General features: G+C 37.3%; 1 protein-coding gene across 3 annotated transcripts; it reads left to right on the forward strand.

Annotated features, from left to right (window-relative positions):
* Positions 1-47700: 47700 nt before the first annotated feature.
* Positions 47701-117516, forward strand: RNF180 (ring finger protein 180). Of its 3 annotated transcripts, XM_063180246.1 has the most exons (7): positions 47701-47782; positions 52400-52538; positions 54660-54755; positions 58248-59189; positions 93172-93397; positions 98039-98164; positions 114386-117516. In XM_063180246.1, exons 2-7 carry the CDS (start codon positions 52437-52439, stop codon positions 114586-114588), a joined length of 1695 nt encoding a protein of 564 aa, XP_063036316.1. In that variant the 5' UTR covers positions 47701-47782; positions 52400-52436; the 3' UTR covers positions 114589-117516. The 3 variants fall into 3 exon arrangements, with proteins under 3 accessions (XP_063036316.1, XP_063036314.1, XP_063036315.1); XM_063180244.1 differs by lacking the exon at positions 47701-47782 and having other exon boundaries at positions 52225-52538; XM_063180245.1 differs by lacking the exon at positions 47701-47782 and having other exon boundaries at positions 52225-52538; positions 114389-117516.
* The last annotated feature ends 4762 nt before the right edge of the window (positions 117517-122278 follow it).

Genomic DNA, 122278 nt, shown 5'->3' on the forward strand with positions numbered 1-122278 from the left:
GATTACGTAAACTAAGTAAAAACGTAGTTTATTCATTAACTGACAAAGTTATTCTTAGGTTTTTCTAAAGACAATTCCATGAAAATCAGCACTGGAGTCACACATTTACTGTTCACTTTATATCAGTCCTCTTCTGCACTATATTCTGTTTTAGTAAGAAACCAATATTATGATTTCACCTTTGAATTCAATTGCATTTTGCTTATTCTCCATTTTGGTTTGTGCAAGACTGTAGTGAGTAATTATATTGTTAAGGTTTTTCAAACAAAAAATGTTCCTGCGTAAATGCAGATATTGTTTTTGTTTTTCTTAATGTCAGATTAACATTGCCACCATGGGGATAAATTTGCTTGTATTTATTTGTATTTATGGCAGGACAGTGACAGAGAGAAGCACTGCAGAAGATGTAATTTATGACTCTTTGTGCCTGCAATATCATTCAGGTTAATATGGCTCTAAACACACAACAGAGGACTGCAAGAAAAAATAATTACCAATTCTCTTACTCATGCAAGTTTTGTATGTTCATTTAGAGATTCATGTTTTAAAGTGTAGCTGCATCCTCCTCTGTGGTGATTTCTACTATGGAAATGTAGTGGGATGACTCTCATTACTGGAGCTGAAGTGAATGGCCATAAACTCTTTAGAAGAGACAGGTGAAGCGAGGGAAGTGGTGAGATAACACTGTGTGTTAGGGAGTGCTTTGTTTGTGTTGAATTTGGTGAGGATGAAGATGACAGCTGAGAGCCTCAGGGTGGAAGGCCGGGGAAGGTCAGCAGGGTGCAGGTGTGCAGGGGCTCTGTTACAGAGCAGCCAGCTGGGGAGAATGGGCACTTGGGGAGCTCTGCAAGCAGCTGCCAGAACAGTCCCCAGCCCTTGAACACGTGGGGGACATCAGCTTGCCACGTATCTGCTGGAAATACGGCACAGCAGAGAGGAAGCATCCAGGAGGTTCGTGGAGTGTGTGGAAGAGAACCTCCTTATACAACTGGAAAATGAGTTTACGCAAGGAGGTGCTCTGCTGGACCTGTTGTTTGTGAGCAGAGGACAGATGGGTGATGTGCTGCTCAGTGCTCAGAGCATCAGAAATGTTGGAGGTTTCAATATTGGCTGTAGGAAAGAGGAGCACCTTCCTCTTTGGATTTCTGGTGGGCAGACTTTGGTCTGTTTAGGAGATTGATTGACAGAGTCCCATGGGAGTCAGTCCTGGAAGGAAAAGGGGTTCAGGAAGGCTAATATATTTTAAAAAGGAATTGTGAAATATTCAGGAGCAGTCTGTCTCAAGGTGTAGGAAGACAAGTTACCAGGGAAAAAGAGCAGCCTGATTAAGTAGAGAGCTTAGGTGGGAATGTGAGGAAAAAAAGAGAATCTCTTGACTCTAGAAGGAAGATAAGGTGACTTGGGACAACTACAAGGATGTCATGAGGTCATCTAGGAAAAAGATTAGAAGGGACAAGGTCCAATTACAACTTGATTTGGCTGTTACACTTAAAAATAAAAATGGTTGCTATAAATGCATGGTTGACAAAAGGAGACTCAAGGAGTGTCACCGTCTTTTGCTGAATGTGTGGGTTTGTCTGGGAGCTGGGTTTGTTTGGTTTCAGGAAGAGGACACGAGTGCAGGAGGGGACCTCACTGCTCTCTAGAATTCCCTGAAAGGAAGGTATGTCCAGGTCTCTCCTACATTGCTGCAGTGAGAGGTCTAGACGAAATGACATTAAGCTGAGACAGGAGAGATTCAGATTAGATATTAGAAAACATTTTTTCACTATTAGGGTGGTCAGGCATTGGAGTAAGTTTCCCAGGGAGAGAGTGGAGTCACCATCCCTGGAGTTGTTTAAGAGGCATCTGGATCTGCTGCTGGGCAATATGCTTTAGTGATCTAGAGATAACAGTGGTGGTGCTGAGCAGACAGTTGGACAGATGGACAGTTGATAGATCTTAAAGGTCTCTTCCAGCCTTGATGATTCTATGCTTCTATGATTCTACCTGGCCATTCACTATGTGATAGGTAAGTAAATAAGGTTCAAAAAGTGATAAATGCCTATCCTTCCTTTCTATCACCAGAAATCCTTTCTTTATGTCTCCTGGGATCCAAACACCATTTGTGTCTCTCCCCAGCACTTGAATGCAAAATATCAAGTTGGTTGTATAGAAATTACTGCAGTGGGAAGAAGCTCCACTCCTCGAGACAAATGATGGTTGAGTGACCACAAATTGGAGTTCAACAGGAAGGCATAAGCCCCCACTGGGCAATTATGCACGATATACCTACTGGAGAAATTTTGAGAGATTTTGCAGTCCCCCACAGTTAATGATTAATCCTCAAAAACAAGATGTAATCTGTTTATATATATTTTGATACATTTTTTACCTTAATGCAATTAAGGTCATTAAAACATCAGGTTAAAAATTAAAGGATATTTTGCTCTTGGCCTTTATTTAGCGTTTGGTAAAGTTTGAATAGTTTAATTGTATATTGTATAAAGGATTATAAATGAGTTTTTACATTTTTAATAGCAAGCCTTCTATTTGTACACTAAGAAAAGCCTAGAAAAAAGTTCTATATCCCTATTTTATCTGTCTCATATTTCTCTGTTGTGATTCTTCAAACATTGTCCCATTAGAAAAAAGCCTGTAAAGTTCTTTTTCCAGAGAAGTTTCACTTTGATAAATGTGAAATATTCACCTGAGGAGGTAATTTAGTTACTGTTTCCAGTAACAAATTCATTATCAGCAACTAGTTCTATAAATAACTTTTCTCTTTCCTTGATCTACCTTAGTCAGTGAAGGTAGTTTGGAGCAAACTTTTATTTCTGTACAGTATTTGGTTTCACTTGCACCCACCCATCTTTTTGGTGGTTAGGTATAGAAATTTATTTTAAACCTTTTCAATAAGTAGTAGCACTGCTCATATTTTCCATTGAGAGGGCACATGGAAATTCATATCAGTATTAAAATTAAAAAGTTTAGAAAAATGTTCCTGGATTAAAAACAGTGGAATAAATCTAACTTTTAAGAGACGCGAACTTAGTTTCCTAACTACGTAAATCAGGATAGTTAAATCAAAATGTAATGGCCACAAATTATAGCAAACCTGAGAACGCAGTAAGATTGGATGGAGTCTGTGGCAGCTAAAATTCAATATCCTCAGTCACATGGACACAGACTACATTGTAGCACTCACTGCTGTTGAAGAAGGGCAGTGAGTGTAGGATGAAGGTCTTGGATGCTGTACATAATACAGTGTGCCATGTTTAAGTCAGCTGAATGGAAGAAAGAAGGTAGACTGAAAAAACTGTTGTTGAATTGTTTCTTGATTACTCTCTTCCACAATAATAGTTGTGTCTTTTTCAACTAATTAAGCATTTTCTACCTTTCTTAGTGAGATGCAATGAAGGAGACAGTATCAGATGCAACATACTGAGTGCAAATGTGTCATTCCTTTAAAGCACATTCCTTTAAAAATGCATAAATCCAAGACTAATAAAATCCAGTGCATATATCCAAGACCAACTGCAAACTGTTTCAAATCATGGTTTATTTCTCTGTGATGCCTGTAATCCTGAATGTATCACTATTCATCCACAGGATCACCTCTGTTAGGGCTGCATTCCTGACTTTGGGCATATACCAGCTTTTACTGTAATGTTTGTCACTTCATTCTGATGGTGTTTTAACCAACGTTCACACCATAATTGTTGTGACCTATATACAAATCTGTTTGCCTGCTGTTTTGGGGACCATTGCAATGAAGGCCACCTCAAAAATAAGTTCTGGTTATGGTATGTACATGCTACTTTTCTAACTTATTTTTTCATTTTTTTATTTGCCTTCTGTTCAAATTCACTGAAAGGAAATCTTTATTAGTTTAATTATTCTGTATTAGATTACTGTTTTCCTTCATACCTGAGGTGGACCTTGTGATTCCTCATAGGGTGATGCTCACAGAATGACCATAGCAGGAATATAGTCAGTCCTAACTTAAAGCAATTTGTGCTTCAGGGAAACTACCGCTGATTTTAGTGGAAGTTCTACAGCTACAAGGGCAACAGGTTTACCAAGTATATATGGAGAGCTTCTCAGTACAATTTTTCTACAGAACTACATTAAAATAAAGACTGAGGTAATCAATTAATAAATGGATTCTTGGAATAAGAGTCTTCATCAAACAACAAATCATTTTCTTCTGTTCTCAACTGGTGCTTATTTCAGCCGGAGGGAGTTGAGTATGCTGGTTTTGCAAAGCATTTTAATCACACATATAATACTCATAAAACATATAGTTCTGCATGCATGGGTATGTCCCTCTGATATATATATATATAGGTAAGCCAACTCCCCCAAAAATATTCAAAATTCAGACAGAGCAATAGGTTAAGCTCTGATCATTTTAAAAACAAGACAATTTTGCAACGAATATAATTTCATTGGCTTAAGTGAGGACAGGCATTTTAAAATATTTTATTTTAATGTTCATCATTTCTAGGTGACACTAACTTATTCCTCATTTCTTAAATGGATAAGAATAATAAAACAAGGACAGAGCCAGAATTTCTCCCTCTAATTTTCTCTTGATCAAAAGTATTTTAATTTCTGTAAATAAATAAAGATTTATTAGTCCACAGCAAGAGTTATTCACAAGCAGGATCACCTTCTGTAGACAAGGTTGCTCAGAGTCTTATCCAGCTTGACCTCCAGCACTTCTAAGAGATGGACATTCACAACTTCTACAAGCAACTTGTTCCAGTGCCTCACCACACTTTTGGTAATTAATTTCTTCCTAATATCTAATTTAAAGCTACCCTCTGTTAGCTTAAAGCCATTCCCCTTTATCCTATCACTCCTTGCATTTCTAAAGTGCCCCTTTCCATCTCTCTTTTCAGTACTGGAAGGTGCTACAAGGTCCCACCAGAGCCTTCTCTTCTCCAGGCTGAACAATCCCAGTTGTCTCAGACTGTCTTCACAGGAGAAACATTCCAGCCCTCTGTTCAACTCTGGATTTCTCTGGACTGGCTCCAACAGGTCCACATCTCACAGTCATTGCAATCAGCATTTCTGCACTAGGATGGAGTTTTCCCAAAAATTTAGAATAAACCAAACTAGACAGGTATTTTCTTCCTGGCAGATCGGTTGTGGTAATTTAACATCTTTCTCTGGATTTGTTGTGGTAATGGCCTGATTTTAAAGGTCCAGGATGCACACTTGTCTCTACACTTGTGATTTTAGATGGTAAACCATGATTTGTGTAAGAGACCAGAAGTTTTGGATATCTACAAGTTATATCTTCTTTTTTTCCACAACAAAATCCTTAATTGGACTAAACTGGATTAAATAGGACTAAATGTCCTGAGTGCGGCCATGTGGTCACAACCTTTTTATCTGTTCACTGGATGCTAAGTGTAGTAGGGTTTGTGTTTTTCAAAAAATATCAAGGTGCAGCCCATAGCTGTATAAAATGTACATAAAATATAAAATAAAAGAGATAGGATAAAAATAAAATAAAGGGAGTTTAAAGTACTATTTTATTTGTTAATGGTACAATAAATATTCTCTTCCCCCACTCCAACAGACTTTCTTGTGCATACCCTGGGGTGCACACACCACTCTAAAGACCACTGTCCTAAAGTTCTGTCATTGCTGTTTCTTTTTCTAAGCAAAGTCTTGTGTAGTTTACAAATCACTATCTATGAAAGTGTTTTTCTGCATTATGCTTTAAATGTTGGGAAGTATTCAGCATCTTAAAGTGTACAACTGTAATGAAGTAAAGCCTGCCAGCTCTGCCATCAAGGTTTCTATAGCTAAGAGTAAATGTCCTACTTATTGCCCAGGAAAACAAAGCAGAGCTGGTTTTTTTCTGCAAAGACATCATATGTCACCATGTCAAACAGTTGCCAGCATACAATTGCATATGAAAATGTAGATCTCACTGTAGACACCACATATGACACAAAATGTCTGTAAGTCAGAGAAAGAAACCAGAAAAGGACAAAAAATAATCTAATAGATAAGAGTATGAAACTTGTAAATAAAATCCTAGTTCCACTGAAATTCAAAGTTCTTACACACTCCCACTAGGTTAAAATTCTGCATCAAATACAGATTGTGAGCAGCAGTCTCTAAGTCAAAGACAGGCAAGATTTCAAACAGGAACACTGGAAGTTAGACCAATGCATATCCTTAGTAGGATAAAATATATTTTATTTGCTGGAAAGACACTGGTCTGGTGGAATGCATTAGGTAACAAGCTGTCAGAAAGGAGCTCCATCTTTTGAAATTGAACGAAAATGTGCTTAAATGTATTTCACCTGGCAAATAGAAACTGCCAGCTTAATTAATTTTTAAATACATCTCAGCTGCAGGAAGGCAATCCAAATTTTGAGAATTACATTTAGAATTCAGCTAATAGCTATGAAAAAGAGCATAGAAGAAGCAAAAGCTATGCCAATTCTCTTCAGAAAGGTATAATGTGGAGATTGAAGTGGAATGGTAGATGTTCTGCTTTTGGCAAGCCTTTTTTTGAAGAGTTTGAAGCCCATAATTAGAGTAGCAAAACACATCCTTTAACATATAGTGATTCCAGGGACCAGAGATTATTTGAATGATGAGTGATAACTCCTGATTCAGCAAAATACTTATAAAAGTGTTGAAACTGCAAGCATTTACATTTTTCAGTGCTAGTGAAGGAAATCACACAGCCTGCTTGATGTTACAGATCAGAACTCTTCACTGATTCAGTGGTGTTTCTGCCTTAGAGAAGCACATAAATCGGTCAAATCTCTAAATCAGATCAACACATTAAATGGTGATATGGATACAATAGGGAGTTACTTGAGCATGAGTCTTGAAACAAAGGTAGGTGAGAATGCCTTAAATATGTATATGCATATTTGCATATACAGTGGCTGGGATGAAGCAACACACTGTGGTACTCCAGACAGGCATCTTTAGTTTTTCCTTTCAGACACCTGTGATTAGCAATCAGTTATTAGGAAAAATTCAAGAAGCCTTGGAATATGTAATACTTAATCCTCAGAAGTTCCAGGATGAAACACTTCAGGTTTGAGCTTGACTTACAGAACTTTGTAATCTTCCTATAGAGTTTACTCTCTCTTAGTCATCATTTCAGTTCAGGTTAGTAATCCTAAAATTAAACCAGATCTCAGCTGCTGCCTGGGCTGCAATGAGGTACAAAGAATTGCCAGAGATGCTGCCAATACCCTCACGTGCCCCTGAAAACACTGAAATGAATTGAAATTGATTTGGGAACTTACACAAACTGCTTCTATCTTAACAGAAGTGATCAAGCACTGCAGTACCAGTGAAATACATTTAAATAGATCTAAATATCAAATGAGCTTGGTTTATGTCATATTCTCTAGGGACAACTTGTTTATTTGGGGCTGGGAAGGGGGATTTTTCTGTTGATGAAGTAAAAGGTGCATTTGGTATTAGTGTGTATGGGACTGGGAGAATATAGGTTAGTAAATATTTAAAGGGGAACCTAACGAATTGGGTACAGACTTTGGGTAGTCAATTTCACAAAGACAGTAGAAGCATCAAGAACCATTTTCACAATGTAGAAGAATCAATTCATCAGCACTCTAATGAAAGAAGTGTCCCGGCTGACTTGAGCTGCTAAAACTCACTGTTTAGATGGGAAACTGCCAAATGCTCCTCATATACACAGAGTGGAAATACAAAATAAATGAATGAGCAAATAAAAGCTGGTAGGATATTAATCTCTTATGCAAGTAAGTCTGTGAGCATAACAGAATTAAGCTGGGGATAACTTTGTCACTAAATTATTGGTAACTGAACTTTTAATGCCCTGGTCAAGGGTTTATGCTATGTGTATTTTACAGCTATAGTTGAAAGAAGTACAATAAAAATTATTAGCTGAAATTAATATAATCTACCATCAAAGAAAGTCATAATTTAAAGAACAATCCTTCCTTTAATAGGAAATGATCAAATGATTTTATGTAATACGGTATACCTGCATATAAGTTATATATTGGGGCCTGTGAGTCAAAATATTGGAGCTTGTGAGTCAAAAAGAGAAGACCATCTCTGCTCCAGAAATCCTTCTGTTCATACTCAGTAAGCTTCTCATTATGTAGGCATAGAGGTCAAACAGTGCAGAATCTGGCTATGTGCTAAGACCAAGGGACAGCCAGTACACGTGTTTGTGTACTCTCCAGGATCATCTCCCCTCAGGAAGCCAGGCTGATTTTGACAAATGGTGAGAAAATGGACAGAAATATGTCTCATCGATTTTTAGCTACACATATCCACTATTTATCATTCTGAGATGTGGGGTCACAGTTGATGTGAAGTAAACTGCGTATTTTTGTAATTGATTAATATTTATGGCTGGGAATTTCATGGACATCAGGGGAAGTAATTAGGCTAATACTGAGTACAACTAAAAGTGTTTCTCTAATGGAAAGAAAGCAGTAGCAGAACAAGTAGGCATTTTATTGTATTTAATTACTACTTCAGTTATTGGTTTCTATTTATGATTTAAGCAGTCTGGGAATCATCAGCCATTGACAGCACCTAGTTCCATAACCACATTCAGTATAAACTGAGGCAGGTAACTCACACTCTTCCAGTCAGTTAAATTGGAATACTCTTGGGCACCGAAATGAGATGTGTGAAAAGGCCCACAGCTGTGCTGAAAAAACTCTTAGCACCCAGAAGGTGGGAGTTGATACAATATTATGTCTTTTAGTGACACCACAGAGGCACAGGAATAGAATGGAAGTGCAAATGACCAGAGAACGAAGGCATCCCAGGAGAAGTACATCTGAGGAAAAGTAGATTCCAGTGCATGGGCATGTTTTAGCTACTGCTATAGCAGTTGGGAAGAAATGCTAATTCAGGTGCATTGCTACAGTATTGCTACACCTTGAGTGCTGTGTCCAGCTCTGGGCCCTCGCTTTGGGAAGGACCTTGAGACACCCGAGCAGGTCCAGAGGAGGCAACGAGGCTGGCGAGGGGCTTGGAACACAAACCCTGTGAGGAACGACTGAGGGAGCTGGGGGTGTTTAGCCTGGAGAAAAGGAGACTCAGGGGTCACCTTAACACTCTCTAAAACTCCCTGAAACGTGGTTGTAGTCAGGTGGGGGTTGGTCTCTTTCTCCAGGCAAAATCTGACAGAACCAGAGGACACAGTCTTAAGCTGCACCAAGGGAAATACAGGTTGGATATTAGGAAAAAGCTTTTCATGGAAAGGGTGATAAAGTACTGGAATGGTCTGCCCTGGGAGATGGTGGAGTCACCATCCCTGGATGTGTTTAAAAAAGATTGGATGTGGCACTCGGTGCCATGGTTTAGCTGAGGTGTCAGGGCATGGGCTGGACTTGTTGATTTTGAAGGTCTTTTCCAACCTAGTCATTCTGTGAATTCTGCGAATTTGTAACTTGATGCCCAATCTAAATACAAACCTGAATACCTACAATTGCACAATTCAAGTATTTTCTGTGATGAACTACCCAGACTCTGGGAGAAGAGGGATTGCTCCTTTATCTAAACAGATGCAAATTCATATAGCTCTAAATACTGTTTATCTACTTCACTTGCACACCCAGATTTTCTTCTGTTCATTTTGTTTCACATTGGCACTAAACTAGGCTGCAGCCTTGGCACAGGATTGCTGCAATGGGATATTACTGAAATTAGCAATGTTCATAAAATGAGAAAATGTGCAATGGCTGATTGTGCAGAATCCTCAGCTAGTGTAAGTGCAGGTTTAGCAGTAGCGGAAAAACCCCCAACTTTTCCCAGAAATTTATAACAATAAATCCTGAAGGAATTTCTGATCATTTAGCCTGGTCTTTTACATGGCACAGGCTGTTCTGTTTCTGCCAATTACCCCAACACTTATCCAAATAATTTTGATTTGTCGGCATTGATCATTAAAAAAACCCCAAAACTTTGATAGTTTGTTTGAACATTTCATACTTATTTTGTTACAGCCCACCATCAACATCCAGTTTTATTTAGTCTCATTTCAGCTTCAGGTTCTAATTTACAGCAATTACACTTGTAAATTATTTTTTTATATAGACAAAGAATGCTTAGCTGTAGACTATTCCACGGCAGACAAATTGAAGGATTATAGTAACTTTTAGAATAATCATCTCACCCAGTTTTGAAAAGGCTTTTAAAATTTTGTGGTACATTGTTTCACTATGCATTCCCATAAAGACTCATATTCACCAGCAGGTTTGGAGGTATTTCTACATCTGTTCCATAAGCATTCAACTGTGTCCCCTAGTTTATTGTTGGATCATTAAAGTACTCACCAATTTTAAAAATAAAAACATTCAAAACCACCTTTCTTTTCAAGGAAAATCTGTATTTAGTGTATTTTTAGCCTTAATAATACCTCTCCCAGTCTGTGAATATATAATCTCTTGTAAAATATATTCACTCTAGCTGGATATGATAAATGCATATTTCATACACAAACTTCTCTGAATATTAAAAAAAAAAAAAAAAAAAAAAGACCAAAACCCTGAGATTAAGGGTCCAGTAACTAATTTGCTTTGCAGAGGTTTTGGGGCCATCTGCAGAGTACTGGCCACTTCAGGCAATTTGAGAACTGGTAGCCTCAGCACAAAGACAAGGGTCTGGCTGCAGTCAATCAGTAGTAGTATGTTACTCTGCCCCTTCCCTTCTTCTTTCCATGGTAATTTTAGTAGTTGTCATATATGAGTTTGCACCACTCCCACAATAAACCTTGTTTTGGCCAGAAAAGCTTCTTGGTTTTATTGTGCATGATATGCTACACACGTCTGTGGCTACTCATTCCTACCTCACACCTCATTTTGTTTTGCACGGCTTGGTGGAATCTGCAGATTTAATCGCTGAAACACTGAAATTTCCCAGTCTAAAAAGAGTAAACAAGGAATAATCTTTTGGGGTATACTCAATTTCCACGCCACGGCCCAGGATGCAGCCCTGCTTGTGCATTCTGGCAATGCCAAAAGTGAGTGGTGACAATCTGCAATGTAGAAATAAGAACATGCATCCTGTCCTGATTTTGGCTGGAGTAGAGATCATTTTCTTCCTACTAACTGGCACAGTGCTGCATTCAGCATAAGAATAATGTTGATAACAATCTAGTGTTTTAGTAGTTGTTACTTTGGGCTTATCCTAAATCAAGGACTTTTCAGTTTCTCATTCTCTGTAAACAAGCAGGTTCACAAGCACTGGGAGGGACCATGGCCAGGAAACCTGGTCCAAACTGGTCAAAGGGGTGCTCCATAACATAGCACATCATGCCTAGGATGTAAATTGAGAGAAGGTGGTTAGGAGGATGGGGAATGGACTAGGAAGTGGTCAGCAGAGGGTAAGACCTCGTATTGTCTGTCACTTATTTCTCTTGAGTTTTATTACTCTCTCTCAGTCTCCCTCTCTCTCTCTTTTTCACAACAGTCATTACTATTATCATTATCATTATCACTAATATTATTGTAATAATAGTATTTTTCTTCTCTTCAATTATCAAACTGTTCTTTTCTCAACACATAAATTTTACTTTTCTTTTCCATTTTCCTCCCCACTGGAGGAGAGGCAGGCAGCAAGGGAGTGAGCAAGCAGCTGTGCGGTACTCAAGTGTGGGTTAAACCATGACACATGAAAGGAGGACTTTTTTACCAGTTAGGATGTACTTGTGAAAATAACTGCAACTAAGCCATTAGTCCACAGTTTCATGACACACTGAGTCTGACTTTAGAGCTCCCAGTACTAGATCAAAATCAGTACCATCACATGACACAAAGCAGTGAACCAGCACAAATTATTGGCAGCTTAGAGATATTTCTACATCTTTTGATGGGCTGCCTTTTTACCATAAAGCAAGTATTATTTAACCTCCCATGTCTGGCTTTTGGCTCAAAAGCTGTCATGAACTTCACAGTGTGCTTTAGCTAAAGCAATATAAACACAGCCATAAACTTCATGCTTGATTTGAATCAATTTCCTATAAATGAGTGATTCAATAATGTGGTTTCTTAGTATTGATGACTATGAAGCTATGGTCTCACTCTAGAGTGATACACTTTAAAACGTCAGTCATTAGAGATGTGCTACAAGTATCTCACTATTATTTTAACTCTGACATCTGATATAAATTTCCAGGAAAAGGTGGTAAAATTTCCAATTTTACAGAATTTAGGAGGGAAGGAAGGTGGTCAAGTCAAATACCACCTTTTCTTCTATATACACATACATATACTTCAATTATCCACTACTTCTTCTACTCAAGTGTAGATTGGGCACAATAAACTGGAATCTTTCTCTGACTTAGGGATTGTGTAAGCAGGACAATGTTCTGTTCCACTCTTTTGCCCTTTCTTAGCATGAATTCAAATAGCAGATTCTTTGTACCATATCACAAAGAATTCTGTAATCTTTCTGATAACTGTTGTTCACATTATTCACAAAGGAGCAGTCTAGCACAATGATGAAGGAAGGTTTTTGTCAACACAGCTTTCCTTGTCTCAAAGCACTCTCTTTACAGCCCCCACAGGAAAAATGGACTGAGGATTCTACTAATGTAATGTCTTACAATAGGTTCCCCCAATATCTTGCCCCTTCAGCTCAGAAAAGGTACACACACAAAAAAATTACTGATAGAAATGTTAAAGGGATCCCCCTATCCTTGTTTATTCTAATGAAAAGCTTTGGAGTCACACTTCATGGAACACCACTGCAGACTGTATTCCTCCATTTCACACCAAATGGTAGGTGGTCAGACATGCCTGAATCTCCACTACACATTTTTAACAAAAAAACTAGCGCAGCTGCACTGGGGGAGCACAAAAGGAGTCTGCAATACCAAACACTGTTGGGAAAAAGTTCACAGTTGATTTCAGAAGCCCTTTTCCACAGAGAAAATCCACAAAGGAAAAATAGATATCAGGAATATCTTGTTTTGTGTGTGATGAAATTATTCTCCATTTGTATTAATTGGAGAATTATTTAGACAGCCTGACAGTTTAGACAGCCTGATGGTGAGTTTATGTACCCTCTCCCTAGCAGTAACAATATGGCCTGTTGTGCAGAATAGGACATTAGCTGTTCTTTCAAATTTGCTCTTTCACTGTCATCTTGTAATAATAGACTCTATCCCTTCTGTTCACCTCCCATCACATTCCAATAGTATCTCCCCTCAGAATAATCAGTTTTGTGCTTTTCCCCCACATATTTTATATATGCAGGGCCAGGAGTTGCTCTCAATGATCCTGATGGATCCCTTCCCACTCAGTATATTCTGTGATTCTGTAATTCTGTGCTCATGTGATATGTGATTGTGCTTGATTGCTTGTTCCTAAATGGACACTACATCTTATTTCATCTATCCAGCCTGGTTTGTTTTGTTTGTTTTTTTAAGTTAAAACAGCTTTTAATCACATCAGTTGCACAATTAATAACAAGAATCTTACTCAGATATTCCTCAAGAAATACGTAGACATCTTTGTCTTGTTGTGGTATTTAGTGCAGTGAATACCAGGGTTACTCAATTCTGCGCAGATGACTGACTCCTAATTAAGACATTATTCCCTAGTGTCTATATACTCATGCCTTTAATTTAAAGAAAAACTAACCTTTAACAATATAATCTATATAAATAAAGCTGGTATTATTTCCTTTTTATTTTATGGGATTCACAAAAGGAATCACAGGAATGTCCTTTGCAGTTTCAACCCTATTATAATAAGAGCACTCTGAATGCCAGTCCTACTCTCTTCCCTCAAAAACATTTAAAACCTTTAGTATTCCAGAAATATCTGCAGACTTCCTCAATATGTTCTGTTTTCCACCCTGCAGGCCTTTAACTAAAATCTTGAACAGAAGCATGCTCTAGACAAACTTATGCAATACTGGAATGACTTCCCAGACTGAGAGCTACAGTTGAGAAGGGTACAGTGTTTCCCCACTGGATTACCATTTCACATGGACCATATATATGTGAGTGTAAACAGCTTCTACTTGCTATATAGTAATTCCTCTTCCCTAAAGAATTGTCCTTTTTTCAATAACATGGTTATTCCAATTGATTCTCTGATATAATGCATTATTAGCAAACACCTCCTACTAGCAAACAGTTGTTTCCTAGTTAGTTGTTTCCTAATTATCTATTTGTTTCTCCTAGAAGTTACTCCAGACACAAATTCAGAACAATACCAGATTTGTTCAGGATCATGTCTTGCAATAAAAAGACTTAGAGAAGAAATTATGTCATCCGTTATCTCAAGAAAACACAGATGATTCAAGCCAAAAGGTAATAGTTCTGTAGTTTGTGGGCTACTTATGTATTATGCTATATATTGGGGGAACACTCACATGATTGGTAGACAAGATGCTCTGGTGTGGTATTTCACAGAGGTAATATTCTCACTAATTTGGTAGGCCAAATTAAAACCTCCTGACCCGCTGTCAAGGAGCTAGGCTGGAAGGTTAGGTCAGGAAGGTGTTTGATCTTGCTATGACATCATCTGTGATATCTTAAAGGGATGCAAATGAGGCGAGTTGCTCAGGAATACTTCAAATTTCAGCTCAATGCAGCCGTTAGTTTAGGACTTTGCTCAGCAGCAGATTTGTTCAAAAATCCATCCTTCCACATCTTCTTCAAGACTAATTTGAGCATTAGCAGCACCCAGGTTTTACCACACCTCCAGTGTAGGCCAGGTGGTGAAAACTTAAAACATTTCCTGTCTCTAAGTACTTCTGGGTTCCCCTAGTGCTGAAAGAACAAGTTTTTATGACTTTGTGTTTTGTCTTTATTCCATGTAAGTCATACATGCCCTGTGTAACAGGGCAGAACAGACAGACTTGTGCTCAAATATTACAAAAGTATATAATCTTTAAAAACTCATACACATAAGTCTGTACTGCACAGAACTTATTTCTCTCCTTGTGGATAATTTCATCCTTTATTACCTATAAAATTCTCCACTTTGCAATAATACATAGCAAATGCTAAAATGCTGCAAATATCAGATGAAGTATTTTATGCTTCCTCTGCTTTGATGCATACCATATTATGCATGATAATAGCGACTTACTCTGTTAAGGACCTAATCTTTATATAAAATGTAGCAATAAAGAAGTTTCTATTTCACATTTCTTAAATGAGAATAGAAAAATGACACTCAGAGTTTGTAATTTCTGTCTGCCTAAAGGTGGTGAATCACTCTTGCTGTGTAACACTTAAAAGCTGTCAGTAATATCTTTCAGAGGCATCTAGTCTTCTAGAAATCTCTTTGCAGTATTTAATGATTATAGAAATAATATACAGCTGCAAGCCATGCATCACATGGGAGAAAGGGTCTATTCTTCAACATAGATTTATTCAGCCATTGTAGAATAGTCTCTGCAGTGGAGCTCATATTTAGTGATAGATCAGTTTCTACTGTACCTGCATGAAATCACTAAAATAATTAGTCAAGATTGAAATGTAAGTGAAATAAACCCGCTATATGAAACACCAAAGCTGTGTTAATCTCATTGTTTTGTTATATTTCTCTGGCTGAACAGGATACCAGAAAAAGTAAGGCAGGTACAGCTTCTCAGAACTATACAGACTTCATGCAGCCAGAGACATGGCAACTGCACAGCCACACAACATTAAAGTAAAACTCTTTCCATCAGCAATCCTCATGCTTGTTACAAATCAATCTCATTAACAGGGAAGGAGAAACCCCTTAAGTTGTGCCTCTTTCCTTCTCAGCATGTAGATCTGTAACATATCGTGACATTCTCTAAAACAGGCCAACCACCGTGTTTCCATAAGCAGGATCCCAAAGGTCACGCTGATGCCACAGGTGGATTGTCATCAGTTCCCTTGTGGGTGTTGCGCCCAGATGTCTGGCAGGACTCATCTATTCACAGGTCTCCACTTGTGTTATTAGCATTTTCCCAGAGCCTATTCTCACGTGCCCCTGGTAATCCAAATGGCAATACAATGGCATGAGGGAGGATGTTGTTATTGTCCCTTGTTATTAGTGTTCGCCAGGTGTAAATTCAGAAGGAATCTGCAAATTCTGGCATATCTTTATGAAAAGAGTAAGTATGAATCTTGCATGTCATACACACTCCCATTGAACAGTTATGCTTCCCTTCCAGTACCTAAAGAGGGTGTTTGGGGACTTCTGCTGGTTTAAATAATTCCTGGAGATGCCATCATGTGTGTCTTCTCCTTAGCAGCTGTTCTGATCCTGTCAGAAAAAAAAAAACCAAAAAAACATCTTGTTATCACAGGTGCTAATTCCACGGTTAATCAAACCAGTTACAACTAACCTATTTAATCTGTGGGAAATGTTTTCCCCTTCTCCCCTGGGTTGCTCTGTTCTCTCATTCTTTTGCCTGCGTCTTTGATGATGACATTTACCACTTGTATGGTCAGTTTAACACAATTATAACTCAAGAAATGTAACTGACATTGAAATCCCAAACATACTTGCCAGTTTTCTCTTCCACAGTGACCTACACAAGCATATTTGTGGCATAATCTTCTAGGAATAGAACTTTCAGTACTATCTGTGAGAAGCAAGTGAATGCCTGTGTGCTAATATTTTTCATGTGCTCTTCCCATGAGAACTTCATGGTCTGTTTTCCCTTTAGTCAAGATATTTCCTTCTCAATGTTTGCCACTGGGTGAGGTGGATTCTGTACCACCAGCAAATGTTAATAAGTATATTTTTATTCACCAGTACATAACAGTGCAAGGTTTTGAATGAAGATGGACAGAGATCAAAGTGAAATATATGCAGGAAATATTTTCCCAAAGCCCAGAGAAGCAGAAAACACGGCAAATGTCTCTAAAATATGCACAGTTAAAAAACAGAAAACAAACATTAAAATGACGTTATTATAATAAGCAGTTTCCTCTTTTTTTCTACACAGTTCACATCAGTGAAAACAATTGCTTTCTTCTCAAAAAAGGGCTTAGTTATAACCCTAGTGATGAAAATATTGAATATTTTTACACTTTTATCTGTATCCACAGTATAAAATTTTATTCTCTTTAGATCACAGATGAATGAACTTTTGCATTAATACAGAATTCTCTTACGCATTAACAGAAATGTGATTCTGCACATCTGTCCTTAATTTGATCAAAATTCATGGCTGATACATATTGATGTTTTCTTCACCTCTATTTTATCCAGAGTGATTTCTCCTATGCGGTTCACTGGCATAGAATCATAAAATTAAAGAGCAAAATTAGGTTGTCCTTTGAAAACAGGTCTTTTGACTTCCCTCTAACTGTTGGAACTTTTCCCTGATGATTCTGTACTAAGCATTTACTGCAGTGTTGCTACCTTTAAAGTCCAGTCACCTTTAGATAACTATCTTTTGAAAAAATCTCAATCAACTTCTTCTCCCAAAGATATCGGTTCATTTTCTTGGGCATAAAACCCATTAACAAGTACAATGTAGCACAGATCTTTATGAAGTGAGGTGTTTTTTTGTATCTTTAACTTGACTCTTTACACCAGCAAGAAAATGAAGAGTCAATGATGTTTAAAAAAAAAAAAAAGTTTTGTGCTTTGCCTTAAGGAAAAAATAAACAAAAATCCAACCTTGGTACCAAGCTTGGGTAAAGTTGCACAGTCTTCTAAACCCAACAGATTCTTATCTCATAATATAAAACAGTTTTCAATATCCTGTTACAATTCAGGATACCAGGAGTTGTTTAGAGTAAGAGCAACTCCCTGGGAAAGTGCTATGGAATGCAAAAGTGAAGAAGACAAGGAAGAAATTAGAAAATCAGATTGCAGAAATTTTTGCTCAAACAAGATATGATTTATACTCTAGAAATACATGCCTTCAAAATTATTTTATTCAAATATTGGTATATTTTTGAGTGACTAATAAAAGGTCAATCATTTTCCCTTTCAGTTCTGTTGATATTTCTCCTTATAAATGTTATTAAATAAAAAGTGATTAGTATCTGACATTAGGATAAGTTAACTTGATATAAATATTTTAAAAACAGAAATTAGTCCTTGACAGTTGAATACTAATAAATCCTAGCAGAAAGGTCACTGTCTTCCAGAACACTGGGAAATAAAAGAACTCTATTACTGTAATATTTTCTTATACTTCAGGCTTCACATGTACTAGAAAAGAGGTTTTCAGTTTTAGACCAGTGAACAGATAGTGGCGAATTAAGGACATCTTTGTCTTAATAGCTAGATAAAGATGATGAAACTCAGGGGCCAAGAATACTTGAGAACAAAAGCCCATGATAGGCTGGTGACAGCAGCACTAACACACCTTCCCTGGCCAAACTTCTAGAGATTTCACGTCTCTATTTTGTTCTACTTAAATATTTCCTTTTTCCTTTTTTATCCACAAAAGTCCCATTCACAATCTGTTGGTTAAGACACTGAACTGTTAAAAAGGTATCAAAAGTGGTATCTTCCAAGGGCAAATCTATCTTACAGAAAAATCAGTATGATGAAACTCTTTTACAGAAAGCTAGCTCTTACTGGAGGTGTGTGTATTGCATTTGCATGGCCAGGTTTTGGTAGCCAGGGGGGCAACAGGGATGGCTTCTGTGAGAAGCTGCAAGAAGCTCCCTCTATGCCTGACACAGCCAGGGCCAGCTGGGTCCAAGACATACCCTCTGCAGGCCAAGGCCAGGCCCATCACTGACCATGGTAGTGCCTCTGGCATAACGTATTTCGGAAGGAAGGAAAAAAAATTTGTGCAATTGCAGCCAGAAGAAAGGAGTGAGAATATGTGAGAGGAGCAGCCCTGCAGACACCAAGGTCACTGCAGAAGGAAAGGAAGGAGCTAATCCAGATGCTGGAGCAGAGATTCTCCTGCAGCACCTGGTGAAGAACATGGAGAGGCATCTGAGGCTCTGCAGTCCAGGGAGGTCCGCAGGCGTCGTGGTTTGGGAATGACACTCCCCAGCTGAGTCCCCCTCCAAAGCAAGACTCTCCCAAACCAGGTGCTGCTTGCTAACTCCCCCGCTTCTCTAGTGAGAGGGAAAAAAAGGCAGAAATAATGGGTAGAGATAAGAACAATTTACTAGAAACAGCAACTGGACAAGTAAACAAACAGGAACAGAAACAATACTGAAACGTGTACAAAAAGAGGGTGACTTACAAGCAAAAAACCCTCATCAACTGATCCAAAGCAGCACCACCGTGAAACAGTTAACCATGATGGGTGGACCCTCTGTGCCTGTGCGAGAAATCCCTTTCTTCTGAGCCTGGGGGTGATAGGAGGTGGTATAGAATAACAGCCTAGACATGCTCACACAGCTCCAGTTCTTCCTCCTCATGGCTAGTGTAAAATTTTATCTTTGTCCTGGCCAAAATCCAGGACAACAGGGAAGCAGACTCTGTAAGTGTAAAGAAAAGATGTGATTTATATGGTTTCTTGAGTGCAGCCTATTATATGAGCACAGGGATGTCTTAATACTAACTAAACTGCAGAATAAGAAGGACAACATTTTTCTTTGGAAAGTGTTTTGCCTCTGTGTACTTCTGCTAATTAGCCCTAACAAGACTGGATTTCGAAAGCCAAAGTACAAAACATATTTACTGGACTTCCATTTTCTGAGCCTCTGAAGATGAGCATTTTCACATTTTTTACATACTGGTCTTGTATTTTGTAGCTTGGTGATACTAACAAAAAGACCATTAATGTAGAGACACTTAAATTAGTTGAATACTTGTCTACATCTTTTTTGCATGAGTAACTCATAGACTCAATTCAGTCAAATGATAATTACCTCAATTTTTTCCTTAGGCCTTTGAACTGCTCCATGTAAACTTCAGTTTGCCCTACTGCAACATTTTGCATATGAGGAAAACCCATAAGGATCACAGTTTGTAAAGGCTGCCTGCAGTTCAGCACACAAGGGCAAAATGAAGGATTTCTGTAACTGGAAGAATCAATGTTGTTGCGATTTGAGCTAAGAATTGGAGGGGTAGGCACAAAGAGGAAATTCAAATATGTATGCAAGCATATAGTCCAGCCAGCCAGCCAAATCTATTGCTACATACTCTCCCACATGTGGATGCTCTCTAGGGTACGCCGAGCACAGCATTGCTGCAGAGTTGAGGATGATTATTTTCCCACTCTGCTCTGCGCTGGTACTGATGACTGACCATGAGCACCATCTGTAGCTTTGGGTGCCTCAGTAGAAGGAGGACATAAAGCTAATCAAGAGTGTCCACGGGAGGGCAAAGAAAGTGGTGAAGGGCCTTGAGGGCAGACTGAAGAGCAAGACAGCTTGGTGTGTTCAGCCTGGAGCAAAGCGATGGGGTGCTTCCTCACGAGGACCAGAGCAAGCAAGCCCTGAGTTCTCTCTGGTGAATACTGATACAACCAAAGGGAGCTGAATGAGGCAGTGTTGGGATGCTTCGGTTGGATATTAGTAAATTTTTAGCAAATTTTTTTTCCCCTGAAGGGTGGCTGGGCACTGGAACAGGCTCCTCAGGGAAGCGGTCACAGCACCAAGCCTGTCATAGTTCAAGGAGCACTTAAAAATGTTCTTAGGCACATCCTGACTGTGTGATTCTTGGGATGTTCTGTGCAGGGCTAGGAGTTGGACTCAATGATTCTTGGAGGTCCTTTCCAACTCAAGATATTCTATGACTCTAAGACTCTATGACATTATAATCTTCTAATATAATTTCATAATCATAAATCATAGTAAATATTAATAGTATCCTTGTATTTACTATAACTACAGACACTTGATATTAATATAGTATGAAATAGAAGAAACCATGTGGTATCAAATTCTTAGGCTCAGCTAGAATAAATAAATTATGTACAAAGTCCAAAGGGCTGTCTATTTTATTGTCTACAGGTCTTTACCAGGAGACCAGGTGAAAACTGAAGAAGCAGGAAAAGGAGCAAAACTCCAACTGATTGAAGAAAAGAAATCAGAACATGTTCAACCGTGTAGCAACTATCTCTTGCTTTTCCTATTAGAAAATGATTTACAATAGATACAGAGAAACTTCATAATTTGCTCTTCTACACAGAAAAACTATTGACAATTTCTTTTTCTCAAACCATATTTCATTTTGGATAGTTGCCATTTTTAGCTAGTTAGATCACCTTGAGATTGTTCTTCAAATTATTTGTTTCATTCTACATTGTTTTTCTATGTCCTTCACAGTTACTTTGTCAGGTATCAGCAGCACCTATGCAATGTTTGAAAAGTTTGAACTCTGGTCCTCACAGATACTTTCTTAAATGTAACAACAAAAGGAATACTTCAACGCCACTGTGACTGTAAGCAAAGTGGTGGGAAGAAGTTTCTTTTTCACCTATGATTTGCTTAGTAAATTTGACCTTCAAATGAGTTGTTAGGTAAAATAGAGAGTTCCAAGCCAAGGCTGCAATACAAAATCTGGTGTATTGTTGTTCCAAAAAGTGTCATAAGAATGTTTTTCTTGGATCTTTAGTGCTCTGCTTGTTTTGTGGCCATAATGCAGTGCTTCGATTTAATTACTTGAAGGGCCCATTTTAAAAATCAGAAATTAAAAAATAAAAATATCAGAGTTCATATACAAAGCCATAGCTCAAATTCAAGTGAGTCATCAATATAATACACTTCCTGCTCTATATAAGAGTGGACTCAACAATTAGTAGGATTCTGAATAGTTGTGCTTTCCCATTTAAAAAACAAGGAATGATGTTTACTTTTGTATTCATTAGACTTGTTAGATCATATATAAAGTCTGACTCCCACGGATTTCAGTAATAAATAAGCCATAATGATGAAACTCAAATATGTCAAGAGTTCAGTGAAAATCATTCAGTGAGACAAACTTGCCAGTCACTTTATTGCAATTCATAATACAGGTAGCCATATAAAGAGAATAACATTTGTGACTGTGTACTGATTGCATCCTGCATCTCCTCTCCTCACCCATCATCTTTTCCTTATGTTCATACTGAAAGTTCCTAATCTGGAGACTCTAATATTTCTTACTAATGCCTTGAACTACTGGTGATCAGTCAGTTTCCTGCTCATCTCTCCAGAGCTATACAGCATCCTTTACATGAGGAGAAGGATCAAAAGAGCTCTTCTTATGCTCCAAATCTTTTCTTTCTATGAGTCCAACTACTTTTGCTTTTAGCTTCTCTTCAGGGTACACTAGTCTGAGAATGATGAAAAGATAAAACTGAGGAGGGATTGCAAAAGCAGTTGCATAAGTGGCTATATACTTCTTCTGAGGTGTTTATTATTTGTGGAATATATGACTTGCAGTCATATTGCAATATTTTTACCTCCCTTTCTGTCAAATCCAAAAGAAGTAATTGTATTTCAAAAGACTTCCTAATACCTCTTCCCTATGCAATTTTAACATGACTTTAATTATAAGGTGAAATGATGGAAATGCACTCAACTTAAAAACAAATGCTACATGGATTAAAGGCAGATACAGATATTGTTAATGAACAGACACCACACTAATATGCAATCCCCATTCCAGTTTTGTCTATATTTTGTATTAATTATCTTTAGAGGGAAGGAAAAAAATTTGAAACTGATATCTGTAAACAGATAATCCTTGAAATTACTGAAGTCTCCAAAATAGTTTTCCAGACAAGACAAAGAAATGCTGTTGAGAAATAGTCCCAGATCTTCCCACATTTATGGCAGTCAAGTTCTAGCCACTCTTGATTCTCTACCTTCATTATTTGGCTCTTTGATTTTTTAGCTAGAAGCTGCAACACCACAAATGTAGTATATGACAAATAGAATACTGTGCTATTCAGGAGGAAGGATGAGGCTGCTCCAGGATGTAAGAAGGCATCAGGAAAAGGCATAAAGAATGGCTTAAGAACTAGCAATTACAAAATTAGACTGGTGTCTTAAAAAAAGGATTCCTTTACTATTGTTGGTGATGACATGAAATGTTTGACTACTTATCTTGGACTTTTGCAGAATCTATTTATCTTTGGCAGGTGTGATTAACTTGTAAATCTCTTGCCTTCTATGTACTTAAGAATTTCTTTGATACCTTTATATTTAAGCATGTAGGAAATCGCCCTTGAGAATATAAGTTAATTATTTCCATTCAGCTACATCATTGTATTAGCAATTGTTTCTAAATAAAACTAATTTATCTCCCCAGAGTCCCTTACATTAGAGTAGCTTGAAGTTTAATCATCTTCAGTAGCTGGCCTAAATTGGATGGGTACACACAGAACAGAGAGGAACCGGTTTTAAAGTGATATTCAGAAACTTAGTTTGTACACTGCCTGGTTTATCTCTTTGGGATTTCTCTCTTATAAGACCTAATGAACTTTCCTGCAATAAACTATATTGTCTGTTATTTTTAGTACACATTTTCAGTTTTCGGTTGGTGTTTTCTGCCTAGTTTGAATGAGAAAAGGCACTCATGGATGCAATTTAAGAGGCAGGATCACTACTTTCACACTAGTAAATTTTATGACTAAGAGCTGGTAACAGATTTCTTGTGCCTTAGCAAGCAAAGAGTTTTTAAAATTAAATATCACTTCTAGTTGATATTTGTGGGAAGGAGATAAGACTTATGTATCACCTGGTGTTAAGATGCTCAGCCAGACATCAAGGAGACAAGGTCATTCTGGCTGGCTACTCTGAAAGGGGTAATAAGTGAGCCTTACAAAGTGAGATTGTTACTAGCCCTTCCTAATGCCAATGAAAAAAATAATGTAGTCTCTCTTGAGACATTTAAGATACTGCAAGTTTAGTTAAATGTGCCTGAGTTACAGTTGCTGACACCAGCTAGGAGAGAACAGCTTATTTCCACACTCCTAAATAATTTTGGCCTATAAAGCTGCTTGGGGGCATGCAAACCGACTAGTGGAAATGATCCATAATATATCACAAACTGAGCTTGGAAATTATTTGGAACAGTGGAATCTCATGTGGAACAAAGGTGAACTAGTGACTTGTGCTGGCTTTGGCTAGGGTAGAGTTAGTTTTCTTCATAGTGATTGCATGGGGATGTGTTTTGGATTTGTGCTGAGCTGTTAAGAATATAGGATATTTTAATCACTGAACAGTTCTTTTTCATCACCAAGCCCCTTTCTGCTTTTTCCAGAAAGTTGCCACACAGCTGAGGATGCCTGGGACACTGGGAGGAGACACAGCCAGGACAGGTGACCCCAACTGACCAAAGGGATATTCCAGACCATGTGACATCAGGCTCAGTGTACAAAGTGGGGAGGAAAAAGGAGGAAGTGGGGAGAGGTTTGGAGACATGGTGTTTGTCTTCCCAAGTCAATGTTACATATGATGGGGTCCTGCACTCCTGGGCATGCTGCCTGCCCTGCCTGCCCATGGGAAGCAGTGAATTCATTCCTTTGTTTTGCTTTGTTTGTGTGCATGACTTTTGCTTTTCCTATTAAGCTGCCTTTACCTCAGCCCACAAGTTTTTCAGCTTTTACTCTTCTGATTCTACCCCAGATCCTGCTGGTGGGGAAGTGAGCAGGTGGCTGCCTGGTGCTTTGATTGCTGACTGCTGTTAAACCCCAACAGAACCACAACAAAAATTTCACAGCATGTACAATTGAATTTCAGCTCTCAGGAGCGCTCCCCAGCACAGTTCAATTTACTGGAGGGTTTCAAAAAGACAAATCATAACAGTGATGTTCTTATGTCCCTTTAAACTGTTTGAGGTGGTTTATTCAGTTATTATAATTGTTACATAATGTAGACAATGATGCCAATGTCTCTGTGTATGAAGAGTAATGGCTACACTTTCTTCTTGTAATAACAAACACTAAGACCAAGGCATGTGTTAGGTAGGTACCAATGAAAGAAAGATGGTTTTTGTTTTTAGCTACAAGAAATTGATAGGTATAATTGCATCCTTGTATGAGCAATTCCGCACAATTTCTGTGCAAGAATACTAGTAGCTACAAGGTAAAAATTATTGTGAGGGTTTTTTCCCTAACACTCCTATTCACATTTGTGCAGAGTGCCAGAGAACCAGGCAGTCTCTGATTCAGTAACAGTTCTCCAGAGTTTCCTCAGAATTTATGAAAGAAAGAAGGGGAAAAAAGCCTGGTCTGAAACATTCTGAATTCCCAAATGTATTCTAAGCAAAAGAAAAGGGCTGATATTTAAAAAGTTCAACTTTTAACTGACTTAAGTATGTCTTTATGATCCATGCCCTTGCTGCTTATCTAAAAGTTTAAAGTATTTGAGGTATTACTGCTAAAGCTGCATTTAGAAGGAAAAAGTATCTTAAAGATGAAAAGGATATACTCAGAATGATTTTTTTTTTATTCCCATCCACCTTCTAGGCCATCTCCTATTTTCATATGAGCCTAAGAATTCTCAAACCAGGAAAAAGTAGAACTAATGAGCTTTCAAGCAGAAGCCTTCAATGAGACAGAAAATGAAATAAAATAATCTTCCTTATGATGCTTTCACTGAGAAAATACTGTAAGAGAGATAAATGTCAAATGTTATGAAAATTCAGTTCAACCAAACAGATCAATGGTCTATCTGTGCCTTTTTAGTATATCTTAAAATTCTACCTAGTAACTAAACTTTCTCACTTCCTCTTTCCTGTTGTTTGCTGGAGTTTTTTTTCCTGTTCCTTTTTTTTTTCTTGTTTTCTTTTGGGTTTTTTTTACTGAAGATGAAAAATTTCTCAATGTTTTCTGAATTTCAAAGATTTCTATCAGGACTTCCTTAAATTTTGTATGCTTAGCAGTCTTGCAGATCAGGCCTTTCAGATTCTATTTCCTCTATATGCAGCTGTGATTCTGGGCTTGAAATGTCTGTGTGATCCAAATGAGAATGCAGATCAGTGATGGGGAACAAAAGTTGTGAGAAAAGACTTCAAATGTCTCATTTATGTCTGAGGTCTTAAATGTGGAGTCAAATGTAGACGCTTGAAATACCAATACTGTTAATTATGTTATATTCAGATGAGAAAAATTAATCTGAAAGGACATTCTCGGGGGGAGGATGACAAATCATCAGACCTTCAGGGTGTTATGTCTCACTAAGAATACAATTACCAGCTCCAGAAGTAGTGGAAACGTGGATGTTACACTGGTGTGTTTGCCCAGAGCTGGGGACTCCTGTCCCCTGGTGAACTGTGACAGTTAACAGAGGGTAGAAATAGAAGAGCTAAGCTTTGGATATACTGATCAGATTTCTTCTACAGCACTGAGATTATTCCACATGTTTTCAATAGTTCTGGCAGCAAACCCATGCACAAGGAACAGGATTCTGTGAAAGGCAAGTAAGTAGCAACCACATCTGAAGAGGAGGAAAATAGCTTCCTTCTGGTCTTGCTCTGCTGCATGAGCCTACCTCAAAAATTAGGAATTTTAACTGAGGGTTTGGAAAGTACAAAGCACTGAATGGTCTCTTTTTGCACAGAGGTAAATATTATATAGATATTATACTATATGAATATTATATAAATATTCTATATGTAGAAGCAATCACATTATGTTGCTGAGCAACACCCAGGACAAAAGGACTGTACAGCACCATGATCCCGGTTTCAAAAAATAGCCACAGCAAAGTGAAGTATAACCTAAACAAGACACCAGTGTGCTCTCATTCTTGCATTTTCTAAATTGTAAATGTGTGTTTACAGCTGATTTGCCTTATTGCTAGATACTTTTGCCAACCTTCCCTTTCACCATGCTTTAAGGAAGCACTAGCTGTTACAATGACTTTGGAGTAACACCTTTCATTGTGGGAAGGGAGACTGTTGTCTAGAATTAACATGTTAAACCTCTTCTATCCACTGAGGAAGCTCGGGTGACCAAGCCTAGGTATGAGGCAAATTTCAGCCCCGTTAATTTTATAACAAGACAGCAGAAAAATTCTTTTTGTCATAGGTTAATAGGGTGGGTAATCTGTTTGCCATCCAGTAAGCAAAAAGGGAGATTGAAAATCTTAGAGCAGATGGTAGATTCATGCTATAGCCTGTTTTCTTTTCAGGGGATTTGTTACCATATGTGCTTCTTCAATTTTACCGTCCTTCTGTTTTGATTACTGATACTACTCTACTGGAATGCAAGAAGGTTTAGGTCTCAGTGTAATGAATCCAAGACAGGTTCCAAAAGAGCAACAAGCAGTGCACTCATTCCTAACATGAAGATGGTAACCAACCAAAAGTCAAAACAATAATAAAGAAATTATCAAATTGATTTAGTTTTCTAGTCTTTAATAAGCTGTGACCTGTGATCTGAAGTCTCCAAAGAAGTGGGGAAAGGCAACTGTAATCTTTTAAGAATATTGATGTTAAATTAGCATTAATTAGCATTAATATCAGCATTTAGCTACACACTCAAATCCATAAGACAGCTGGCAACTTCAAGAAGCCTTCTTGGGTGCACTGTAAGACAAGCATCTCCTCTGTGCTTCTTCATTCCAAGCTGCAGTATTATTACTTCTACTCTTTCTCAATGCCTTCGTCCTCTTCTTGTCTGTGCTGTTCTTCATTCAGGTAGTTGACTTCTACAGGTGAGGGAGGAGCAACCAAAAGGCAAACTCATTCCACCAAAGACACAGGCAAATATACCTTTATATCTATGAAGAAGTAGGGGCCTTTTATTGGGTTTCAGATTAACAAAAAGAATTGGAATATCTCACTGAAAGTCAGAAATCCTCTTGAAATAAAAATAGCCTAGAAGAGCTCTGCGATCTCCATATCAATTTTAGAATTTTAAGAAGAGCTCTATTTAACAACTTATGGCTCAGTGTTCTCCTGTATATCTTCAAAATGAGGAAAAGGATGACCAGTATCTAGCCCTTAATAAACAATGATGGTGGTGGTGCTACTTGTTTTGGGCTATGAAGTGCTTTAAGATGAGTCATAAAAGCCATCACCCTTCCTGGTAGCCACTTGGCTTACTTTTGTGGAAGAAAAGGGGCATCCACCTTTAGTTTTTTTTCCTTCACCCTCATTCAGCATAAGTGCTAGCAATCATCACAAGGACTTTAAAGAAACTAGCTCAGAAACCTTTGACAGCCTAGATGCAGTCACATATCTTTAATTTACCCTGGCAAATACTGGTTCTTAACTTAATGTTGCTTTCAGTGGACAGTTCTTGATTTTCAGGCCAGATTTGGTATTCCTCTACAGTTTAGAGCAGGTCATAACCTTTAAGAGCCTATGGAAAGAACCTCAGAATGACCAGAGCAGTATGTATTCCTGAAAGATACTGCCTGATCTACAAGAGGACACAAGTGACTTTTTGTAAAGGACTGCTAACCCATATCACTTCTTTGCACGGACACACAAGAGTTTTGGTTAACTGTTATCTATGTGTGCTAATATTTGTTTACCATAATTCACACATCGAGTATTTCTTCCAGTGTTTCTCATTATTGGACTTAACTTCCTAAACATTGCTCGCTTAGACTTTTTAGAAACTACAGAGTTACTGTACTTTGCAAACCTATTGCTACTACATGATACTCCTATTAACATGATACTCCTATTAAGTGTGCTCATGGGCACTAAATATTTTAAATTTACATAGAAGTCGGTATCTTTTCAGGAATAATTTCTTCACTGAAAGGCTTGTCAAGTATTGAACTGGTCTGCCCAGGAAAGCAGTGGAGTCCCCACACAGCACATGGTGCTATCATTTTTTTGATGGTGGTGTCAGTTGGAAGTTGGACTCAACGATCTTGGATGTCTTTTCCAAACTTTATACTGATTCTATGGGTGCATGATACAAATGAAGCAAAAGCACCCATCTTCTTTTAAAACTACTACAAGTTCTTCTTGAGGTAAATACTATTGGTATTGAGCTGACAGCTAAATATACCAAATATAGATGATGACTACAGAAAATCTAACAAAACCCACTAAATACACCTTAGGTAACTATTTAGAACAATGCTTGACAGAGCAAGGAAAGCCCTTCAGAAAGTTCTAATAGGGAAATAACACTACTGAAAACACCAATTTTTACTAGTACTTGTTGCACTTGGGAAGACCTAATTATAAACACTAGATTTTCCTGTTTTTTTCATTAGATTCTGCTATCCCTTGAAGCCTGCCACAAGTATTTAATAAATGATATGTTATTAATTTCTGGGATTGGGGGGTGGGGGGGGGTGGGCCAGCCAATTTGCAATAGCAGTCTGCTCCAACATACACTATTTTCCTTGGAAAAAGTATTCCTAGAATATAAACAATGCCATAATGCCAGTGCACTCTGTATTTTGGAGGATATTTTGGAGACAGTTTGATGGTGAGCCAATGACGGGTGTTAACATATATGATTAAAATGTCATGATATATGTCACATTTTAAAAAGATATTTCATTACACCATTATTAAAAACTTAATTAACCTTCTGGTGACACTGCAGGAGACGATTTTTGAGGATCAAAAATCAGTGCAAATTCATACAGTTTGTCAAAATATTCCTGTGGATGAAGATGAAGTAAGTATAGATACATGTCTGAATAAAGTCTCTGTCTTGATCTTGTCCTCGTATGCACCTAAGCCATTTACATCATGATATTGGGATGCTTTCCTCAGTCTGTTTATATCTATTTTTAGAGAAGAGCAGCCTTCTGAAACACTGCTTAGTTTTTTTCTGATCTTATCATTTAGCCTAAGATAAGCTATGAAAACCTCCCTCAGAAACCTGTTCCCCCTCTCCCCTAAAAAAAAAAGGAACTCTCTCAAATATAAAAAATATCCTAAGAATGACACCTGCTGCCAAAACACTTCCAAACACTCACTCTGTCAGAAACATTCCTTCACATATTAATATCATACTAGATCTTTTAAACCCCATATTTATACTAGGGGAAAAAAATCACAAAATTGCTTTCCTTAATTGTATATAAAAATAATTACAGAAGGTAGAGTCAAAAATAGTTAGTGGATCACCCACCAGTTATCATTCTGCCAGTATTTCAGTTTGCTCTTGTGAATGTTACATATTGTCCAGACCCAATGGTATAATGCAGAAATCTTCACGGTAATCATCACATACTTTTGAGAGTTCCAGTGCATACAGTATTTGTCATCTCTTAGTAGTTCAGTTTCATTGTTTTTCACTTCTAAAAAACCTCAATTTCCCTTATTTTTTTAAGTTTTGATTTTCTGTTTAGATCTAGATTATAGGTATTCTAGTCAAAAAAAGAAATTAAGGAAAACATTATCTAGTATCACCTTGCTTTCTGAGGAGAACACAAATTTGGCTAATGTTATCAAACCACTAATTCCAAGCCTTATTATTTTCAGACTGCAACAGACTGTGAAAATAAGTCACAGGTGTTCATCACTTGATATCAGGTTTCTATTTTATTAGATGACAATACCTGTATTACTCACTGATGGTTCACAGTTCCAGATGAGATTTTTGAGAAACATTCTGTCTTGATGTGGAATGAAGCACAATCTGCCTCCCTGCCTCAGCTCTGGCTGCTGTGAAATTACCACAATATTTTGCAAATAATTATGGTGAGCAAGATGCTTCTGAATTCTTCCTTTGAATTTTAATACCAGATATCCTTAATGTAGCTCCTAAAGATCAAAGCCATGCTGTGTTCTGTGGTGGCAGGTGCTGAACAAAAACATAGTGAGTAAGTAGGCAATGTTTATAATTTCCAGATAAATTTGCTGGGGGTTCCATCTGCTTTGTGTTGAATTCTAGAAGTATTTCCAAATATTAAATGAGTAACAGTTGTTTACACTTTATAACAAGGGTTTCGTAAATTGAGAAAATGCTATAAAAACAATGTAATCCATTCTCCAACCAAATAAAATATCTTTTTACTACCCATCCCACTGACAACACTGTAGGTAAGTATTACTTTGGCATTTGGCAGAACCTAAAGATCAAAAAGACTAAGGCTCCTTACTTTGCCCAAGTTTCAATCAATCTATACATATTATAGATTGGATTGCTTACCCAGAAATCAGCTAGGTGTGTTTTAAGTTGTGACTTAGCATTCCCTATTGTTAACAAACATTGCTGCCTTATGCTTTTTGAAAATGGACACACTGTTCTATAATTTATTTTTATCTTGTGTTTTGATCTAAAATGGTATCCTAGAACATTGGCAATCCATACATTAGAACGTTATTTGAATCATTAACAAATTTGTATTTTTTCTAACATTGACTATTTTTGAATCTTGAAACTTACCTCTGCAAAACAGTTTGAATATTTTTTTTAGCTCATTATACCCAAGTTTCCAATACAAGGGGTTTTTTTCCAATCTAGAGGTACTAAAGGATTGTTGCCCAGCAGCCTTATTTTTTACAGAATTGAAAATTAATTTCAGTAAATTATGGAAGGGAGGAAGGATATCAAACATAATCAAAAGCTGCTTTGGGTCAATTTAATTGCTGGGTTGCTTTTCAGGTTAGTTCACTTTATGTGTCTCGTCTCCATTCACCCTTGTCTGCTTCCAGTCAAAACTGAGAGAAAGCAATAGCTAAATACTTCAGTATAGTCAACAACTTTCTTAATGCTAATTACACCTAGAGATCAATGACTGCTTTCAAAATGTTGACAACTCACGGATAAGTCAATTTGACTTTCCCATTCATTCCCAGGAAGTTACCTCAGGAAAATCTTTGGAGCTATTAATAACAAGCATTATGCAAAACATTCAGAGAATTTTGCCTTGCTACTTGGTCAGTACAAACTGAAAAAATTCCAGGCACTACCAGTAAATTAATTTCTCTTTACAAACATCAGTTTTTATATGTTGGGGTTTTTTTATAATTTATTTACATAATTATCATAGTTAGTGGTAAAATTTTTGTTAACCAATAAGTATTCCACCAAAAAGAGGCAGCATTTCAGTTTACACTTTACTGAACTGGTATGATAAATTACATTTTCCAGTAATTAAATAAATTTCCCTTTCACAGACTTAATATCACTTCATCAATATTTGATTTGTGGCAGTCATGAAGACAAGTATCACCACCACTAATTAAAAATATTTCTCGCACAATACTTCACACTTCTAGTTAGCTGGGGTTTGGCTGGCATAGAATGATTTTCTTCTTAGTCACTGGTCCAGTGCTGTGTTTGGAGGCAGCATGAGATGAACGCTGGCAGCACACTGATGCTTCAGCTGCTGCTGAGCAGTGCTCACCCTCAGCCAAGGCCCTTCAGCGTCCCATCCCTGCCAGCGGCCACGTGCACAGGGCACTGGGAGGGAGCACGGCCGGGACAGCGACCCGAGCGGCCAAAGGGATGCTCCACACCACGGAGCAGCGTGTCCAGGATGGAAACTGCAGGCAGCTGGCCAGGAGGGGCTGGCTGCTGCTGGGGGCTGGGCTGGGCATTGGTCAGCAGCTCGTAAGCAATTGTATTGTGGGTCACTTGCTTCTCTCGGCTTTTATTCCTCTCTCTCTCTCTCTCTCTCTCTCTCTCCTTGTCATCATGATGATTAGTAGAAGTAGTAGTAGTAGGAATAGTAGTAGCAGCAGCAGTACTTGTAGTAGTAGCTGTAACATAATAATATTTTACTTTGTTTCAATTATTAAGCTGTTCTTATGTCCTAACATGAATTTACTTTTCTTTTATTCTGATTTTCCTCCCCACCAGGGGAATGTGGATCGAGGAGTGAGCAAGCAAGCAGCTGATCAGTACTTAGTTGTCCACTGGGGTAAGACCACCACGCCAGCTAATCATTATTTTTGAATCTCCTCTTCTAAATTCTTCAAACTCTTTTACCAGTTAGATAAAAATTACGGCCATTTCAAGATAGTTCTTTTTTTTTCCGTTTAGGTAGTTTGTATACTGTGGTTTTGCAGCACATCTTACAAGTTCTACTGCCATGCCTCTGCCGACACGCTGATGCTCAGTCCTTGAGGCTGGAGTCAAAGGCAGGCCTAGCAGAGAGACATTAGCTGAGGAAATCACTCCCTCTGCTGGATATTCGAGCTTCTTGCTCTTACTGCAATCTCAATGCAGTGTCTATCAAATGGATCTCAGCTGAGGGTTTACATTTCCCCATGTGTTGGTGGCCCGCTGAAACCACAGCCAGTAGTCATCTTGTATGTATTCCTGTAATCAGCAAAAGATACAGTCTACACGTGTCTGCTCGGCTCAGAAATTAAGAGGAAGAGAGAAGTCTGATGGAAAGAAAAGATACTTTGTAAATAAATGAAATGAAAAAGCACTGACAAATCAAAAGAAAAACTAAAAATTGAATGCAAATAAGAAAATGGTAGGTAAAAACCAGAAAAAAGAATATTAGCACCTTGCCAAAATGAGAGATATATGTGCAAATGGAACAAATGTTTTAAAATAGATACTGCAGAAAACACACAGAATCTAAGCAGGTATCGAAAGTGCCTAAAAAATGCAATTAGGTGAAACATGAAAAATTTTAAAAAACCCAAATGCACATACCTACACTGGACAGCAGACTCCTAGAACTTAGAGGGGCCTACAAGAAAGCAGGAGAGGGACTTTTTGCATGGGCAAGTAGTGATAGGACAAGAGGTAATGGCTTTAAGGCGAAAAGAGAATGGCTTAGGAATTTAGGCTATTTGGAAAAAATTATCTTCTGTGAGGGTGATGAGACACTGGAACCAGTCACCCAGAGAAGTTGTGCATGTCTCATCCCTGGAAGTGTTCAGGACAGGGCTGGAAGAGTCTCTGATTAGCCTGGTCTAGTGGGAAGTATCCGTGTCCATGGTGGGGGGATGGAACCAGATGATCATTGTAAGCCCTTCCAGCCCAAGCCATTCTATGATTCTGTGGCTACCCCAACCCTGTGCTTTTTGCAAGGCAAGGTGAGAAATGCATGTATCCTGTGCAGTGCAGGATCCTAACTGTGCAGGACCATCAGCTTACATCAAGGCTGTACTGCTGTCAGTCATTGACAATCCAGCTTCTGTGAAGAGTATGAATAGCTGAATTCAATTCAATTTTCCTGACATTTGTATTTCAAAATTGTAATGTTAAAAATATGCCAAAGCATACATCTAATTTCCCAGCTTAGAAGATGTGTGAACATGGTTATGGACATGACTCAGACAATAAAATCTATTTGATGCAGAAATAGCATCTTTAGTTCTTTTGGTCAGTGATGCAAGGCCTCAGCACAGACGGGTTGCTTCAGGAGGTGCCTATGTCTCAGGTTCATTCAGAAGCATCCAGAGCAGTGTCAGATGTGCTACCCACACTCAGAAAGAGAAAACTTTAGGGCAAGCATGTGCCTAGGAGGGAGAACTCCAGTCCACAAATTTCTCCAGCTGTTCTCCCGGAGTACTAAAAACAATAATACACTCTACACCCTACAATAATACAGTCTACAGACATTACAAAGGCGGGGAATGTGACTCTTTGACACATCAGTGGTTTCAAATTGAAAGAGAGTAGGTTTGGATTAGATATTATGAAAAAAATTGTTTACTGTGAGGATGATGAGGAACTGAAACAGATTGCTCAGAGCATATGTGGCTGCCGCATCCCTGGAAGTGTTTAAGGTCTGGTTGGATGGTGCTCTGAGCAACCTGGGCTGGTGAAAGGTATCCCTGCCCACAGCAGGAGGCTTGGAATTAGATCTCTAAGGTCACCTCCAACCCAGGCCATCTGGTGATTCTCTGATTCTTTACTGGAAGGGTGACAGAGTAGTGGAACAGATTGCTTAGGGAGACCATGGAGTCTCCCTCCCCAGAAATATTCAAAATCTGACTGGATGCAATACTACGCGACATGTTTTAGGTTCACCTGCTTTAACAGGGCATTAGACTAGACAACATCCAGAGATCCCTTCCAACCCCAGCCATTCATTCTGCAGCTTTGTGATTCTGTGAACAGATTCAGTTTCCCACCTATTGTTTGTAGCAGGTATTTATGAACTCAGATATTTCTGGGGGCATTTTATCTGTCTAACATAACAGACTCATATGCTCTTGTGGGGCCACTTCTCAATCTCATCCCAGCCCCTCTGGATGACTTTCCATCACTCAGGTGTGCCAGTCACACCACTCAGCTTCGTGTCATCTGCAAATTAGCTGAGGGTGCACTTGCTCTCTCTGTCCTGGTCCCGGTATGGACCCCTGGGGGACACCAGTCACCACTGATCTCTGTACAGTGAACTCTTCACCCTTACCCTCTGGGTGCAGCCATCCAGCCAACCCCTTAACCACTGTCCACCCATCAAATCCAGCTTGGAGACAAGGATGATGTGGGGTACCCTGCCAAAGGCTCTACAGAAGCCCAGATAAATGACAGCTTCTCTTATCTACTCTATTATAGAAAGCCAGTAGGTTGATCAGGCAGGACTTGCTCTTCATGAAGCAGAGTCTCAAACCACTGTTGTCCACAACCATCCCTGCTGTCCATGTGCCTTAGCACAGCTTCCAGAAGGATGTGTTATCATCTTCCCAGACACAGAAGTGATGCTGACAGATTGGTAGCTCCTTTCATCCTTTTTAAAAATGGATTCCATGTTTTCCTTTTGTCCACACACCCAGGACATCACCTGGCTGCCATGAATTCTCAAGTACCACAGACAGAAGTTTGACAACTCCATTGGCCAACTCCCTCAAGATTCTAGGGTGTACCTCATTAGGTCCCATAGACTCAAGTATGTTCACTTTCCTCAGGTTGTCTCAAACTTGCCCTTCTCTTACAGCAAGTATGACTTTGCTCCTGCAGGTGCTGCCTTGAGTTCCATCCACTTTAGAGATGTGAAAAGAGAGGGTTTCAGAGAAGGCTGAGGCAAAAAGTCTGTTAAGTACCTCAATTTTCTCCTTGTCTACTGTTACTGGATATGTTAACACATATTTTACTGATGGATTTGTTTTTTCATGGAAGACATCAGTAAGATGTTTGGGTGATTGTTCTAAAAAGAAAATCTCTTTTAAATATACAGATTTGTCATAAAGGCTCTGAGTTCAAATTATTTTTCCCAGTAGAAAATATGGATTTGAAAGTCAACACTATTTTTGTTTTAATAAGGAGCATGTCCCTGTTATTAAAACTTGAGAAATACAATAATTAGTTAGGGATACTAGTGTCTGGACATGTGTCTTGTACCAAAGTTAATTTCTTTGGAGCAATTCCCATATTTCAAAATTCAACAATTCTTCATTTTTTCATCTACAAAACATATCAAAAGTATTTTATATGCCAGGATGTCAGAACATACTACCACATAAAGAGATTTTATGAATAATTTTATTTTTCATTTTTCCTTCACTTCCTTCTTCTCATCTTCCTTTGCCTTTTCCTTATTTTCTATTTTTTCATCCTTTCAGTTTTTTAATCTATTTATTTTATGGCAGTCATGATAATTAGGCCAAGTTTCAAACATATGAGGAAAGACAGGAAAAAGTTTCTTGAAGTTCAGTCTGCTATAGCTTTTCTGTCCCATATATTTTGAGATTCTTCTCATATGTGTCAAATACTCATCACCTACCAGCTCACTATAAATCCTGATATTTTTCTCATATTTGGAAAGTCTTGTGTATAAAATGTTGTGACTAACTACTATGTATTTTGGGCTCATTCAACAATATCTGTGTCCTGAGACATGACAGGAAAGCTTATTTATCACAGAATGAAATGTATGATGCATGCAGCCAACTCTATTGGACTAAAATGAGACTGCCTAACTTCAGATTCCTTAGTCTATTTTAAAGTCTGGGTTTAGCAAAGCAAGCAGCAGTCAGGGGAGTGAAAGCAGATGGAAATAAAACTTAACTGCAGACCACTGTTGTCTTACAGAAGAACATTTTCAATATCTTCCCTGGAATGTTTTATCTCCAGATTTTCCCCCCACCATTAACAGCAGATATTTTTTCTGTGCCTTGTTAAAAATTTTGACACTAAGCAAAGTTTGTAGTTTCAGCTTAATAAGTTTCATGATAAAATTAATGGGCATGTTTTTCATATATACACAAAAGAGGGAAATTACCTGTGATACCAATCTGCATTAGAAGTCCTGTATGATCTCCGCGATTGCTGGAATTTTCTCTGTGTATAAGAAACTCAGGAAAGAGTTGTTATTAATAGGTCCTCATGGACACACCTGGCCACATTTAAAAAAAACAAGTCTTCCTCCCCCACTGATCTAAAGGTGGATTTTTGACACCACCTTTCAAAAATGATGCAACAGTCAGTAGCTCCAGTGAGGAGGAGAGTGTCCCTGTGTTCTCACTTCTGATGAGAAGGCAGACAGGAAAGAAATTTGGCTTTTGAGGGTCTGACATAAGGGACAGACCCCAGGATGGTACAGATCAAGTACCCAGGTTTCTGTGAGCTGTGTGGTTTTTCCATCGTCAGGTCAGAGCAAGTTCCCAAGCATTTCTGGGTGCAAGTATTGGTTTTGAAAAACAAGATGGAAACAGCAAGTCTCTCCCCATAAAAGGCCACACAAACACTTGCAAAGACTGGGGAGATGAGAACACAGTACAGACTGATTGCAGATGCTGTGTGCTCCCATATGTTCAGAAGCTCTTGCCAGGTTCCTGGCTAGAAAAGCTCTCTTTTCACACACCACAAAGAGCTTCCACAGCAGAGTTCCACACAAATTTTCCCAGACTGCTTGCAAGACACCCAGATTATGCTGGGAAGAGGTTTACAGTGAAGAGCATCTTTGCTAAATCCAGAGCATCCGTGAGGAACAGCTTCGTTTAAGTCACTCCTGTCCTCTGCCCAGGAGATGAAAGCAAATGGGATTGTGGCTCTGATCTGAGCCCCATCCTGCCTGCCTTCCACATGCCTAGGGTGGAAAGGGAGATCCTGCACCCCCACCTTTGAGCCCCATAACAGAGGATCAGGCCACAGCCACTGCCAGCAGCAAAATACAGGCTCAGCATTCTGCTCCAGACCTCACAGACAGACTGCTGAGGCACCTTCTTCCAGGATGTGGTCTGGCCAGCCTGGAGATGGGCTCCACCTGGCTGAGCCGCCATAACACTTTCCCTTGTGACCAGGCAGCCATGGTGCTTCTACTGTAGTCCTGCTCACCTCATCAGATTACAGAGATAGCTCTGCCCAAAGAGCAGCACAAAGTTGTGCTTTTGTGCAGAAGGAAGTACTGAGTGCAACCATACCAAGATTGCAGTGAACAGAAAAGGCTGGAAAAGAGCTTCAAGATGCCAGCACGGAGTGAGGCATGGAGGAGGCCAGGTCTGGGCTCATGAGAAATGAGGCATAGGTTGGACCTGAAGGCCTCCCTGTCCTGGCAGAAGTTTGACAACTCCATTGGCCAACTCCCTCAAGATTCTAGGGTGTACCTCATTAGGTCCCATAGACTCAAGTATGTTCAATTTCCTCAGGTTGTCTCAAACTTGCCCTTCTCTTACAGCAAGTATGACTTTGCTCCTGCAGGTGCTGCCTTGAGTTCCATCCACTTTAGAGATGTACATGGCTGTATCCCATCCCACCAGACAGGCCCCATCCATCTCAGGCTGCTGCAGACACATGAGGGGAAAGGTGGGCACAGCACCCAGAAAAAGAGGAAAATACTTCACAGGAAGGGATAGCAATACCAGCTACACTATTTTAATGGGACACCAAGGCTTTTCCTGCAGTTTCCATAGTTTTGTATAATTTTACAAGTGCCTTCAGGTCCTCTTAGGGGCCAGCACGTTTTCCAGGACTGACCTGTCACTGGTTCCACTGCCTTAGTGTTGCCAAAGGTATGACCTCCTGGAGGTGTTCTGGGGGCCACTGGCCCTCCTCTTTGTGGGGCACTTGCCTCCAGCAATGTTGATGAGCTGACACACAAAAATGACTGCCTGGTTTTGTAGAAAGGGCTGGAATTTCCAAACCAAGGTCTCCTCACCCAGCACCACATATATACTCTTTTGCCATTTACATGGCCAAAGCCATATCCACCAGTGGCCCCATACACCAACTGTTTTAGCCAGGGTAGCCGGGCCACAAGGATCTCTGAGCAGTTCTAGAAAATGTCTGCAGAGACATCAGGCTGAAAGACACCCATGTAAGTCCTGGGCTCTTGCCCCACAGCACCTGGTGATCCTGGTGGCTGAAAACTGATGGATCTGAGGGTGCTGTTGAGCCATCTCCAAAAATTGAGTCCATTGACTAAATGTTGGTGTTTACAGCCTGCCTGAAAAGGAGGAAATTCTGTTTTCCTCATTGTCCACCACACAATACATCCCAGGCAGGACTGGTAAAGCAGGGAGTAACATAAGCAAGATTCTATTGAGCAAGGTTCTATTGAGCTGATGGGCAGCTCCACCCAGTCTTCACAACCATGTTTGCATCTTGCAACAGGGCAGAGAAACTGAAGAACAAGGAGCTGCTCCCCTTGGCCAGCACCACAACACACTGCAGAATGGAGAAGACCACCTAAATTCACTGCTTCACAGAGGAGAGGAAGAAGAGCCCAGGTCCCTCAAGAAGGATACTTGAGAGGAAGAAGAGCCCAGGTCCCTCAAGAAGGACACTTATCTAGTTCCCGCCACGGCCCAAGTACTTCCCAAGCAGTCCCCATATGGACAGCTCCAAGCTCCGTCTATGGAAATCACCAAGTCCTATTTGGAAGTTCAAAAACAAAGGCATAGTTTACACAGAAAATGCCCTGAATTCAGCAGAAGCACATATCTCACTTTGCAGAGGTGTTCACTACCAGAAACTGATGCCCAAAAAAGACATTCTCTGCTTTTGTTGTCCCAGTCACCCTTAAAAACTGAAATATTTAGACAAATAAGAACAGTTACTTTTTAGGCATCTCAGATACACTTCAATGGAATATTCAGCTGCCAGTAAATAAACTCTTAAGAGTCATATGAGATGCCCTCAGGTACAAAACCTGGCTTCTAAGTGCTGCTTTAGAGAACCATGTCATATCTTCCAATATCATAAACAAGAGAGATTTTTAAGTAGCACTGAAGACATTGTGTGGGTATTTCATTCAAGCCTTGCATTAAAATTGAAAAAGAGACTCAGAAGACGATGTTTAAGCAGCTCCTAAGTTGTCTGCAGTTTATAATGTCCATAATATAAACTACAAGATTTTTAAAATATTTAAGCCTAGAGACTGTGGGGACATAGCTTTTTCCTTAAGCATTTGTCCTATGGCTTAAGCCTGAAGTGAGAGTGTGACTAAATCATGCCAAAGGGAATAAAATCAACTGCAGTGTTAGTTTGTGGCAGTACTACTTTGACGTGGAGTTCAGAGTCATGGCTACATGGTTGGTTGCTCTTACTGAGAGCTGTTGAAGTATTCTCAGTGCTGGAACAGAGAACATTTTAAGGAATGTCACTCTTCACTGACTCTGCAAGAATCATAGGTAAAGCAGAGAGCTTCCTTTCAGCTTATCAGTACCTAGTTTTGGTAATTGAAATGGTTACTTTAAGAGGCCTGTTTGTGGGGATAAAACCAGAGCCTACATTCAAGGATTGGAGAAGGACTTCCATGGCAAAAGCAGTGAGGAAACAATTATGTAGAATCTGGTAAGAGATAAAAAACTAAATTGAAAACAGTATTTACTGTAGCATCATATTATATTACGGTTTTTTGATAACTCTATTATAAGAATTTTGGATCTCTGTGAGATCTGTCAGGAGAATTTGTAGGCATCATTTCTCAGTAATAATGAAAATAATATGCAAAATTACTGTAGGAGGTTCTTTCAACTACAACAAAAGAGTATTTGAACACAGTCTCTTGTTAGAAAGCTTCAAAGATCTCCATTTTGATTTTGTTGTGCCATCAAACTGCAAATAGCAAGTGCAACATAGAATTTGTTAGACCAAAATTCTCAACTCAGAAACTGAAACAGAAATAATTTTCAAAAAAGTAAAGCTAGAAATTATCTCAAAATTCTTCATGTCCTCAACTAAAATTGGTATCTGAATGAGGATATTGTCTACTGAGTGTAAGACAAGTAAGTTTTTCATAATTATGTAACTGAAACTAGAATACATACAGTAGCAAGCTAATTCCAGAGTAATTTAGAGATTAATTGATTATCCATTGATTTATTATGTACCAATATTTTTATTTGCTAAGTTCCAGCATGTTCAGAGAATAGAGTTCAGAATGTCATTAAAAGGAAATAAAAAAAAATTATTTAATAAAGAAAAAATATGTGGAAATCATTATTTCTACAAAAATACTTTGTTTACAGTATATATCAGTATATATCCACTCAAACAGGGAATATGAAATTAATATTTTGATCTATTCTCAAGGATAAAGTGATTATTTAAGTTGCAGTGTCTTCTAAAATCAAGAACAGGTTACATTTTTTCTTTGGCAGTCAGCCAAATTAATAATTCTCTCTACTTACTCTCTATTTAATATTTGTAAGGAATAAGATTAAATACATTAGGCATACATAAAAGACAAACACTACTTAAAAGATAAACTCAAAGCAATTTTCAGTTTAAGAGGATAGTAACCAGGAAAGAAGCTGGAAAAAACCCAGCCACGGGCACTGCCAGCCCAGAGAGCCACACGTGTCCTGGGCTGCATCCAGAGCAGGGTGGGCAGCAGGGCAGGGAGGGGATTCTGCCCCTCTGCTCTGCTCTGCTGAGACCCCACCTGCAGGGCTGCATCCGCTCTGGGGGCACAGCACAGGAAAGATGTTCTGTTGGAATGAGTTCAGACCCAAGATGATCAGATGCTGGAGTGACTCAGCTATAAAAAAAGGCTGAGAGAGTTGGGACTGTTCAGCCTGAGGAACAGAGGGCTCCAGAGACTTTTTAGCATCTTACAGTGCCTAAAGTGGGCAGCCTGCAAGAGAGCCAGAGAGGGACTTTTTACAAGAACAAGTCGCAGCTGGACAAGGGTAACAGTTTTAAACTGAAAGAGGGCAGGTTTAGATTAGATATTAGGAAGATATTATTCACAGCGAGTGTTTTCAGACACTGGGACAGGTTGCCCAGACACTTTGTGGATGCCCCATCCCTGGGAGTGCTCAAGGCCAGGATGGACAGGGCTTTGAGATACTTGGTCTCATGGGAGAAGCCCCTGCCCATGGCAGAGGGTTTGGAACCACATGATCTCTTAGGTCTTTTTCGATCCAAACCATTCTATAGTAATTTCTTTATATCTCAGCCTAAGAACAAGCCTGGTACATGTAGGTATTAGGACTAATGATCGAAGGAAAATTTCACTCTTTTCTACCCATTCCTATTGAAAAGTTAAACTGATAATTCTAGAAAAGTAATGCATTTCAAACTGCTTCATATAATGCTGCAATAAAAATATATTTACGAAGATGTAATTTAGACAATGGTAAAACAGACGATGATGCTGCAGTGTTATGAAAGATTAAACTTCACCAAATAGAAATTTCTGTGCAGAGCTGTTCAGAATGTTTGAATGACAGCAATATTGAAAAAACCCTGAATTCTTTTATATTCCCTCTGAAGGATATAAAAGATGTTTTTACACTATTTAGGAAATATTATCTTTTTATATGTACTAAGCACTGACAAGGCAGTGCCTCTCATGGGAAGGGAAATCAGGACTAAGAACACAGAGACAGTCATGAGGTAACAAATTACATGAGGTAACAAATTACCAAGGATAATCTTATTTTCACAAAAACCATAAAATTAAAAATAAAAGTGCCACCACCAACTTTGGAAAACTTAGTTGGTGGTTTTTTTCTCCAATATTTTTCTTATGAAGATTTTCCATTTATCTCCCTGGTAGTACAACTACAACTTTTCAACAACTAAATTTCTTTTTGGTCAAATAATTTTGGGTGGCATTTTTTTTTGGTATACATTTCCTAAGTTATAAAAGGCTGCAATAATATTTTATTTCCTCAGTGATGACCTCTCAAGAAAAACTTTGAGCAGCATTTGTTTTGCTGAACTGAGTAAACAAAGCCATTTCTGTTTTCCCATAAAGCAGGCTCTATACATTTTCTATCACCTTAGTATTTTTCTTTGTGCCAAAATTAACTTTTTAAAAAATTTATTATTATCATCACTATCCATATTATTTCAAATTAAAAATTACCAGAGCATTGGTATTCACCTGCATGTACTGGAAATGCCAGGACAGAATTAGTTTTTCCAGCACTACATCACACAGTCAATGCACAGACATCCTGTGATCAATTAATATACTCCATTACTTAACCTCTTTATTTCTTCCAATTGATGAGTCACCACCTGATAGCAGAAATTCTTGCCAGCAATCTCAAAGTGCATAAACTTATATATTATTCACCTGAATCTCATTCATTTTCCAACTCTGTGACAGCCAAGGTTATAAAGTAACATTCTTTACAAGTTCTAATCCAGCTTCAATTTTAGCAACTTTAATTACTATTCCACATTCTCAAAAAAGATGTCATCTGCTGATCAGTATTTTTTGATTCCTTTCTGTTCTTTTCTATTTGTTGAAAGTCTGTTGAAAATACTGCTTCAAGTAACAATCCATTTCATTCTAACATTATTTCTGGAAGTATTATTCTTGCTGGGATAGAAATTCTTGGGTTTTTAAAGAAATTTAACTTCAGTTTCAGATATCTTCCCCAAATTCCTCAGCAGTTCAGATCGGCTGAATTTCTTTAGCTTATGTAAGCTCACTTTACAAGTCAAGCACTTAATACTTTGTTTTTCTTCACTAAAAACTAAATTGAACTAACTTAATCAAAAGCCTCGATGAAAATTTACAATGATCGGCTTAATGGTATTACTTACACAGACTAAATATCACATAGTGCAAAACCCCCTTCAAAGGGTGGTTAGTGCAATTTCATGTCTATTTAGTGAAAAACACTCAAGTGCTTCCTTGAAGATCCCAGATATTCCCTTTCTGATGTAAGCTCCACAATTCTTTAGGCACAGGCATTTTTCTCAATCCTGTATATTCCCACAGAACATAAATTCTTTGAAACCATGCCACCACATGGAGAAAAAAAACCCCAGTGCTTTTATTTTCAGCTGGATAACTAGTATGTTCTCCCAGGTCAAGGGAGATGTGGGAACATCTTTTCTGTATAAGTAGTTTCCCTTCTAGGAACTAGCTTTCAACAGCTGATAAGCAAAAAAGTTCAGTTACTTACTATATTAGCAGTATATGTTTTTTTATGATTTCTTTTGTCGTCTCTCAAGATAGCAGGATTCCTTGACCACTAGGATTGTGAAGCACAGAAAGGATCCCTAGATTTAACACAGCTCTGGATTCCATTCCAGGGAATAAGCAAACACAAATTAAGAAAACTAGATTAAAAATTACTTTGTTAGCAGTCCTATGGGACTTAAAAATGTTTTCCCTAACTATAATCCAGCTTATCATCACAATTTTAGATGGATTTGATTACTTTTCCAAAAGAAGAAAAAGCAAATCAAAGCAAATGTTTTTTTAATTGATGGATATTCTGCATAGATTTTACATTTATTATAGGAGATTTACAAATCAATTACAAACCATTATCTTCAAGTAAAAAAGTATGAAATGTCATTTTCTTACAATTTACCTTGTAAGAGGAAAAGCTTTTCAGCAGTGTGCTGAATTGAAAGTCAGGCTGTATTCTCAATAGGATAAAAATACACAAAAATTTAATCTCCATCTCTCCAGTAAAAATGTTATGTGTGACAGTGGTCACAGGGGTTCTTGGATGAGGGAAGAGACGAGAATGTTGACTCCATGTTCAGAAGGCATGATTTATTATTTTATGATATATATATTACATTATAACTACTGAAGAATAGAAGGAAAAGTTTCATCTCAGAAGGCCAGCTAAGCTAAGAATAGAATGGAATGAATAACAAGGGTCTGTGTCTCGGACAGAGTCCAAGCTAACTGGGCTGTGGTTGGCCATTAATTGTAAACATCCAAGATGGGCCAATCACAGATGCACCTGTTGCATTCCACAGCAGCAGATAACCATTGTTTATAATTTGTGCTGAAACCACTTAGCTTCTCAGCAGGAAAAAATCCTAAGAAAGAATTTTCATGAAAAGATGTCTGCGACACTTTTGCTTGATGGCTATTGTAGTGCCTAGTATTAACAAAATTCATCCAACAGTTAATCCAATAGTGAAGGGTGAAAGAGGCCATGGTTGCTCATTGTGCTTCTCCTGATATAATGCTGTTCAAATATGCAAGCTGCTTAGAAAAGAAAAGAAAAAGGGTGGAGGGGGACAAACAAACAAATAAAGCCCAAACAATAAACAAAAACCCAAACAAAACAAAACAAAAAAATAAAACAGCAGGTATTGGCAAAGATGATTTTCCTTCTATGCTCAACGTCAAGTCCCAAAAGTTCTACTCAACAATTTCAATTTCTTCATTCTTTTCTTCTAATGCTCCCTTTCTGACCATTTTCCAGAACACGTGACCAAATAATTGATATGCAGGTCTTGGAGATGACCACATAATGGAGCACTCTAATGGGTTGAAAAACCAGGGATTACAGACTGGGTTAATGCTTTGGATGGTCATTAGTGCACTACTGAATAGCTGCAGAAAACGTAACTTCTTGTAATGAAGTATTTTGGTAAAGAAAGAAACTCTACAGGAATGACAATTAGGTCGTCCCTCCCTCTAGGCAGTTATATCAACACAACTGGAATGGAAATGACATGTTCCTGGTGTGACTATTGGAATACATGACCACTTGTTAGAGGTTCCCATAGAGTACCTGTGAGCTGGATACACTCTCCATTGTCATGACATGAAAACAGAATGTGCCGCTGTGTATGCAGCAGTCACTATGGCCCTGCAGGGTGCTTCAGTGCACAATGGCTCATTGCACAGGCCTTCAATGCAGTCCTCCTGAGACACAATCAATGTCTCACAACAGCAAAGATGCTCTCTGGCTGCTGACTTACTGTGCACTCATCCTTCAACTCCCACCATAGACTTAAGGGGCTATCCTAGGAAAAGGCATTTCATATATAGCCTGCCTTCGAATTAACTACTGCATCAGCCTGTCATGGGTCCTAAAGCCACAGCAAAATTCATCCTCTCTAGTATTCCACTGTCCAGCTGCTCTGTGATAGACAAACACTATCTATAAGATAATCAATACAGTTACCCACACAGTACAGCTGAATGGCTCTGAATATAGTCTTGTAGCCAGCAGCAAAGTTTCATTCTTCCTCATTCCATTTGCTGTTGCTGCGATGTAAGCCATATGGTCCTTTTCACCTCTTAACCCCAGAGCCACCTTCATGGCTATTTCTTTTTATCTTTTAATGTGGGATTCCATTAAATTCAAGTAGTCCAACACTACATCCTACTTAAACTGAAACAAATGAGGTGAAAAAAATTAAAATCTCTCTCTCCTAATATTTTCAACATTATTCTATGCCATAAATTGAGGCCTGAAATGTCTTGAACTCATTCTTTTAATCTGCATTTTATTTCTTCCATTCATCTATTTCATGTGTTGCTCTATAGTTTTATCAATTAAGTTTGCTAAAACTTGCCTTATAAACTGCAGTTCTTTATGACTGATAAATATTGCTCTTTCTAATAGTCATTTTAGTCTAAATTTGACCATACTGTAGCACACTATAAATTATTTGAAAATAATCGTCCATTTCTTCTACAGTTACTGTACTGCACATGGCAGAATAAAACATAATTTAATTATTGGGAGCATCCTACTTGTGATGATCTTTACTGGGTCTCCACTAAGAAAAAGTAGCGATTACCACAACATCTCAAGTTGTAATCTTTGTGTACTTTGTAACCTTTGCAGTGCACTTTGGTTTCCATGAGAGACCAGATGTTACAGCTACCTAATAATATAATTTTGTCTTGACCTGCAGGGACTGTATATTGAAATATAAGTAAGATCACAGAAATTATATATCATAAATATAGGACAAAGCCTGAAATGAAGGTTTGATTTTTCCAAATCACCTCCACAGGCAAAGAAGTGAACAGACTCTAATTTAATTTTCGTCCGCAATCTTCCAGCCTTTCTTACTCTCACATTGCTTTAAAATTGTTCCATTCTCGTATTTGAAGATTGTCATTAGACTCATGAGCAGATTGTCAGCACGTATCAGCTCCCGGTCAAGCCACCGTGTCACCGCAAGAGACCAAATCCCCGCTGAGGTGCAAGGGACGCTGCAGGGATGGAAGTGGCCGGCTCGGTTCTCTGGGCACACACGCTCACCGGCCTGAGGCCGCCGTGCCGCCCTTCCTTCCATGGAGCCCCGCCGGATGTGCAGCAATTTCCTACACCGATTCATAAGTGTTCTTCACTCCCTCGCCCCGTGTCATTTAACGCTTCCTCCTTTCTCTTGCTGTACATTAGGGCGGCCGGGGGCTCTGAGGACACCCAGCCTTGCAGGTGACGGCCGGCGGGCGCTCGCCCGTCCCTGCAATATCCCTGGCCTCGCTCTATGAGATTACCATCTCTGGGTTTGGGTTGATTCCTCCGGCCTGAGGGAACTCAGTTTCTTCCCCAGGGGCCACTGAAAAGTTGTCGTTCATTCCCTTAGCCTTAATTCTCTCCGCCTCTCTTCTCACTGGTCACAGCTTGCCGCCGGCGCTGACCCCACCCCGCTCCATCTCTGCCAGTCAGGAGACGAGAGGACGTGCCGGCCTCTGGGCTCGGCGCAGGCTGGCGCGGGCATTGCCTCCGTCCCCGCGGCAGCAGGGCTGGCCCCGCCGCCGCCGAGGGCCCCCCGCCGGCCGCAGCAGCCGCCAGGGCGGCCCGGGCTGCCGCCGTGTGCCTCCCGAGGGCAGGGGCCGCGCTGCCGGAGCGCTTTCCGCCGCCGTTTGTCTCCCGTCTCTTCCCGTTCGCGGGAGCAGCTGCTGCTGCGCAGCCCCTTCCCCGCCCGCCCGGTCGCTCCAGTGCCGTCGCCTCCTCCTCGCAGCCTCGCACGGCGCGGCCCGGTGAGCTGAGCGGGGCCGGGGCGGCGGGAGGCGCCGCAGCCGCCCGTGGGGCCAAGGCGGGCCCGGGCCGGGGGCGCGGGGGGCGCGGGTGAGCGCGGCGGTGCCGACGGCCGCCCGCAGCCGGGGGAGCGGCCGGGCTGTCCGCCCCCGGGTGAGCCCGGCGCCCGCCTGAGGGGCAGCCCCGTGCCTTCGCTCCCGGGGTTACCTCGGCGGGGCAGCCGGTCGGGCCTGGGCGGGTTCGGGGTGTCCGGGGGCAGCGGCGGTGACAGCCTGGTGTCCCGCGCTGTGCTGGGACAGCGGCACCCTGTTCCTGCTTGTTTCGGTCTTTACTTTGTGCAACAACTAGTGCCGGGATGTGTAAGAGCATGAAACAGGCAGCTCTGACTCTGGGATCTCTTGGAAATACGAGGTCCCACGCCGATCCGTGATCTTCTAGTGACCCGCCAGGTCTGCTCCCTGTCAAAGCCATTTACACCCTCCATATCCAGCAGTGCCTGGACGACCTGTTGACTTAGGCAGCATGCCGCAGGGGATTAAGCAAGTCAAGAAATTTGTTGCAAGCAACTTTTTTTTTTTTTTTTTTTTTTTTTTTTTTTTTTTTTTTAAATTCGGTTCCTTACATGGGTTACATGATACAAAAGTATCATGCTGGCCATCCATGGTTGTCTCTCTGTCTGGTAAAGTATCAGTTCCTCCTTTTCTGGGAACAGGAACTTGGGATATGGACTCTTGTTGGCTAGAACAGCTCATTTAGCTTTTCTCTATCATCTTCCTACAAAGCTGACTCTCGTCTAATTTTTTTTTAAGACTGTCAATAACTGTTGCTGAAGTTTCAGTGCCCTAGTTTCTTACTACGGTGTAAATATTATTGTAATTTTAATGGCTGCAATGCTCCAAAGGGGTCATAAGTGATTTTTGAAGAAAAGGCATTGATTACTACTTGTGTTGCTACACTTATTTTCTCATTTTTATATATTTGTGAATGAAGGGCAAGTTGAAATTCTAGGCCGGATTTCAACAGAAATTTAGGGGATTGTGTTTCATTCTTCACTGTGAACATACGAGAAATTTTAATAGGAGTCCTACTTCATGTTTTTTAGCAATCCTTTTGAAGACAGAATGACCAAAATGTAATATATTATACAATTGGAACTTTATAAGAAATTTAGATGATTTAGATAATTTTTGTAATCTGTCTAGTCTTCTCAGCTGGTAAAACTGCAGTGAGTTCAGTGTCCAGAACTTGGATTCAGCAAGAATAGCTGACCCTTTTGAAGGAGTTCACAAAATAGCAGTGGCAGTTGGAGATCAAGAAAGCATTATCTCTGAGGAAAAAGAGAAAGATTTTTTTAGTTCAAAGACAAGATTGAAGCTAATATCTAATAAGTGTTTAAGGTTTTAAAATGTTCTGCACAAAAGGAGCAATTTTGTTCTCTGTATTCACAGCAAATAAGGGAACTTAGAAGAAAACTCCATGTAAGTATTTGGGAAAAAGTTAATAATAAAAGATAAGAAGACAATGAAGTAGTTTGGGAAGGCTGTAAAATCTTCATCAAAGGTCTCTAAGAGAAGATTAGACCAATGAGTTCCAAGAAAGGGAACCGAGACTGACTTGGAAAGGAAGTCTTAGGACTCTGCTATTAGTTTTACTGGTACTAAATAACAAAAAAGAGTTTGAAGGTCATCAGACAGTCGCCATGGAAGAATATAGGCTTTTAAACGCTCTGATATGTCTGCATGCTACTTGGGAGGCAAGCGTGAGCTCACAAAAAGCAACTGACCTGAAAGCAGTGCAGCCACACGTGACCTAGTACTGAGATAAAAAGGCCCACTCAGGGCCTGACACTATTTTTGGAGTTCCAAATGAAAAACTTTTTATGTAGACACTTTTTGCTGAAGGAGACTAAGACACTATGGTTAAACTGCATTTAACTAAACAAAAAACCTTCAAAATTCCGTGGTCGTATGCATTCATTTGAATTTACGTGCAAAACAAAATAAAAGTGCATAATAATGCGGTAAATGAGAAACATGATGTGTGTAGAAACTTCTGCAGTGTGTTGACATGCATCTGTAGAGCTTCTTCTCTCCTTTGTGAGGTCTGCAAAAGACAAGCAGATATTTAATACACCTGCTTACTTTTTAAATACTCCTAGGCCAGAAGAACACTTCAGCCTGCTCTACTGTAATATTTTAAAAAGTATCCACTTGACTTGGATTTTTTCCATATAGTACACTATCAGCACTCTTGCTTACACAAAACACAATAAAATACAACCATGCTGTGTGTGTCATTATACTTATACTATGCACTCATTTCTCTTATGTAAGTGTAATTTTAAAAAAAAGGTATATGCTGAACTAAGAAGAACCTCTCAAAGGGTATAACTAACTAAACAAAATAAATTATTAAAAGACGTTTTATTTTGCAGTAAATCTTGGAAGATGTTATAGAGAAGGAGGATGTTTACATCAGTTCAAATGCCAGTGAGATCCTTAGAGAGCCTTTGTTTGCATGACTTGAACCTTGGCTTTTAAATAGAGTAGGTGCTCATCAGTCTTTTATCTGATTATTGAGAGGTCTATCCCGAAGTGGTTTTGCCCTGCTCCAGTCATCAGCTTCAAATGAAGCAGCTGTTCAAAAGATAGCAAGTCATCCTGTTCTCTAAGGGGAACAGAATGTATATAGAGACTTAAATATATCATTTGGATAAAAAAAATACAGCATAAAAAGTGATGCAAGTATGTATCACCTCATATCAAGAAGATATTTGGGTAGATAAGGATATGGCTGTACCTAAAAGAATGTGTGAACTAGCTGCATGCAAAATATATTTCGGTCCATCCTGGCTGATCTTAGATTTGATGCTCACACTGAACTGTTGTAAAATTAGATTCATTCTAGAAGTGTATTATGAATTTGTGGAGGTTAAATTAATTAGAACAGCTTTAAAGTGTTTGAGTGATATAAAGAAATTAATAACTGATAATCATTCTCTCAATACCCTGTGGTGCCTAGTGTTATAACAGCAAAGGGATACAAAGTACTTCTAAAAATTTTCAGAGAATGAATTTACTTTAAAAAAAAATCATTCATAGACAAGTTCATTATTTTATATGTTACATTCTGAAATGTGTCTGATATAGAAAGTAGCAGCACTGACAAAGGTAGGTTAGTAAAAACTAAGTTTTGGTTAAGTAAAAACTGAAGTTCTGCTTAAGTCGAAGTCTTTGAATCATTCAAATTTTGTCAGGAACAAGACAGGTTGCTAGTATAAGTTCTTAGCTTTTATGTAATTGTTTCTTGCATGATCCTTTGCTTATCTGTCCTAAGATTCGTTAGTAGACCCTTAATAAAAATTCTTTTTAATTGTGATATTGCAAGGAAATATTTAATGTTTACCTTAATTTCACTTCTTAAGCTGAGAGTGGATCCATCTGATTGTTAAAAACTGCGCATAAACTCAGAGTCTACTATATGTATAGATGTTTCTGCTTGTCCTTGTCAGACTATATTTTAGACCTTTACTTTTGTAGAAAAGTAAAAAATGTGCTGAATGAAGACCTCAGATGTAAATAAAAGATAGTAGGTAACCTCTCTGTGTGTTTCATTGTCTTTAATTAAATCAGAAAACAAGGCAGAAAAAGGAAAGGTAGAAATGGGGAAAATGCAAAAGTCTGTATGTTTTCAATAAGGCAAACTGCTCTTCAGACAGCCTTTAGTGAAGACCTCAAAGTTTCTTTAGTTAGTGAAAACTGAAAAAATTGAAATGTTAAAATAGTTGCAAAATTAGATGTTTGGACTCTGAAACTTTTTACACTGATTTTTAGTTTTATAGTCCAGCATGCCCATCAATGAGTGCTGTGCACTTCAGCACTTGGAGTAGGCCTAACTCTACTACAGGGCTTGAGTTGCTATGTAGATGAAAAAGATTTTCTTATTTTTTTTCATGTGGCTAGCACAAGGGGGTGAAAACATAAGTACTTTGAAAGAAAAGTTGGAGGGTCTTAGGAGAAAACTTGACAAAAGGGGAAGATTTTGGAAGAAGCTAGAGAAGACCAGAGAGACCATCAGGATGCCGCAAGACCCAAAAAGAGAAAAATAGAATATTTTTCTTGTCCCTCTGGTGTCTTGAAAAATGGTTGCACCAGTAGTGTTCATCCTTGCACACAAAATAATTTAAGGGAGCAAGACTCCAGGGGCATGTTGAGAAAGGAATCAGTCATCTCTAGTTTTATGTTGGCATTCATTATTGTTATCTGGCATTATATGTGTGTATGTATTCCATAAAAACTGGAATATGTCCTTCTCTTATCTTTTGTCCAAATATTGGACAAGATTTTTGTTTGGTTGATTGTTCAGTTTTGTTTTATTTTATTTTGGTTTTAGTTGTCTTTTGTTGTTGCTATTTAGTTCTTTTTGCAACCTGGAAATAAAACCAGCTGTTTCATGTTACTATTAAAAACATGATGGCATGCTATATAAGATCAGATTATGTTTGTAAGTAGAGTATTAGTCTCCACTACAGGGGTGAGAGTATTTATGGACTTCAAGGTCTCAAGAGAAAACTAGTGTTTCAGTGGGTGACCAAATTGTATGCTTTGTGGTCTTTACAGGTCAACATACAGAGCTGCAAAATCCCAAGCTGACATAATGAACAATCAAGAGGCTGGTGTTCTCTGTTGCTGGAGATGTAGAAAATATATAGAAAATTCTGTTTTTCTTGCAAAATGTAGTGAGAAAAAAACATCCCAAGTAAGTATAGCTTCTTCTGAGGGAGTTTGTAAGTTCTGGTGCCATTTACTTTCAATGAAGAAGTATTAGACTTAGCCTCACTTTGTACTTAATCTGTCGTATGTAGTAAAGAAGAGAGATTTCTGTAGAGAGTAGTGGAGGAAATAATTTTAGTGAAGCCAAGTAGGCAGTGATCACCTTCATGTTCTGCCATATGCAGGCTTGTGCTCATGGACACTTGGCTACTAGCTTATATAGAGCATTACCATTTCTAATATAAAAATGGGGTTTGGTTTTGATGGTTTTAAAGCAGTCCTTTTTTTTAATATCTCTTAATGGACAACTCTTTGTGTATAAGGTGTATTTTAAAGACTGGTTCTAATTTCCGCTCTGGTAGTTAACTGTGTGTAAAATATCCCTACATCAGGGATATTTTGCTCTTCATTTTTTAAATGTGGGCCGTAGTCTGTGCACAAAAATAGCTCAGAAGATTAGTCTGCCCTGAGCAGGGTTATATCCTGCTCAGTAATTTATATTGTTTTTATTAAAATAAACAGAAGGATTATTACACAAAATAAAACCATGACAAAGTATTTCTGACTGTTTTATAATGGCAGCTACTAATCATAAAGAGCTAGGGTCTTTCCAAATGTGCCAAAAAGGCTTACAGCCTGTTGAATCAAAGTTAAAAAGCAAATACAAGAGAAGGTGGTGATGTTTTTTATTAATGTGTTAGTAATGCAATAACATTCTTTTGCACACTAGAAAGAGGTACAATCAATGGATGTAGAAACAAAGTTAGTTTTTAAGATCATGATAGTATTATCAATAAAACCCATTTTAAGCACTCTGCTTACAGAGCTTGAAGTTTTAGAATAATTTTCTCACTTTATATTTGATGGTTCTTTTATGCATGGTTTGAAGTGATTTTTTGGGGGGGAATGTGGAAATTCCAACTCCTTCCATGGAAAAAAATGTAGTGAAAATGAAAAGATATCTTTATCCAAGTTCCCTATGGTGGAGCTTTTAGTTGTGAGAGGAGATCGACCCATCATTGCACATGGCTGAGGTAGCGTCTCCTCCATTTATGTAGATAGCAAATTAAAAAGTGTAATTTAATGCTATATCTAAAGAGGTTGGGAGGAAAAGACAGTATTAGGATGAGAAGACTAATGTTTTCAGCGTGTTTTCACAGATGATTTTTAGACCTTCACACAGAGACATAACTGAATAATGAATGAAGAAAAATGCGGAACAAATTTTAAAACAAATGTTGAAGTTAAGACCACAGTCTAAACACTAATAATTAAATGCACATTGAAGTGCAGATGATCTTCACAGATAGGACAAAAAGCCAGCATAGGCATAATAAATGGATCTGTCTTCTGTCCATACTTGGAAAATTTTTAAAAGCTTCTATCTTCTATCTATAGCCCCACTTCTAATTCTCAGCAGAATAAAATTTTTATTTCAATGACTTTAATAACATGGGCATTGACAACTTTCCTTATTCATAAATTTTAGCAGCTGATTTTAAGACTTTCTCACCAGTTTCCTTATAATTTTAGCCATCCCTGTAACACTTATTTAGTTAGGCAATTGTTTTTATTTTAGTATCAATTAGTGAAATGCTACAGGTTTTTAGATTTCTTTTCTCTTCATTTGATCACGTTATTGCTGTAAAAACTCGAAAGCTGATAAGACTACCTGGTTACTCGGTTAGTTATTCTAAAAAAACCCAGAAAATTAATTCTACTCATTGCATTTGTGCATTGCTGATCACAGTCTTTATGTAAATTATAACTTATATTTTTCTGTCTTTACTGAAAAATTATGCCAGCTCACAGTGGTTCTAAAATCAATTTCCAGATATTCTTGGAAGGCCTGCAACAGCATACTTTCTGTTCTTTTAAACAAAACAAAACCACCTCCAGACGCCTACATTTCCGCAGGAGTTTGCCCAATATTTTTAGATTCAGAAATAGATAATTACTGACAATATCTATCTGATTTTTAGCTTAAAGATTTGAGATTTTTTATTTCTTAATGTTTACCGGTTTTGGGGAACTGTCTTCTGGCTATATTCAAAGAAAAGAAAGCTGACATAAATTTTGAGTAACAGTGTAATTGTTTCATTAACAGATATCACAACCTTCAGCTGCTGCTCAGAATTCTTGCAATGTATGGCATGTGAGTTTAGAAGCCATTCCAGAGTGGGTGAAATGTGTGATTGAAAAGGTAGTAGATTTTTTTTTCTTGCGTCTTCATTATTCAGCATATAAAATAATTAAGGGGGACAATTTCAAGGACACTATTCTGGCAAGGTCCATGTATGTTACAGAGACCTTGTAACTGAGGGAATTCTTTTCAGGAATGTCTATCGTTACCATTTACCATTACCGTTTTTTTCCTCTCTAAAATATTGTTTAATTTTGTTTTGCTTTTTAATATATGCAGAAGTGCTACGAGTGATAAATTCTGTTTCCTACTCTTTAACAGATGAATGTATTTATGGCTGTCCAAATAACTGTCATGGGCCTCTCTGCATGTTTGTCAATGCTTAATATTATATTTATTACTTGGGCTTTGGGGTTTTCTTTGTTTTGAGCATCATATCTTGATGTATAGGTTGACAGGGACAACAGGAAGCATGTTTTCCCATAAAAGTGGACTCCAGATTTGTTAAGAGATCAGTTTTTGGAATATGATGTGTTTTATACTTAAGTCTTTTATACTTAATATGGTCTTGTATGTCATATGAATATAAAGTAGATACTTTTCTGCAAATTCAAAGGTCTGATGACAAGCCAGTGTCACTGCTTTTGAGTTTTAGCTGCCCATTTGTAAATTACAAACCATCTCATAAATTTCCTGTTGTATTGACTGCTTCAGTTGGTATTTTCTGTAAGTTGTTGACAATCTAGAAGTTAATGTTGTGGCATAGATACCAATAAGCAGAAGCAGTGGGTTTTTTTGCCTCACTGATTTTCTTTTATGAATCTTTGATTTTGATAAGTAAATTTTATTTGCATTCCTTAGACTTCTTAGACTTCAGTGTAAAATTTTGCTGTATTTTAAGTAATTTCTGCCCTAAGCAAGCCTATACTGAAAATAATGCACAAAGAGAAAAAAATTGTTATGACTGTAGAACTAAGGATACAGAAATTTAGAAAACCTTAATCTTCCTTCTTTGTATTCCTCTATGTGGGATTTTTCTGTTAAACATTAATTAAACTTTTTAAATTTAGTGATATCCTCTACTTCAATGAATTAAACATTGTTGTGTTATAATAGTTATGTTCAGAAACACTAATCTTAGAGGTATGTTTGAAAATTACAGTTCATGAGTTGAGTTATAGTATGAGTCACTTTACAATATCGCCTAACCATGAATCTTTAATATTAAGGCAGTTTTTTAGAGGTTTTTTGCCTCTTAAATTATTTCAGTATAATTGAATTCAATATTGATAGTAGTATTATTCTTTTCACTTTTAGCTTTTAAATTATTATTTTGCACCTTTAGCTTTTGCATTTGAAAACCTGGAGGGTCAAACTGGGGACCGAGGAAATATAAAACCTATTGGCACATTTTTTTGCTTAAGGATGCAGAGGAGCAATTCTCCTCTGGTGAAAAAGGCAGACAAGGCAATTCTCTGTGTACACCTTTGACATCTTTGTGTTCACTGTGTCACTTAATATCCTTGGAACTCTTGCCTCATTCACTTTGTCTCCTCTGGCAAGATCCTGTGTTTTTATGGGTAAGTGCGGGGGAAAGCAGGGTGTTAAACAATTCTGACTTACCTCCAGATCCTCCTGAGCTCTGAATAATTTTGTGATCATGTGTTATTTTCTCCTGTATGACTCCTGAATCAAAGGCTAAATCATTCTGCATAAGCGCAAAGTCTATTTGCAGACTGTAAAAACCCACTGCTTCCCAGCCGGTTCTTTTTTGCCATCTGTCCCTGTTCTTAACCAATCTTCTTGGATTTCATGTACGTATTAGTATAGTTAATCTTCAATAATTATAAATATGTAGCTAGTGCTGCTAGTGACCTTTGTTGACCTGGATTTTCTGTTACCCATCACTTATTGCTTGTTTTGGTTTCTTTTTCTAATCATTTCCATTTTCCCTCCATATGCAGTCCATCACTAAATGTATGTACCCTCAGCACTCTTTCAGATCTTGTTGATTTTCCCCCTACCACCTCCTCCACTAGTAGGCTGTTACTTCTTTTACTGAGTCAGTGCTTCCACACTCCATTGCCAAACTCATGCTAAATCAGTCCCAGGCTCCTTGGTACTACACCTCATCTCCCAGTCTCTGTGCACATGGGGCATGGAGGTGTCCTTTTTCCTCCTGTGTCTTGCATGTCAATTTTTTTGCAGGCTTCTGGCCTTCTGTGAATAATTTCACCTCTCCATTTGAAGATTGGATGCTATTCCATCCCAAAAAGACCCAATAAAGTCACGAGAAAGTGCTTTTCTCTTAATTTTAGTGTCTAGCCCCTGCCATCTGGGAAATGGACTGTGGGAGACTTAAGAGTAAATCTCTGAAGAAGCTTAACTCTTCTTTGGGAATGGCCTGTGTACACATCAGTCAGTCTTATTAAACTGAGAGCCATTGTGAATGTTTGCAGAATTCTCAAGAATTTGAAAGCCTGTGATTATGTGTAAACTATTCTTTTTGAAAATAACTTTTTCCACACAAGTTGCTGGAGTTTTTTTCTGAAACTGCTAAATTGGTCTTTCTGACATTTTCTGTACCTTTGAATGGGACAAGCATCAGTTGTGGATGTAGCTGTCCAAATCACCTTGAAGGGCATTTACAACTGAAAGCAATGCTTAAACTAGAAATGTTGTGCACCTTCTGTATTCATAGTTCTTTAGACACTCAAGTCAGTTAAGTGTGGCTGCAGTTGATAATGTTGTTTCTCTGGGCTTTGATCCTACAAACACTTGCATAACTTTAGTCCTCAACAGTACTGCTGACGAATGAATATAATTGCTGAAAATACTAATGGTTGTCTAAATATATAGGAGGACTAATAGTTGTATTAATATGTAGGCATTTATAGATTTTTGATATGTATTTTCTTTTGAAAAAGTGCCTTCAGGGTTGAAAAGAATTCATAAAATTATAAATAATGAAAATAACTCTCTCCCTATATATAGAGTATTAAGGATTTGTCATGGTTTCTGCACAGAGATTATGTTGTAATGCTACATACACCAAAATACAAATACCATTTTAAGCTGTTGTGGGTTAATCAAAGTGAAAAGCTATATTCTTTTTGTAAGAAATCTTCTTTCACCGTACTTAGTATGCAAGAAATGTATAAGTGCTCAGAACACTCAGCTGAGAAGCTGTGCTTGCCAATTCCAGATTAATTTGGGAAATTGATTTCACTACTTTAAAGATCTAATGTTTTCATTAGTATTGCAGCATTATTCTATCTGTGGACAAATTCTAAACATATTTTAAAGCTTGTACATTTTACAATGTGTGTTGTAGTTTTCTTAGAATTTGTTATCCCTGCAGCAAGCCAAGCTTTGACCAGAACATTATTTATGGTGAATTTGCTTTCTGCGGTGAAGTATCTTTTATTCTATTTGAAAAACAAGAAGAAAATCCTCTTACTAAAGGAGAAAATAACTTCAGTAATTATTTCTTGCTCATTTATTTTCAGTGAACATGTTGGGTGTTTTATTTTTTTCTCTTTTTGTCAATAGGCACAGTGGACAATTGGAAAACTGCACTGTCCATTCTGTGAGGCCTGCTTAGGTGGCTTTAACTTTGTTTACAACAAAGAATGTTCCTGTGGACAGTTAGTAAATATACATTTCTTCAAAACTTGGACTGAGGATCGGCCACCTTTCTCTGTTAAATTGTCAAAATCATTAGAGAAACATTTGCTTCTCAAAATTCAGTCTGGTTTTAACAAGGATACCTGCCACGAAGTGGTAACTGCAACTTTGGAAATCATAAATCAAGGGCTTTCATACACAGCTGGAAGTAATAATGGTGCTGGAAGATTAACAGAAGCACTTTTTCTAGAATTAAGAGCTCCTAGATATGAGATAGAAAGTAAAAAACTTCCCTTAAAAACATTAAATCAAAAAAGAAATCTTCCTTCTTCCTATCCTATAAAAGATTCATGCACTGTAAAACCTTTTCACAGATCATGTAGCTTGGATTTCAATATCAGAGAAAGACTTGTTTTGTCACCTGTGTTATATGAAACTTGCGGCATGGGACCACTCTATCATGGCCCAAGTGAAAATGCACCTGCTTATGTACAAGGGAGCTTGCAATTAGAGGCCAGTAGAAAAGGTGGTAGTTCTTTTCAGGATCTGTATAGTTCCAGGGCTGAGATACTACAAAAACAATTTCAAGTTACTTCTGTTACCACATTACTACACAGAGACACTGAAAGTGAGTGTGACTTTGAAGTTACTGGACAATCTTCTGGTACTGTCATTGCTGATGGGTCACCATTTGTGATGAATCTTTCCTCACCTACAAGGGCTGTAGAAGACAAACAGTACATCACACCTGGTGGTCTTGTGCAGCCTACGAGTATCTCCTTCAACCAAAAGCTGAGTAAAAGAGAAAGAAACAAGTCAAAAAGCCTGAGGAGAAAACAAAGGCGAGAACAATGTCTACTGAAGCAAGTAAGTGTTTAAAATTAATTATGCTTCTTTTTTGGTGTAGTTTGACTTGCTTTTAGAAATAATTCAGATTTTTTTTTCCATGTTGTCTTTTAATACTGGCTTAATGTGGAACTGTCTACAGTTCCTACCTGACCTGCAGTCAGGTATCAGGCAAGCAAAGATGTGTGAACCCTTCCTATATGTAGTTTTTTTCTAATTCTGTCATGTCAGGTTTTCTTTCTGGGCAAAATCAAAACATGATGGGTTTTCACTGGCCTTCTTATTGTTTTGTGATGTAATATTAATTTGAAGTGGGAAAAAACGCAGTGAAATTTAATCTGTGGGATTAAAGAAAAACTAAAAATTTGAATCTTCTAAATGAGGAACCCTACCATGACAGAATTTTCTAACTTTAAGTTAATGGTGTTTTGAGTTAACTTTATAGTTAAGTATGTTTTAAATGCCTTCATTATTTCTTGTATATTATTATTGTTATTGTTATTCCATAAAACTATTTTTCTATGAGTAAAGAGTTGATTACTGTTATTTAAAATATTAGTCCTTAATAGGACTAATATTTTAAGTAACAGTAATAATATTTGCAGATAAATATTTTATCTGCAAATCTTACACAAACTGTTACATATTCTTATCAATTGGACAGTAATGGTTTCCTTTTTTAAGGCATATAAAGCAGAACAGAATTAAAGGTGATAGGCAGTCACAATTTTTGGTGGAAGGCTGGGAAGGAAAGCCAGTCATGAAATGACTAACACAGTTTTGGTTTGCTCTCAAATTTAGTAGAATGACTAATGATAAATATGCCTTTATAAGAAAATTTCTCATCATAAATTTCCTGCAAAAAAACTATGTGGTAAGCAAGAGCAACCTTACTGACTAATCAGAGAAGCAGTATCTACTCAAGCAATTATTCCTCCTTTGGGTAGATTTATCATTGTGAATTCAAGATTTAAGAGAGATACTTAGACGGTGTCTCTCTCAATTAGATGTGAGAACCAGCTTGAAAACGTAATGGGTCTTGGAAATATTATGAGTCTTTTCAGTATGGTGTGCATATATTCTTTCTTCTTTAGGAAGGCTTTTTGTTTTGCTTTAAGACTTAAACTGCTATTGAGACCTTTTGCAAATTTGTTCTCGTAAAATGCATCTATTAAGCTGAGAATGTGGATGTCTTAATATTGAATACTTGTTTTCTAATAAGCCTATAAAGATTCTTAGCTGTCCAGATCCTTAAAATGGCTTTAAAAATTCCAAATCACATTGTTTTGGTAAGTGAAATGATGATGCACAAGCACAATGTACATTTTTCAATTTTATCATGTCACCTATGGTGTCTCCAGACACTTTAGTCTTTAGATGTTACTTTCAAGAATAAGACATTGTACAGATTTTCTGAATTTTTGATAGCTAAGGAAGAAAGATACTTTAAGAATTTTTCTTGTTAAGACATGCTTAACCTATTCCAACATTATTTTAGTTACATTTGTTAAGATCTGATTATTGGAGAGATGGGTCTAGCCAAATTAAGGTGCAAATGAGACCAAATGCTGAAGGCAATAGTATGAATTTCATCTAAAGTAAGTGGTAGGTAGAAAGAGATAGAAAGAAATAGAAGAAGAGAGGAGAGGACTGAAAAAGAGTGTGAGAGACAGATTAAGTAGAAAGATATCACGAGCCATGGTTCCAGACATCATCCCAATGGTCCTCTTCTGGTCTTTTCAGTAGTGAGGGTCCAAGGTCACTCAAAACTTCTCCCCATTTGTACATTTTAGCAAACAAAGGAATCAATGCTCATTGCATACACAGTTCTGCCATTCTCTTGGTTAAATGATCTGCTTGTTTCCAATGCTGAGTGGTCCCATGCTCAGTTTTCCTCTTCTTTTGAGTCAGTGGGCCATGGCCTCTTCCTTCTGAGCTGAGCCCAGTCAGAGCTGACTGTCAGCGCAGTTGCTGAGCTGGCTTTTCTTACACCACCCTGTGGCTCAAACACTGGATTCCAGGGCCTCTTTCTCAGTTCATGGGTTGTCTGTGGCGGTGACAGAGATAGAGGGCCCTACAAGAAAATACAGAAACAGCAGAAGCAACAACACAAGTAATCATGCCATGTACAATAGCTGTGCAAATCATTAAAAATACAAATCCAATTCCACTTATTAACCCAATCCTGATTAGGCACTGCCCCTACCAGTGATGCACAAGGATCTGAGTGTTGTTTAATTGATAGTGGATGTGATGGATTCTGAAATACTGTGTCTGTTGGATGTAGGCCAACATTAGCCGTAGAATTACAGAGAGCATCTTGATTTTTAAGTCCCATAGGCCAGTATCCCAAATAGATACATACATTATGTGTTAAGATGGGTCAGTTAGCCTGCTCTGAAGTAGATTTTCAGGTCACTTAGTACAGCTGATTACACAGTTGCACACTGGGAATAAGTGTGAATGGATTTGTTGAAAAAGTGTGCTTACATACTTCAATTTTTTTTAAAAAAAAACACTTCAAATTGTACTCTTTCAACAATATCCACTGTAGTTGAAAGAATTTTATAGGCAATGTTCCTGTCCAGCTGAGTAATTCTGTGTTGGGGTTTTTTGGGTTTGGTTGGGGTTTTTTTGTGTTGGAGTTTTTTTGCGTTTTTGTTTTCTTTAATTTTTATTTCAGGGTGCAAATGGCCCTCGTTGCTGCCAGAGTAAATTGCACCCACAACTGAGAAGCCCATGTGGTGCAGAATGCACTAGAGTAACTAAATTGATTAGCATAAATAAAATAAATTAGCTGAAGTTAAAATACTCTGTTAGGACACACTGTAAAAAGTCAGTGTACATCAGACATGTTCAACAGGGAATATAAATCTCTGATTTGATTTGGAATGTCTCATGATTGATAACATATTTTGTTCCAAAACTGGTCCCAAGTAAAGTTGCTTAAGATCTGGTAAACAGCCTTTTTGTGTTATACCCATGCCCCTTTTTTGGTCCATGGCTGTCTGTCCTTCTGGTCTAAAAAAAAAATGTTCCATTTCACCTGGAACATTTGTTTTTTTATGATTATTCAGCTCACTCATTAATATCTCTGAAAAATGTAGCCAAATCATCCTAAATCTAAAGCCTTTTGAGGCAGAACTGGTTAATATGTATTTGTATGATTCCAAATATACATAAATTCTTATGCCAACTGCCAGGCTAAATTTGATTTAGACAAAATTATACATTTATGAGACAAAAGTAAAAGGTCTTCCCACACCATTTTTTTCCAGTAAAAGACAAAATAAGCTTGGCAGAACATCAAACTAACAACACATAAAATAGTTTGACTAATACATGGTCTCCCAACAAGTTCACTCGCAATGAAAACACAAACAAATCACAAACATTAATAAGTTGATACTACAAGCAATTATGGTGGCAATTAAAAGCTTCATTGGTTTCATGCAGCTTGGTCTCATATGTTGGCAGGTTCCTATAAAAAGAAAAGTGAAAATTCAGCCTACTACAGACAGATTATTGGGAGGATGAAAAATCCATCCAGTGTTGATTCAGAGCTCCTGTGTCTACCAGGGAGGATAAAGGCCCTAAAGGAAAAGTCATTATTGTATCTTCTTAGCTGGCTTCTGCGAACTTTCTCATATAAATCCACTGATTCACCCTCTCTGAGCTGGTTCTTTTGATCTTCAGTGTGGGCAGGGAATGCTAGCACTCCTAGGAGAAGAAAGCAACACAATCTTCCTGGCAGATTACCCCTTAGAATTTTACCTTCTGTTTCATGAAGTGTTTGGTGCACTCCTCTTGTTGCTTCCTTCATCTTTTCATGGGGCATTTCTCTAATTTATTTCACATCTGGAGGAAATAAGACTGCTTGCAAAATTTCGGGAAGTGTTGAATTTGTGAATTAGGGAGTGCTTTAATGACTTAGCCCAGATTTCTTTTAGGGTTAAGATTAGCAGACTTCAGTTTCTCATCCAGGAGCCATGAATTAACCTTATCAGTTTGGCAGATAACACTGGCTCTTTTTACTCCAATGATTTTACCTCTTTGCCATCATGAAAGTATACCCAGATTCCAGTATCCTAATAAATTAATATTAATGGATTTCAGTCTTGCCTGATATATGAACAGGCTTTGATATCTTAGTAGATACATAAGGCACCATTTCAGTAGCCCTTAGCTGATCCTGGCAGTCATTTGGGGTTTCAATTTTAATTAAGTATCAACACGCTACTGCCTTGTCATCAGATGTCAATGTTAATGTTACATTTTGATCTTTTGCAAAACCACAGACTCATGCACTGTCTCCCAGCTCCTCTCAACTGAACAAAATAATGTCGAGTTACAAGATCATGTTTCAGAGTATGTTAGAGGTTCTGCATCCTGCAGTTATTCCCCTAAGATTCTCCCTCTTTCTCATTCATACTCTAAAGTTCTGCCTGAAGCATTTGGGCATCATCTTGCTTGACAGCTAGCAATTCCTCTACTTGCATTCTTTTTTCATTTTCCTTATTTAACTGAAAGTGCTATTCTTTCACTGAATCTCATAAGGATACGATTATTTCATCTTCCTATTTTTGAACAACCAGTAGCTCATTATGAGGAACCAATAGGTTAATTTTCTTGCGTAAACCCACCTGTCATGTAGGAGGGAAACTAACAAATTTTTCAAGGAAGGATACAAAAATACTTTTTTTGCACTGACTACCCTGGACAGCCATTTTTTCAAAAGTTCCCACAGGAGAAAACATGTAACCTTCCTCAGAGGAAAGCTGTGGCAAAGTTTCCAAGTGTTCCCAGGGAAAGAACCACACAACCCCCCTAGAGGGAACTGTACTACTGTCAAAGAAAATTCAGATCACAGTATCCTGCCAACTATGACAAAATAATGTTAAGATCCCATTATTTGAGCAAAGCCTCTGCCCAAATTAAGGTGCAAATGAGACCAAATGCTGAAGGCAATAGTATGAATTTCATCTAAAGTAAGTGGTAGGTAGAAAGAGATAGAAAGAAATAGAAGAAGAGAGGAGAGGAGTGAAAAAGAGTGAGAGAGACAGATTAAGTAAAAAGGTATCACCAACTGTGGTTCCAGACATCATCCCAATGGTCCTTTTCTGGTCTTTTCAGTAGTGAGGGTCCAAGGTCACTCAAAACTTCTCCCCATTTGTACATTTTAGCAAACAAAGGAATCAATGCTCATTGCATACACAGTTCTGCCATTCTCTTGGTTAAATGATCTGCTTGTTTCCAATGCTGAGTGGTCCCATGCTCAGTTTTCCTCTTCTTTTGAGTCAGTGGGCCATGGCCTCTTCCTTCTGAGCTGAGCCCAGTCAGAGCTGACTGTCAGCTCAGACGCTGAGCTGGCTTTCCTTGTGGATGCTTTGTGTTCATTATCAGTGTTCCCCCAGCTTGTTTACCTCTTCCTAGTCTGAGATAATCAGACATATTACCATCTTTATCTTATCTCTAGTTCCTGCCATGTGACTTAACTTACTGTCCAAATTTCCAGGAAGTCACAAAGGCATATCCAACAGTGGCAGGGTGGGTGGCAGGGGTCAGGGTGGTAACCAATGAACAGTTGCCTTGTGGTGTTGGTTTGGCCAGAATGAGCAAAGTCCTTTGGTGATCTTAACAGTATTTGAGGCAATTTTGATCTTTAAGTCTCTTACAATATTATATAGAAAATTATATACAGTTTGTAATGTTAGTTCTCATCAGTAAGCATAGTTTACAAAATACAAAATTTTCAAAATTAGTGTGTAAACGAAGTGATTGCTTTCAAGTAGTAGCTTTCAGAAGATTATACTTTGCTTTGAGTTGATTATTTTATCCTTGGTGAGAGGTTGCAATCATGGCATGGAATGTTTAAATGTGTCTGCTTCTTAGAGTGTGTCAAGCTGCACATGTGGCTAGTGCATCTGTGTTTCCCAGTGCTGAGGTATCATCCCAGGAGAATGTTATTCCAGAAAGTCACATCCTCTGTACAGCCTGACATGTCGTAATGGTCCTCTGCCACGCACCCCATTTCATGGCTGCTTGCCTCTCATGTCAATCTGCTATCCTTTTTTTGCAAGTTTTACTTTTCATCTTTTTTGGGTTTTTTTGCTGTTTCTGCAATCCTCCTTGTAAAAATGTGGATTTTGTCATTCTGATACTTCCAATAGAAAGCTGATCTGTGATACTTTGTGACCATGATTTCTAACACACCCTGTGAGTTCAAGCAATCCGTAAAACTTCACGAAGAAAAAACCATAAACCTCTGGTTGGATGGAGTGAAAGAGTTTTAATAAATGGCAGTGAGAAGTATATAATTTAAGTACTTTTTTAAGAATTACTTTAATGCAGCCAAACCCTGCTGTGAGGTAAATATTTTCAAAGATGTAACAAAAGCACTGAGCATATCACTTTTATCTTTAATTTTCTGGAGAGCAGTCTAAGATAACAAATCTATTCAGACTTTGGAATTTCTTTGTAAATGCAAGGGCTGCTTTATTTTAATAAAGATTAGTATCTGTCAAAGGTTTTCTTCTATCTTGCAGAAAAGCAAAGTGCAGCCATAAACATTATGTGGCCGCAGAATGTACTCTGTTATTAAATTGAACACAGGAACGTTCTGTGAGCTCCTGGCCTGCACTTCTTCCAGAGGCTTGCAGTAATGCAGGTTCTGAGGCGTAGGAGCAGGACTGAACTAGCTAGCTAACAGTAGAGGGACCCAAGCTTCCTCTCTCTGTTCTGCAAAGGATGGCTCTTCATGCCTGTGCAGGGGATGCTTGCATTTTTAATGTGTATGTGCACATCTGTGTTCATGGGGGATTTTTAGACTTCTGTTAGGATATGATTATATATGGTTAGAACGTGTTAATTATGTAAATTGTTATGGTATGATAATAGCTGCTTAAGTCTAGGAGTTGCCAATATTAGTAATGATTCTTATTAGTAGCTAAGCAGATGAAGTACTTCTTCTATGAATTCCATTTTGTGTGTATCTTATATGTTTACATTGTTTGCTAATGAGGAAGCTTGTATTAGTTTTCAGGAAGATCTCAGAAAAATATGATTTGTGATTTCTCCAGATACATTGCATTTTTTCTCAAAATCATTTTACATAGAGCTCTGTAATCAGCTTCAAAACTGCAGTATCCTCTTGGAAGGGATCCTAATTTGTAGGGGGAAATACTTACAGTCTTGCTACTTTTCTTAATGACACTTCACTGGTTCTTTTGTATCTTTTTGAAAACATCAGTGTTTTACCTGACAAAGATGGCTAGCGGTCAGTTTCCAAAAAGTCAGTTTGCTTTTCATGCTCCAGTGATAATCTAAACTCTGGACAAATAGGTGGGTGAGATATAGTGTCGTTTATCCACACTGTCAGGTGTTGTTATCTTGCCCTACAACCTTGAGTTTTCAAGTTCATGCTGATACCTTCTAGCATTTGAGAGTCTTGTAGTGAAAGTGCTAGACTTTCAAGGTTTAGTTTGTGACCAAAGTTATTCATCTATGTAAGTCTCTTGTTAATGAGCACAATAGTTTACAGTTCTTTTTCTTGCAAAGTCATGTTTTTATTGCAACTGTAAATCTTTCATGTGTCTAGTTACGCATTTATGTACTTGGATTTAGTTCACTCTTTCTGTGATGATGCTCATAACAAGATTTGTTCTCAGACTGCATATAGATCTCTCAGCTGGCTGCTGTGGGGGCTAAAAGCGTACCTGGAACAACTACTGTTACTTGTTGTATCATGAAAAGATTAAAAAAGTAAAACAAATTAACTGCAGACATCTGGTCAATTAGAGAAATTGCTGTCACAGCTAAACAAAGTAAAGCTAAGCATCCAGCAGGGCAAGGGGAGCCAGCCACAGCAAGTGTGTCTAGCCTCAGCCCTGATGCCTTTCAAGGTCCGTGCTGAGCTAGTGGTTGTTCTTACAGCAGCAATACTGCATTACAGGGCTATGTGGGTGCATGAAGTAATGTCTTTTTTAACTTCCTGAATAAAGGAGGCAGTAAATTTCAGGCATGGGTTGCTGCTGAGCCAAAGTTTCTCTTTGCTTTTGCTCTGGTTGTAACTATTGTTGCTACATGACCTTGGTTATTAGCACATTCATTCTGTCACTGATTAGAACTGGATTAAGAAGAAGGTATTAGGGATGATGGATTCATATCCAAATGCACGGCATACCTTTGTAAAACGCAGTTGTAGTGTGTATGAAAGTTGTATCTGAGTAAAATAGCATGTAACAGCTACTATTTTCTGAGGTGCACCTGAATCTCCTGTCTCAAGCATTTAAATGTCAAGGTTTTAGAGTTTTAATTACTTTTAGCTGCAGTCTTTTTATGCCATTATTTATGATTACAGCTTTTAAGGGTATTTTCTGACCTGACTTCTACTCTTTGACATGTCTTCTACACAGCTTGGGGTCAAAAATAACAAGTGGAATAGATAGTTTTGCAAATTTGCAGGAGGAACCTTTGCTTGCATTTGGTTACGAGTTGTGTTGTAAGCAACACTTGTGTTGGGAAGGAGAGAAAATTGCTCAGGATGCTACTGGATAGAAACAATATATCAGGATTGTCTGTATGTATTTTCGTATATTTTATGATCATCTTGAAGCTAGATTATTTAGACTAGAATATAGTGTAGATGCACTGTCATAATAGCTGTAATGAAGGCCAAAATAGCTGGCTGTGCTGTGAAATTTATTCCTTAATTTAAATGAAATACAGGTTTATTTAGCTGCTTGTCTATAAAACGCTTTTAGGATATATAGAATGGTCCCAGCAGAGTGGAATCCAAGAACTGTTACGCATTATGTGCCCATTTTACACAAGACAGAGGGGATCATCTGCTACTTGCTGTGCCAGGCCAGCACTGGTGTTCAGAATGCTAAGATACAATAGTATTCACTGATATATTTGTGCTTTTCTTGCATCCTTAGTAATCTGTAGTTTTTTCTGAAGAGAGACACAGAAAGTCTGCAAATGCAGCCACCTCTGCCTTAAGTAATAATATACTCATAGTGCTGCAACCCAAAGCGTCAATGGCTGGGGTAATGTCCCATGCCACAAATAAGATCCTAATCCATCCTCACAGGCACTGTATCTTGCTGAATGAAAACAACAAAAGAAAGAAATAGCCCATTGAAATTAATTACATATTTTATTGCTGTCCGCAAAAAAAAAAAAAAAAAAAAAAAACAAAACAAAAAAAACCAACGAAAAACCAGTGTGTTTTTTCAATAGATGATCACAGAATCTTTGCTGCTGTTCCAAGGACCTATTGATTGCTATTCCAAGAAAATACTGATGATCAGCCTAGAACCATAGAAGTACTGTACTCTTTTTTCTTTTATGAACTGCAAGGTCTAGAATCTATTATTTTAGTTTCTCTAGAAGCTTACAGACAACTTAGATCATAAGAATTTATGGAATTTTTAGTCTCTCAGCTGAGAAAGATAATGACCTGTTCACAGAGGTAGGTTGCAGTATTGTGCAGTTAGGTGAATCCTATAATTTCAGCAGGAATTATTATTACATAGATAGAGTGAAGAGCACAATAAATTACAGTTACATAAGATGCTTTGTGGCAGATGAAAATCAAAGTTCAACAATCCTAGGAACAATAATACAAGAGTGCTTTCATATCACGATTTTTACTGTGTATAACCAGAAGAACAACATCAAATACACAGTAAGAAAAGAAATTTACAAAAAAAACCCCCAAATTTTGTGCTCCTAGTTCTTCCTTTCTATGAATTGCTACTGACTCATTCTCAGTGACTAAGAGTTTGAGTAGGTTTTGTATTTCTGATTAGTTTTCAGGGTATTAAACTCTCTGAATACATATAACTGAAATAAATTAAAGGTGGCTTGTATGGAAATTCAAGTGCAGGACTTGGTTCTCCAATTTTTTTTTAAATTTTTTTCAAGAAAAAAATTCCTAAGATCTGAGAGAATAAAAGCTTGCTACTATTTCACAGAATCAGAATTATAGGATGGTTTGGATCAGAAGGGATCTTAAAAATAATCTCGTTTTCACCCCTCTGCCCCACTGTCTCCCTTCCAGTAGACCACGTTGCTCATATCCAGCTTGGCCCTGAACACTTCCAGGGATAAGGAAACCACAGCCATTTCTTCATGCTTTCTAGCAGTCAATGTGTCTATGAATGTTATTAATCCACAACGTCTCATTAACTTTAATGGTATTCAACTCCAAAGCACTTTTTTTTTCATCATCACCTCTTATGGAAGAAAATAATGCTATCTAAAAATATTTTTTTTCTTTACATTTCTTTCATTATGCAGGCAATCACTGAGTAAAAGTCATTGTACACATCCAAAAGACATCATGCTAATAGAACAGATCAGATTTCATACCAACTGTTTCTGCAGTTGATAAGCAATCAGTGATTCTAGTAGGAAATGGCAAAGTTAAAGTAAGAAATTAGTGAAAGTAATATATAGTACTGCAAAATATTGAAGAGGTATTGTATGGTAACAGCATTTCAGAATTAAGGAAATAATTCAGAAGTAAGGAAAGATAGCATCTACTTTTACAGCTAAAGAAGCTGGCAGTCTTTCGGGCATGAGAATGTCTTTGTAACGTCCAAAAAACAAGTTTGTGCCAAAAATTTAGATAAAACAAAAGTTTCCTATGCTATGATGTAACACCCTTATGTCTGTAAAGCTGTGATGTCATTTTCTAAAGCTAGATGTTGCCAAGATTTTATTTGAAACACTGCTTTTTCTGATATCACATGATCATCTAATGCTTTATATAAACACCTAAATTATAATGATTTGTGATTTGTCAATGTTCTATATCAACACCTAAATTATAATGATTACACATCAGAGGGGAATGATTTCCTTTATAGATGATTTAGCTAAACATGCTTCACATTTACTACAATTTAGAATTATGGGGGATAGAATGTATGGGGGGTTTGTTTCTCTTTTAATCTGCATTCAAGAGTATATGTGCTTTACATATGTGAGAATGCTAGAAATTTGTCCCTTCCCTTTATTAGTGTTTGTAATCCAGTTTCTATTTTACCCTTCATTTGAGCATTAGGAGATAGGATGCATTGTTTCTAAAGGGTAGAGATTGGAGTATGAGCAAGAAAACATTTGCACATATTGAAAATGAGGAAGGTAAATGTCCTGATTCATTAAAGATCTTACCTTTTCGAAAATGCTACCAGTCTGAAGGAACTTATTCATTGGATGAGGTTTTCTCCCTATAGTCTTTATAAAAACAATCTTGAACTTTGACAAAATGTTAATCAAATCCAAATATTTGTAGGTCAAAAATTTGAAGATGTCTTATGTTCATATCATGTATATCTCATTTTCTTCTGTCTAGAGTGTGAGGAGAGATTGCAGTACTTAGACTAATCAAACTTGTATGATTAGTAGAATTATGTACAATCAAATAAATATTTGACATTATGAACACTCAACTAAATCAATAATTTGATGCTTCTCTCTAATGTAATGGCATTATTTCTGTCATTTGTATTTTGTTCAATAGCTTTTAAAAGCAATTTTGAGTTTTGCTTTGGATTTAGACTTTTTGCTAAAGTGCACTGCTAATACAGATTTTGAAACAAATTGGAAATAATTAGCTAGCAGCTTGGGAACTAAAATGGGATTTTACCTAAGGGAAACTGAGAGGAAGCAACTGGTGAAGAAAGATGATTTTCACTTTCTTCCATAAATGCAAAAATTTTAAATGATGTTTTGGTAAAAGATGTATAGAAATTGGTGAAATGACTAACCAAAAAAAATTTACCAAACAAAAACAAACACACACACACACAAACACACCAAAAATGTGTAAGAAACAAGAATTTTAGGGACTTTTTTAAAAGTCAAATTAGAAAATCAAAAGTAGATGTAATCTAGAAAATATCTCAGTTTCCATTTTCAGATTAAAATTAGTATGTCTCAGGAAGAGGAGGGCTAGAATTATAGTGCAACTCTGAAATGCTCTTTACTAGAAAAAAAACTCCATCTGTCTGCTTATCCCACTGTTTTTCTTGTCATACTAGTTTTGAAGCCAAGCAATTTACAGATTAAGAAAATAAGTAATGGAAATTATTTAATTATTAAGAAACAGAGGAAATAACATTCATTAAAACATCAAAAAGGTCGCACATGGTGAAGGAACTAAAATACATTAAATAATGAAAGCAACCAGGCAATGTGGAATGTTACATTGAGTAGGCTCCCTGAATTGGAAAGAATAGATGACTGTGGAGCATTCTGACTCTGCTCCAATTGGTTGTAGCAAAATGTTTGTTAAAAAACCAACAAACATATATGAATAGCATGAAACATTACACTTTTGATTCAAGGTAAAAACTGTGTGCCAGTCATTTTTCTGTAAAAAAACTATAAACTGTGGGCTGATCATTTGTATGGAAAAAAAATTACGATCTTCCTTTTTGTGTGTTTCCTCAATGTTTTCTGACCTCTTTTTTCATTTCTAGCCACAATTTATCATTTGGTAAGTTTTATTCAGATTACTGCTAATATTTAGGAAATTTTAGGAAATTCAATTTACATGGTAGACTCCTAAATGCTCTATGTAAAATGCTGTACAGGAGCTTTGTAATAGGGAAAGATACAAGTCATAAGGCAAAAATCTGTAGACATCTAACCCCAGTGCAGCAGACCAGTCAGTACTGGCACATCCAGAAGGAACGTGTCCTCCTGCATGGGACCTGCTCTTCTTCAGTTAGATTAATTTGCTTTTATTCCTCTACTCTGATGCATATCAAATATGTGGTTTAGAGAATTTCTTGTTTGTTTTATTGACAGTATTGGAAAATAGGATTCTAGAATAGCAAAGAGAAAAAGACAGCATTGCATGTGGGCAATTGCATATGGTTTTTGTAATTTGCATTTTTCCAGAAAAACCCATTTAGTGGGTTCGGTGTTCCATATCACTTTCTACAGGACAGATTAGGCTGTAGAAAAATAATGGGAAGAGATTTTTTAGGGGTAGACATGAGCACACCCGGTAGTTCCTCTTGGCTGCATAATGACATGGCTTGTGTTATTGAGTAGTCCTTTTGAGGTGGGTCCAAAATCCAGACTGAATTGATTGTGTCAATTATGTTATGGTAAAGAGGAGTACTGTTTTTGGTGTATTGGCAAACTGAATTTTGGGTTTATGCATTAGAAAAACTGCTGAACAGAAAGAATTCTGATAGATAATCAATTCTCTTCATCAGGGAACCTCTAAACTGAAAGGCAGAACATTTTTGCAGTTGCTGTGACAATATGCTACTCTTTCCATCTGCAGCACAGCACAACAGACTGATCTGGTTTCTAAAAGCTGTTTTATGAGGATATAAATAATGTGTTAGAATTACTACTAGATTAATCTTTCTGGATTGAAATCTGTTAATCTATAGAATCCACATTTAGAACGGTATTAACCACCATGGGAATGTGTGTGTTTTGGATTCCTTTTGTTCTAAAAGTAACCCAATTCCCTTTACCTTAAGTATGAATGTAACATTGATTAGTGCATGGAAGCTGTTTTAATTCAAATGTGTGCACAGTACTGAATTTTTGGGATAAATGTGGAAAGCACAGTATGTGACCCAACACAGTGGGGACAGAATGTTTTGAGGATGTTGTTGGCTTAACTTGAGCCACTATTAGTATCATATAATCTTACTTTATAATGGAAAGATGCAGTAGAATTTAGTTGCTCAGCCATAGTGCTAAGATGTGCTCCCAGTTGTTCTATGTTTTTTCCCTAGATTGAACTAATGTAAAACATGTTAGGGGCAGCAGCAGTGAACATCTTATTGTCTCTAGCACAACATTATATGATTCTCTGTTTCTCTTTATCTATACCACTATTTCATCAGTTACATCTACAGAAATACATTGTTCCCTTGCTTCTCATGTCAATTCTTGACAGATTTCATTTGGCATTTTGAATCTCAATACATCCAGTGATCTGATTAAATGAGATTCACAGTATCTGTTTATCTGTCCTAAGTTTCTCTGCCTAATATTCTACCTGTGTTCTTGGCAGCAGTTTGCCTTTCTTGTCCTTCCATATGCTGTACATGACACCATATCAAAAGACTTCAGACCACTGCAGCTGCTTTTTTGAATTCTCATGTGTTTTCTCAGCACTTTATCTTCAATTTCTTATTTAAACTTTAAAATACCTTGGGGTATTTTTCCACTTGTCTTCCATTAATCTTTTGTCATTTTTCAAATATGGTTGTGCATGTGCTGTGGGAACAGACTTGCTGTACTTTTGTATGCAGTGTGTTTTTTATTATCATTTATCGTACGTAGCATTCAATTGTTCAAATAATTCTTCCGGAAAAACAGGCCAAAAATGGGATTTTGCGCATAGTGGAAGAAAATTCTTATACCTCAAAATGGATACCATAAGAAACTTTGTCAGTATTTTCCAACCATATACATGGTGTATGGAATGTGAACTGTTGCATTTTAGTGCCACAGGTATGGAAACTCTGCGGCAAAACCCCTCAGCGAGTGAATTATGACCCAAATGTCGCTCACATCACTGTCTGCTCTCCTTTGTGTCCCATTCTGGTTTGTAAGCAGTCCTTTATGTATGGAGAGGGAAAAGACCTGGCACAGGCAGAGCTGATTGGAAGTTCGTTGGCAGACTGTACCTCTAGAATCCAAGGGTGAGACTACTTAGCCTAAGAAATAAATTCAGGTTTTTTTTCTTTCGCTGTCTCTTTCTTTAGCTCTCCTGCTATGATGCATGGAACTGCAGCTGAAGGTAGAGGAACAACAAAAGGTAGTGGAGCTTGAGTGCAAATGCATGTACCTTCCCTGCTTGTACTATGCTTTGTTGTGAAGCTAGATTATAAAAAAATAAAAGGGGAATTGGGTGAAAGAGAGCAAACTCACTGGAGGCTATGACTACTTGCACCAGTGAAATCTAAGTAGAAAACAGGGTGGTGCCCATCAATTTGCACTTATGTTGAAGCTGAAGAAACAGACCAGAAACCTGTGGGTGTATATGGAACACAGGATGGAGAGTGTCTTTTTTTCATTTAGCTCTATCTTTTTACTTTTAAAGAAAGAAGTTAAGTAAAAACCAAAGTGAAACCATTCCATAGTTGTACAAGAGCTTCGCCTGTTTTTTCGCCTGATCTAGGGAATTTTTCTAAGGACACAACCCCCCTAATTTAGTGTAGAATATTTATGTTTATAAAATTTTTGGGGTTAGTGTCAAATTTATTCAGAAACAAAACAGTGCTTTGTTTAAATTTTGTTCCACCAAAAATCTGTGCTTAAGTACAAACTTCTTATCAATGCCAGTAGCTCATCTTTACTGATTTGGAGCCTGTTGGTGTAAGATGCATCTTCCATGACACATTGTTGTGGAAGCTCACTAAGAGTTCAAAGTCCCTGTTACTTTACAGAGTAGTCCTTTTGACAACTTGCTAACCAAGCTAGATTTTTGGCACAAGAAAGAATAAAAGGTATGATATTGTATTATGCTACATCATGTTCCATTCTATGGGGCTCCTACTAGTGATTTTTTTAGACTGTCAGAACAACATGAAGCTGTCAGAATGGTGGACGGGCACAGAGTGTTTGTGACTGAGCCAGAAATTTCCAGGAATTGTGCTTTGTTTTTGTCAAGCATGAACATCAATGAAAGGTATATGACTCACCATCCTGCTGATACGCTATTGCAATTTAGTTTTATGAATTATATTCTGGGAAACTTGCACAGTTCTTTGTTCAAAATACCAACACAATCAGAAGCACATGGCAGAGCCGAAACACACCAGTATCTGATGGCTTTTTTGGTTTAAATGATAGTGTGAGTAGGCAACGTAGGTGGTGGTTTCAAGTTAAAGTGGATGAAAAGGAACCCACCTACAATTCCAGCCGGAACTGGCTGCTTCTCTTGTCTCATCTGACCCATGTTGTCTGGGTTCAGAGAGGAAAAAACCTAAAATTAAATATTTCTCTATTGCTTCTTCTGCCACATCAGATCCTGTTGGGTTTACTAGTTTGCTGCAGCCAGCATAATACTATAGCTGGAATGGTGTGATTGGAGGTAAACAAATGCTAGCTGGTAGATCAGCTAAGCTAGAACATGAAAATATGGCTTATACTTTTGATTTTTGCTACTAATTTGTTCCATAGTCTAACAATCTTGATAGGAAATGTTCTTGTGTTAAAGTCTTTGTTGTTTGTAGTCATACTATTTCCTATGAGCTAATCATCTTCACTTGCTGGATGTTTCTTATGATGGCTATAAAAATGTAATTATTCTCAGTGGAAGTGTGTGAGACATTATCCAGAACTGATTTGCTGTGAACAGAATTAAGTTGAGGGCTAGAGTATTGTGTATTGAAACCCTTTATAATGTGAATATGAAAGTGATCCAGCTTCTGTCTCTCTATGCTTAAATCATATGGCATATACCATGATACATTGCTTTGCTGCATGGTCAGGAGGTTTGTATTTTGCCTCTATAGCATTTCTATACTGCTGTGGAAATATTAGGGATTACTGGGTGGGGGTAGTGTTGAGAAGGACTACTTTTTCTGCAACAGAGTCTAAAATATTATTTCAAAATTTAAAAAACTATGAAAGTAAATTTCCTCCTATGTTATATAAGAAAACTTAAAATATCTGGGAGGTGGTGAGCAGGGATGGGGGGAGAGCTGGGATAGGGAGAACCAGTCTTGTGCAAAACTGTGTTGTTTCCAATTTAATTAAGATCAGTTTAAGCACCTGCACACTACCATTTATGAAGGGAATTTATAAAAGATATTAATACAGGTATTTATTTTTTCATTTACAAAAGAACACATCTGAACCCCCAGTTCCAGCTGTGTGTTTCACTTCTGTAATGAAAAGTATTTAACAGTTAACACTTTAGAGACCACTTCTTAGGCACTAAGAACAGCCTGCTCATCTAGTCATGCAATTGCCCTCTTTCCACAAGGCACTGAGGTTATTTTTGGGTTTAAAAATGGGTATGGTAACACAGCAAAAGTGCAATACAAACCATGTATCTGGTGAATCCAGTGTTTCCTAAGATACTAAAATAGTTAGAGGGCATAAATTTTAATTTATACTTAATGATGCAAGAGCAATGAAAAGGAGCATCCTACCTAGCAGTTGTGCCTGGGTGACCTTCATGCTGATAGTGTTGGGTAACCAAAGTCTGAACCCTAAGACTGAACTTAGTCCTCAGTTTATTCTAGGAAAGACAGTTTTTCACTCTTGTTTTTGGCTCCTTGCTTTGTACTAAATTTGGTTTGAGTGGACATGATTGTACATCATAAGCATATTAACTATAGAACTATAGAATTAACTACTCTCTACAAGCATTTTTAAAACTGAATTGAAATTACAGAACTGACTGTATTTTTAACATTTGATAGCAGAAAAATTGCCCAGCCATTTTTTCAGAGAACTTCAAGGCTTGAAGAGTCAGTCACATTTTAATTTTATCTCTGTAGAAAATTTTTAGTGTCATATCAGAATTTTGGAAAATTAAAAATATTCTCTGAAAAAGACAGTATGTTCTGGAAATCACAGAATCAGAATGGTTTGGTTTAGAAAAGACCTTAAAAGCCATCCATTTCCCTGCCATTGGCAGGGCACTTTCCATTAGACCAGGTTGCTCAGAACCCTATCCAACTTGGCCTTGAACACTTCCAGGGATGGGTCAGCTACAGCTTTTCTGGGCAACCTGTGCCAGTGCCTCACTTCCCCACAGTAAATAATTTCTGCCAAATATCTGATTTAAATCGACCCTCTTTTGTTTTATAGCCATTCCTCCTCACCCTGTCACAGTATGCTCTTGTAAAAAGTCCCTCCCCATCTTTCTTGTAGGTCCCCTCAGGTTCTGGAAGGTGCCATGAGGTCTCCCTGGAGCTTTCTCATCTCCAGGCTGAACAACTCCAGATTTCTGAGACTCTCCTCAAAGGAGAGGTGCTCCAGCCCTCTGATCAACTTAGTGGCTCTGCTCTGAAGACCACTTGTTAGTTCAGTGAGATTACAGCTGGAGAAAGTTTTCAGAGACTGGTGTGAGACCAATGACGTGCTGTGGTGAGGCTGGAAGACCAGGGTGTGCCAATTTAAATTTTACTTTGAACTGATGCAAAACTAAGCGTGCCACATTTTCCAGGCAGTATTTTCTTTGAGACTGTTGAGTACAGTGTAGGTACTTCAGCGAAGCACTAGGAATCCTGGGGTATTTCAAGAGACGAAAATGATGAAAAGCCCAAACATTGATTGAATGATCATCTTACCCAATTGAAAGAATTTTCATTTGTATATATGTATGTATATAGGTATATCCCTGGTGCAAACCACAAACCATCTCCAGTCTTGGAGATTGTAATTTTATGTAGTATTTTTCTCAGATGCAGGAATGATACTACGTTGATTTCTGTAATATGGAGCAGTCTAAATTATTAATTTAGTTTCATTTTACAGGTAAAATAGTTTTTAATTGATTATGCTATAAATTACAATATATGCTTTCACTGAGCTGTTACCTGTATTTGAAAGTTTTAAATGAATATCTAATTTAGATATTCATAAATCAGGATGCTCAAAACCAGTATAATCAAAACCTAAAAATAAATATTATCAGAAGTGTTTAAAAGGCTCTGATTCAGGCAATAGATTTTAAGTTCCAAGAGATTAATTGTTTGCTGGGTTACTGTTGCAAATATCTTTGGAATAAGCAATTTTATTTAAAGCTTTAATTGGCAAATAACCTTTGTCAATTGGGTAAAACCAATTCACACTTAACTGTCTAGGAGCACAGACAGTAGCTCCCTATAAGGATAGTTTCTGATGGTAACATACATTTGTTCTGCTGTACTGAAAACTGAAGTTAAAACAGCTATATTCAAACTTGGGGAGCCTGTGTCCTGTAAAGAGTTTTTTTGGATTTTTATGCCTTGTAAAAATTGTTGTAATTTTTAACTGAAATGAGTCATAGTTCTTCTAAGAATCTTGTTAACCTTTGAATTCTTGAAAGAATTGCAGCTCTAGAACAAGGAACTATATCAGATAGCCATATGACGATTTTTACTATGTGTACAGCTACACATTTTATAAAATAATATTTGAGATTATTTTTTCCATTATAAAGTAACTTTTTCCATTATAAAATATTTTTCCATTATAGAGTAACTTCGTTTGATACAAGTAGAGAGATAAATTATGGTATTTGCTCTATAAATGAGTGTAAAGAAAAAATGAGATGCTATCATCTATTTGATGTTAGTGTGTATACATTTTAAACTTCTGCAAGATTGTCCTTTTGAAATACAGACCTAGAGAACTTTATCATCTAGATTGTCAGATTATGTGCTTTTGTTGTGAACACAGAAAATTAAACGCTCTTCCTGGGAAAAATGAGAACAAAGTCATAATCTTTGTCAAGGGCGATGTCTGTGGTCCTTTCTTTTCAAAGTGTCATTACTACCAAGGCAGTGATGTCTTGTTTGCACTATTTGATTTAAATTTTTGTTTGTATCACATTTAGGCACTCAGAAAGTCACCAGTCATTGAAAATCTACAACACCCAGAGACAAGGCAGGCATCATATTTTGGCATTAATTTATCAGATTCTGTGTTGCTGTGTTATCTTTGCAATCTCAGGAGTATCTTAGTGAATAGATTTGGTGCCAGGAAGAACATAGATTGATCTAGTGAGAGCAGGTATGTAATGCACACCTAGGGACAAGTTCATAATCTCCTTTTCAATGTTATCTGTCATTGATCTCTTCCCTCTTAGTTTGAGGGGCTTATGATAATGGATTTTATAAAAATCATAGAAGTAAGATTTCACTGGGTTTTATTACATTATGGAATTGGTTTGGGCTTTTGACAAGATTTTTTTACATAATGTTTTAAAGCCCTTAATATGAATTGGTCTCTTCTGGCATTGAAAAAATAACTGTTGAAACTCAAAGTTTACATACAGTAATCTAAGGAACAATGTGAATGAAATGTGATTGAAGGCTGAAGAACTATTAAAAACTTGTGTACATCATTTAACATAGTACTATAATGGTTTCTTATTTTTATTGTGCAATTATCATCCATCATTATGGAACAAGTGACTAGTTTGTTTTGTTTTGTTTTGTTTGTTGGTTTGGGAGAAATTTTTTTGTTTGTTTTTTGATAAAATTATTTATGTATGCCTCTTTATTCCTGTCAAGATACAGTCCTTGGAAGAATAATTAAACACTTATATCTGTTCAGTTCCTTCAGAGCAGCTATATGCTGACCCCAGCCAGCAGCCAAACACCCAGCCAGCCAGCCCCTTGCTCACTCATCTCTCTTGCAAAGGCAAATAGGGAGTCCTTTCTTGTGGGGGCACATGGAAGGAAGGTGACAACACTCACAGATCAAGATAGTGAGAATTTACCAGGCAAGGTAAAAGCTCTGTGTGCAAGCAGAGCAAAAAGAGTCTATTCACTCTTTTCTATCAGCAGTTAGATGTCCGTCTGCTTCCTAGGAATCAGGGATTCAGCACATGTAGTTATTGCTTGCACAGAGAAATACAACCACAAACATTCACCCCTTCCTCCTCAACTCTCTGAACATCACACTCGGTGGTATGGGTCACCTGTCTTGACTCTATCAACTCCCAACCTCAAGCCCAGCCTCAGCCTGTTTGAAACAGGAAAGGAAGCATTCCAAGGAATGAAGCAATAGCCAAAACATAGATGTGCTATCAGCACTATTTTGGCCACAAATACAAAGCACAGACAGACATCTATGCCATATATCTTTATACTATGTATGAGGAAATTTTTTTATTTCTGCATTTGGTTAGTTTTTTGACACACTTTCCAGCTTTTCTCTGCATTGTCTTCCCAGCAGCCCTTCCAGTTCCTGAGTCTGTTTCATACACCATGTATCCACTAAATGATCATGGTTAAATGACTAAAGTTGACGTTGATGGACTTCAGAACTAAGACTGCACTCATGCTTAAGCAGGACCAAGCTCGCATCGCTGAGTTTTTCTTTCAGGTTGTCTCCGTCAGTTAAATTTTATTACTTTTGAAGGTTTATCTGAGTACTAAAACTTCTTTTTAGCAACAGAATGTTAGGTGCTAGAAGATTGGAATTTGTCATGCACTCTAAGAATTTGTGCTGGTTGTACCCTTCATAAAGGCTTTATGTTACATCTTCTGCTTAAAGGCTTTAGCTTGTGTCCTTTAAGATCCAAAATTAAGTGCTACCCTTGCATGGAGTACACTGTAAAAGTCATAAAACGAAAAGTTTGTAGATTAACAAGTTTTACTCTTTGTAAGATTGGCAGGCTTTTGAACAGTGTAAAAGTGAGCTTTGTTGCTCCAATCATGCCCTGCTTTTGCCTGAAGAACTGACATAAATAATACATCTAAAAATGCTCACAGTTTGTCAGCTACAAACTTAAATTAAGGAGGCAACCAACCCGGCACAATCAAATTAAAGGGCATTGGTTTGCTTTGTGTGCTTCACTGTATTGGGTCTTTTGTCTTTGCCTATTACATTTCCTCATTAGAAAATACTTTCTCTGTCCTGCTAAACTAGGGCATAGCATGCTGCCCACATTAAGGAGATGAAAAGTTTTAGCTAACATCAAAAAGTTTCTAAGACCTTACCAGAGAGTCCTGGAAATTTGAGGGAGTCTGTTGGGTGAGGTCTGTCCTCTACCTCAGTCTACTAGGATTATTTTTATAGTAACTCCATTTTTCCCCTCACTGTTATACTAGATGCAAAGTATGTAATGTCTTTGCTTAATGTCACTATGGATAATTAAAAATGAAACAATTTTTACTTAATATGTTAATGGCAGTGGGCATCTCTTGGATTTTTCAGAAAAGGAATAGATAATCTAGTATCAAACTATAACTTTGCCACAAAAATAAATTGCAGTTTATTTTACACCATGTAGAACAATAAGTCTGAAATAACTTTTCCTGGTCTTTTTTTTCTTGTATATGTTTTGAACTGTTCTTCACATGAAAACATTGTAAGTTGTGTGTTCTAGTTTCTTTGTATTTCTACAAATTTCCAAACTCTTTTATATCTTCTTGGTGTCAGTCTTGCAAGTATTTTTAGGATGTCAGCAGTGAAATTTTTGAGATGCCTTGTATTTCAATGATTAATTATTCTGCATATTGGCTATCATAGCCAGATCCAAGTATTCATTATGTCATATATCTAAGTTCGGTCAAATATGTGAAGTATTAGGGCAGTGCATTCACTTTAGTAAATCCATGTATTTTGAGAATTTTAATGAATGTAAATAGCAAGTTTTTGCATGAGCTGTTAAGCTTTTTAGATAAGGTTTGCCAGTGCTAAGCTAAATACAAAACTATTCATTTTAGACACGGGGAGATGACCATGCTTATGATGATGGTTATGAAAGTGATTATGCTTATGGGGTTTTTTTCTGGTCTACTTTTTGAAAAGTTTTAACCCTCAAACAAGAATTTTGCCTTCATCTAAAGCAAATCATAATTTGTGGTAATGTTGTTGAAAGGTAAGTAGTAGCAGCTACTTAGATTCAGTTTTCTGTTGGTGTATTGCAACAACATTTGTAGTTGTATCCTAAATTTTTTAATCCAGGCAGAGAAATGTGAAATAGTAGATGTTCGGTTTGGTTTTTCTGTTTCAGCATCCTGCAATTCCAAAGAAAAGCTTTACAGACTCCAATTTTTTTTGTCTGGGAGGGTGGATTTTCATAATCAGTTTCTGAAAGACTTTGTGGGATACTTCATTAGAAGAAAAATCCACATTATTAAACTGTTGCAAAGAGAAAACATTGAAATCTTTAGAGGTCAATTGTTCAGACCCCTCAAGGCTTTTGTAGGAAGGCTCATGAGAAAGGATGGCACCCTAGAATTTAAAATGGCCTCACTGTCTTTGTAAATAACATCTGAAAATGAAATAGGGTGCAATATCGTGCTTATACAACAGAGAAAATTTACGTCTTGCATAAAATAGAGTGACAGTGGTTCAATAGCTGTTCAGGAAATGTAGTTTGCTCTTCATGAGATGAAGTGTTTATAGAGGTGTATATGAAATTACTAATAATTACAGAAAGATGCATGCATACAAAATTGTTCACTTGTTCTATGAAATAAAAAATTAGCAATATTTTCTGCTCTGTTTATCAGACAGAAAAGATAACAGCAGCTTAATTTAAGTATCTGGAAAGTGAATTTATTCAGGTGCCAGAATACTGACAGCTGACCCCTTTGAATCCATCAATGTTTAGCACTATCAGATTGTGGCGTCTAACAGTTACATTTGAGGGAAATAAGCTTTTGCACAATTTGGATGACTTTGAATATGACCAAATAAAATACCAAGGAAAGAATGTATTGCTTATTGCTTATTGCTGCCGATACAGAACCACAGTTTACAATAATATTTCTGACAAAGTATCATAAAGATTAAGAGTTGAGGAGACAAGGATTAATCAAACTGAACATCTAGATATTATTTGTCAGAAAAAAACAATATATACAACATTTGGGCTGTACTTTATTACTGCATGTCCACCTGGATTATTTTCTTCCATAGCTCAGGATAAAATTTCAGTGTCAGTCTCCAAGGTTTGCTTGAAAAGAAGAAACAAAGGGGACATATTTTTTTTTCTATTGCTGCATGAGAACATCTGAAACACTTTTGTATTTTGGTTTTTTATTGTTTTAATTTAGCATTGCAATATCTACTACAGAAGGATTACAAACTATAAGTTTTACTGAGTCAGATAATTGTGTTATGAAAATGGAGATAAAGGTCTAGTTGATGGCTGTTAACCTTAAATAATTTTTTACTTTTGAAAATGTTTTTTACAACTTTGAGAAAATCTCCAGAAAGGCAATACAACTTCTGTAAGAAATCAAACAGACTTTTACTTCTATAAGTTTGTAGTAATTGAAAATCTAATATAATTGTCATTATTTTTTTCTAAGTAGAAACAGATACTTGTATATTTTGGGGATTTGTTTGTTTGCATTTTAAGGGAAAACTGTATATTAATTTTTCCAAGTCATATTGAACTGCGTAAGAAGTGAATTAAATTACTTGATTCTAATGAATCTATGATTATTCCGTAGTCATGTTAGTAGATATTAAAAAAAGCAACAGTGATGCAATCTGATAACCTTTACCTAAGTTTCTCATACATATTATTTTTTTAAACGCTTTGTTTATCTTAATTTTCCTTCAGAACAGTTGAATGCTGTACTCTAAACACTGTTTAGTGATGGAGTCTATTTAAGTAATCAGTATTTAAATTGATTTTTAAAAACTTAGTCAACACACTTTAAATAGGTGGCCTGATTGTTCTAAGGAAGATGATCACCCAGTTGCTCCAGCCAGATAAGGAAACTCTTTGAAAACTAGGACAGTCCTTTAATTGTCTAAATATAGCTTTAGGTTCCTAATTTTAGGGCAACTTATTTTAAAGTAATTCATCTCACTAAGTGAATCTTTCTTTTAATGTGATATCTCACAAGCTATACCTCAGTTGTGGAAACAGAAGATGCTTTCAGATTCAGAACTCATGATTTTGGGGTGAACGGTGAGCTCAATCTAAGGCACACAATGGTCGCCTACCCCCAGAAAGAAGGATGTCACCTTCCACAGGTGTCCAAAAGAAGGGTCAGAGGTGGTTGTACCATAATGCACATCCTGGTGAATAAAAATAAAAGAGTCAATTTATCTGGGTTGAATACCTCCTTTGGTCACAGTTGTTATGAATCCTAACAAAAATCTCTTCTATCTGATGAATAACAGGGAAGAATTTTGTGACTTCTACCCCAGTCCTTTGGACTTTTTCCAACCTATGTTTGAAACATGTTATTATTGTATTAATAAAACTAGAGTGATCATGTAATCACCACAGCTGATGACTGAAAGGATGGTAATGGCTACATAATAAAACTGAGGAATTAGTTTGAAAATCATTTGAAGACATTTTTGAAAAAGTTTTTACTGAGAGTTCAGTTCAGCAAACTCATCTTTCTGTCCCGAATAGTAAGAAGTCTTCTGTAACTAGCAGCCAAAAACTGTGTAATTCTCATTATGTTGATCTTTTGCTAATTGCTAGCAGACAAATCTTTGTACTTACTGTAGATTTTATGAATATAAAGAACCTTACCTTGGAGCAGGCAAATGCCAGGAGCAATAAGACTGGTAAGAAACTAAAAATCTGTACATTTATCTTATTTTGGAAAGCAGTGTTCCACAAATGGAATGACATTGAGTTATAAACAGTTTATAAACACTGTTCAGAACAGCAGCCAACCTCCACATCTGACCAGCTCTCTTCCATGTTGCCTACTCCACTTTCTGCTGTATAGTGCTGGGGGAGAGACATTTGTAAATGGTAAGAGTTGGTATTCTTCATTAAGTGTTGGTTGTATGCTGTTACCTCAGATCATGTCATGCATTGCTGTAATTTGCCTTTAAATAATACTGAATGACCAGAAGCATTTCAAATGCATTCTTTCTAGTACTATACTTATGCAAAGATGCCAAAATGTAGCAGCACTGTTCAAGATATGCTTTTACAAACATTTTGTTATAAGCATTTTCCCTAAAAGCAATAGTGTATACTTTCACACAAATCCTAGAGAAAGAATTAAAAAATAAGCCCTTGTCTGTTATTTCAGTGCTCTAAATTGTTTTGCTAAAATTAAAAAAAAAGACAACAAAATCTGGTTCTGCAAGTAAAAAATTAATCTAAAGCCAAAATATTTTCTGATTCTTCATCTCATTTGTATGTAAACTGACAGGACTATATCTTTTTACCAGGAACCAGAACAACTACAGGTTTGTACTAGAGAGGAGTTGCACTCACTGTACTAGAGAGGTGGACTTCAAGGGTAGATAGCAACTGTTTTGCTCTAACTAACAAAAGCCAATCATTTTTTTTACTTCTTTAGGACTCTAATTTGACCTTCCAGCTCTAATATATTTGTAAAACATACAACATCTGTAAAAAAAGAAAAGAAGTTGTTAAAAAAAAAGTTTTCTCTGCAATTCATGCCAGAAGGCCAACAGATCCTTTTATCTATCATTGAGGCATCGTATCAAGTTTCTGTGAGATTCACAGAAATTTCTGCAGGCCTCTGGGAATGAATTTTCCTTCTCTTTGTTTGAAATAATGGTTACAATAAAGATTAATAATTGTTAATATTTGCTTTATTCTTAGATTTCGTGACACTAATAGCTGTGCCTGGATGTTTATTTCTGGTGGCAAGCTTCATGTGCTACTTAACTATAAAGCTGACATTGTCTTTTTACATGCTATATAAACTATGTATGTGTTTTATGAAAGGCAAAATGAAAACAAAGATAAGCTTGTAACATGGTACTAATTTCTTATATACTAGTTAAGGGTGATTATAAATCTTAAGATGTTTATATGATTGTGGTACAAGAATTTTGAGTAATATTTATTCCAGTGGCCCATCTCTCAATTATTCTTTATAATTGAATTATTTTAATAGGAATGAAACCTTATTATAAACCTATAAATTAGTTGCAGGGATCTTCAAGATATTTTCATAAAAGCTGTGTTTAGAGATGTTCCTTAAATACAATTCTTCTTAGAGAAATTTCTAAAAGGGTAATAATATGTAGAGCTGCCAGTTTAGATGTGTATTTCAAAAGCCTAAAGGCTGGTACTCCATAGAAGGAACTGCAGAGATTAACCAAATTGCATAACAAAAAATGCTTTAAAAATTTCAAATCTGTCATAATAAGAAACTGAAGTATATTATATAAGATGCTTGGAAAGAAAGGGGATAAGTGCATAATACTTATGTACAGTGCCTAGCACAAGATACATTCAGTTTTTTGTGGCCTGTTTCAACTTGATTAAAACAATATGAATCAGCAATAAATTAAAATAGTCATTTTTTTGGATGAGGTATGGACACAAATGAAAAGAAAAGTTATTAGATAATTTTCTTCCCCTTTGTTTGTTTTTTCCTGAGGTCTTTTCCCACTTCTTCAACAAAATAAGTCTTTGTCTCCTGACAAAGTAAAAATATCTCATTGAACCAAATTGGTTAACTTGCTATGTCTCAGGCATTCTATAATTCTTTTCTTTCTTAAAGTGCTCTAGTATATGTGTCCTCTCAGTAGTTGTCTTAGAAGCCTTGCTCTGCAATGCACTCAAGATCATAGCATGCTTTGCGTTGGAATCTACTTCCAGCCCTTTTCCATGGACAGAGGTGCCACTCACTAGACTGGATCACTCACTACTCCATCCAACCTGTACTTGTCCTTGATGAACAACTCCAGTACCTATGCCTAAGGCAACTTCTAAATGAGGCTGAATAAAAAACAAACAACCAAACAAAAAAACCCAAACAACCTCTCCCCCCACAAAAAAAAAAAAAAAACAAACCAAAAAAACCACCTAGAACAAAAATACAACCAAAATAAAACATCAATTAAAAAATACCACAGTTAGCTTCTCAGCTCTAGAAAGAAATTTCTCTAGAAAAATATCTTCCAGTTTTTTCCCCTAGAGTAATTTATCAGTCCCAAATGCAGCAGAGAGAGTCTGAATGAGCCAACAGTGCAGTGCCCAAGACTGTCCTGGGTTCATTAGGGAAGCATTGCCAGCAGGTCATGAAAGGTGGTCCAGCCCCTTTTCTCAGCACTGGTGAGGCCTCACCTGGAGTGCTGTGTCCAGTTCTGGGCTCCTCAGGACAACAGAGACATGGAGCTCCTGAGGTGAGTCCAGCAGAGGGTTACAAAGATGATTAAAGAGCTGGAGCATCTCTCTTGTAAGGAAGGGCTTGGGAACTGGTCCTGTTCAGCCTCAAAGATATGATTGAGAGGGAGCCTTATCAATGTGCACTGGTGTCTGACAGGAGGGTGTCAATGGGATGGATCCAGGCTCTTCTATGAGGTGCTAAGTAATGGGAAAAGAGCTATGGCCAGGAACTGATGCACAAGAAATTCCACCTGAACATGAGGAAGAACTTCTTCACTGTGCAGGGGAGCAAGCACTGGAGCAGATTATCCGGAGAGGTTGTGAGTCTCCTTCCCTGGAGACACCCAAAAACTGTCTGGACACAATCCTACTCCCTGCTGGAGTTGGTTGAAATGAACCACTGTGGTCCCTCCCAACCGGACTCATCCTGTGGTTCTGTCATTCTGAATGGAGAACATGGCAATAAGTGGCTCCTCAGAGCTGCTTGGGCAGCTTGGCTCTGCTTTGAAAATTTTGGCTTGCCTTTGAGCTCTTCTGGAATGTTGTATGGTGAGAAATTTAAAGTGCGGGGAATTTAGACTCAGTTATTGATTTTAAAGATGTTTAAGCCATGGGCATTGATCTCTCTACCCTATTATGATTTTTATGTTTCAAGCTTAGTTCTGCCAGACACCAGAAAATATGTCCTTTTGTATTCATTATACCTGTCAACTGAAACAGTGTTCAAAGGCATACAAACCCTGGCATACTTCATAGCCTGATTTGGAAGAACTTCTGCTAATATAGCTAGCAACATTTTTGAGTAGGATTTTTCTGCATTTTAATATTAGATTTATTTTTTTTCTGAGTTTACTTTTGAAATGCCGTTAGAAGTCACTAACTTATTCTACAGAAATAAGTCTAGTTAAATTCCGTTTGAAGCAAAAGAACACTTAAAAATTTTCTCATAACAACGACAGTCATTCAGTCCCTGTGTCCAATATACCTGTCAATTTTAAGACATTTTCAGGAAGCAATGTACCTGATGTAATAAGTCTTGTACCAGTTCTGTTTGCAATTGTCTAAGAGATTCAAAAGCTGTTGTGGGACAATGTGAAGCTACTGATATTTTTGTCCAGCAACAACCAAGAATCATTTATTTCTTTTTGTTCTGTTTTTGTATTAAACAGTATCAATATTCATTCTTTCTCACCTTTTTAGACCTGAGGTGTATGATTCCAATTCTGCATTATAATTGAAGAGTTAAAGTCTGGTTTAGAGCTAAAAATCATTCTAGAGGCAGTTTTCTTTGCAAGATAATAATGTGAAATATATAACTGATTTCCCCTCAGTCATCATTCCTTTCAACTGTGGACATTTTTGAGATAACAAGGCATTCTGAATAAGTCATTTGAAAATGAATGGTTTTGTAGGTTGGGTTTTTTTTTCACAATAGGGCAACTTTGTCAAATGACATATGTGCCTTATTTGGTTTTGCCACTGTTTTGATCATGCTTCCAGGTTTTACTCTAAACTTCCTTTTACTGATAGCTTTCATACGAAATCTTTTCTTGAGTGTACGACCACTTGGTCTGGGTCTTTCATATAATTGCAGGTAAACCGTACATTAGATAATGTGTTGCATTAGATATCCAGTGATGCATGTATTCTTTCTGAATGTGAAACTGAATCAACTACTTTCCTGTAGTCCAGTAGCAGAGACTTCTCACAATCTCCAATATCCATATTTCATAGCTTCATGCCCCTTCTCAACCACTGCTGTATGAGACTCCTTGTTCCTTAACATGCTTTATAGGCTTCTCAAGCAGAAATTGATTCCTCTCTTTCATTAATATCCTTCAGATGTCCCACTATAGATGTCCCCCTATATAGGGATTACTGTCAAAGCCGCATTAGCAGCTCCCAATCAGTGTGGGAAGATGAAAGGCTCTTACCTTTCCTTCATTTCTCAGGAGCAATAGTTTTGCTTTCCAGCCTTTTCTGTTATTATTTGACAATCTTTCACTGTCCTTGATGTTTACATGTACTTTCTTAATTTTGTTTGTACTATAATCCTGTAAGAAAACCAACCTGGATTATGCTTGTTAAGTTTTCATACACTAAAGCCCTGGCTCTAGTAATATATATAGGCACCACTTAATTGCAAACTAAAAAAATAATGACTTTTTAAATTTTTGTGCATTAGCTTCTTGCACAAGGAAGTTACTCGGGTTTTAGCTTTGCAGTTCTGAATAATGCCATGTGCCTACATAGATCTTTTGAAAAGGGGCACCAAGCTGTAGAAAAGACATCTCTTCCACTAAGAAAATTACTCCTAATTAGATCTTGTTTGCACATTAGAATAATTTTGATCTTTTTGATCAAATTGCAACTTTTGATAGTTGCAATTGGTTCTGAGATACCTCTGTCTGTGCATCTTACCATTATTGCAAACCTGTCTCAGAACCAGCTGTTACCTGTGAGTCCTCAGAAGTTTTGCCTCTAGCTGTCTTAGTTACCTAATTGCCATTTGAAAGACATTTATCTTGCAGTCAGCTCCTCTAGACACAAGTGTATTTTCTTTCCAAACACTTCTCATCAAAACCAGTTAGCAAAAGCTTTCTGTATATTGTTTTTGTGCTAGATTTTATTATTGTTTTTGACATTGCATAGGATCATAGGGTCACTTACATTGGAAAAGACATTTAAGATTGAGTTCAAACACTTAATTCTGCCCTGCCAAGGCCATGTGGCAGCATTGGAGGGGACTTTCACAATGTATTAGTGTTTCCTGCTTTCTGCTGAAGTCATCAGTCATGTAATTACCTGAGATTACTTTCCTCACTTTCTCTGCAAAATTATTTGCCACTTTTTTCCCCAAAGAAATGGTATAATGAAGAATTTTAGAATGAATTCATTCTAAAATTACTTAGCTGTAATAAATTTTGTTACCCTTTGCCATTCTGTCCTGGTGTGGGTTTTCTGTGCTGTAAGTGTAGAGACAGTCTGAGTTAAACAGTTTTACTGATAGTTGTAATACTCTAGTATTTAATGTTGTCTTAAGAACCTTTCCTACAGCATGGAGCTGGAAGTAATGGTGCCAAGCTCTTCCTGTCTGTATCTAGCTTCTGCGGCTGTTAGTGCAGCCAGACTTGTGCTTCCTGCTTATCAGTACATCCTAGTTGCTCCTGTTGTAAATTTCACTACACACCGAAGTTTTCTTCAGACCTGTCAAGTGGAGAAAATCAAACTGGAGCAGTAAATTCTAAGGTAATAGAAACTGTTGTTGACAGTTCTTAGACTAAGTTCTAAGGTAAGAGAAACAGTTACTGACAATCATGGTTGTACAAGACCTTGTGATTTGACACAGTGCAATGTGGTTTTGGCACAGCAGCTCAGAATTTACAAGCACTCTTGCCACATAATATCCTGGAAAGTGCAATGCAAAGGCTAAGGTAGAACAACAGAACAAATGTTTGTCCAGAACAGATAAATCCTGACTGAATTTTTCTGTATTTTTAATGCGATCCACAGTATTGTATTGCATACTGTTAAGGATTTACTCTCTCTTTGCAGCGTTCAGTAATTCCTGTAGAGAGAGATACTCTTTGGGAGTAATGAGAAACACAGCAATCCAAACCATAAGTGTAAGCCATAAATGTAATAAGCCATAAATGTAATCTTCTCTGAAACATCTATAGATTTCCATATCTACATAACCCTAATATTAACAATTGTCATTAACTTTTGGTACCAGTGTCAGGCAGTAGTGGTCTGTCATGGCCTATGAGTGTCAAAAGTGGCCTCTGTAATGCATAGTGTGTTGGATTGACCCTGGCTGGATTCCAGGCAGCCACCAAAACTTCTCTATCACTTCCCACCACAGCTGCACAGGGGAGGCAAGGATTGAGAGTTTAGAGTAAGGGGGATGAGAGAAGAGTTTTGATGCTCAGCAGTGTCTTGATATGCTCCTATCTTGGTTTTTTGTGGTGGATCTCTTGGTTATTGCAGTATATTGGGTTCTGTGATCTGTGAAAGAGAAAACCAGAAACAGAAACAAAGAAGATGGATAGAAGAGGCAGAGCATAGTAAATGTCTTCTGAGTATCTCCCATAATGAATAAAAGATTGGTTGCTTCTTTAACCCAATATCCTCATTCCACAGAGTTAACTTTTGCAGTAGTCAGGAGAGGGCATGGCTAAGCTCTTCAAGGATTATTCTATTCTACCTTGTATCATTGCTGGGGTCGGGGAAAGAGAGTCTCTTCCAAAGAGAAGGGCTTCCTTCCAGTTGAGTAAGTGTGGTGCAGGTTCTGACCTGGAGGGAGGGTTGGATAACATCGGTTCCAAGCTGGAGGGGGCAGTCAGGTGGCACTGGTTCTGAGCCAGAGGGAGCAGGGGGGTATTTATGTCAGGGGTTTCCACAGTGAATAATAACCGTGTTTTTCCTTATATGAACAGTAACAGCAACAATACTAAAGGCATATATATGTAAGTATATCTCACTACCATTCCTAGTTTTTGTTCTTATCTCAGTCAGTGATCTTCACCTTTTGTGCCTCCCATTCTCCTCTCCAGCCCTCCACAGAGGGGAGGGAAAACGAGTTGAGTGGCACACGGTTTGGAGAATCTCAGTGGGAGCACTAAATAGAAGAGTACTATTCCTAAATCATGACAGCCAAAAACCCAGGGTGCCATAAATACCAGATCTTCAGATTACTTGGAAAGGTTTAGTCATCTTACAGGAGCAAAGCCAGAACATGGCAACGCACCCCAGTTGTTACATTCATATAGGATGAGCACCATTTGGGAAGTCCAGCTATGTCTTCCTACAAATATAGCAGTGCAAGGAAATTTGGAGCACATGTTCTGACAAAAGCAAGCAGTTACCAAAGATGATAGGAGTTCCTATACTTTCTACTCTAAGGTTTATACTGTGCTTTGTAGTAATAAAGTTGTGGCTTGTTTTGAACACATTCTTGCTGGAACATTAAGTAATTCAATTACAAACATTAACATTCACAAATTAATTTTCAAAGGCAGAATCATTCACAGTTTATTTTTAGAGTTGTTTTTTTTTTGCCTTTCTTGGCACAGCAAAGGTATTTTCACACCTGAAGGATGGGATGCCATCCAGAGGAGCTTGCACAAACTCAAAGACTGGGTGTACAGCAATCTCTTGAGGGTTTAGTAAGACCAAGTGAAATGTGCACTGGTTGGAGCAAGTCCTGATATCAGTACAAGCTGAGGCATGAAGGAATCAAGAGCAGCCCTGCCCAGAAGGGCTTGGGGGTGCTGGTGGCTGAGAGGCTGGACATGCCCCAGCCACGGGCACTGCCAGCCCAGAGAGCTACACGTGTCCTGGGCTGCATCCAGAGCAGGGTGGGCAGCAGGGCAGGGAGGGGATTCTGCCCCTCTGCTCTGCTCTGCTGAGACCCCACCTGCAGGGCTGCATCAGCTCTGGGGGCACAGCACAGCAAGGACATGGAACTGCTGGAGCAGGTTCCGACAAGGCTGCCAAAATAATTAGAGGAATGGAGACTGAGTATTTGGTTTGTTCAAAGTGTGGTTTTGTTTGTTCAGTATTTGGTTGGAAAAGAGAAGGCTTAAGGGTGATGTAATTGTGGCCATTTAGTGCCTGAAGGGGGCCTAAAGGATGGAGAGAAAATATTTACAAGGACATGTAGTGATAGAACAAGGAGACATGACTTCAATCTGCAGTAGGGTAAGTTCAGATTTGATATTAAGTAAAAAAATTTATTTTGAGGGTGGTGAGGCACTGTAACAGTTTGACCAGAGAAGTTATGGATGTGCCATTATTGGAAATGTTCAAGGCCAGGTTGGGTGGAACTCTGATCAGCCTAGTCTCAAGAAAGGTATCTAGCACATGGCAGGAAGGTAGGAACTAGATGATCTTTAAGGTCCCATTCAAGCCATACCATTCTATGTTTCTGCCTTTTTGTAATGCAGATACATATAAACTGTAAAAATTAATTTTAAAAGAAGAAATCTGATCAAAATAGAGTTTTACTTAGCCGTTTTGGTTTTGTTATTTCCTTCTTTTACTGCCTTGTGATTTTCGTCTTTCCCACAGAGGACTTTTTCTGATATTCCTGTTTTATATTTCATCATCTTTTTAAAAGTATTTACCTGTATTAAATTTAAGAATATCACGTGTGTGATATTATTACTGAAAATGATCTTCTGGACAATTGGTTTATCAAAAATAGTTATGAGCTGAATGTGAAAATATGTTCTCTTTTTCTTCTTGCAGCCTGCAAATGATAACCTGCATACAGATGATGAGCAGGAACTCAGAGGAGATAAAGAAAGCTATCTCTGTGCTGTGTGTCTGGATGTTTATTTCAACCCTTACATGTGCTATCCATGCCACCATATCTTTTGCGAACCTTGCTTAAGGATGCTTGCCAAAGACAATCCAACCAGCACTCCATGTCCACTGTGTCGTACTACAATTGCCAGAGTTTTTTTCCAAACAGGTATAGAAATGAAGGATTTTGCACTTATTTACTTTTTACAAATAAAAATTATTTGTACTTTTCCTTCCTGTATGCATTCAGAGCAAATTTTGGTAATGTTAATCCACTGTGAGATTTTCTTTCCATTTAACCTCTCCTAATAACATTCCACGCAGGTTCTCTTCAATGTCAAGAAGCTATTCGGGACATGTACTTTTAAACTTTTTATTTTAGAAAGGAGATTCTGATTGCTTTCTTTTCTGATAGAATTCTTTTGTTTCTTCTTCCTGAATAATAACAAGCTCAAAACATAATAAACATTTCTCAAACTATCCTAATGGAAAAGTATTTTCAAAATTGCTCACTTCATGGCGCACACAAAAAAATGCTCTTTTCATTTATGACATTAAATTTAGAGACAATTAAAGGCTTGGAGATCATCTTCTTAAACCCTTGATCATCTTCTTAAATTCTCCTGTCCTAGCCTCCTGTACCCTCAACTCTAGTGCTGTGTACTCTTAACAGTAGGAAAATATGGTGGCTAGGGTGTTTGGTGTCAGATTGGGTATAGAAATAGAAGAGGGTAAGTAGTTCTGCAGATAGAATATCTGGAACAGCATGAGTCAGTCTTTTATGTCCAAAGCTTATATGGTAGATTCAAGTGCCATTGATAAAATTGCACCATGTATCTGGAGTCAGGTCATTTACAGCACTTAAAACTGTGCAGAGACAGTTCACAAAGTAATGGAAATGACTCAGCCATGCAGGAGTGTTTGTTTCATTTTAGACTCTACAGAGATCTTGCAGAGATCCTCTTTAAGCTGTTGTGAGTGCTGTGATGATGGCAGGTTAGGGATGCAGACTGAAGTATGGTTTCACATTGATCAGCAGAGCTGCCCACTTCTGTTTCTGGTTGTCCACAGACTCTGCTTTTGAACAGACCTAACTACCTAACTTTGTATGATTTGATGGCCGGTCAGTTTGAGGAACTGACTGGGATAAAGAACTCATTTGGGTGGGAAGGAAGCATTTTTCAGGTGAACCTATTGCCTCAAGGTGATTCACTGAGCAGCTGCTGGTTGCCAGGGATAGAGACTGGCTATACCTGCACTGATGCACTGCAGCAGAGAAAATGGGCGGAAAGCTGCAGCCTGAGCACTCTCAACACCTGCCAGTCTGCTGTATAGAGATTTCAAGCTGTTCTCATTTCATTTTCCTAATGTTTGATGCTCCCTTCAATTTGATGTACAGATGAAGTGTCTTTCACTGATAGATAGTTAGGTTTTTCTAGGGCTATTTAAATTTAAAAAAACCAATTTAGGAGATTTGCTGCAGAAAATTACCACTGGGAGAGCACAAAAGTGGAATAAAGATGCTTTCTAAAATGTATTTGCAAAACTTTTCAACATGTTACAGTTTTCTAAGTGAAATATTACTAGGATTATTTGTAGCCTTTGAGTACCTAACATACAATGTGTAAAAATGCCTGGTGGGAGGGAGTGAAGAGGAAGGAGCCAGATTCTTTTGAGTGGTGCTCACTGACAGCACAAAAGGCATTCGGTACGAATTCAAACACAACAGATCCCATCTGAACACAAGAAAGAGCTTTTTTTTTGTGTGAGAATGTCAAGCAGTCTGGTCAGAGAGGCTGTTGAACACCCGTCAAAACCCAGCTGGGTTCTGGGCCCCTGTGCAGCTGACCCTGCCAGAGCAGGTTGGACTAGCTGTTCTCAAGACATCCCATTCAACCTTACCCACTCTTAAAATATTAAATAGGTATGTAGCTCTTTTGAGGAAGAAGAATTATGTGCCTAAGGAGGACATAAGGTATCATAGATTTGTAAATAGAGTCTACTATAAATAGTGGACCATGACAGTATATATTTTGTATTAACTACTTCAGATGAAAGAAATCTGCAGCTATTTGTATATTGCCATTCAGTATATAGCAATATGTGCTTGACTTAGCAATATATTTAAAAATAGGTACAGTAATTTAGCTTTGTTTATTATATATACTAAGAAAAATATTTTGAAATATTCCAGTTCATACTGGAACAACTTTTAAATTAACTAAGGGGTATTGATGATGATATTGTATCCTCAGAGGAATTAGTAAAATCAGCACATTAAGAAGATGAATGGTGCCAGAGCAATGTAAAGCATAGTAATTTGGGGTTTTTTTCCACTCAGAAGAGTTATTAAGCCTTTAAAAACTTATGCTTAAGTCACTGCTACTATAGGTTTGTGCAGGTAACAAAGCAAAGTTGCTTGTAGTCTTTACATACTTCTCTAATGCTGCAGCTGGGATGTCTTATGTCCCTCATTAATTTCGATGCTCTCTGCAGCTTTCCTTTTGTAAAATATGTGTGAGTGCATATATTTTACAAAGATTTGTCAAAAAGAAAAAAATTTAAGGATATACTCAGAAATTCACTCTTTAGCTTGTACAGTTTTGCAGACTGAACATAACTGCAACAGAAGGATGCATCTAACATGTCAAAAAAAAGGGCTAAGACATCAATTATGGAGAAAATCAGTGTTTAACTGAGAGTTACAAAGCCATATTTGACTCACAAAGGCAATTCCTCTGGCCAGTTGCCTTGGTCAGCTGAGCCTTTTTTACAGGATCCCTTAAGCATGAGTTCCAGTCCAGATAGGTTGCTCTATGGTGCTTACTATGTGTTCCCATCTTTCTTAAAGGCTTTCTTAGAAGCCCTTCTCCCATCAGGATAAACTCACATCTGATCAGATGACAATGTGCCCAGGATACACATAAGAAAACAGCTCTTGAGCTGATTCCATCAAGTAACTTAACTTAAAAGAAGCATCTTTTAAATGCTTCACTTACAGGGACAGAATGATCTTCTGCACTTCCATTAATAAAAATTTAATTTATGTTGTTTGCAAGAAGCGCCAGATCTGACACGCATGTGCAATAAATCCACCACTTTGGAGAAATACAGATTGAGGGTAGAGGTTGTGCAAGGGAGGTCCAGGCACGTGGCAGGGAAAGAGGGTCGTGTACCTGCAGAGGGACAGGTGACCTGGCCAGCCTGAGGGGATCTTGCATTGAAAGCCCAGCCAAGCAGGCTTCTAGAAGCCAGTAAGTCTTGTCACCACTGTCTTTTCTGAGAAACAGGAATTAGATGCCTCACCAGAGGTTTCAGTATTTAAATTTGAATAAAATTGAAAGAACTGTGTTGATTTCTGTGGTCTGTAGCAGGAAAATAAAATGTTCTCTGTGCTGTGAGAAGCAAGCAGAGTCTCATCAAAAGCCTGAATCTCAATAGTACTTAATCCAAATATGTTCAGTAGCATATAAAGCTCTTTCATAAAAATTTAAAAAACACTAGTGAAAAATGCACAGTTTGTTCATTTTACATTTTGGAGAGAAAAGGCCCTTTTTCCTTCAGTGACAGCAGTTTATATGTGCAGTAGCTCTATTTTCACATAACGAGATGGAGGATTTGAAGATTCTGTGCTCTTCATGTGTTGTGTAGCTTCGTGCCACCTGCATTGTGACATGGTGAAATAAAGGATAATTTTTAGAATCAAACTAGCATGGGGTTTTTACTTCAAATCTGTTAATGTTTTCATCTTACACAGAAAAAGCAGAGGCATTTTTTTCTTCTTTTTGGAGCCTGCTCACAAAAAGCTTAGCTTTCTTAAATTTGCCAGAGAAAAAGATTTTATCCTTTCATAAAATATTTATTATTGGAAAAGTATGTTCCATTACATTGGACCACATGAAGTAATAAAAAAAGCCTTCTCAAAAATCCTGTGAATGTCTTTTCTTACTTTGAAGATACAGAAAGAATTATGGTACCAGCTACTATTAATATTTATCTGGAGCCATCTTGGTTTGGAGGCACAAATTGATGAGCAGGGGGTTGAAGTTTTTCCTGTTAACTACTAGCTTAGCAACCCTGTTTGTTATCAGTAGATCAATTCTATGGTAGGAAAATACTGTTGTTTTTAGTTTTCCATTGCATTCCTATGAATATCTTAGTTTGGCAGTTTTAATTTGCAACCATGTAGGTATTTCCCCAAATTATACACTGAGAAGATGTTGATTTCTTGAGATTAGTGCATAATGCCAACTCTTGCAATGTGTCATGAATCATCCTACAAATGTTTTCTTAAAAACTTAAAAAATAATTAATTAACAGGATTAATTAATTAGTATTATTAACTTCCTGTTAATCCAAAGTATTTTTTAAAATCTAAAAAAAATTTCAGACTCTTCCCCTTCCTTTGCTTTACTGACTATTACTGAATGGTGATGTTAAACAAAAAGCTGAGAATTAATACCACAGTCATTTTTATGGATATAATTTTTATTAAGAGAGATCATAATAGTTTTGTAAGTTAAATAGCTTGATTTCTTAAATGCATAATTTTGCCAGAAATTATCATAATGACATAATCTTTTCTAATTTTTTTTTCCAAAGAAGCAGAATGTTTACAACTTGCTCTTGCTATGTATGGAAATGGTTGCATAAATGTGATTTTTAAAAAATAGGTGTTATAATCAGAAGAATTACACAGTAGATATGGCATTTTTTATTTTGTGTAAATTTATGCAAATTATTATGCTCATTATTATTATGCTTTATTTAGGGCATTGATGTATGTATTCTTTCCCCTTAATTATTGTAGATCTGAATAACTCTACCAGATCTTTTTTCCCTGTGGAATATTTGAATTTAAAGGAAAATTTTCAAAAATCCAATTCTGCTAAATGGCCTCTACCAAGCTGCAAAAAAGCATTCAGAGTTTTTGAAGGTAAGACTTTTAATTTTTGCCTGAATGTCATTCAAACTCAAGCGTAATATTTGAAAATAAGACTCTGATTAATACGTGCCATCGGCAAACAGACAGGTGATTCTTAAAGTAGAGATGAGTTTAATTCTCATGGGTGATTCATACACAGTGCTCTGAATCTGAAGATAAACTGCAAACTGTAAAAAGACAATTGTGCTTGTACCTTTTAATTTATTTTTGAATCTTTAATTCTGTACACATTATCAGGATAGTTTTGTATAGCTTCCTTCTCAGAAAATTGTCTGTCTGCATAGTGGAATAAAAAAAATTACTCTAGGAGAAAAGTTGCTAGTTCTGAGTGTGGTAAATAAAGACTCTCAAAAAAAATCAGAAGAATCAGACTTTTATAAAAGAAGTCAAATAAAAATTTTGAATGATATATATTATTCCATATATAATGCATACGAAATACAGCAATGGGTATGGGTGTTTTCATTTCATTTTCTCTTTATTGTATGAAGAAAACTTAGTCTCTTGTTGCTACTTTAACACTAAACATTTTCAGGATTAACTGATCATGAACTGAACAAATTTAAGCTAGACCATCTAAATGCAGGATTCACTGTTTACCCATATTTCCCTGCTTTCAGTCTAATGGCCTTTCCTCACCAGGCCTCATGTAAATTTACTTGTAGTTACTTGTGTACACTTTTCATAATGCTAGCTAGCAGATATGCTTTTCCTGTTTGCAGGATCAGATGGCGTCTAAAAGTATGTGGGGAAAAAAAGGAGTTGCATTTTATATTCCTTGTATAAGTCTACCCAGGCCTTTATAAAGGTGACATTTGATAAATTCTGGAACTCCACTTATAAAATCATGTCAAGTAATGTCATAATTTGGTACTGATAACATCAAGAAATGTTCTTGGCCATCAAAAATAGCAGGCTAGAGAAATTTGAGAACTCATAGGTTATCTTTGGTATTATTCAGAGAAAAAACTGTTGACAGGACAATGAGGACGAGTACTTACTTTGTCTAACAGGAGTTGATATAGTATGAGTGTTAATGCTGGGCTTATTGATATATTTTAATGTATATTATGCATGTGACATAGTTCCTTTATGTTTTGTAGTCTTATACAAATTATGCCTTTCATAAATATCTTTCTCAATGCTAAGCATTGTACAAAGCATAAGTAAGTAGAAATAAAAGAAAGGTCTGGAGACATCATAAAGTTTCAGTATTGTTACACCTGAAAATTTGCCAAAGATAATTTTGAGTGCTGGAATTATGTGTCTCCAAAGTATAGCCTAAAGGTCCCACACTAAATGGGAACATGGTTAAATCTAGTTAATGAGACACACAAACCATAAAGCTGTCTGAAACTTTGTCTTTGCATTTCTCAATAAGAGGATTGCTGCCTTGTCTCTCTTCTGACTTTTGAGTTCAGTAAAAACTACTGCATGTTTGTTTGCTTTCAAAATGCAAATATATAGTATTTTCTTCCTGGACTGTTTATTTGGGCTTATATCTAAATTGTACTTAGCAACCCCTAAAGTTCTGTATTTGGTTTCCATAATTGTTTTTGTTCACTGGCTCAGGACACTGCTCAAACTTAACAGGCATAAAATGCTGAGAATAGTGGCAGCAAAAGTCTTCTGACACCATATTAGATTCCATTGCAAAGGGAAACCCTGATACCACTGAGATCTGAAGGGATAAAGAGGGTACTTAGATTAATTTTCTTGTAATTAAGAACCTAATAGCCTAATAAGATGTTATAATTTCAGAAGTCAATTATAAAGAATGGGAAGAGGAATAGGGTGGGTACATGAGTAGAGTGACTGGAGTGAAAAGGGATGTCATTACAGTGCTTAGAAAGCAATGAAATTTTGCAAATTTGAACATGAAAATAACCACCTCTGTATAGGAGTGCACTGTCAAATACTGCAGTACAGTACTGTATTGGCAAAGAATAAATTCTGCAGCCATGTTAGAAATGCATATGCTCTTTCACTTTCATATCCAGCAGGTCCAGTGTTCATGGAGTATCTGGAAGCTCTTTTCATATTATTCCAGCTTTCATTGTGACAAAACCTCTTCCACAATATAATTTTAATACCACAGATGTAAAAATAGTATACCTTAGCCAGTAAATCACTCATTAGATATGCTAGATAAAATCAGACCTCAGAACTAGATTGGGATATGAGGAGACAAAAGTTACTGTTAGGAAGTTTAGATTATATACAAAATTTATCAGGTTAACTAATTTTGACTTTATAAACATTGCAGGACTGCTAGATAAAATCAAGCACTTCTTTGTCCTTACTTTTTTTCCTGAACTTATTCACTTAGCCAGTTATATTTGGTAATCTACATGTGAGTTTTCTTTCATATGAGATTTTCCATAGGGAATGTAGAATTATCAAACAACCCTAACTTTTCAGTTCTTATACAAAAAGAAAGAAACCTCAGCACTGCAGCACTTTTGAGCTTTACACCGATGAAAATTGCTCCAGATTAGTTTGCCCTTGTATTGCACTGTATTTTTTTCCAATAAAATAATCAACAGAATTCCCACTTGTTTCATAAACATTGCTTATGGTATTGCTGTCTATATGGTGTTTGGTCAAGGATAAGTTAATGATGAAATGAAAATGCTGTTCACAAAGGAAAGCAATTCTTTTCCCATTCAGATTTTTAATACATGGAAAAGTTAACAAACTAATTTTAAATTCCATAAAATGTCTTCTGTTTCATATGAGATAAAAAAAGATACTATATTAGTTATTTTTTGAGTACTGACAACTTCAAAAAATCGCAATTTCACAACAGAAATAACATCTCGATTAATAATTTTCTTAAATAGATTTTATAACAGATAAATAGTGTAGTTTGAACAAAAAAGTTAAATAGCAAGCACACTCAATTGGATCTTATTATCATATATCATAACTGAATAACTTAAGTGGGGCCTTTGTATGCCATTAAAGTGGAATTGCATTCTGTAAGAGCTGTACAGTTACAGGAAGTTCACCAACAAAGGGTAGGTCCCCAACAGTAATTTGATACAGAAATGTGAGCTAAAATAAGAGATTATAATAATTTAAATTGCAAATATGATACTTAATTTGACATTGACTTTGGTGTAATCAAGTGCAGAAATTAAAAATGACTGAGACATTTAGTACACTGTGCCTAAAAGTGTTATTTCTAAAGTTTTGCATAAATCTGATTATTTATCCTGACTACTTTATCCTTTATCTCTGCAATTATCTATTGCAGAGATAAAGGATAAAGTAGTCGGGATAATGATGATTGCATTGTAGATAGATGCTGGTTGCTTGCATGTAGAGTAAGGTTGTAGAGATGACTCAAGAAAATAGAAGTAGGTGCTCAGAACTGCAGAGGAGTATTATGGAACCTCTTACAGTTACAGCCTTTGGTTAGTATTTGGAATCATAATTATTCCTAGGCTAATAGGAATCCCCTCCATCTGTTAATGTTGCTGATGTTTTATATAAAACATGGCAATTAAATTGAAAGTCTAGTTAAAAATAGAATGTTTGTTTCTATCTTTTCAAATGTTTAATCTAGAAAACATTCCTCCAGTGTTGTATACGATGAAATCTGTGCAGATTCTTTCCTAATCTCATGTCTTTAGGTACTTAATAAAAATATTGACTTCTGCATCAAGATTGCAATAGAGTGTTTTCCAAGCCTACTAAAACCTGGTGGAAATTACCATCACTTCAGTAGGTCACATCTGCTATGACTTTTTATGTAATCATTCTCTAGAGAAAATGGTGAACCATTTCCTTTAGAGAAAGCTTTTAATAATGCCAGTTGGTAAATTTCTTTGTATCTCTGTCTTTAAAATAGGGGTACGATACTAAAATTTGCTTTCTTGATTCGAGATTCTTCTTATCGTGATTTCAGTTTGATAGGCAAAAAAGGCAGGATGTTGGAAACAAGAAATGTACAAGTTTTAAGTTAAATCTTCCTTGTTTAAAATAACCAAATAAAGTGATACTGGTTTTCAAGTTCAGATAACTGTGATCTACTGAGAAGAAACAAGACAGGTGTTACTGAAAATAGAAGGTGCAGCGTTTCATTTTAGCTATAAAGAGTAATACTGGCAGAAGGCTCCCAGAATAATCCTTATTTTGGACTATTCTTCTCAAGTTCTTCTAATCCATCCCATCAGGGTCACCCAGAGCACATGACTCAGGAACTCATCCAGCTGGGTTTTGAATATCTGGAGAGGGAGGCTGTACCTCCCTGGGCAGCCTGTTTCAGTATTCTGCCACCTTCAACACAAAGTTCTTCCTCATGTTGAGGTGGAACTTCTTGTGTTTTAGTTCATGGCCATTGCTCTTTTCCCAGTCTCTGGAAACCACTGAACAGTTGGGCAGCATCCTCTTGAAACCCACTTTTGGGATATTTATATATGTTATTGATCTTCCCTCTCAGCCTTCTCCTCTCTAGACTAAATGGGCCCAGCTCTCTCTGCCTGTCGTCACAAGATTCCTCAGTAGGGCTTGACAAATCACAAAAAGTTAATTGTCATACATCTATTTGTCACAAAATGCATTTGCAATCTGCAGTCTTCACATAAAGTGAATTTTCTGCCTAAAAAAGACACACTTCACTGGAAAGTGTTTTCTCAGTGTCTGCTAGGCTTATAGTACACTAATACAGAAAAGACAGAATCCAAACCTGCTGGTTGAGTGTCTTAGGTCAGCTCCACTGATGGCCACTTTGTCATTTTACTGATTTGTCAGCACTTGAGCCCTAACTCTTGTACCCATTTTCCTTGCCCACAAGTTCTGTCAGCTCCTGCTGGTAAAAAATGCAAGACTGATTTCTTGATTCCGGAGTCCCCCTTGGGTCCCATGGAACGGCTATGCACTAAATAGCCTTTATGCTTCTCCTTCTGCATCTTGCCAAGTAGAAGTCAATCTGAAAGGAAAAGAAAATTGAAGGGAAGGTTTAAAATTAAAAGGTCTTTGCTAGAGAGAAGTTTTAAACTTCAGCTTCATGGCTGCCACTTCATTCCCTGTTACTTTGCCAACAGTGTTAGAACTAAATATTGTGTATCAATAGTCTTGTTTATATTTTAATCTGTTTTGCAGAGGCTGTTCTTTAGGGTCTCCTTCAGAGCCACATTCTCATTGAAAAGGATGTTCCAGTCCTAAAGAGTGCCTCCAGCACTAGCCTGTATAGGAAAGTAATTTACTACTCAGAAATTATGGTTGCTGATTTGTCTCTATTGGTTCATCAATTCACTGGAGGGAATCAAATTCTGTCTAATTTGTATGTGTCATCAGGATTGCTTTTTTCCATTTAACCATGGTACTGTAAGCTACCAATATTCCTGGTGTGGCAGGAATATTGGTAGCTGTAATTATGCAACACCAAGGGTTGTGCTAGAATGGCCATGGCAAAAAGGTATACTATAGCCTTTCCCCATTTGACATGTCCCTGAATGGATGTTAGATTGGCATCTTTAGTTCTGCTTAGGCAGCCAAGTGTTCATGCTGGTCAGTGAGACAAACTAAGAACATCTTGGACCTCCTATGGAGCCATGGCCCACAGCTGTACCAGAGAAACCCAAATTACCTTGTAGGGGTGTTAGAGATATCAGGGTTTTCACTCTGCAGCTTACAATTCCTAAAAACTTTTAAGGTCCTTTTCTAAAGATGCTTGATAAAATATAGCTGTGTTCAGGATAAGAGGGAAAGTCCTTTGAAGCATTAATAGCCAGTTAAAAGATGCCAAACAAAGAATACAAATATATGATTATTTTTTCTCGCTGAAGATATATCATATGGATCCTGTATGGGTCTAAATTACAGCTCGTATTACCCAGCATATTTTTTACAAGATATGAAGGTGTAAGATTTGCTTACAGTATGAAATATTTGGGATAATAAAAATTAAAACCAAGTGCAATCAGTGGCAGGAGACTGTCTTGGAACCTAGTGTTCTTCAGCAATGTTTACATTGTTTTCTTTTCATCACAAAACAAGGTAGTTAGCAGGAAGGGTACAGAAAAGATAAAAGAGAAAGTCAGTTTTAAATTGTTTCCTGATGAGGATTATGTAAATAGACTATAATACTTCACACAAAGAAACAGATTACTAAAAGAGGGGGGATGATTGCGGTAATTAAGATCAGGAAAGGCATGACAGAAGTGTATGTATGCTGCTGTTATTCACTGTCTCGTAATAAAAGAACTAGAACTCTGCAAAAGAACTAAGAGACATTAAATAAAATTATCGTTACCCCAAAGCATGGGTTCAAATAATGACAGATTCTAGTTCCTGTTAAACTCAAAGGTACCACATTTTTCTGTGGAGATCATGGAAATGCAAGTCCCTGGGACTGAGAGGGAAAAGTGTTGCAATATCCTTGCCTTGTGCTTTCTTTTTTTCAATCCTGACCATTTCCTCATAGTCTGACTTGTCAGGAAAAGAATGATAGGGTAGGAAGACCTTTAGACTACTCAGTATGCCTGTTTTGTAAGATGTTCTGCAGTTTGATAAAATAGTGTCTTTCATTATGATTTTATTTAAGCCATCATAAAAGGGTTCTATTTGATTTGTTTATTAAATAAGATCACATAAATATTTACTATTTGCTCTCTAGGGACTACTGAAAACAATACATAATCTTTGTTTAACCACGTTGGGTAAACTTCAAATTATTATTTTTTTTAAGTGGTAGTCTTTCATTACAGAATTTGTTTAGAGCATAAAATATCTCTTGATTTTAATATTTATGTTTTGTGTAAAGTTCTGCTGTGATTAGTTCAGGTTCAGATTGGTCTCTATGAACAAGTGAAAGGAAAGATGCCTTTTTTCTTCACCAATGACAGGAAATAGCAAGTATTTTTATGTGTTTTAGTGGAAGTGGAGAATAATCCTTGCCAGCTACGCCAAGAAGAATAGGGAATAGGGAAAAAATGACTATATTATATTCTTAATTAGCTGTTAGCTATACTGTTACTGTTAGCTGTTAACTATTATGTTTAATAGCTGTTAACTATTACGTTTAATAAATTTTATGTTGTGCATTCTTCCCCAGCGCTGAAATGCATGACCTAGAGAGCAGTTTGTACTCATGTAACCATTAAAGAGTTTCAACTCTGCTGGTGTAAATACATCTTAAATTAAAAGTTAAGTTTGCCTGGTGTTCAGTCCGTTTATTTGATACCTCACAGAAACTCTGTTTGCTACATAATAATTTTTGGTTGCTAATAGATGGTAGATGTATCAGTTGGCTTCATCGCTGTCAATGAGTGGACAGGGAAGAAAGAAGGACACCCACATACAGTGTTTTTCCTGCCTAATATGCAGTGATTACTACTTCATACACCTGTACCAGTGACAGATAACTCTGTACCCATTCCAAAGCTGGACATAAGCAAAAATTCACTTTGATCCTGGAGTATTTATTGGACAGAAACCTGACAAGATTTTTGGAAGAATGTGGTGCTTGCACAGCATAATTGTAAAAAGATAGGCAACATTTTTTAGGCAATACAGAGTTGTGGAGACCTTTTAAAGTGAAAACAAAAGCTGACATTTTGATTTGATTTTGAAGGACAAAAGAAGAACCATGAAAGCACTCAAGGTGATGAATGAGAATAATAAACACTAAAATGTGATAATATTTTAATTAGTCTAGAGCCAGACTAGCCATACCTTCTTAAAGAAGCCAGAGATTTGCAAACAACAGAGCAGATTCAGGAGCTTTGGTGAATGTACTTACTGAGTAGATAAAATTGAATGTTTGAAATTGCATCAGGAAAAATCAGAGATAAAAACCATTGCACAACTAAAAAAGGACTAAAGGAAGGAATTTTTAACAGTTCATAAGCATTTTCTTTTTATTTCAACTGACTTCTTTCTAGTTAACTTTTTAATAAACCTGCTTTGTGAAAATTTATTTTTAAATTTTATGTTGACCAACTATGAAGGCTTTTTAGACAGCTCATTCTGTGAAGTCTTGGCTAACTTCCTAAAAACTGGTTAAGTACTGTCATCATCAGAAAACTTTCAGTTCAGAAAAACTGTGCCAGGTTTCTAAAGATACAATCTTGTACTTTGAATTTTTTCATTATCCGGAGGAACATTTCTTTTATTTGCTCAGATGGGAAATAGAAATTTTGAGTATTGACAATAGCTAAAACTGAACATGCCTTTTTTAAAGACAGATGCATGGGTCCAAGAAAGGTAATTCACCAGTTTCTCCAGAGAAATTATGGGACTCGTGTTGCCAGATTTGCAGATGAAGTGAATGTTTTGTGCAAATGCACAGAGCCATGTCTTACAGAGGGGCGTGGTGAGGCATGCCTGTTACGGGTATTCCTTCTGATCTCTGCCATCACACTGCCCCTGTCTTAGGAGAAGTAGGGACAATTCATTAATTTATTTTAAAGAGAGTATTTGCATTACTATTATCTACTGTTATCACTGACACTGGCTTAAAACATTAAAGCCTTAAGCACTGAAACGGTTTTAACAGTATTACAAAACTCTGCAAAGTATTTTGTTAAATCATCATTAGTATTAAATAGTATGCTTAGAAAAAAATACAGCAATCATGCAGGTTACAAAATAAGAATCTAGAGAGAATTAAGCATCATGCCAAGTAGCATTCGCATCAAAGACAAGAAACAATATGACATATTTTTTTAATGCTATTCTGTACTTATTCAGTCATCTCTTATTATATAAGAAGTCTACCTATCAATATCGATAGTGTTTGCCTCCCTATATATTGTGAGGTAGCAGTCTGTAAAAACAGAGCCTAAAGGGATGTAAGTACTTAGTGAGGGAAGAATGAAGCTAGAGGTAGCCAATGCCATTACAGCAATATGACACAAACAGGGGAAGGCTTTTGTGATGATAACTTAGCAAGAGTTGCTGGCAGCTGAAATACAGTATTTGGTCATCTGGGAAGATGACAAATACAACATGATGTACAGAAACGTTCAGTAGTAAAATGTAGGAACAGCAGGAGAGAGATGATTGATGTTGATGATGAGTAAGAGATTAGATAGAATGGAAGAGAAGCAGAAAGTAGATTAAAAATAAGATGAAATCTCATTGAATTAGAATATTCAGAATACTTTTTAAAATTATTTTTTCATATAGATTATTGATGCACATAACCACAGAAGCAGAAACAACCTCAAGTTGCTGTTTGAAATTCCCTGGTTTTTATTGTCTACATGGTCATGGTAAAGAGAGAAATTGTCCACAAGTTAAATTCACTGTTAAGATACAATTTATTTACAAACAAATGTGAACAAAAGTCATTACAACTCCCCCTCCTGAAGGCAAATGTATTAAAATTACTATAATTGTAATTTGTATGTCATCAATATACATGTACAAGTCTTACCTTTAAAATCAAAGTAAGACATTTTATGGTCTAGAATGTGTGCAACCTATGCATTTGGATCTCTATGACATGCATGAGACCATGCAGCTTCATTCCTGGATATCATTCCTTGGCTGTTACATAATATTCTGACTGTTTGGTACTTTTTGTGTTATGATTTGGGGGAAGAAAGAAAAAGCAAGCAGGTAATTCACCTAGTTACTTAAAAAAAAAAAGATCTGCATCCCAACTACCTTCCAAAATTCCTTCAAGTCTCCCAAAGTCAAGTGACTTTTACACTGAGATATGTGAATTAATTACTCCCATTTTAGTACGTATCCTAGCAGTTGAGCTAGCCAAGTGGCTTCTATTTGTGAGTATTGATAATTATAGAATAATCACAGATGATTATGTTTTCTGTGATAATAATCACAGGCTGAGCATGTTTTCGAAGGTCATTATGCCCTCCCACAGTCCTCTTGTTTCTTGATTCCGTTATTTTCAGGAAAATAAACAGCCCAAGAGAGAAAATATGAGTTCTACTTTTTCTTTGAATTTCTGAGAGGGACTGGACACAGTAGCTATTGAATAATTTTCATAAAATTGGTAAATAGATTTCTTATTTAATAAAGAGTGAGATATTTAGTTATGCAGAATAGCCAATGCAAAATGTGTATACATGCATTTAATGTGGCTTTATGGCTTTTGGCATTAATTTTCAAACTTACTCATTTTCTTTTCTCACAATCTGCTTATTTTTCGCAATATACAAGCTAACTTCATGGGTTCATATTTTAATTTGTAAAAGCTGAATTTTTTATCTATAAAATAGCAAGAGGTAACTGTCTTCCAACTTTTTATCTCTTTATTTGCTTAGTATTCTGAACATCACTGTTAACTGGTAAAGTGATGCTGTATTAGTTTGAATTCAAACTAATAGTAGGAATGTGCAAAAAACTTCACTTATAAATAATTCTCACTGAAATCTGACAAGCTGTATTTGAGTGGAAGAAGATCTTATATTTATTTCCACTCTAGAGTAAAACCACCAAATTTGTCAAGTGAAAATAATTGTAATTGTGATGGAATGCAATTTACAGTATTTCACAGAGGAAAAAGTCCAAATGAAAAGTTGTCACTGTCCTAAAGGCCTGAGAGATGTTAATTTAAGGTATTGGCCATAAATGATCCAAAGAAATGCCAAATTCAAGTATGGCTTTTATGTATTGATTTGTAATCAATAACTTTAAATTCTGCATTTATTTTGTTTACACACCTCTGAAGAAAAACTCTGAGATTAGCTACCAAAAAATTTGTACTTATAATTTTGAAAATAATATGGGAAGTTAGAGCTGTATGAAATAAATATTTTTAAGAACTGTTATTGCCATTGGAACCTCTATTCATTGTTTTGGTTGGGGTTTTTTATCCTTTCCATTTTGTATATTTCTGGTTGATTTTGTTGTATTCTCTTCTCAGATCCCCAAAGGATTTATAAAGTTTTAAGAGAGGGGAGATTATTCTTAGATATAAATCCCAATAGTTTTGCTAATACCCGACAGCAAGAAGCATTGTTTGGCTGGTGCTTGATTCTGTAGGACTGACGTTTTTGCAAGCCTTTTGTTTTGACAAATGACATGTACATCAGTGACACTTCCACAGTTTGGGATTTCTACATAGTTTTGTCTGTAGCATGTTCTTCTTTTTTGTAATAAATGCCTTATGAAAGTCACAAAGCAGACATCTAGCTGTAACAGTGGTTCCCAGCTCTGCCTTATGGAAAGGAGTGTCCCTTATGGAATCAAGTCTTGTGTCCCATATGAAAAGCTTCAGGACATGGCATTTTCAGATTTTCACAGTAACTGATTGCTTATCTAGACTCTTTCAGATAGGGGTCTTTGACACCTTTAAAAAGCAATATCTGTGTGTTTCTCACTAAATTGCCTGCATACAACTGATTTATTCACATGCAGAGGCCATCAGTATGCACAGTGAGTTCAATAAATCACATTTTAAGCATGCACAAATTACTGCTTAAACACAACTTACCTCTCTGAGACTGCAATAGAATTTAACACTTAAATCAAAAGCCCAGCAAAAGTCTATAACTGTAAGACAGACAACATAGTGAAAGTAAAAATGGTTTCAGGAAAGGAAAGTACATTTGGTACTAAGGTACAAATGTACCTTAAGTACATTTTACATCCAGGTTTTCTAGAGCCCAACAGCTGTCAAAAAGTAGGACGTGGATTTTGGGGATGGAAAAGAAAATGAGAGATATTTAAGCTGTCATGTAAGTCATGGTTATAAGGTGCTGGCAGCCAGCAAGAGACCACAGATAATATTAGAAGGGCAAGGGCAGTGAAATATGCAAGGAAAGCAGAGAGAAAGTGAGAGGAAAGTAAGAGCAGGATAGTGAGGGATTTTGGAAATATGATTTTGCTGTGGAAAAGGCCTTGGAAGATGATAGTAGAAGTTTTAACATAGAAAGCTGAAGGTTCTGGTCTGCATCCAGGAGAAAGAAAAGTTTATCATTTTATATGACTCTCTCTAGATAAAAAGACTTCTGACACAACAGGTGTGTGGAGCTGAAATAATGAGGCAAGAGGGTGGTAAGGTTCAAGCTTTTCATGCAGAAGAAGTGGATCTCTGGATCTGAGAAGGATGGTGGTTTCATTAAAGGGCCTTAGTTTGGGGAAGGAACTGGATATTTTGGGAACTTGAATTTCAGTGGAGAGCTTGAGACTGAAAGCTTGGGGCATGAGATGAGAAGTTAATGGGACATGCTTGCAGTCATTCACGCAGAATAAGTGCTGCTCTCTCATAAACCTTTCTAGCAATATATGATTTTTCTTTCTTGGAAATACAAATCTCACAGCTCATCTTAACTAGAAAATCTTGCAATTTAGCTATTATGTTAGCCTAATCAGAATATAATGCCTCTTGATGTGCATATGGGAGAAAGCTGGCATTTATGCAAGAAGTTTGGGATGATACCTTGTTTGTCAAAGCATGAAAGCAACATAAAAACACCTGTATACTTGAAAAATTATAGAATACTTGGAAATTTTTGTTCTTTTCCTCCATGCTCTCATCAAGTCTGCAGGTGACAACAAATTGGAAGACTCAGTGGTGGGGCTGCTATTCAGACAGGACAAGAAGTTGGAGAAATGCAGGTGCTGCATCAGACAAAGACCCTTTTGCCAGGCACCTCAAAAAAAAAAAAACAGACCCAAGTAGGAGATGGAAAATACAGTGTAAAAGAGCACATAGCAACTCAAACTGAGACCTTGTCAGAATGACACAGTGGTCTGTGTAAAGTGATACATATACAGCTGGTAAAATTTATAGTGATATTAAATTATTCACTTCACTAACGATAGTAAATTTGAACTTGACAACTAACAGTTATTTTGATCTGTGACCTGGAGATAGCAACAGAACACATTTTCATCAGGCCTGCAGAGAACAGCAAAGTTAGGGACAGATTGATAGACTCAACACAGGGCTACCATTCAGAGATACATTGACAAGCTGTAGAAATGTTCTGGAAGGACTCTGAAATTCAAAAAGGACAAATGCTGAGACCGGCACCTGGGAAGGAAGAGCTCTTGGCAATGAGACAGGTTGTGCACTGAAAGCCTGAGGACGGATCTCTGGAAAGAGCCTGGGCATCCTGGTGGAGAGCAAACTGTGGGTGAGCTGGAAGTATGCCCTGGCAGTGAAGAAAGCCAGCAGCATCCTGGGCTTTGTGAACAGGAGTAGGATATATGAAAAACTGTGGACGAAGCTTTTATCCCCTACTGCTCAACAGACCACATCTAAAATCCTGCAGTTTTGCCTTCCTCCCTTGTACAGGGAAGTAGACTGGAGCAGGTTTAGCAGAGCGACCCAGGTTTGGCTGGGATGCTCAGAGGCCTGGAGAACCTGACCCAGAAGAAGAGGCTGAAAGAACTGGCTTCTTCAGTCAGGGAGAGGGTAGGCTTTGGGGAGGATCTTCAGTCAGCCTTATCATACCTCTAAGGAGACCACCAAGAGGACAGACCACCTGTTCACAGTGTTCTGTGGCAAGTGGATGAGCATTAAGGCATATGAAGAGTTCAGATTGCAAGGAAAACACTTTCACTATGAGGACAGTCAGGTGTACACAGAGGCATTAGTCATCTCCATAATGCATAATATTCACTGTAGTGTGCTGTAAATCAGCTATTGCCAATTAAAAAAAGACATTTGGATAATACTGGGATTAATTTTTTGAAAACATTTCATGCACAGCCACAATAAAAAGGTAAGCAGGAATAATAACAAAATATTTTGTCATTGTCTGGATTTGTGGTGATCCCACAACTCAAATTTTGCACATAATTTTAGACTACATCATCTCAGAGAAAAATAAAGGAGGGTGAAGCATAATGTGGAAAGGATAGTCTGAAGTTTTGAAGCTTTTTCCATACAAAGAAAATTCAAAAGTTCTTTTGTTTGGAAAGCGTATTAGAGAAAACAGATACTAGAGATCTGTAAAATTAAGAATGGCATAAAGATGTTGCAGAAAAGATTATTCCCTGTCTCTCAGAGGCATTCTTGCATTAGCAATTATATCAGCTATAATAGAGCACAAAAATTGATGCTATGAGGTCAGATGTCCACATTTGCATGTGAAGCAATTTGTAGTCCCAAGGGCTAAATGCCCATTAGTGGTTGAAGCACATTACTGGAACACTTCTGAGCTCTAAGAACTCATCTTCTGTTTCTAGTTTTACCTGAAAGGAAAACAATTTATTTACTCCAAAACTGCTCCACCAGGGGACATAAAGTACAGTAAATGGAGTCAGTGTGAGATCTGGTTCACAAGCATGCAGAGACAGGTGCAATGCTGTTTTAACACATTGTTCTGGAAACAACTTCCAAAGATCTAGCTCACTAAGCTGCCAGGTGCTGCAAGGGCACATATGGGAAGGTCTCAGTCTATACTTGCATTTTTTCTCACAGTCTTTCAATAGCTCTTCTCATCCATGCAGAAAGAAGAGGCTGTGCCAAAATTATGTACTTTGGTATATCTGATAACCTCAGAACACTTGTTCATACATAATTCAATTTTACGTGAGCCCTTTTAATGTAAATGGTTATTGTAGCTTGCATATTATTCATTTGGGAACATTTTTAGAGTAAAATTTTCTATCTTGTACCTTCTATTTTCTAGTTTTAAAAAAGTAGGTCAACTTATAAAATTGAGAGGATATCTTCATTTTTTTTTGTAGTTTTATTTAGTGCTTTGCTAGTACTTCATAGAAGGTTGCAAAGTGCAACAGATGTGCCTACTGATGCTTACTGAAAACCTTTTATGTTTGCACACTTTGGTGCATATAAAAGTGTGATTTGCACAAAACGTTGTTTTTGTTATCTAGTAACAGGTTCCCACTAACAGTCTGCCAGACTCTGCCAGCACTGTGCATGCATATTCATGTGACTTCAGTAGAAGTTCTTGTTCAGAGTGTAGCAACACAGGCATATGCAAGAAAGTTAAATAAAATATATTTTTTGCACAAATACATGCCCATACATTAATTATTTGGGGACAGTATTGTTTGGGGATTGAAATCATGTATGATAGGATTTTTTTTATGTAGTAGAAAAATACATTTAAAGATGTTTGGTGCTCCCTCAGGTCTTCTGTTTCATAATTCAAACCCCTACTCTATGTTGCTGTTCCATTTTTGAGGAGCTCTACATCTCTCAGCTTTTATCTGCAGATGGTTAAGAAATGTGGTTTACACTCTAGCTGGAAATACAAAAGGTATTTTTCTGTTCAGAAATTATTAAAGAATACAGAATGCATCATAAAAATTTCTCATTCCATGAGAACAGAGGAAAAATCCAGAGTACAACAGTCCTTTATCAGAATCGGACAGATTTTCTGCCTTTGCAACACAGCTCCCAGGCTCTTTTTTGTGCCACAGCCTACTGTTTGACACAGCTGCACAGACTCTTCTCCAAACTCATGTCTTGACATAGGGAAGAGGTCTGCTTCCACAGTACCTCTCTTGCTACTTGGAGAAGTCTGGGGGACAACGAAGAGGACAGACCTTTTGGCAGGACCCCACACTCAGGCCATGTTGGAGACACAGGATTTTTACTTCCACTTGACTTGTTTGCATCTGCCTATATATTTTTAAGGTGTTATCAGCATAGAAACAGTGATTTAAAAATTGAATTTTCACCTGGTATGCATTATATTAAACATAATGAGTATTATAATAAAGCAAGCACAATTCATTTAGAAGATTTATTTATTTTATCTTTGAAAGATAACCTCCGATTCTAGTAAAATGAATTCAAATGTGTATCAACTGTTGCACTATATAGGTTCAGATCTGGATATTTTTGATTACCGAAGAATTCAGATGAGTAGAACCCATCTTAGGGAACCCATTTTAACCAATTACTGAAGAGATTCATTACAGTATATGGAGCCTTTCACTTCTAGATCACTAAGTCAAACTCAGTGAAAGAAGGCACCAAAAGAGAGGTGCTCATAAATCTGAATAACTTAAGCAGATATCATTACTTTATTATGGTAGAGAAATCCATATACAAACAAACATATTATTTTCTAGACGTGGAACTTAGAGTTACTTTTTAAGGAACACAGTGTTACTTTTTAAATCCTTCAAAATCAATTCCAAAGATAGCTTCTTGTCCAACAAAGTGATGAAACTTAGCAGTGAGGTGTGAGATTTCCTGCTTCTATTTGTCTTTTTGATAACTGGAGGAAGGAGTGTTAACTTTTTTTGCTAGTCAATCTGGTTCTTTTTAAAAAGATTTTTATCTCCTTGTCTGTTTTTCAGCAGGTTTTCGAAGGCACTCAAATACTGTGACCAGGAGGCATTTCCCACATGCTGCTCACAGGATGGACTTCATGGACTTCGAGGATGATAGCCGTGGATGGCGGTTTGATATGGACTTGGTGATCATATACATTTATTCAGTCAACTGGATAATAGGATTTATTGTTTTCTGTTTCCTTTGTTATTTCTTTTTCCCTCTTTAGGCTGTAGAAATAACAGTTAAGGAAAATGAGAGTCATGGGAACAGAAAAATTGTGAATAGAAAAATATTGAAAAAAGGTTAAAATGTTTGATACTGCATTTTTATCATTCAGAATTGGAATAGACTGCATCAAGCATGCTGTGCAGCTGTTCATTATTTCTCCTATATGTGACAAAGTACTTGAGTTTGGTTACAAATGTAATGTGAAATCTACATCATCCTTCATTCAGTGGGAGTTTTGCCTTTGGGAAATTTTGATGGGAAAAGAATTTACCCCTAATTTATAAAATGATTACTCTGTAGAAGTACTCCCAGTTTTTAGGGGAAGTCTGTGTACTACAAAAGAATGTAATCTATACAGTCATTTAGGGGTTTCACTCTGTGTTGACACACTTCACTCACTCATTGGTGCTTCAATTCCTCATACATAAAAGCAATAAAGATGCTTCCCATTTTTACTCAGATCCTTTGGGAGCAGGAGAAGTGCTGTACCATGCATTGCGCAGACATTCATCAGAGCTATTTCAGTGCCATGATCCAAATCCTGGAAAATTTTGACAACTGATAGACCTGTCAGCATTCCACTGTGATATTTTGAGCCTATTAACCAAAAAGAAAAATTACACTGCAGTGTGCTGCCAGTTCATCTTTTCTGCAAATATTAATCAAAAGGAATCAACTAACAACCACAAGTTCTGCACACAAAGAAGAATTTTTGTGCAGATTCCCACTGTAGCACCATACCTTTTTTACCCATTCAGATGAGCGTGTTTGGATCCAGCAAGACTAATGGAGGGCAAGCAGCAGGCCTGTTGGCTATGATGCTGTTAGACACTGACCCAAATAAACACTGGAGACAGAAGCATTCTCCAGTATAAGAAATCACTATCATTATTAAATTGCTGTAAAAATTGAGGATACTTTTAAATGTGGGCTCTCCAGGACTTTATGTCTCATGGGACCAGACATAAGAGGGCACAGTATTTATTTGCACCTTTCTTGTGAAACTATTCTGAAGCACTTTGTAGTTACTCTAAATAAAAATTGATGAGGTACAGTACCAAACTGCAACCAGTTCAACAATAATTCCAGACTTGCTATTTAGACAGTATTTTTAAGTGGAAGAGCATCTCTTAAATTATAGTACAAGATACTAGAAATGAATGTGGGAATCGGGTTCTGAAGAATGGCACACAGTAGTTTAGGGCTTTACTTTTCAGGGAGGTACAAGGAAGTTTTTATTTCTAGTGGCCTGACTCTTCAAAGTACACTGTACTTTCATCTAGAAAAGCATGTGAGTGTAGGTATATTGTCCCTCTAGTATCAGAATTTGTGTGGGAGACCTGTGGTTTTTCAGTAGGTGGTGTACTCCCCTGTTCTAGCAGAGAACAAGGAGAAATATGTTGTGGAAGGTGCCATCTGCCAAATGTGATGGAATGAAATCAGAGTTTTATTAAGAATGATCTTATATTCCTTTACTGGAGCAGCTCCAGCATGGTCAGCCTCTTACAGGCTATGAAGAGATCAGGAAAAGAAACTTTCACTTAATCTGAAAATCAGCAGTAAATCAACTACAAATATTTCATTTCTAACAGGCTGCATAAAACAATCTTTTCAAGAACATATGAGTAGAACTAAAAATTACAAAAACTACACTGATTAGACTAAATAATCTGTTGTCTTTTTTAATATATGCAAATTTAAAGAGATGTAAGATCTGAAATTCCCCATCACCACATACTTGTGGCTTTGCCAAAAATACATTATTGTAATAAGAATAATCCACATCCAGTTACTTTGTCTCTTCCTAAAAGTGACTGGCTCTATTATTAATGGCATTAAGCATAATCTTTCTAAAGTTTTAAGGCTGGAATAAAACATTTGGTGGAAGTATTTTAAAAACTAGGGGGTATAAGTCATACGCTCCTATTTGGCTACATGCAGATGTGTGGGTGTGTATGCTAAAATATTATCCACAAATTTAAACAGTTCTCTCATATAAGCCAGGACTGCCATTCTAACTTCAATTTTTGTTTGCCTCTCTAAATTTCTGAAATTACAGCTCATATGTCAGAAAAGGGAGAGACCAACTCCCTGTTAAAAAAAAATTGCTTCTACATTTTGATCTCAAAAAACCTAAAATAAAAAAATGTCATGAAAAATTACTTTAAGTGATATAGTCTAAAATTCCAGTAATAATATTGTTTAAAATTTTAACGAGGCTGCCTGGTAAAGCAATATCCTTCAGTAAATATTCAAAAATATATTAAGACATAAGAAATATAATATAGAAGCTAACTAGTTATATAAGAAAAAGTTACACCATTTTTAATAGCATGTTACCATGGTTTTATTTGAAAAAGGGCCACAAAGAAGAGTAAAAATACAATTTAATATTGGCTTCTTTTGTACATTTTCAACAAGAATTGATGACTGAGAGAGACATTTTTCTAAAGTTAGTAGGACTCACAGTTTTGCAGGACATTTCTAATTGTTTAACTCTACCTTTCTTCAAGGCCTAAACAGTTTCTTGAGCAATATTGTTTCATTTTATTTGAATTATTATTAATTCCACAGGAAGATTATTCTTAAATTATTAAAAGTGTACATTATGAAGGCTACTCCAACTCTGAGAGATCAATCCTCCATAGGAGGAAAACACCAAAGAGGTATAGAGTGGAGATGCACATTTTTTGTCATATATCGGGATTTTTTGAGATACATATTTCTGTAAAAATGCAGAAACCATTTAAAAGCTTAAATTTGGTTTTCCTTGAAGTCTGCTGTAAAATTCTGTCAATATCTCTTCAAGCAAGAGCAGGTCCTTTGTAGGCTATTTTCTGGTTCAATTGATCCTGATAAGCAAGTGTGTATTTGTAACTATCGTAGTGTTAAAATGTTTACAATAAAATTTGGGTTGTTTTTAATATTTTGCAGTCATTTCACTAGATTTTGCTTGGTGGAATTTTTTTTTTATTCATTGTATTCTATGATATCCCTTTTGTTTCTGCTTGGGGAGCAGCAAAGTTTTGCTGATTTTTTCACTACTGGGATTAACTTTTTTATATTAGCAGCCTTTTATTTGTTTCATTACTTTCCAGGCATCTTTTGTCAGAAATCATCTGGGGGCATGGTCTGGTTCTTAACATATTCTGATAATGAAGAATTCTCAGTACTGGCACTGTTAGTCAAGACCATTTAGCAGTTGAAGACAGCAGAAACCCAGGACAAGACTTAGGTATCACATTTACTGGAAAAGGACCTTCATGCCTACTCAGAAGTGTGTGAGTTTTTTGTCAGCCATTGGGTATGTTTGTAGCTCCCCTACCTGCCAAAGGTTCAGTCATCTTGCTTCTCTCATGAGACAACTCCAAAAAAAATCCCAAAAAATAGCTGCTCAGGGAGCAGCTGCTGTGAAGCACAACAGAGTCTTTCATGGCTTGTGCCTGCCTACAGAAGCTCAGATCCAAGTGAAGCTTTTCCCAGTATTCTGTATATACACCTCATGTTTTTATCACATGTCAGCTGCTTCACTTAGTGATACTGAGATGGAAAAGAAGGAAGAACCAGTGTGCTTTGTCATTTTTAGAGAAAATTATTGCTGATAACATGAAAGTCTGGGAGTAAGATTATCTATTGTACCTATCATCTGACAAGTAACTGTCTTCATGGTGTGTAGTGTTGCTTTTTGGATGTGTTTTCAGGATCTTTTGTTCTTTGCTATCCTGACAACATTATAACTATGAGATGCACACTCCTCTGGGGAATTCTAGGTCACAGATGAACAGAAAAGAAAGATAGGATATCAAGAGCATCTGCTGGTGTTCAGCCCCATACCCAGGCAGAGGCTGTGAGGAAAGATGCTTTGGATTGCTCTGGATATGGACCAAGACACCAAGCTATCCTTAGAGATGCCTTTTATTTACCAGAAAGTTCTAAGGCAGACAGTACTAGTATAGTTTTCTGTCTCAAACACAGTTACCACAGACAGACTTTTCCATGAGATAAACACAGAATGGAGTGACAGAACTGCCCAACTCCAAGCCTGGCAGATCTAGCTAGCACATCCTGGGTAATCAGACAAAAATTCACAGTGACAAAGTGTGTAAAGAATCTGCTGCTCGTATGCTTATCGCTGGTCAAACAAAGATCTGATCAGCAGGTTATGGGACAACTGGCATCTGCAACCACCATGCCTCTGTGCATACGTGAAACTTGAACTGTGAATTAAGACACCATGAGGAATACATGAGACAAGATAAAGATGTTGTCTGAGTGTTATCTCAGGCCTAGGGGGAAGTAAACAAAGCTGGGGAGAAGAATGTGTCAGTGATAATGGCTGATTCTATGGGCCAAGAGGAAAGCCAACTCACCAACTGTGCTGAAGTCAGCTCAGGCTGGGTAAAAGGTAATTCTGGCAGGCAGAGATTGCAGCCACCAACTCACAACCCAGAGGAAGACTGAGCATGAGACTCAGTATTAGCACTAGAAGTGAGGGAATCCTTTAGCCAATAGAATAAGAGAACTATGTAACCAATGACCATTAGTTCCTTTGCTTACAAAAATGTATAAATAGTGAAAAGCTTTGAATGACCTCAGAACCCTACCACAAAGAACCCTGGGTTAAGAAGGATCAAAAGGACACCTCTGGATCCATGAGTGGTGACTATCTTTTGCTCTCTCTTGCTTTCTTCTCCCTTGCTCTCTCTCTCTCCCTCTCCCTCTCATTTTATTGTTAAATAAAATCCATTTATTGTTAAATAAAATCCATATGGTCCCATTTGCACTTTAGTTCAGGCCAAGGCTTCTATCAGTAATAGTATCCTTAACAAACTGTGAGGTGGATTTAAAACTGGCTTGAAGAGCAAGCTCATAGTGCTGTGATTAGTGGCACAAAGTCTACCTGAAGGCGAGTAGCTAGTGGTGTATCCCAGAGAACAAACCTGCGTCCTATCCTGTTCATCATCTTCAATAGTGACCCGGATTATGGGGCAGAGCATACCCTCAGCAAGCTGCAGAGGACAAAATAGGAAGAAGTGGATAGTACACCGGAGGGTTGTGCTGCTGTCCAGTGGAACTTTGGCTGGAGAAATGGACTGACTGGAACATCATGCTGTTCAACAAGAGCAGTCCTGCACCTGGGAACAGCTCCCCCATGCCTCAGTACATGCAGGAGGTAACCCAGCTGGAAAGCAGCTCTACACTCCCAGAAAACCTGGGAGTTTTGGTAGACTTCAAATTGAATATGAGCCAGCAGTGCATCCTTGTGTCAAGAAGGCTAAGGGTGTCACAGAAGATGGTCCTGCCTTGGCTCAGCATTGGTGGTTCCATCTCTGCGGGGGCTCTGTCCAGTTCAGGGCTGCCCTGTCCAAAGGGAATACAGAGTTATTAGTGAGATGCCAGCAAAGGACCACGGAAATTATTAAGAGAATGAAGTCTCTCTCATATGAGTCATTCTGTGAAGTCATCACACAAGAATTGACTGGTTGAGGACTAGAATAAGGGAATTCCTGAATAAGAGGTAAATAAAACAGAAATGGCTGAGGAGAACATCATGTCTTCCCTTAAAAACACAAAGCAGTATAATGCTAGAAAAACTTGGCCCACATTTTTATTCATTTCTGTACTTTTCTGTACATATCCATCTAGAATTAATTACAATTTTCTCTTCTTTCACTGTTATCTTGATTCAATATGACCAGTCTCTCTTTGGTAACCAGTTCAATCTTTAAAAAGTTATTTTTCTTTTTACTGATTGAAATCTGTGGTTGTTGCAGTTCTCTGCAGTACTTATAAGAGCACTAAGGAAAGAATCACAGAAGGTTTATTTATATTATTTCCATATTAGTAATCCTAGTGTCAGAAATTGATATGCCAACTTTATATCTAAACTTGTTATTCAAATGTTCAAGTCTAAAATCTAATTTTTTACAGGTAAGGGTTTGAATTCAAATTTCAAACAGTACCTCCTATTTTGTCTGCCTCAATTTGTCGTTCCCAATATGAGACCTTCCTTTTAAAGTGACCTGATGCAGAATTGAAGATCATATTTCTTCAAAATGGATTCTTTAGGATTTCAAATATTGGGATCTAAAGCCTTAAATGGATGTGTTTATGATGGATTTCAGCAGTGATCTGGATCCCAGCAGAATCAATGAGAGTCATTACTCTAGAGTACGGTTTCTCATATACACCTGCAACTGGATTTGTGTCTTACAAACTTTTTGTATTACTGTAAAATGTATTTTGATAGCATTTCTGGAGTTTTCAGAATTTCTCATGAAAGCAAGTTCAAATTTTATGTTTATTTATATTTGATTACTCTATGACTGAAACTAAACTGAACCTCCAGAGTCTTAAATCTTTGTAGCTGTGATATAACACTGGAAAAAACAATAGTCTATAATAGCTTAGTAAAATTACATAGTTAAAAATAACTTATATAATAATCTATTTAATTTTGTACCAAACATCTTCTTTGGTTGAAATATTTCTACATTTCTGACGAGGCACTAAAATGTAGGCCTATTTGAAAGTACTCTACACCATTACACTGTGGAAGTTTAATCATAAAATGTAATAATGTATAATTGAGGACATTCAACTTTTCACTCGATCATAATTTTTACAGGTTTTTTATTGTTAAAAAAAGTTCCTAAAAGAAGACCATGTATAATCCCACATTTTTTCCAGGAGGTTTTACTAAAATTATTTTATTACAGACAAATCCTACATGACAAACTTCATCTCTGATGAACACTGCAGAAAATGTCCTGACTAAGCCGACAAATTTGATCACAGGAACGCTTCTGGACAAGTCATCAGACTGACACTGGGGGAAAAAACAGCTCAGGGCTTGCTTCTCAAGGAAAGACTCTCATCTGGGCAGAGTTATGTAGGAGATCAAATGGATTTCCTTGTCCTTTGAGCGCTGTCCAGGGCACTCTGTAGTCTCCCCTGGCACTTTGGGGTCCTCAACTGAGCAGGTATCCTATAACAAGTCCTCAGGAGCTATACAGGGCATCTGACAACACACACTGATTTTCCTTTTCTGCTCCATTAAAAGATTCCCCAATAATCCCAGGTTTCTTAAGGTATATAGGTTCACCTATGACTGCTGGAATCTATCCAAAGAAGGCAAGATTGTGTGCTGTTATTTTTCATTGCTTTCTGTCCTCTGGGGCTGCTCTTCTATTTCAATCAGTTTGTTTTGCTAAGGCATGACATACCACTCTCTCAAAATTCTGAACTTATAACCAGGTGGGAATCTTAACCTGACTTATTCCACAGCCTTTAATGAAATTTGTGGCATATATAAATGGAAGGAAAATATATACGCATGGCGAAGAGGAACAAAACACCTTGTGGTACTAGATATAAATAAAAACTCAGGATGTTTTCAAAGAAACTTCTGTGTCTCTGTAAAAAAGATGCCAGGAGCCAGAGTATGGTTGGTTCTTGCAAGAAAACAACCATGAAGGTGTAAAATAGCAGATAAGCAAAGGACAGCAAAGCAACTGCTTCCAGGGAGGTAGTGGATATCAGTACTGGGTAGCAGTGCCAGGATAAATGCCCTTCAGCCTGGCTTAGAAAACTCAAGATCAGTATTAATAACACAAGATTATTTTACTGACCACTGCCTAGAAAACAACTGACTGTTCCCTCAGTTCTGTTTGAGGCTGGTAGGAACA

The sequence above is a fragment of the Melospiza melodia genome, chromosome Z (genome assembly GCF_035770615.1).
Source record: "Melospiza melodia melodia isolate bMelMel2 chromosome Z, bMelMel2.pri, whole genome shotgun sequence".
Classification (NCBI taxonomy): domain Eukaryota; kingdom Metazoa; phylum Chordata; class Aves; order Passeriformes; family Passerellidae; genus Melospiza; species Melospiza melodia.

Excerpts from the sequence above, each read along its gene's own strand:
- RNF180 (XM_063180244.1), top strand. The coding sequence starts at position 52,380 with ATGCTTTGTGGTCTTTACAGGTCAACATACAGAGCTGCAAAATCCCAA. Across the intron at positions 52,539-54,659 it reads GTGAGAAAAAAACATCCCAA|ATATCACAACCTTCAGCTGC; the intron begins GTAAGTATAGCT and ends TTTCATTAACAG. Across the intron at positions 98,165-114,385 it reads AGCATTCAGAGTTTTTGAAG|CAGGTTTTCGAAGGCACTCA; the intron begins GTAAGACTTTTA and ends TCTGTTTTTCAG.